The 144179-nt window shown below is 34.1% G+C and overlaps 1 protein-coding gene across 1 annotated transcript; it reads left to right on the top strand.

The window, feature by feature from the left end:
* Positions 1 to 78054: 78054 nt before the first annotated feature.
* LOC141402364 (uncharacterized) lies at positions 78055 to 142814 on the top strand. The gene is made up of 3 exons (XM_073983410.1): positions 78055 to 79705; positions 141308 to 141465; positions 142776 to 142814. Exons 1-3 carry the CDS (start codon positions 78055 to 78057, stop codon positions 142812 to 142814), a joined length of 1848 nt encoding a protein of 615 aa, XP_073839511.1.
* The last annotated feature ends 1365 nt before the right edge of the window (positions 142815 to 144179 follow it).

The raw sequence follows: 144179 nt of genomic DNA, 5'->3' as shown, positions 1-144179 counted from the left end.
CAATGATTCACGTAGTAGATACTCGGATATTTGTTTGTGCATAATCTTTTCGAACACCTTAGAAAAGTAGCACAATATGGCTATGGGACGGAACTCAGAATTTGATTTTGGAACTGGTATAATTTTTGCATGTTTCCAGATTGTGGGATATGTGCTGAATGTAATAATGGTATTAAAAAAATAGGTAAGGTATGGAAGAAGACGAGGGAGGATTATGTGAATAAATTTGGGATCCACTCCATCAGGTCCAATGGCGTTGGACTTAACTTGACCAAAACAATTGAGTACTTCACTTTGAGTGATACATCGGAATTCAAACATACCGTCACCAACTACCCCATCAGTAGTTTCATCATCACAATCATAAAAGGAAGGATCTGCGTTGACTGTTGGTATATTAATAAACTGTTTATTCAATTCATCTGCATCCCCATTAGGCAAACCGATGCTCTTACATTTCCCAATACCTACATCATTTATTGTTTTCCATTTACTTCTGGAGTCTAGGGCAGAACTGAAACGAATAAGATAATATTCGGTTTTAGCAAACTCGATACAACTATTCACTCTTCTCCTTGCAGCACAGAATTCATCATGCAGTTCTGGCGTTTTATAGCGCTTCCACCGGGAGTAAGCCCTGTCCCTGATGTTTATAAGAGTTTTTATTGAAGAATTAAACCAAGGTTTGCTATCAGAAGTGGTTCTTTTTGTCTTTAAAGGGACTGTTGAGTTAAATAGATCAAAAATGTGTTTCTGCAGGAAATCTAGCTGTTGATCAACGGATGGTATATTATATAGTTCATTCCAATTGATTTGGAGAAATTTATCCTCTAAGTCAATATAGTTAACGCTTCTAAAATCCCGAAATGTGTATGTTTGTTCTTCTATTTGTACTTTCGTATTAAAATTATAGGCAAGAAATATTACGTCATGCCTGGAAAAACAGGAAGCTGATATTTGATCATAGAGAAGGACTTTATCCAGATTATTAACGTAAAACAAATCTAGAAGTGTATTGACCGTTGTAGAAAAGTGGGTGGGGTTACTATTATTAGTAGGATAAAGACCTAGTGAAATCATATTATTAGATAATGAGGGATCAACAAGAATATTTGAGTTGAAATCCCCTGTGATGATGATGTCATTATAACCCAACGTTGCATTTAGTACTATGTCATGAAGAAGGCCTATATCAATGCAATTGTTAGGCCTGTATAAACAACCGATTAACATTTTCTTAGCATGCGATTTTAGTTCAATAAACACATATTCTATCAGGTCTCCAACACTTGATTTAGTATGAAACTTTGCACTTATCGCTTTTTTGACGAAGATTGCTACACCACCTCCTCTGCGTTCTCTGTCGGATCTAAATACTGTATACCCCTTCATATTTATGAAGCTATCAGGGATTGATGAATGGAGCCATGTTTCAGAAAGACATACAATGTCTACACCGGAATTTTCAAAAATTAACTTAAACTCATCGGTTTTGTTTACCAAAATTTGGGCGTTGATGTGACATATCTTTAAACCCTTTTTTTGTTTGGCTAAGATACTAACTAAGTTCTTAGTTACGTCCATGGAATTTCTATATGTACTACCCATTTGGTGCAATATTGATGACAGGATAAGATTTGAAAGTACCAGCAGCGGATATGATATATATACGTAATTTCCAAACAATGATAGCATTACAGAAAGAGGTCATAGCAAGAACAATTATAGAGTGAGTATAAAGGTAAATACATATTGTTTGATTACAGTTATTAATAAAAACAGATAATAAAAATATTTTACGGTTAAAAATATAATGTTAAAGATTTTGAATGTTTGGCACCTCACCCATATTTCGGAACTCATCAATGATGCTAGGATGGTAGACACATATGGGTTCATTGCTGTTGAGGCCCCTCAGCAATGTTGGCGACATTTCCTGTCTATTTCAGCCATGTTAAAAAAATGTTCTTTTACACTCAGAAAAATCGTGTATAAACGGCATTAATTTCAGAAGATTCGATTTTAGGCAGATTGATTTCTTTATTTTAGAAATATCCTCTGAAAAACAGGACTTTTGAATTACTTCCACCAATTCAACTCTTGAACAGTAAGACAGATAGAATTTGGAATCTATCGTTTCTTAACTCGATTAACGAATCGAAAGATATGTGAGACCACTCAAAGAAGCTTTTTATAAGAAGAATAATCATGATCAATTTCAAAAGAATGTCCTCAGGACATTCCTTATCTGTCTTACTATCTGTAGTCACTAAAATTTTGGATTTTCTTACTTCCAATGATTTTTCTTCTGTCAACTCAAAATGTTTGTTGGCAGGCCATTTAGACATATCGTATAATAGAAACTTGGGTCCTTTGAACCATGTTGAAGATTTAAGTTCTTCAACACTGCATCCGCTCGACACTATGTCGGCTGGATTCTGTTAAGTGGGCACATGGCGCCAAATACACTTCTCCGACCATTCTTGAATTTATGACACTCTGTTTGAAACGAAAGTAGCCAAACTGGAAGTATGAGTTTGCAACCAGTAAAGAATGATTTCCGAATCGGACCAGAAGTACGTATTTTCAACTTCAAAATTTATCATTGGTTTAATTCGTAACCACATGTTTGCCATTAAATGCGCTGCTGCTCCAATCTCGGAAGTGGCATTGTCTTGAGCGGTGCTAGTTTGGATTTCGCTGTAAAAAGGCGGCAAGAAACTCCACTGGAGCCCAAAGCACGAACATTAAAGCAGTAGCCATAAGCTCGAATTGCCAAAAATGGCGCAGAAGATGTGCCATAAGTGACCGTGCTCAATTTGAAATTTTGTAAGGATCACTATCGCTTTCTCTCAAAGGATTAAGTGAAAATCTCTATCTTTCTCGTCAAGTAAATCTTGACAGTACATTTTCTCAATGTCTGCAGTAATTACATATTTATGTAGACGGAAACGAAGAAGAGTAGAGCACAACTCTTCCTGAATAGTTGGACCAACCATCAAAAGATCGTTGAGCGTGACATGAGAAGATGTTTTGCTCGAAGCATCAAAAACGACGGGAAGTTTCGTAGTTGTACTTTGCGGTCGGAAAACACAATGATGAAGAATGAAATAATGTAGGGTATTAGGAATTTTATTATTTGTTATTTCCATGTGACCTAAGTCACGATACTCTTTCATAAAGCAATTATATATATCCTTAAATGTACCGTCATGAGAAAGTCTCCTTTCTAAAGAGAGAAAGCGCCTTTTTGCAGTTTCAAATGACGATCCTAAACGTTTCACAACTTCCTTGAAAGGTAAAAATACTTGAAAGCGTCCTGACGGTAAACGTCGAACATATTTTTGGAAATGTTCCTCACATTTATTTTGTTCATCAGACGAAATCTTTAACGAATTATTTGGAGTTGAAAGAGATAACTCCGAGAATTTTCTAACAACTGCATAAATCGTTTCACTATTCCCTATTAACCTATTTAAATGGCATACACTTGAAGTGGATCCATTTGACTCATCGTATTTTCCAGGTACGATCCAGCCAAGCAAAGTTGTTTATAAAAGCGGAAGACTCGGATTTGGTTTGATTTGGCCAAAAAAGTTCGAAGAAAACTGCAGCAACAATTAATAAATCAACGCTCCGAGGTTCATTAGAATTAAGGTCAGCCAGTTCAATATTTTTTGGAATGTTCCAATCAGATATTGGTATTCTTTTGTCATGCTGAAAATTTGCTATAGAACACAATACCCAGAACTTAGATGAAAATTGGGTAGAATTTTGTCTCGACATAACAGACAGTTGAACACTATTCTTTGAAAATGATGCAGTTTCAGAAATGCCAGTTAGATTTAATCTGCCACCTTCTCGCTTTCCTTTAGGCTTCTGTACCAGGTCCTCAGTAATCAAATTAGCTTGAGAACCGGAATCTAAAAGAGCTCTAGCCAAAATATATTTCCCAGAACTACTTCTCACTTGAACTAGTGCTGTGGCCAAAATTAAGCCTTCACTCGAAGCACTGGAGGTAGAGGGCTGCTCTTGATACATATTTGAATTTGGATTATCAGAAGCATATCGATGCAGTAAGAAATGGTGTGCACCACTGCATACTCTTCACTTCACTCCTGAATTGCATTTGGCCACAATATGACCCTTCTTCAAACAATTAATGCAAGCAGGGACTGCTTTAATAAATTCAAATCTTTGGAGAACTGGTACAGCAGTAAACGAAGAACAATTTGTTATTTTACGCTGCAAAGATCTACAGAAAACACACTTTTCAGGAGATTGTTTCTGTTTAGAAACCGAAAGTGAAGTCTTGAAATTCCTCTTTGGCTGATTGTCGAATTTCGGTTTGTTTAATTTTGGTCTTGCACCAGAAGATTCTTCAGCAGAAATATGCTGGTATATTTTATTTTAAGCAGCCTCGCAATCAGACCATAATAGGAGCTTTTTGAAGTCAAGCTGTTCTTCCCATTTGGATTTAAATGAATCAATATGGCGTTCGTAATATTTTTGTCATCACGAATTGACAACAATGAATCGTAAATGGCAGAAACAGTGTCAATCATGCTTCTCAAAGCAGAAGCCGAAGGTTTGGTGATCTCAGGAAGATCAAAAAATTTCGAATGTTATCAAAAAAAAATATTAAACAATCATTCTCATAAACCTTCTGTAAACTGGTTTATTCTTTGGGGTAGTTTTCTTCAGAAATCTGAAAAGCTTTTACCGTACCAAGAGCTTCATTGGACAAACACGATATTTTTATATAAAATACCTAAAAATAGGGACTTTGCCGACACACATAAGTCCTCGAGTTCACCACGATCATCATTATCGGGATCTAAAATATTCGGATTGCAAACGCATTGCCTCATCAATATACTTCTTCAAAATGTCTAATCGACATTCTAATTCAAATGTATTGAAGGATATTTTCTTTTCTCTGAAAGAAGTTTTAATTTTTTCTATATTCTTTATTATTTAATTTTCCTGCTGTTGCTTCAAATTGGCTACTTCCGGACTATTTTGGTGATTTTTACCAGCAGCCATTTTGATATTAATCAATAAGTTTGAAGGAGATTTAAGCAACAGGAAACTCTGCACACTTTTATATTTATTAGTGGTAGGAAATGTGTTCTAGTTTATTATCAGATAAACTCTCGCTTTTTTAATCAAAATACAAATTTTCAGCTTTAAATATTATATTAATAATACTACATATCTGAATTGATTAATTTTTGTTCAACAATTGAACACACAACAATTTCAATAAATTAGAAATTCTGTAATACAATCGATCAAATTGAATAACCGAATATGGGTACTCAATTACTCAAAAGTATGTTGCACTAATGAAATTAAACCAAAACAAAGAAAAAATATTACAAAAGTGCCAAAAATTGTAAAAATAATAATTAAAATTATAAAGAATTAAAAATATATCGATTTGCAAAAAATAATAAATGTTTTGCTGAAATAATTTCACTCGTGAAATAAAATTTTATAATAATCGCGGAAAGAGGTACTTTGAAATAGCTGAGGAACAAAATGCAAAGCGGAATAAGAAAAGATAAGCAAACTTAATTTATACGAGATAATTAACTTTGTGTTATTTTGCCGCGAATAAATATTGCCAAAGTTGTTCACAAAATGTAAATGTATATTGAAGAAATAAGCGTAAAGTGATAATTTGTGTGAAATGTAACAAAATTACAGAAAATTTTGAATAAATTACAACTTCTCTAAACCTGAACAATTTACAGGGTAGGATTCACACAAATTATTACAACGCGTTTAGCTGTGAATCAGGATCAATCTCCTGATTATGTTTGCTCTTGCATAGGCGCAATCACAGAACCGGGGCATTGGTAAATTCTGGAACAGCAGCAACGATGGAATGAACTGAGGGAAGTTGTCTCTAATTAATTTATAGAGAGTTTTTTGTTGATGTTCTTCTTATTTTTCTCTTTTTGCAGCAAATTAGCAAAAAAAAGTTTTGTAGCAGTTTAACAAAACGAACCGACACTTTTACTCCCGGGTTTCTGCACCAAAATGTTCCACTTTCTTTTAAGGGAAGTATAAAATAATTATAGAATCAATTTATTTATAATTTTCTAATAATATTTTATTTATTTTTCAGGGATTTTCGGACGGTGGAGAAAGTTGAAAAACGTTTTGATTTTGGCGGTAAGTATACAACAACTGAATTCATTTTTATTATTTCATTACCCTAATTTTATTTCCGTTCTTTACAGCTATCTTCGTGATGATCTTACACACTATTTTAATACTAATTTTTACATCTATGGAAAACTCATTAGGTTAAGTTTTGATTAATTGAAACAAATTACAAAATAAGGAAATTAAAGAACCAAATAGATAAAATAAAAAAAGATAAAAGAAAAAAATCTAATAAAATTTAATAGAAAATTTAAATAAACAAACGTTGTTACTGTTCCAACACTCTACATCAAATGTGTTCTTCTTTGACACGGCGGTGCCGATGATTTTCGGCAATTTACACACACACGACCCGAATGCACAGAAAGAGCGTACAAAAGAGAACAAATGTTTTGATTTGTTATTGTTTTATAGCTTGCGTGAATACAAACTTACTAACACACTGTTATAAGTTGGCAATATTTTGAATTTTCTCCGTTCTCTTTTTGGTCATGTCTGCTCTACATGCCTCAACATAAATGGTTCCTTCAGTATCCATTGATGTGGTAAATTGTTTGTGTTTAATTCTTGCTAGTTGGCAGATGTTTGATGATAATAGGTTTATCTAATTGCTTCCTTTTAGTTTGAAAATCGTTATTTATCAAGGGTATATTCGATTCTTTCTGTTCAGCTCATTCTCTACTTTATCTTCAGTACTTGATCCGTCTTCGCTGATATAAAAGTTTCTACGTTTTCTACATTTGATTCTGAACCTCTAATATACTTAAACCGAAATTCATAAAAACTGTCTTCCTTTACTCTATTTCGTCTTCAAACTTATTCTCCAAAAATTTTTCGTTTCATTTCTTATAAATGTTGTTAGCATCTTTCTTCCATAAACAACAAGCTTTGACAACAGGCTGTGAACATTTTTCAATACAATATTCTGAATACACATTTTCAATGACAATACACATTTATAGTAAACAAAGATACATTGATAAATTTAAAAAAAAGTAAAAATTATTTATGTTGTTACAAATACATAAAACTCAATCGAAATCTGAAACTATTCTATATAAAAATTGCAAGCATAAGTCCAGACTGAATTCGGTTTCACATTCCAAATTTCATCTAAAGTGGGCAGACCTAGCGAGTTTGGGGCATAGTATAGGTACATGAAAGGGGGGCGGACCAATATCTGGGAGCAATGTTTAATCGTATTATACATATGTTGATCTGCAAAAGCAACAAAAAAAGCAAAAATGTTTCGATTTCTTCACAACAGAAGAATTTGTAGGACCAAAAGGTTATTACCAAAATATTTGTAAACTGTTTAGAAAATAACACAAGCTGAAAGTTCAACTAATGTAAGAGATATGATATGTATGTATGATATTTAAGATATGTATATAACAAGCGCCGATCTGAACCTATTTCGGAACAGGCAATGATTTTCCTAGGAGTGCCTTTTAATGTTTTTGTTCAGCAACTAGTTGTTTCATTTCTTTATAAATCGGTAATTTTTGAACTACCCGGTTTCCTGCGACATCGGCTTGTTTTCTTTAGATCTACTAGGAACACACAATTAATTTTTCCACGTTTTTCCACTTCTTTATTCGAAAGATCTTTCATTATTCGCTTTGCACGTTTGTGGAATCAACTTCCTGCAGAGCTACGGCAGTTTTCGTTTTCCAGAAGTGTATTTCGACGAAGGTTTGAAAGCTATGCTGTTAATAATACTATGGGCTGATGTGATATTATAGTCACATATATATCTTGTCAATTTTTTTAGATTCTACTGTATTGAAATTACTGATGCATTGATTCAATTTGTATATTACCAACAATAGGTGTACAAATAACTTTTGTACATACTTTCGGCTCATGTCGAGGCACTGGAAAGTCTTACAGTTTCAAATAAACATTCAAATCGATTTTCCAGCGGCCTAACAAAATATTAGACATTCACGGCATATGTTTCCATTGTTTTTATCAATTGTAGAAATTTATTTAGGAAGCATATAGTAAACAGAATGTTGGGTTTGCCACTTGCATATGATAACGCAAAAGAATAATAAATATTTTATGACCTTTCACAAACATATGCACGCAGGTCAAAACCACTTGAAAAAGGTCGCTGCAATTTAGCACTAGTTTCTATTACTTATCGAATAGAAGATAAGAGTCGCTAGATTGTACTTAGGTTAAGAAATATTTTGTAAACTAGTATGTAAGTTGAAATTTGAAAATAAAAACTCAGTGCCTCACAACTACTCAACCAAAGCAGTCGTCTGCTGCTCCTTATTCAAGTTGTTCGATGCACCGAGCATCGCACAACTATCTTATAATTATACAAGAGGCATATGATAACTCCTTCTTCAGTTTGGCTGGGGAGCCTTATTTTTGCCTTGTAGTTGTTTTACGCACACACATGTGTACATTTAATTAAATACTTATTATTATAAGATTTGAATTGTAATATTTTAAGATACATTTCCTGATTCGAAGGACACATTTGTAGTTTTTTGCATGTTGTGACATTAATAGGCCAAACGGCTTCTTCGTAACATATAAAAATAAATAAATAAATTATAATTAACCAGATTTTCTAAATTTTCTGAATATTTTAATACGATTTCTTTTTTCTTTCAGCCCATATTAATGTCATCCGAGATGGAAAATCATTAAGCCATTCTGGAAATTGGAATTTTATTCCTCCATTTTACACAAACTTTGTCGGTTTCAAAACATCTACAAACGTGATGACGGATGTAATGTATAACCATCTTCAGTTACTTCAAGGTAATGTACTAACATTCACTCAAAGCAATTGAAATGTCTGTATAATTTATTTTGTCAAAAATCTTTAAAGGCAAACAAAAATTATCGATACGCAATCCAACACTGGACATTTTAATTTGATTTAAATTCATAGGCGTTGATTGATATTCACACTTTTGTTAATTTGTTAATTCTTTTGGAATGTTTTTGCTTATGAAGGGGGTGTTTGATCAAAATTTTCTTAAGATCCTTTATAAGGTACTACCCAGAATAACACAAGAACCGTAAGACGAAAGATAGTAGTAGTATACAACAGGAGACTCAAATTCAGCTTAATAGCACTTACGGCAATTAAAACCTTAATGAGCAATAAAATCGAGGGACGGCAATTAAAAATAATTAGGTCATAACTAGGAGGGTTGGCGTTTTTTATTTCGGATGGCGACTTCTATTTTGTTCTTCAAAATAGTCAGGCTTAATCCCATAGTCGTTGTTTTAATATTCTATTAAAACAACTTTAATTTACACTGTGCAACAAAATTCAATTTTTTTCAAAATGATGGGAAAAATCGATTAGATTATGAAAGTAGAACTAAAAATATGAGACACGTGTATCGGCGTTTTAAAAGTTTACGTCGGAAAGTAACCAAAATAGGCGGGGCAAGTTCCGCCCATTTTAATTTTTTTTGAAATACTCGAGTTAAGATATCTTTAAATCCTTGCATTTCAGGTATATAGTGTCTTTGGCAACTTTACAGAGGAGTATGTGGGCAATATTTTTGTTAAAAATTTTAACCCTCATGCGGTTCATCACAGGGGTATTTTTTGTCCTTTTTTCAAAAATCTTTCAAAAACTTTTCAAAAATGTGGTTGTATCAAATCCAAATATTCTACAAAATTGTTCGCCATAAAATTTTACTATAGGTCTCAGAATACACCAAATCTGTAACTCTTCTCTAATCGCCAGGAATCACTAAAAACGAAAAACACGTTTTAGGGTTAAAGTCCGACTTCATCTGAGTTTATTCAAAATTGTCCAACAAAACATAATTTTAGAGGGATGACGTCAAAGACAAAAATATTCTCCGTCAAATTTTACTATAGGTCACCAAAGAAATGAAATGCCTATTTACATTATATATCATAAAAATATCAGTATCAATTTTGCTGAAAAAACATGAAAATATTTCCCAATCTTTTTGATGAAAAGTTGTTCCTTCTTTTTTCGAGTTTATACATTAAAGTAATATGAAACTTGGTTACAGGTGAAAAGTGTCAAAAGATGAAAAATTCTACACAAAATTTCACTATGAGTTTCAGAATAAACCATATATCTATCTATACTATTTCCTTAAAAAAAATTAGATTCCAAATTTATATATATTTGGATGAAATTATATGATTTAATTTTTGAGGGTTCATTTTACATAATTCCATACTGGATCAAAATCTAGCAAAATCCTCCAAAATCCAATTTGGTGTGGTCCAAAAAACTACAACGATGGGACTAACTCCTACTTTGGTGGCATTTACGGAATAAACCATAGGAATTGACGTAAATGACTATATCGTAACTGGGTTCGTTATGGTCATTCATGATACAGCTATTTATGTCAAATGCTAGTGTTAATTCCGTAAATGCCACCAAAGTAGGAGTTAGTCCCATCGTTGTAGTTTTTTGGACCACACCAAATTGTGCATGTGAGAGCCCATATGACACCTATATTTTCACTTGACCATAGCCGTAGACCTCTAATGTATTTTAACTTACAATATAAGCAACCAATGGCTTATCCAAACTACGGAATTTAAGTTGAAAGTACTAAAAATACGCAATTTGGGCAGGTCCAATGTGGGTTTTTTATATTCCAAATATATATGCACCACAAATATTTCAAAAGCATTATGAATGGAACGCACAACATCTTCTGTATGAATTCACAACGAAAAACCATCAATATGATATTTACAGTATCCAATCACAACTCGAAATGTCAATCACCGTCGAAATGTTGTTTATTGCTATAGTATGCAATACCAACAAATTAGTTATGTGTTTTTTCATCGAGAATCGACGAACGCATAGCAGTGGGAAAGATTTGGTTTTGTTTGCAAGTGAAGTTGCTCGAGTTTAGGTAGTGCCAACGAAATTCTCGATCAGAGTGTTTCTTTGCTCACGTATCTATTTGAGCGGGCAATTGACACTTGGGTATAAAAAGTTTCTTGTTGAAAAACAAGAAACAAGGGAAGTGATGAAGATCTGTGGCGAGATCTGAAACTATAGTCTTCCCTGCCTTACCCCTTGATAAACATCGCCAATTTTTTCCCACTAATAAATTAAAGTTGTTTTAATAAAGTATTAAAACAACGACTATGGGATTAAGCCTGACTATTTTGAAGAACATTAGGTCATAACTTAAAACTATGTCATAGCTTAAAACTGTGAACGTTGGGTGCAATCTTACAATAACAAAAACATCAATGTTCAATAAAAGATAGTGACGACAAACAAACAATTGGATCATAGCTTAAAACTTTGGGGGGAATGAACATTGAGAGCAATGAACTCTGAAGGTCATGCTTTGATTCTTGTTGTTAAGATGTACTTGTTATTGTTGTAAGTGTGGCTTGTGCTAATCAGTTAAATATTCATGTGAGTGTGCCTCAATTTTGGTGTTATGATTTTAATTTTGTTGCATCTCGTTACTAGACAAAACAAAAAATAATAAGAGGGGCATTGCTTAGGAATGAAGTGTGTATGTCTTAAATCTTTTAAGTTTCTGTCTTTAGATTTTTAATGTATTGTATGTTTGATTCTTGTTACATCTCGTTACTTGGCATGCATCTGCCCTGCAAGCAAAAACTATTGCGGAAGTGACTTAGGCGTGTCGCCCAGGGCGATGAAAACAGTCGCGGCGATAGTCGCAGAAGTCACCCTGAAGTGACCTCTGTTGTGAAGAAATGAACCACGCCGGCGTGTCTTCTTAGAAGTCACTCCAGCGACTCTTCTAGAAGGTCATTTCCGCCATAGTTCTAGAAATTAAAAAAATTCTATTTATTTTTAATTAATTTTTTTATTTTTATTTTTTAGTTTTATTTATTTTTTTAATATTTATTATTTTTTTATTTCTCTTCTATTTTAGAGCAATTATTCTTTGCAATTTCCGCCTACATTAATTTTGTCATTTTAAAAATGTGATGTTTTTTTGCCTGACTTGGGAAGCGAACCCGGACCTTCCAAGGCGATTGTTTACATTTATTTAATGATTCAAAACATTTGAACAAATATAGAACATTTTCTATCTGATGACTATATGAGACGGTGGTGCAGTGGTAAGCATACTCGCTTTGCACTCTGATCCGGGATCGCTCCCCAAGTCAGGCAACAAAACATAACATTTTTGAAATGACAAAATTAATGTAGGCGGAAATTGCAAAGAACAATTTCTCTAAAAGAGAAGAGAAATAAAAAAAAATAAAAAAAGAAATAAAAATAAAAATAAAAAATAAAAAAGTTTAATAAAAATAAATAGAATAAAATATTTTTTGTAATTTCCAGCACTATCGCGGAAATGACGTTCTAGAAGTGTCGCTGGAGGTGACTTCCAGGACGACACGCCGGCGTGGTTCATTTCTTCACAACGAAGGTCACTTCAGGGTAACTTCTGCGACTACCGCGCGACTTTTTTCATCGACCTGGGCGACACGCCTAAGTCACTTCCGCGATTGTTTTTGCTTGCAGGGTTGTGTGTTTAAGATGCGCTCGTTGTTATTGTAAAGTATGATTTGTGCTAAACAGCTAAATACCCATGTAAGATCACACTTCACAAAATTTACATAAATGAGAATATGAATACTTTTGGGCGATGAGTGCCATTGGTTATTTATAAAGCTAGTGACGACAATCAAACAATTGGATCATAGCTTCCAACTTTGGGGGAGGGGGAATGAATATTAGGAACAAAGAAATCTAAAGATCGTGTCTTGGTTCTTGTTTTTAAGATGTTCTTGTTATTGTTGTAAGTATGGCTTGTACTAATCAACTAAATATTCATGTGAGTATGTTTCAATGTTGGTGATATGTTTGATTCTTGTTGCATCTGGTTTCTGGACAAAAATAAGAGAGGGTCATTTTACTAATCAGCTAATTTGTAATATGTGTAATGTTTTGATACTTGTTACATCTCGTTACTAGGCAGCCATCTGATGGAAGGAATGACTAAGAACCAATTCTGCAATTTTTCAAAAAAAAACCTAGCGACGACAATCTAACAATTGGATCATAGCTTAAAACATTGGGGGAATGAACATTGGGATCAATGAACTGAAGATCAAGCTTAGATGCACTTGTCATTGTTGACCAAGAATCAATTGTACAGGGTGTTTTTTAAGCCCGATAGAACTTGAAATTGTAAAAAATAACACAAAAAATTAAAATGTAATCAAAATTTTTTTTTGTTCGAAAGATCAATACGTGACTTTAACATTTGAAAATGATTTTGGGCATATGGGCACCACGGCTGTTCTTGACGAAGTGCATTCTGGACATCCAATATTTGGCCACTTTTTCGAGCACTGCTGGCCGTATGTCACGAATAACACGAACAATGCTGGCCTCCAAGGCATCAATTGTTGCTGGTTTATCAGCATAAACCAGTGACTTCACGTAGCCCCACAGGAAATAATCGAGAGGTGTCAAATCGCACGACCTTGGAGGCCAATTGACAGGTCCACTTCTCGAAATCAACTTATCGCCAAATTTTGATTTCAATAAGTCGATGGTTGCGTCCGCCGTATGGCACGTAGCGCCATCCTGTTGAAACCACATCTCCTCCGGATCAATGTCATCCATATTTTCAAACAAAAAATCATTGATCATGGTGCGGTAACGATGTCCATTGACCGTAACGCGAGCTCCGGCCTCATTTTTGAAGAAATAAGGTCCGATGATGCCACCAGCGTGAAAACCGCACCATACGGTGCATTTTTCTGGATGTAGTGGAGTCTGTAGGGTCTCTTATGGATTGGTCTCACTCCATATGCGACAATTTTGCTTATTAACAAACCCGTTATGCCAAAAATGCACTTGTTCAGATGGACGATTATGTACGCCATACTAATGACGCAGTCGTCTATAAGTTGCGCGAATCGACGACTGATTTTCAAAGTAAATTTGGATAATTTCGTAGCGTTGTTCAAGAGTGAGTCTATTCATAATGATTTGTCAGAGTATACTGAAACAAATAAAAAAAAAGTTTCATCAAAATTTAATTTTTTGTGTTACTTTTTACAATTTAAAGTTCTATCTAGCTTAAAAAACACCCTTTATGTGTGTGCATTTGTTGTAAGTGTGGTTTGTACAAAGCAGCTAAATCCCCTGGTTGTTTTTGTAAAGTATGATTTGTACTAAGAAACTAAATACCCATGTAAGATCACATTTCATAAAAAATATACATATTTGAAATGTGAATGTGTCTAAATATTTTGGGTGGTGATTGTCATTGACTGACTTATGAAATACACTTATTGTTGTTGTTTTCTGTTACATGTTTTGTAAGAAAACGGTAAAAGAATTCATCAATCGATTCGTTTTCAATGCATTCGTGGGCATTGTGTGATGTTTGTTGTTTTTTATTTAATTATTTAAAAATTGCATGTAATTATAGGGAATAGTTGGTAAGAAGGGAAAATTCTATTGCTAAGATGCTATTGATATTTCATGTGTTGTTGTTGGTTTGTATAACATTGTTATTGCATATTATAAAAAAATGCTATAGTTTAAATTTGATGTATACATTTCTGGTTTCTGATATTTTCAAAAATATCCTTCCAAGTCAAAAAATATTGAGATAAACTTGTTCATATAGTTTCTCTTGTAGTTTGTACAAAACAGCATTGGAGTGTATCTAAATTTTTGGGTGGTATGTTCTAAGTCTTGTTGGCATAAATCTGAAGGGGAGAATGACCAATATCAACTGTGTTACTAGACAGAATTCTGAAGAACGAGGCCTACGTTATCATTCTTGTGCATTAAGGTACATGACAATCATATGTGCAAGCAAAATCATATTGTGCGTCTGTGTTTAGACGTACTTCCCTGCAGCGAGCATCTTTAGTAAAATTGTAGTGGTTTACTGGTGACATTGTCACCAGTACTAGTTACAAAGTGTACCCCAACCAATGTAATTTTCTATGGACATTTAACATAGGCTTGTCATAGGAAAAGTACCAGTAGACCATGACTATATTGACTACGTAGTTCTTATGGGACTATATGGGGACATTTGAACCAAATAGCCACTACATGATGTTGGGATCGTTTGGGACCATATGGAGTAATTGAAACCAAATAATCACTACAAGATTTTGGGCTCTTTTGAGCCTATTTAGAGACATTTGAACCAAATAGACACTAGAAAAGAATAAGATCCTTTGAGGTTATATGGTGACGTTTGAACCAAATAATCACTACATTACATTAGGTTTCCTGCGCTATATGTAGACATTTGAACCAAATTATCACTAGAAGACGATGAGTTCTTTTAAGATCATAGGGAGACATTGGAACCAAATAGTCACTAGAAGATTTTTAGGAAAAAGGTTTGTAATTGAATAAGTATTTAAAAACGTTACATTTTTAATGCATTTATTAATTAACAAAAAGAAAATGAACCACAGTTCAATCTTAAAACTATATTTAATTAATTTAGAACAGTCTTTGTATATTTCATGTTAATTATAAGGATGGATACGCCTTCCGTGTAATAAACTAAGTAAGGGATTACACATATAGCTCACTTTTTCAAGGCTGGCCAAACCTTGTCTTATTTTTTATAAATCTGAATAGTTGTTAGAACTATATAAAATCAGACATTGCATATTCTAATAAACAACATAAATCACAGTTCAATCTTAAACTTGTACTTATTTAATTTTCAACAGTCTTTGTGTATTCTAGGCTAATTTTAAGGGTAGAGCTCACTTTCTTCAGGGCGGTCCAAACCATGCCTTAATTTTGTTTAGATTTCAATAGTGTTTTTTGAAAATAATTGAAATAAGATAAAAACTTTGGTATTTTCATCAAGTAAACATTTTGACGATTACAAAAGGGCGCGTTTTTATAAAAAAAAATTAAAATTGTTTTGTGTTTGTTTAAATCGTTTTAAGTAATTTGTTTTAAATCATATTAGGGTGAAGACACCTTCGTGTTATAAAATAAAAAGGAATTAGAAAACTCGTTTTAAGTAGTGTGTTTAAAATTATATAAAATGAGACAAAAAGTTTGGTATTTTCTTTAAGTAAATATTTTGTCGGTTACAAAAGGATTTTTTTAATTCGTATGCGGTTTTGTGAATAAATATTATTTGGACATTTAAGATTTTTTAGTGTTTTGTTTGAATCGTTCTAAGAATTTTTTTAAATCATTTTAAGGTTGAAGGCACCTTTGTGTTATAAACTAAAAAGTAATGACAAAGCTCATAATCTGAAATTTATGACTCTTCATCATTTTCATCATTTTCGTCATTTTCATCGTTTTGTTCCTTTTCATCAGTACGGCTGCTTCGTTTGTTCTTCTTAAAATTTTTCTTTTTTTGGCGTTGGAACGCTGCTCGTAAAGTTTTGTCAGGTGAATTGTTAAATGCAGATATAACTTCTGTATAATACAAAATAGGTTAGCATTACTTTTTAAAAACAAAATAAAAAACGTTTTACCTATTATGGCGGCAAGTACATTTCCGAAGTCTCGTAGACCTTTTTTACCAAATGTTCCGTCTACATTAAAGTTCATAATAATATTTGTGCCAAGTACTTTGTGCAAATTGCGTTCAGCGTTACCTGTAATCAGATTTTTCATTTGTCGAATCTGCAAATATAGTAAAAATTGCTTTAATTATGAATTTGTAATTCGGAAAAAAGAGATACTTACATATAGATCTGCTTGTGTTGCGAGAATTCTATCAAATTCTCGAAGTTTTTCTTCCGATTCGATTGGGAAAATTGTCATAATGCTATCGACAAATGCGTTCTGAGAAAGAACACGATCCAGTAAGACTTTATGCTAAGCCAAAATATCAATAATTGTGTCAAGTTTTTTGGCATTTTCTTGGCAGGATGAACATTTTGTATTAGCTATCAAAAATATAAACACAATTTTGTTATATTGTTAAAAAAATGTAATGATTAGTTTCGGAGATTACCTTGAGGAGCAAAATACTTCATTTTTCCTTTGGAAGGGTTGGCTTCTTCCTTCGACATGTTTATGTGCGGCAGTTGTGTATTTAGGAGCTTATAATTTGTGCTTGATATTTCTCTGGAAAGCATGAATGTAAAATGGGCACGATTACAAATTCGGAATCAATTGGCAAGCATACAAATTTAAATTGAATGTCTTTGACAGAAAATGTCTCTTTTTCCCCTAAAGTCAGATTCGTTTTGAAAATACCAATCTCACAAGAATTCACTGGCTCTTGGTAGAAACTTTCTAATGCCAAAAGTCGACGTCCTTCAACATAGATGTCACCATCTTTCTTTATCTTATCAATTTTTATTGGAGTGCATGAATTCACCGAGCAAATGTTATCTGGTTCTTTACAGGATATGTAGCAATCATTTACAAAAGTTCCAACAATAACACCTTTTTCATATTTAAACTCATCCTTTTTAGTGTTGAGAAGTGTGCAGTTTTTTCCTTTTGAATAATTTGTTGAAAGATATGGGATGGCTTTCGAACGTGTTTTTTCAGTGTTTGCAATTTGTTTTCAAAATCATATGCCGAAAACGAAATAAGGGGACCATACATTTCTGCGCAAGAAGCCAAATGGAGCAGATTATGAACGTTAAAAGAAATGCTGTTTGAACCAAATACAGACGAGAAGTTCTCGACAAATAATTGAAGCAAATTATTAGCTTGATGAATGTTTTGATCCATATGTCGTACATTGTTGAGAAGTCGATAAGCACAGTGTAAAGTTAAAAATTCATAATAAATATCTTCGTGCACATTATTATAAAGAGCAATAATTCCTGTATAAGCAAGGAACTGGTGAAATTCAGTAGCTTTCCAATGACAAAGATCATCTAAAGGCCTGGGTTTTCTAGGGAATTCCTTTGGAATGTATTTTCTAAATTTCACCAATTCAGAAGATATTTTTGAAATATTTTCCTTTGATGTTTTCGCTTCAGTTTTATTATGAATTATTCTAATTAGCATTTTTTTGGTGACTCCGAGGTCGATAAGATGCATGCTATCTAAAGGAGTCTGTGATATCATGCCAAACCCAATTTCTTCAAGAGGGGTTTTCTCTTCTTGGAACATTTGGGAGTGGTGGCATGGATACTTTCGTTCAGCAAAGTCCTCATCGGATATAAGGGAACCGCTCACGCTACTATAAGTCAAGACATTGTTAACTTTCTTCGCAATTTGGGTGCACTTGGTGCAGCCATGTGTGGATGTATGTCCAGGAACTCCACAAACAAAATCTTTTGCTGGTGCATCACACGTTAAGCAACGAAACTTCACTTTTAAATGTTTTTCTTGTATAATAAGCTGATCTTTTAATAGAATCACTTCATCAATGAAATCTTTCAAATAAACATTCACACTACCCGGCTTGGCGTTTCCCAAATATAGTCCAACAACAAACGGTTTAGTTTTCTCCTGAATATTGACAATTCTGCAAAGAATTGGCCACAATTGCATCCGAGAGCTTTTGAACAGTGGAATTCCATCGATATTTATATCTAGCTCCACTTCGTCATACTTTTCCAAAACGTGACCAACTTTTCTTAGTTGTGTTTCTATGCCAATATGACAATAAATTCCAGGGGCGACATTTCTCATTAACACACTTTTTGCTCTGCCCACCAAAGTTTCTCTTGTGAGCGGAACGTCTAGACCTTCTTCATTTAATATTGAAGGATTTGTTTCCATGCACCACTTTCTTAGTTTATCCCGCAATGTACATTTCGGAACTGCTAAATCGTCCATTCTATTTTCCACGAATTCATCCACAAAATCTCCACAGTCTGCCACAAATTCACTTTCACTATTTTCTTGCTCACATTGCAAACTTCTGTTTCTATACAATATTTTTTGTTTTTTATTTAATCTTTTGTAATTTCTTTTACTCATTTTGTTTATATATTTAAAAAATAATCACCTTTTTAACAATAAAAACACAAAACGAATTAATTGCCGAAAAACGCGTTGTTTTGATGCGATCAAAAAACAAATGACATAAAAATGTGTATCTATTCAATAAGTTTTTTAGAGAGAGCAGCACAATAACAAAAAAAGAGAGAAAGAGAAAAACAAATGGCAAAAAAATGTTTATCTATTCAATAGATTTTATTGAGAGAACATCACAATAACAAACAGGAGAGAGAAGGAGAAAACAAATAATCGACACTACCATTAGAAATGCACTCGAATCAGTGTCCCTAACCAAACTCTACTCGCAAATTGTTGACGTCTGAACTAGTACAAGTGTCTATAGAAATAAAGTGGTATTATAAGAGACACATGGTTCTTTGCCCGCTGCAGGGTTGTTATTATTGTAAACTGTGACCAGGGTTTCGGAGTCGAGGTATTTTTGGCTCGACTCCGACTCCGACTCCAGGCGATTTTTTTTCACGACTCCGACTCCGACTCAGACTCCGGGTCGACTCCGAGAGTGAATTTCTATACCACTAAAAATGAATGAAATGTGCACAAATTTTTAACTTTTTCCTATATTTTGGCCTATATAGGCTAATGTGTTAGTTTTTCCTTACTTATTCATTAGAAAGGGCATTGGTTCGAATACATTCGAACATATCAATACTGTTTCTGCCGAATCTTACATTGAAAAATAGCAAAGTTAGAAAGTTTTTGTCGGTTTTCATTTTTTTGCACGAGTATATTCTGGACGGATTTCTTCCGCGTGAGAAAATCTTTAAGCCTTCAAAATATTTGAAAATGTTGGGGCAATACAAATCGTAAGGACTACATGCAATAAAAACTATAAGCAATTTACGATTTAGTGTGCTTAGCTCAATAAAAGCCATTTTCGATGATTTTTTTTCCGAGAAAACTACGTAACTTTTTGGCAGAATTTTTTTTTTCATCTGAAAGAGAAGTATATTACGAAGGTTTGAGGTCGTCTACGAAAATTTGTTTTCATTAAAGCATTTTGCTGTGCCAACTCTATCTCGAAAACTAATAAACCAATTGTCATATATTTTTGTGGCCGATTTCGAGAAAAACAAGGTTTATATGCTGCATACAAAATAAATTAAATTGTTCCCATCCAACGCTCATACTGAGGCAATATTGTTCCGATCGACTTAAAAATTTGACCACATATTCTATGCTATTTATACTTTCTACCTTTTTCTGAAATTTATAAATAGGGATCACCCCTTAAACTAAAATTCAGCGCTCACATTTTGAACTTTTGAGATATATTGTGTACACCACTCAGCACGAAGGCAGATGGATGTTTTCTGGAACTGAAAAATTAGCAAACGATGAGATTTCGTGCATGAAAATATACTACAAAAATGTTGCTCGGAAAATTTTATGTAGTGTCGCTTCACTAGGACAAGAAATCGATGTAGTCATGTTTTTATTGTCCTTTATCACTTTTAACCGATCCTTTCTTATGAAAACTCTATGATTATGTATTTCATTGAATTTCGTATATGCAATTGAATGTGCAGAAAACTCTGACAGATTCTGTTATTTGAATATCTACATATAAAACCCTCATTGAGTATTTAATGAATCCTAGATGAAAGATTGGCCGTTTGTGAGGCTTCTGTTAACCAACTACGAATTTATGATGCCTAATTCAGAAGCGTAACCATCCGAATTTGATATATAGTTAAAAGATTATACGAAATTTACCGAAATACATAAACATACGTTTTTTTTTTTTTTTTTTTGAGAAGGTAACGGGTAGAACTGATAACGGACAATTAAAACGTGAAAATATCGATTTCTTGGATATGGGAAACCTACATATAATTTTCGGTGAAACATTTTTGTAGAAAATTTCATTTTGTTTTACTTTATGAGTTCAAGAACAAAAAGGACATGGAAGAAACTAAGCTAGAAGGACAGCATATTTGACATAAAGGTTCGTCATTGCATTTAACTGAAAACATGTAATCTAAAAATGATGAAACAATATCTCCAAACAGAGATATAAAGCTATTTTCTCAATGATTGATGAGGGTCAATCAAAAAAATCATTATGTCATGACTCAGAAATTTCAGCTATTAGATCCTTTGGGGTTCTCAATTGGGGCTTTCATTCCCAAAAGGAATTTTCTTCCCCCAGATCTTAACTTCCGCTTTGTGTCACAGTGTATTCAGTAAGATTTTCCATAGAGACCACAATGTCTTTAATAGATGACAATGATGACTTCTCATAAAAAACAAGATGAGAATACCAATAGACCTTTGTGAGAAGACCAGTAAGACTTCTGACGAAAGAGGTTAAAGGTCCAATCTTAACTTAGTATAATATATAATTTGCATATATATATTTTTTTTTACCTTTCTTTTAAAATAAATAACACTGTGCAACACGAAAATTATTAACCATATTCTGACACCGCAGTGTGATAGAACACCAAAAATGAGAAGACACGTGTCTCGCCGTTTTTCCCTATCTCATCAACTTGCGCGGTTATATGCCTCCATAGGTTTGAGGCTTTGATGTAGAAAGGGTCATTTAGTCAGGACTATATCTTCCAAACCGTTAGGAAATTTTAATTTATCTCGGAGGCAAAGTTGTAGCTCTTGTCTTAAAGAACAACAATTGTGAACACATATAATCCATCAAGCTTCATCTGCAAGGTCAAAATCGCAATGATCAAATTTCTTTTAAAATTTTTTCTCAAGTTTTGTTATCAGCTCTCAAACCGATCAAATTTGAAGTAAACCACCAACTACAAAAATGTACCTCAGATCTCAATAAACATCTTTCTAGAATATAAGAACTCTGTAGATAGGGATCTTAATGGTCAAAATAGCAAAACAATTGCGATTTTTATCCTCTTTTCTAGGATTCTGCTCCATAGATATTAAACCGTTCTAAATTCAAGAAAACAATCAACCACAATAGTGTAGCAAAGGCTTCAATAAACAACTTTCTGGAATATGCGAAATGTCTATGAACGGTTCTTAATGGTAAAAATATCAAAAATCTTTTGAAAATATCCAATTTTTATACTTTTTTCTCCGACTCTGGTCCAAAGATACGCAACCGCCCAAAAATTAAGGATACCGTCAACCACAAAAATGTACCTAAGATTTCAATAAACAACTTTTTAGAACATATGAAGATTCTAGGAATGATTCTTAGGGCTGAAATTCACGAACAATTAAATTTTTTTTAACATTCCCCCTGCTCAGGTTTGGAAATAACAAACTGTTAAAAACTCAAGGAAATTTGAAAGGTTTGTTATTTACGGACCTGAACAGGAAAGAATGATCTAAAATAATCGAATTTTGAGCTTGAAGAATCGTTCCTAGAATCTTCATTTCTTCTAGAAACTTGTTGGTTGAAATGTAAGGTACATTTCTGTAGTTGACTGTATCCTTAATTTTTGGGCGGTTGCGTATCTTTGGACCAGAGTCGGAGAAAAAATTATAAAAAATGGATATTTACAAAAGATTTTTGCTATTTTTACCATTAAGAACCGTTCATAGATATTTCGCATATTCCAGAAAGTTGTTTATTGAAGCCTTTGCTACACTATTGTGGTTGATTGCTTTCTTGAATTATGAACGGTTTAATATCTATGGAGCAGAAGCCGAGAAAAGAGGATAAAAATCGCAATTGTTTTGCTAGTTTGACCATTAAGACCTGTTCCTTCAGGGTTCGGATATTCTAGAAAGATGTTTATTGAGATCTGAGGAACATTTTTGTAGTTGGCTGTTTGCTTCAAATTTGATCGGTTTGATAGCTGTATAACAAAACTTGAGAAAAATTTTAAAAGAAATTTGACTATGGCGATTTTGACCTTGCAGATGAAGTTTGATGGGTTATATGTGTTCACAATTTTTGTTCTTTAAGACAAGAGATACAATTTTGCCTCTGAGATAAATTCAAATTTCCTAACGGTTTGGAAGATATAGTCCCGACTAAATTACCCTTTTTACATCAAAGCCTCAAACCTTTGGAGGCCTATAACCGCGAAAGTTGATGAGATAGGGAAAAACGGCGAGACACGTGTCATCTCATTTTTGGTGTTCTACCACACTGTGGAGTCAGAATATGGTTAATAAAACATGACTCAAAAAATTGCACACAGTGTAATCATTTTAAAGAAATGTTCTTGTTCCAAATTTAAGGCTATATATCTATAACGTGGGAAAAAATTTTTCCCGGAGTCGGAGTCGAGTTATTTTTTTCGACTCAGACTCCGACTCCGACTCCAGCAAAATTGCTCGACTCCGACTCGTAGACTCCGACTCCGACTCCGAAACCCTGACTGTGACTTGTTAGTATGGTTCTAAATACCCGTGTTAGATCACTCCAAATGAAATTTAATGATTTGAAAATCATTTTCTGTTCTTTGAAATCATCAATCGATTTGACTTAAATATATTTGTGAGCATTGCACATCACCATAAGTTGAAGCCGAGATCAATGCTGTTGTTGTGTTTGGTTAAGAAATAACTTTAAATGGAAGAGAATATTTTAGAAGAAGGGAAACTATTATATATTTTTACTGATCTTTCACCTTAAGTTGTTGATATTTACTGCATTGTTGTTACATATTATAACATATTGTAGTCCAATTTGATGAATAAATTTTTTAAATTATAACGAGAAACACATTTTTTGGTTACACCACAATGTTAGAATTTTGAAACTCGAAAATATTGAGATAAAAGTTTCTCATAATCATACTATTAGATATTATAAATACCACTTTCAGTTGAGACTTCGAACAAATATGTTAAATTTGTCTGATAAAAGAGTTTTACTTTAATCTTGTAACATGGTATTTATGTATTTGATAACTTTTGCCAGCGGTTCCACATATACAAATATATGGAATTCTCGAAATGTTTATATCCATTCACCAAAAACGAAAATTTTTTTCATAAAGTAAATCATAGATTTAAATTCTTAGGGAAATAAGTTTTGGGTTAAATGAAATGTGAAGGTAGAAGGGTTGACTAAAATCAATTTAGTTTGCGGTTCGATACTAATACCTTTATCATTCATTGAGTATGGAATATCTTGTCACTAAGGAACCTTGATCCCATGAACTACAAATTGTAAGATTTGAAAAGAAGGGTGATGATTGTTACAGTATATAATACATTGTGTAGGAATTTGTCAAAAAAATCGCCAACAGATCCATCTCTAATGCTATATATTATGATTTATTTAGTGAATTACATATTAGGCAGTGGTTGGGAAGAAGAAGTAAAATATAATATTATTACTAAATTACTTACAAATCTAAAAATATAAATCATGTCTGTTGTTTTTAACTTTTACAACATTATCATTAAATACTGTGAAGAAGTTTCTTGTACATTCATATGCATTTAAAAATTTGTTGATGTTTGTCATGTTTATGAGATTGAATTGCACTTGTTTGTTTCTCTTTTGAGAAGGTGAATGATCGGAATATTTTGCATATGAAAATAACACGACATGTTTGGTGATGGTGTTCATCAAGTGTATTAAGTTGAGACCGTCTGGCTCTATATTTCCTTAATTTGCGTTGTATATACATATATCGAAGTTATTGATAAATTGTAATAGCGAATTAGGTGTATTAAGAATATTAAGATTTGTTAGACGAGAAACGCTATTTTATTAAAAAACTATCAACTTTTGTTTATACATATGTTTTATATATAATTACTAGCCGACCCGGTCCGCGTTGCTGGCCCTTGAAACAGTTTTATGTTATGTTTATGTTTTACTTTAACATACCGCCAAAGAACTGATGACTTAAGGGATGCATTTATTTCATCTGCTGGAGTACAATAACTGGAAGTGTTTGTTTGAAAACTAAACGCCGATTGCTTCTTATATCCCTCAAGAATCGATCTAAAGCTTCTAGGGAATTTTTATGTGCAATCGTACATTCGTTCCAAATGATAACTTCTATTTAATATTGCATGTGTGCCCTTCATTCAAATGAATGTCCAGCGGCAACTTAAGGGTCCACTGTAGCGTACTTCCAACTTCTTATAATGTATGTTATACCTGAGCTATCGATATGTAGTCTTCTAATTTAATACTTGCTTTCCAATAAGAACAAAGCGTCGTTATGCTGGTATTTCCATTAATTTGCAACATATTGAAAAAAGTGGGCGTGGTCGGGTCTTAAGAACACAAATAAGTGCCTCGGGTCCGAGACACAACCATCATAATCTATCGAATTAATTTTCAACCCCGCTCCGACGAAATTCAACAAAATATATAGTTTATTTTCACCAGGAGACATTCCTGTACATCATCTGAAAAATACATGAAAATCGGTACAGAAGTTTTGAAGATATAACATATTTAAAAAATTCATGTCCCAAATAAGGACCTAATGTGAAAGACACAACCACCATTGCAAATTAATTTTCAAACCAATATGTTCCCAAGATTAACAAATGTAGCGTTTTCAAAAAATAGGACCCGCCCCCTCCTATATTCAACAAAATATATATCATACTAGCTGCCCCGGTCCGCGTTGCTGGCCCGTTTTTAGTTTTCCGTGTAAACATTTATAACCCATCTACATATTTATATATCTACACCTTTTCAGATTCAATTCGAATCATTTTAGTTGTAATTCGATAATTCCACTTTTAATTCGTAACATTTTATTTGTAATTCGAGAATTGCATTTGTAATTCGAAACATTTCAATCGTAATTTGAATTATTCCATTTGTAATTCAAATTTATCTGTTTGTAATTTGAATTATTTTTTTTGTAATTCGAATTATTCCATTTCTAATTCGACTTATTTTACTTGTAATTCGAACTATTTGATTTGTAATCCGAATTATTCCAGTTGTTCCTTTTTGTTCCTTTCCTTTTTATAAATGGAATCATTTTATAAATGGAATAATTCGAATTACAAATGGAATAATTTAAATTACAAATAGAATAATCGAATTACGCATGAAATGTTGCGATTTTCTAACCGAATTGACGTAACTATGCATTCTTCTTGAAACTTAATAAAATAAAATTTTTAGCAAAACTCTCATGTAATTGTATCTCCAGATTTAAAATAGAAATTTCTTTTAATTATACGCTCCACCATAAGATGAAGGGTATCACTAACTTTTTGTTTCCGTTTGTAACGCTTCGAAATTTTTTTTTTTTGATCAGAATAAAAGTGAGTTAATGTACCGATGTTCTTCAGCTGAAATCAAGATACAGCCCGCAATATTTAACATTGAACTTTGTAATGAATTTCTCCTAGGATGTTTGGTATTGGAAATGGGTTATATCGGTCCACGTTTTGATATAAACCCCATGGAACTGTACCACCCGATTTTCGGTATTCGCCATTAAATTGGATTTAGTCTTTCTTGGGGTATAAGCATTCCCATTCTGTGTCCAGTTTTTGATAAAGCACCCGCTGTTGGGTATTTTCAATATTTTAGCCAAATTATTAAACTGCAATGACTATAATTTGGTTTGTTGGTGACCGTTGGGGGTCGTAAATACTCCTGCAGAGTATTGTCGCTACAGGTCCACTTTTTGATAAAGCTCCCATAGAACGGTACCTCATGATTTTCTATAGTAAAGAGATTTTGCCTAATTTTCCCACCGAAATGGTTGTTGTTGGTCTCCGTCGGGTGTCGTAAACATACCTGCAGAGACTTGTCGGTATAAGTCCACGTTCTGATATAGATACCATAGAACCGTTTGGAGGTTTCCCACCGTCATGGCTACAATTTGGTATTTAGTCTTCGTTGTGGGTAGAAGGCATTCCCACATAGACTATTCGGTACATGTTTAGGTTTTTATATAGACTACATAGAACGGTACCTCTTGATTTTCAGTATGTGCAAGGTTTTGGCCGCATTATTCAACCGATATGGCTATACTTGGTATTTAGTCACCCTTGGAGGTTTCACCAACATTATCCAACCGAAATGGCTAAAATCTGGTTTCAATATAAATTGTGGTGAAAGGTAAAAAAGTTCGGCGCGGTCGAACTTAACGCCGTTTTTACTTCTTGTTAACAAAGTGCTGATTCACTGAATACGTTATTATTTTAAGCTCCTAAACATATAAACATCTGTGATTCATGAAAAATGAATTCAAAATGCTAGTTGAATTTATCTAGACTTTGCTGTATAAAAAACGTGATCTTGATCGAGTTATTCCAAACACTGAAGTCAACGTTCATGGCGTGTTTGCAGTAAGAATAAAGTTTTCAAAAATTGGACGTAGTCGCGGCATTCTGCTTCCAAAACACTCATTAATTGAATACTAATATTTCTAATAATCTCTGATATTTCGCTATTTGTATAAACGCGATGTGCGGGAGGTCCCCCACCCACTCTACTTTCGGTATTCTCCAGCCGATTCGGAAGTTTAATTTAGAACATCATACCAGTCTTAGGGCTGTGCAAAAGACCAGCATCTTATGAAAATACAACGCTTCCAAAACAAAGTCTTAAGAAGAACTGTAATGCTCCTTGGTATGTGCGCAATACCGACTTACATCGCGACCTAAAAATGAAGACCGTAAAGGAAGAAATTTGCTCCCACACCCAAAATTACTATGCTCGACTTCAACAACATGAAAATATAGAAGCCACAAAACTGCTGTGTGTATCAAATCTCCCCAGAAGACTTCAACGTTTTAAGCCGTTTGACTTGTTAACTCGATTTGAGGAAAGAACAACATAAAACTTTTATTATTTTCTTCAATTTAACTTAATATTTCTTTTTTATATTAAGCTTATTTGATTATTTATACTGTCCTACACAAACTACTAGTTAGTCACTTATAATATTAGAGACTAGTCGTAGTGTTAGTTAAGCATAATGTGTACTATATATTGCTTAAAAATAAAAAAAAAATAAAAATACCAGTCTTAAAGAACTTGACATACATTTAGATAGATTATAGACACCGCATTGTTGGACCGTCGTTTTAGTGACCAATGCTAATTTTTTAGACGTTCTAGTTATTTAACCATCTTTAAAATTAGGTTTTGCCTGATTTCTTAATCGATTTTTTGGAACTTCGGTCAAGCGACATTTAACATTATCGGGGTTGATCGCGTATTCCCACTTATTGAAGCCAGTGTTTATAGCGTTTTTGTAGTCGCGCTATCTAAAATTAAGTATATTATCTATAACTATACAATTTTGAAAAATTGGGCTGACCGCGATTTTCCACTACCGAGATGATCATTCAGGATTAAGACAATTATTACCATAGTTTTGCAAGCAATTTTTAAACAATAAGTCCAAAAATATCTACGATTTCACGTTTTCTTAAAAAAAATTGTGGGGAAGGTACCCTCGTCACTCAACTGACCAGTATGAATAATAGCTAAAAACCTATTCTCAGACCTAAAAACTCCACATACAAAATTTCGTGGAATTCGGTCCAGCCGTTTCGGAGGAGTTTAATTTCGAACATCATAGCAGACTCGAAGAATTTTATATATATATATAGATATATAGATATAGGGGTAAATCAAAGTTGTATTTGTTGTTAAGTTATCATTGCTAAGAAGAACACTTGAGGAAAGTGGTGACTAATAGTGTGTCTCTTTAGATCATATCGTTTGTGCAGCAACGTTGCGACGTTGATAACAAACGCGATTTTTAATTTCCCTTAAATCGTATTTATGAGTAATTTTGATAAAGTTGCTCCTAGTATCAAATCAATTTCAAACATTCGAAACAAAGTGTGGCTGCATTATTTGGTGTTGGATTTCAATGATTTTCTTACAACATACTCTTCTTGTTGTCTTGGCAGTTTGCCTAAGAAACCAAATCAAATCATCCAAAGATAAAGCCGAGCTAAATGGGCGTGCATTTTATGTTTAGTGAACTACTTCTTGAGTAGAAAAAATATTGATCTACATTGCTGTTATTGACTAGTACAAATCATTATTTTAGCTTATTATTCAGTTTGGCGTACTTAAATTATGTTTTCTAGACAAGAAACAAACAATGTATTATAAACTATATAAGTCGTCATTGTTGGAATATGGCATTAGAAATTGAATTGGATACAGACAAATACTGCACAGGTTTGTTTAGTAAAATACATCTCTAGGGTAGGGAATGTGAAAGCAAAAAAAAAAAAAATAATATGATTATCATATAATTTTAAGTTGGTTGCTGATTTTTTTACTTGTTGACTCGAGTCATGTTTCATCTACTATTTTTTATTTTCTTTCTTTTGAATTTGTTTAGCGAATATTAATATTTTCTTTTGGTGGGAAAGAATATAATCAGTAATATAGCAAAAATTCCTTAAATTTATTATACATCTACTAGAAACAATTGCAGAACAGTATCATTTTAAGGAATATCACATTTAAACTCAAGTTCCAAACAAGCATGAAAATTAAAAATTATTAGATTGATTAATTTTTTTTATGTTTTCTTTTCTTTGTTTCACTTCATACATATTTTTTGGTGCATAAAAAAGTAAACACTGTTATATTCATAGTCTTAAAAGAGTTAAATATCAGTTTCCATACTAGCAAAACATTACATATTATTTAGTTTACGGTATGTAAATTAAATTTTCTAGAGAAGAAATATGTGTGTTAGGATATATATTCGTCATCAACTATCAAAGGTTAGTTCTAGAACATTTAATAGCTACTAGTTTTGCAAATTTTACAATATGTTGCTCACCACTTTTTAACACACCACTCAATGTATACAGATTGTCGTAGAATTTTTCCAAAAACTGAATTTTGTGGGTCGCATTTGCCGTTTGGATAGTATAAAGTAAATACCATTACCAATATTCTCATAGAAAAAAAATAATATTTGTAACAGCTCCTCTTGGAAACAAATTTTCTATACATAATTTTCGACTTGTTTGAAAGCAATTTTTATTGTATAGTTAACGTTGATTATTTCAAATTTTTAAAAAGGTGTATTGCGGTTAGCAAATCCATATACTCTTTTTTAGGTCCCAACGCCAAACTTGTATAAGTTAGACCTACGAGAGCTTAGGTCTGAAAAAAAATTAAGATCATCTAGATCCTAATTAAGATCTTCTAGATCTTGTACGCGTTACTTTGTCGAAAAAGGACCGCGGCCCTTTTAAACCCGGAGTTCAATTATCAAAATTGAACTTAAGTGACACTTATCAAAAGTTTCGCCGCTCCCGAATTAAAAAAACCGTTTGTTGATTTAAGACGACTTTATTGACTGACAGTTGGTAAAAGAGTGAAGTTAATGTTGTGTTACAATCATAAACTAGATTACAAATATTTGCTTATTTGACATTATGATTTTCCATGAAATCATGTCACTTAGCTTTTAATAATTTGTTGTTACCAAATTCTATTAAATTTGTCTGCACGCGTCGAGCGTTGCATTGGTTGACCGGAAATTGCATTTCTTGGGTTTATTGAAATCGGACAGACGAAATGTTCTGCAAAGCAGTTTCATTGAGTTGGCTGCTTTTGCAACGGAAGTGTATTTTCTGATTTATTAAAATAATTAATTGGAATTTAATATTTGGGGCAGATGAATGTCTGCAATGTAGTTTAATTGGAATTGAGTTTAACAGAGTATGCAACTTTATTGTTGCTGAGCTTTAGTTTTATTAGGTAAAACAACATATTATGTGTTAACTCCTCCCCCTTTAAAAACGATTGTCCTCAATCGTTAGAAATATGGTAGGTCATTCACTTTTTGTGGCCCTGGTACTTGAACTTTGTTTTGAGTGATTGGGAGGATCTGTGTTAACCCGTGACTAGGGGCAATTGTATGAAAGACTACGTTTTGTCGTTTTTTCATGAAAAACCCAGTTATCAATAGACATATAGCAAAAATTGAAAATAGAGAGAAAATTGTATATTTGGTAACAACTGCTTCTGACTTGAGTTCATGGATGGACTTAGTATTATTAATATGCAAATGGTTTAACATTTCCAATGATAAAAGATTTATAAATTCATCTTCGACAGGCGTTTGTTGTATTGCTGGTGGATTAATTCTTGATAATGGAGCTTCTAAATTTTTGTACAATTTGTCATTAATGCGTAACATTGCATTGTGGAATTCTATCAAAAATGTTCCATTAAAAGTCTTGTTATTTACTGTTCCACTGAAATCATTAAGAAAAATGACACCGGGTGAAATATTTTCTATCGGAGGAATATGATACGCGTTAGTTATTGGACAGGATGAATTCGATCCGTGTAGTAACGGTGGGATGCAAGTATCGTTGGAAATATTTACCAATTGGACATTTTGACAACATTTTACATGTTTTGTTACAACGCATTTGCTTTTTACGCGAAATATACTGTTATTATTTTTTATAATTTCATTAAACTTAGTACTTATAATTCTATTATTTCTTTTTACAGGTCTGATTAAAAAATTATGGAATATTTCTTTGCTAGTTAGAGGGATTACAATAATATATAAAAGTTTTTTCTGATTGTACAATACTTTAATTTTTGCAAATTCTAGGGCTTCTTCTATTGATGTAATAATAATGTTATCTTCTTTTATTTTTTCGAATGCAATTTTCATTTCTTCTTTATTTAACAAAAATGAGTTTACAATATTTTGTTTTGCCCATTGCATTGCGAATTTAATATTAGTTAGTTCTTCTTTTGTGAATCTAAGTTTTATCTGCATGCTGAGTGCAGCTTCATTTACATAGTTAGTATCTTGTTTTACTACTTTTGATATTTGATTTGTAATTTGGGTAAGGTTTTGTAATCTCTCTGTGAAAATATCGTTTATGATTATTTGTTGATTATTATTTCGGATTGTTTGGTCTAAATCATTTTTAATCAATTCAAAATCGTCGTGATCTGGAGATCCCGCGATATATTTCCAGGCTGTGCCTATCATATTAATGGCTCTTTTTTTCCTGTATGCTTCTACTGGCTCTATGGATTCGAGGATACCGTGTATTTGTGATATTTCGTGCGTAAGGAGTGGGAAAAAAGGATTGGATTTAGGTATGGCTTGTGTTATTTTCCATTGTATGTCATTAACGAGGTTCCTGTATCTGTCTATGTCTATGATGTGGATAATGTTAAATGTTCCATCCTGTACTTTAGCTGGACCATTGTGAATTGGTACAAGATATGACTGTGTGAAGTTAAAAACATGCATGTTGATTTCTGAAGAGGTGCAAAGAAATGCTAGGGTTCTGTAAAAAGAAATATAAAGAAGGTCTCAGTTTTTAATGTTGCTTTTATGTACTACTTTTCCTGATTCTGTAAGAATAGTTGTAGAATGGTTTTCTTTTACTATCTCTTTTTTAAATCTTGGAGACAATTTGGTCCCTAGACGCTTATGGATTTTTACATAAATTTCGTCACCTGGGTCAAATTGTTTGATTGGTTCCCGATTTTTATTATGGGTTTTAAGGTCAGCTACCTGTTTGTCTCGTAATCTTTGGATATTATCTTGTCTTGCTTTATCATACATTTCGGGGTTTATGCTAACTCGTCGTCCGAAAAATACCTCGAGTGGTCTTTGTCCTGTTGTGCTATGTATAGTATAATTGTATTCGTAAATTGCTCTGTCCAATAGTTCAAGAAACGTAGGGTATGTCCGTTCAGTTCGAAGGCAACGCATAATTTCAGCTAGGGTTGAGTGAAATCGCTCAACCTGACCGTTCACGACACTCGCGTATGGTGGAGATTTGTAGATTTCTATTTCCAATTGGTCTTGTAACATAAAAATTATTGATGCCGAATTAAAGGATTTCTCATTGTCAAAAACTATAATTTTTGGAATACCGAATAAAAATACTAATTCTCGTAAAGGTTCTCTTATATCTTCAATGGCTCTTGACTTAATAATTCTACCCTGCGCGTATTTTGAAAATTTATCCAATGCTGTGAGGACAAGTTTATTCTCCGTTTTGAAAATATCAATGTGAAGGATTTCTCCAGGATATGAAGGTATTGGTGTTTCCCTTAGTTCAGGCTTCGGTGGATGCCTGTCGTATTTGTTTTCTTTGCAAACAGTACATTGCTTTACGATCTTGTTAATTTTATTGTTCATACTGGGAAAATAATATTTTTCGAGAATCTGTATTTTATTTTCTCTGGCATTTCTATGAGCTCTTTTGTGTGTGCTTATAATTATTTCATCCTGTTGGTTACTATCTTTAATATCTTCAACTTGGAGGTTCGTAAATCTAATGCGGTATTTTGCAAAGTGCTGTGGGAAAATTTCTTGAATTTTTCCCATTAATGTCTCGGGTGCTTTGATGCCATTGATTACAGAGGGATTTAAGTAATTTTTCAGAATTTGGATTAACTGATCAGGGGTATAATCTATTCCTGGAAGTATATGCCTGTGGATGGTTGGGAATACTATATCGAACAGATAGGAGTTTGTTGCACTAGGGTCAAAGATTATCTGATTCTTAAAAACGTTTATTGGTGCTTCGACACTATAAATAAGGTTATGTGAGGAACTATCGTCACTATGTGTCATTTCCGACATAGAATTAACTTGCGATACTTCAGGCACTCTGGATAGGGCTTCTGCCACTACGTTACTTTTTCCTGGTTTATAAAAAAGCTCGTAGTCGTATTCTTCCAATATGGCTTTCCATCGCTTCATCTTGTTATTATTGTTTTTATTACTGAGAGCGTAGGTGAGTGGCTGGTGGTCTGTGTATATTTTTACTTTTGCTGTTCCATATAAAAAATTCCTAAGACTGTCAAGGGCCCAGACGATAGCAAGCATTTCCTTTTCGTAATGCTCTTCTGCCTTATGCAGAGTTCTTGATATAAAGGTAATGGGCTTGTCTCCTTGAGACAAAACTGCTCCGAGAGCATAATCTGACGCATCAGTTGTTAGCTCGAAGGGATTGTCATAATTTGGATAGTACAACAACGTATCTCTTGATAGTAGATAATTTTTTATCTTTGTAAATGCTTCCTCCTCTTCGGTATTAAATTTTATAGAAATTTTAGACGACTGTTTTTTTGATATTCGACCCTCTTCAACTCTCAAAAGTGACGTCAGTGGTTTTGCCAATTTTGCAAAATCTCTTAGAAAACGGCGATAATATCCCGCAAGGCCTAGGAAGGATCGAAGTTCTTTAATAGTTCTGGGTTGGGGAAAGTTTGCAATGGCTTCAACTTTTTTTGGGTTTGTTTTTATACCTGCCTCGGATATTATAAATCCGAGAAATTCCACTTCTTGTTTAAAAAAATGACACTTGTCCAATTGGACTTTCATATTTGCTTCTTCTAATGTTTTGAAAACATTATGAATATCACGAATATGGTCCTCTTCGGATTTGCTGTATATAACTATGTCATCGATATATATGTAGCATATTCTCCCTATATGTTCGCGGAGAATATCATCGAGAGCTCGTTGAAATATCGACGGGGCATTTTTTAAACCAAATGGTAAGCGAGTGAACTCGTATTTGCCATTATTAATAGAAAATGCAGTTTTTTCCACATCAGAGTCTTTTAACGGAATTTGATGGAAGCCGCTTTTTAAATCCAACACAGAAAAGAATTTGCTATTTCCTAACTTCCCTAAAATATCGGATATTTCAGGAATCGGATATCTATCTGAGATTGTGACAGAATTTAGTTTCCTATAGTCTATTACCATCCTGTATTGTTTATTCCCTTGGGAGTCAGGCTTTTTATCAACTATCCATACAGGTGAATTGTATGGTGATCTTGATGGTTGTATGATTCCATCGTTTAGCAACTTTTCCACTTGCATCTCGACTTCACGTTTTAATGAAGCCGGATAAGGGTAAAATTTGGTATACACTGGAGAATCATTTGATGTACGGATCTCTCCAACTACCTTAGTTGTGTAGGTTAATTTCTCGTCTGGCTCTGCGAAGAGCTTAGAGAATTTATCTATTAAGAGATTCATGGCTTCCATTTGCCTAGGGTTCATATGGTCGTCAAGTAATTTTATAGTATTTACACTTTGGCTAACATGTTGTTTAAGTCGAACCTTGGTATGCTGGCGAACGATCATATAATTTTTATTTGTGTAAATGACTGCGTCTAAGGCTTTTAGACTGTCATTACCTAGAATGCCATGGAAAGATTTTAGACTAAGCATTAAGTAGAATTTAAGTTTATCATCTAATTTGAAAAGGTTTATGTACGTGTGTGATATAATTTTTACATCGCCTGCTACAGATTTTGCGAAAAACGGAATTTTGTTTGGGATTATTTTTTTTACTAAGTCCGGTTGGATGTAATTTTTACTAGATCCTGTGTCAATTAAAATTTTTAAGATTTTTCCGCTCTCCGTTCGACATTCAAAATATGGAAGCGAAGAGCTTGTCATTCTAAAAAATGAATGTCATCAAGCTCTAAATCTGTTTCATTGTCTGGTATATTACTTTCAGAATAAGGGTCATATGAATAGTTTTCCTGATCTTGGTCGTAATTTTGTGACGTTTCTTGTTCTGTAAAATAATCCTCATAACTAATGTTGTCGGGCTCGAACGTATCTGGTGTATCTGTATTTATATGGAATGTTCGTTGTGCCTTCGGTGGACTAACGTTATGGTTTGACGATGGATTAGGGGGTCTTTTACCGAGGAATTGATGTTGATGTGGTCTATTTGAATAATTGATTTGCTGTGAACGAATACTACGATCGACATCCATTGGTTCCGCTGGCTTTGGTGCCGTTGGGCGTGGTGGAGGCTGTTTCGGGTGGCCGAAACTTGGTGTACCAATATTGTAATTATTGTTCATTTTAGGAAGATTATGTGGGTTAGGTATGTAGGCTATGCTTGGGTGGAACTCTTGTTTGTTCTTTTGAAAATTATATTTCTGGGTCGGAGATGTTTGATGATGGCTTTTTTTAATTGGCTGAATATTTTGATTTTGGGCATGATTAGTGCGGAATTTCTGGTTTTCCAGTTTGAGGCACAAATGAAGAGCCTGGGGTAAATCCGCAGGTTCTCTCATTAAAAAATTATGGAATATTTCTTTGCTAGTTAGAGGGATTACAATAATATATAAAAGTTTTTTCTGATTGTACAATACTTTAATTTTTGCAAATTCTAGGGCTTCTTCTATTGATGTAATAATAATGTTATCTTCTTTTATTTTTTCGAATGCAATTTTCATTTCTTCTTTATTTAACAAAAATGAGTTTACAATATTTTGTTTTGCCCATTGCATTGCGAATTTAATATTAGTTAGTTCTTCTTTTGTGAATCTAAGTTTTATCTGCATGCTGAGTGCAGCTTCATTTACATAGTTAGTATCTTGTTTTACTACTTTTGATATTTGATTTGTAATTTGGGTAAGGTTTTGTAATCTCTCTGTGAAAATATCGTTTATGATTATTTGTTGATTATTATTTCGGATTGTTTGGTCTAAATCATTTTTAATCAATTCAAAATCGTCGTGATCTGGAGATCCCGCGATATATTTCCAGGCTGTGCCTATCATATTAATGGCTCTTTTTTTCCTGTATGCTTCTACTGGCTCTATGGATTCGAGGATACCGTGTATTTGTGATATTTCGTGCGTAAGGAGTGGGAAAAAAGGATTGGATTTAGGTATGGCTTGTGTTATTTTCCATTGTATGTCATTAACGAGGTTCCTGTATCTGTCTATGTCTATGATGTGGATAATGTTAAATGTTCCATCCTGTACTTTAGCTGGACCATTGTGAATTGGTACAAGATATGACTGTGTGAAGTTAAAAACATGCATGTTGATTTCTGAAGAGGTGCAAAGAAATGCTAGGGTTCTGTAAAAAGAAATATGAAGAAGGTCTCAGTTTTTAATGTTGCTTTTATGTACTACTTTTCCTGATTCTGTAAGAATAATTGTAGAATGGTTTTCTTTTACTATCTCTTTTTTAAATCTTGGAGACAATTTGGTCCCTAGACGCTTATGGATTTTTACATAAATTTCGTCACCTGGGTCAAATTGTTTGATTGGTTCCCGATTTTTATTATGGGTTTTAAGGTCAGCTACCTGTTTGTCTCGTAATCTTTGGATATTATCTTGTCTTGCTTTATCATACATTTCGGGGTTTATGCTAACTCGTCGTCCGAAAAATACCTCGAGTGGTCTTTGTCCTGTTGTGCTATGTATAGTATAATTGTATTCGTAAATTGCTCTGTCCAATAGTTCAAGAAACGTAGGGTATGTCCGTTCAGTTCGAAGGCAACGCATAATTTCAGCTAGGGTTGAGTGAAATCGCTCAACCTGACCGTTCACGACACTCGCGTATGGTGGAGCTTTGTAGATTTCTATTTCCAATTGGTCTTGTAACATAAAAATTATTGATGCCGAATTAAAGGATTTCTCATTGTCAAAAACTATAATTTTTGGAACACCGAATAAAAATACTAATTCTCGTAAAGGTTCTCTTATATCTTCAATGGCTCTTGACTTAATAATTCTACCCTGCGCGTATTTTGAAAATTTATCCAATGCTGTGAGGACAAGTTTATTCTCCGTTTTGAAAATATCAATGTGAAGGATTTCTCCAGGATATGAAGGTATTGGTGTTTCCCTTAGTTCAGGCTTCGGTGGATGCCTGTCGTATTTGTTTTCTTTGCAAACAGTACATTGCTTTACGATCTTGTTAATTTTATTGTTCATACTGGGAAAATAATATTTTTCGAGAATCTGTATTTTATTTTCTTTGGCATTTCTATGAGCTCTTTTGTGTGTGCTTATAATTATTTCATCCTGTTGGTTACTATCTTTAATATCTTCAACTTGGAGGTTCGTAAATCTAATGGGGTATTTTGCAAAGTGCTGTGGGAAAATTTCTTGAATTTTTCCCCTTAATGTCTCGGGTGCTTTGATGCCATTGATTACAGAGGGATTTAAGTAATTTTTCAGAATTTGGATTAACTGATCAGGGGTATAATCTATTCCTGGAAGTATATGCCTGTGGATGGTTGGGAATACTATATCGAACTGATAGGAGTTTGTTGCACTAGGGTCAAAGATTATCTGATTCTTAAAAACGTTTATTGGTGCTTCGACACTATAAATAAGGTTATGTGAGGAACTATCGTCACTATGTGTCATTTCCGACATAGAATTAACTTGCGATACTTCAGGCACTCTGGATAGGGCATCTGCCACTACGTTACTTTTTCCTGGTTTATAAAAAAGCTCGTAGTCGTATTCTTCCAATATGGCTTTCCATCGCTTCATCTTGTTATTATTGTTTTTATTACTGAGAGCGTAGGTGAGTGGCTGGTGGTCTGTGTATATTTTTACTTTTGCTGTTCCATATAAAAAATTCCTAAGACTGTCAAGGGCCCAGACGATAGCAAGCATTTCCTTTTCGTAATGCTCTTCTGCCTTATGCAGAGTTCTTGATATAAAGGTAATGGGCTTGTCTCCTTGAGACAAAACTGCTCCGAGAGCATAATCTGACGCATCAGTTGTTAGCTCGAAGGGATTGTCATAATTTGGATAGTACAACAACGTATCTCTTGATAGTAGATAATTTTTTATCTTTGTAAATGCTTCCTCCTCTTCGGTATTAAATTTTATAGAAATTTTAGACGACTGTTTTTTTGATATTCGACCCTCTTCAACTCTCAAAAGTGACGTCAGTGGTTTTGCCAATTTTGCAAAATCTCTTAGAAAACGGCGATAATATCCCGCAAGGCCTAGGAAGGATCGAAGTTCTTTAATAGTTCTGGGTTGGGGAAAGTTTGCAATGGCTTCAACTTTTTTTGGGTTTGTTTTTATACCTGCCTCGGATATTATAAATCCGAGAAATTCCACTTCTTGTTTAAAAAAATGACACTTGTCCAATTGGACTTTCATATTTGCTTCTTCTAATGTTTTGAAAACATTATGAATATCACGAATATGGTCCTCTTCGGATTTGCTGTATATAACTATGTCATCGATATATATGTAGCATATTCTCCCTATATGTTCGCGGAGAATATCATCGAGAGCTCGTTGAAATATCGACGGGGCATTTTTTAAACCAAATGGTAAGCGAGTGAACTCGTATTTGCCATTATTAATAGAAAATGCAGTTTTTTCCACATCAGAGTCTTTTAACGGAATTTGATGGAAGCCGCTTTTTAAATCCAACAAAGAAAAGAATTTGCTATTTCCTAACTTCCCTAAAATATCGGATATTTCAGGAATCGGATATCTATCTGAGATTGTGACAGAATTTAGTTTCCTATAGTCTATTACCATCCTGTATTGTTTATTCCCTTGGGAGTCAGGCTTTTTATCAACTATCCATACAGGTGAATTGTATGGTGATCTTGATGGTTGTATGATTCCATCGTTTAGCAACTTTTCCACTTGCATCTCGACTTCACGTTTTAATGAAGCCGGATAAGGGTAAAATTTGGTATACACTGGAGAATCATTTGATGTACGGATCTCTCCAACTACCTTAGTTGTGTAGGTTAATTTCTCGTCTGGCTCTGCGAAGAGCTTAGAGAATTTATCTATTAAGAGATTCATGGCTTCCATTTGCCTAGGGTTCATATGGTCGTCAAGTACTTTTATAGTATTTACACTTTGGCTAACATGTTGTTTAAGTCGAACCTTGGTATGCTGGCGAACGATCATATAATTTTTATTTGTGTAAATGACTGCGTCTAAGGCTTTTAGACTGTCATTACCTAGAATGCCATGGAAAGATTTTAGACTAGGCATTAAGTAGAATTTAAGTTTATCATCTAATTTGAAAAGGTTTATGTACGTGTGTGATATAATTTTTACATCGCCTGCTACAGATTTTGCGAAAAACGGAATTTTGTTTGGGATTATTTTTTTTACTAAGTCCGGTTGGATGTAATTTTTACTAGATCCTGTGTCAATTAAAATTTTTAAGATTTTTCCGCTCTCCGTTCGACATTCAAAATATGGAAGCGAAGAGCTTGTCATTCTAAAAAATGAATGTCATCAAGCTCTAAATCTGTTTCATTGTCTGGTATATTACTTTCAGAATAAGGGTCATAGGAATAGTTTTCCTGATCTTGGTCGTAATTTTGTGACGTTTCTTGTTCTGTAAAATAATCCTCATAACTAATGTTGTCGGGCTCGAACGTATCTGGTGTATCTGTATTTATATGGAATGTTCGTTGTGCCTTCGGTGGACTAACGATATGGTTCGACGATAGATTAGGGGGTCTTTTACCGAGGAATTGATGTTGATGTGGTCTATTTGAATAATTGATTTGCTGTGAACGAATACTACGATCGACATCCATTGGTTCCGCTGGCTTTGGTGCCGTTGGGCGTGGTGGAGGCTGTTTCGGGTGGCCGAAACTTGGTGTACCAATATTGTAATTATTGTTCATTTTAGGAAGATTATGTGGGTTAGGTATGTAGGCTATGCTTGGGTGGAACTCTTGTTTGTTCTTTTGAAAATTATATTTCTGGGTCGATGGCTTTTTTTAATTGGCTGAATATTTTGATTTTGGGCATGATTAGTGCGGAATTTCTGGTTTTCCAGTTTGAGGCACAAATGAAGAGCCTGGGGTAAATCCGCAGGTTCTCTCATTAAAAAATTATGGAATATTTCTTTGCTAGTTAGAGGGATTACAATAATATATAAAAGTTTTTTCTGATTGTACAATACTTTAATTTTTGCAAATTCTAGGGCTTCTTCTATTGATGTAATAATAATGTTATCTTCTTTTATTTTTTCGAATGCAATTTTCATTTCTTCTTTATTTAACAAAAATGAGTTTACAATATTTTGTTTTGCCCATTGCATTGCGAATTTAATATTAGTTAGTTCTTCTTTTGTGAATCTAAGTTTTATCTGCATGCTGAGTGCAGCTTCATTTACATAGTTAGTATCTTGTTTTACTACTTTTGATATTTGATTTGTAATTTGGGTAAGGTTTTGTAATCTCTCTGTGAAAATATCGTTTATGATTATTTGTTGATTATTATTTCGGATTGTTTGGTCTAAATCATTTTTAATCAATTCAAAATCGTCGTGATCTGGAGATCCCGCGATATATTTCCAGGCTGTGCCTATCATATTAATGGCTCTTTTTTTTCCTGTATGCTTCTACTGGCTCTATGGATTCGAGGATACCGTGTATTTGTGATATTTCGTGCGTAAGGAGTGGGAAAAAAGGATTGGATTTAGGTATGGCTTGTGTTATTTTCCATTGTATGTCATTAACGAGGTTCCTGTATCTGTCTATGTCTATGATGTGGATAATGTTAAATGTTCCATCCTGTACTTTAGCTGGACCATTGTGAATTGGTACAAGATATGACTGTGTGAAGTTAAAAACATGCATGTTGATTTCTGAAGAGGTGCAAAGAAATGCTAGGGTTCTGTAAAAAGAAATATAAAGAAGGTCTCAGTTTTTAATGTTGCTTTTATGTACTACTTTTCCTGATTCTGTAAGAATAGTTGTAGAATGGTTTTCTTTTACTATCTCTTTTTTAAATCTTGGAGACAATTTGGTCCCTAGACGCTTATGGATTTTTACATAAATTTCGTCACCTGGGTCAAATTGTTTGATTGGTTCCCGATTTTTATTATGGGTTTTAAGGTCAGCTACCTGTTTGTCTCGTAATCTTTGGATATTATCTTGTCTTGCTTTATCATACATTTCGGGGTTTATGCTAACTCGTCGTCCGAAAAATACCTCGAGTGGTCTTTGTCCTGTTGTGCTATGTATAGTATAATTGTATTCGTAAATTGCTCTGTCCAATAGTTCAAGAAACGTAGGGTATGTCCGTTCAGTTCGAAGGCAACGCATAATTTCAGCTAGGGTTGAGTGAAATCGCTCAACCTGACCGTTCACGACACTCGCGTATGGTGGAGCTTTGTAGATTTCTATTTCCAATTGGTCTTGTAACATAAAAATTATTGATGCCGAATTAAAGGATTTCTCATTGTCAAAAACTATAATTTTTGGAACACCGAATAAAAATACTAATTCTCGTAAAGGTTCTCTTATATCTTCAATGGCTCTTGACTTAATAATTCTACCCTGCGCGTATTTTGAAAATTTATCCAATGCTGTGAGGACAAGTTTATTCTCCGTTTTGAAAATATCAATGTGAAGGATTTCTCCAGGATATGAAGGTATTGGTGTTTCCCTTAGTTCAGGCTTCGGTGGATGCCTGTCGTATTTGTTTTCTTTGCAAACAGTACATTGCTTTACGATCTTGTTAATTTTATTGTTCATACTGGGAAAATAATATTTTTCGAGAATCTGTATTTTATTTTCTCTGGCATTTCTATGAGCTCTTTTGTGTGTGCTTATAATTATTTCATCCTGTTGGTTACTATCTTTAATATCTTCAACTTGGAGGTTCGTAAATCTAATGCGGTATTTTGCAAAGTGCTGTGGGAAAATTTCTTGACTTTTTCCCATTAATGTCTCGGGTGCTTTGATGCCATTGATTACAGAGGGATTTAAGTAATTTTTCAGAATTTGGATTAACTGATCAGGGGTATAATCTATTCCTGGAAGTATATGCCTGTGGATGGTTGGGAATACTATATCGAACTGATAGGAGTTTGTTGCACTAGGGTCAAAGATTATCTGATTCTTAAAAACGTTTATTGGTGCTTCGACACTATAAATAAGGTTATGTGAGGAACTATCGTCACTATGTGTCATTTCCGACATAGAATTAACTTGCGATACTTCAGGCACTCTGGATAGGGCATCTGCCACTACGTTACTTTTTCCTGGTTTATAAAAAAGCTCGTAGTCGTATTCTTCCAATATGGCTTTCCATCGCTTCATCTTGTTATTATTGTTTTTATTACTGAGAGCGTAGGTGAGTGGCTGGTGGTCTGTGTATATTTTTACTTTTGCTGTTCCATATAAAAAATTCCTAAGACTGTCAAGGGCCCAGACGATAGCAAGCATTTCCTTTTCGTAATGCTCTTCTGCCTTATGCAGAGTTCTTGATATAAAGGTAATGGGCTTGTCTCCTTGAGACAAAACTGCTCCGAGAGCATAATCTGACGCATCAGTTGTTAGCTCGAAGGGATTGTCATAATTTGGATAGTACAACAACGTATCTCTTGATAGTAGATAATTTTTTATCTTTGTAAATACTTCCTCCTCTTCGGTATTAAATTTTATAGAAATTTTAGACGACTGTTTTTTTGATATTCGACCCTCTTCAACTCTCAAAAGTGACGTCAGTGGTTTTGCCAATTTTGCAAAATCTCTTAGAAAACGGCGATAATATCCCGCAAGGCCTAGGAAGGATCGAAGTTCTTTAATAGTTCTGGGTTGGGGAAAGTTTGCAATGGCTTCAACTTTTTTTGGGTTTGTTTTTATACCTGCCTCGGATATTATAAATCCGAGAAATTCCACTTCTTGTTTAAAAAAATGACACTTGTCCAATTGGACTTTCATATTTGCTTCTTCTAATGTTTTGAAAACATTATGAATATCACGAATATGGTCCTCTTCGGATTTGCTGTATATAACTATGTCATCGATATATATGTAGCATATTCTCCCTATATGTTCGCGGAGAATATCATCGAGAGCTCGTTGAAACATCGACGGGGCATTTTTTAATCCAAATGGTAAGCGAGTGAACTCGTATTTGCCATTATTAATAGAAAATGCAGTTTTTTCCACATCAGAGTCTTTTAACGGAATTTGATGGAAGCCGCTTTTTAAATCCAACACAGAAAAGAATTTGCTATTTCCTAACTTCCCTAAAATATCGGATATTTCAGGAATCGGATATCTATCTGAGATTGTGACAGAATTTAGTTTCCTATAGTCTATTACCATCCTGTATTGTTTATTCCCTTGGGAGTCAGGCTTTTTATCAACTATCCATACAGGTGAATTGTATGGTGATCTTGATGGTTGTATGATTCCATCGTTTAGCAACTTTTCCACTTGCATCTCGACTTCACGTTTTAATGAAGCCGGATAAGGGTAAAATTTGGTATACACTGGAGAATCATTTGATGTACGGATCTCTCCAACTACCTTAGTTGTGTAGGTTAATTTCTCGTCTGGCTCTGCGAAGAGCTTAGAGAATTTATCTATTAAGAGATTCATGGCTTCCATTTGCCTAGGGTTCATATGGTCGTCAAGTAATTTTATAGTATTTACACTTTGGCTAACATGTTGTTTAAGTCGAACCTTGGTATGCTGGCGAACGATCATATAATTTTTATTTGTGTAAATGACTGCGTCTAAGGCTTTTAGACTGTCATTACCTAGAATGCCATGGAAAGATTTTAGACTAGGCATTAAGTAGAATTTAAGTTTATCATCTAATTTGAAAAGGTTTATGTACGTGTGTGATATAATTTTTACATCGCCTGCTACAGATTTTGCGAAAACGGAATTTTGTTTGGGATTATTTTTTTTACTAAGTCCGGTTGGATGTAATTTTTACTAGATCCTGTGTCAATTAAAATTTTTAAGATTTTTCCGCTCTCCGTTCGACATTCAAAATATGGAAGCGAAGAGCTTGTCATTCTAAAAAATGAGTGTCATCAAGCTCTAAATCTGTTTCATTGTCTGGTATATTACTTTCAGAATAAGGGTCATAGGAATAGTTTTCCTGATCTTGGTCGTAATTTTGTGACGTTTCTTGTTCTGTAAAATAATCCTCATAACTAATGTTGTCGGGCTCGAACGTATCTGGTGTATCTGTATTTATATGGAATGTTCGTTGTGCCTTCGGTGGACTAACGTTATGGTTTGACGATGGATTAGGGGGTCTTTTACCGAGGAATTGATGTTGATGTGGTCTATTTGAATAATTGATTTGCTGTGAACGAATACTACGATCGACATCCATTGGTTCCGCTGGCTTTGGTGCCGTTGGGCGTGGTGGAGGCTGTTTCGGGTGGCCGAAACTTGGTGTACCAATATTGTAATTATTGTTCATTTTAGGAAGATTATGTGGGTTAGGTATGTAGGCTATGCTTGGGTGGAACTCTTGTTTGTTCTTTTGAAAATTATATTTCTGGGTCGGAGATGTTTGATGATGGCTTTTTTTAATTGGCTGAATATTTTGATTTTGGGCATGATTAGTGCGGAATTTCTGGTTTTCCAGTTTGAGGCACAAATGAAGAGCCTGGGGTAAATCCGCAGGTTCTCTCATTCCTAGCAATCTTGGTAGATCCCCATTTAATCCTCTTACAAATGTATCGAGGGCTTTGTTTCGATAAGTTTGTGTTAGTAGACTTAGAGCCTCATTTCCAGCCTCTAATCCTCCTAGTTTGTTTAGTATCAAAGATAAATGTGAATAAACTGCCTGATAAAATTCTTGAACCGTTGAGTTTCCTTGAATTAGACCTGTCATTTGGTATTCTAACGTTGATACATCTCGTTTGTCGGCGTAGTGTAAGGTAAGGCACTTGGAAATTGCTGGCCAATCTAAAGGAGTGTTGTACGACTCTAGTGCTATGTCTGCATTACCTACAATTTTATTCCTAATTATGTTCAAAATACCATAGTATTTCGGAGTACCTTTCAGATTTTCATAGATTTTTAAAATTCTTTCCACACTTTTTCTCCAGGAGTTGAACTCTCCTGGTTTTCGCGAGAATTCCCTTAGACATTTAACAATGTCAGGGATTTTGTCTAAATCTCCTATATTGCCTAAATGTTCCGCGTCGATAGATTGGTCTACCGTGCTTGTATGAATGGCGTGCGGGTTTAACGCAGCCTGTATCTGGTTATTAACAATTTCGAGAATAAGTTTTTTAAGGTCTGTCAAGTTTATTTGTCCTTCGTTCCTGTTAGGTTGTGTTGGGGGATGTGAAGGACTTGGGGGGGGGACATTTAGGATGGGTGGTCGCACTAAATTATTGGGATTTGCCATCTTAATAAGAAGCTAATTTTGCCAAGTACAAATTTAGGATATTTCACAGAGATTTTTATTGTTTATTTTAAGATGAATCGACTATTTTCTTTTTCTTATTTTTTCAGAGAGGACTTGAGATTGTATTAATTCAAATATATATGGTTTCTATTTCTATATCTATTATTGTAAATAGTAATTATATCTTACGATAATAACAGCAAAGTTGTCATCTTGGGACTGTGGGTATATAGTGGGTTTCGCTTCAATATCTCGGCTTCTTAGATTTCTTCCCTTCCTTCAATATTTGGCTTATTGTGGCACTGCCTCGTTTTAATATCTCGGCTTATTAGATTTCTTTTCACTTTTTAATAGTTGGCTTATTGTGGCACTGCCTCGCTTCAATGTCTCGGCTTTTTTAATATTTCGATTATTGTGGCACTTTAGATTTGTTTCCACTTTTCACACTTTTTACTTTTTAGTTTAGGTTTTTGTTTTCAATGTTTTTGTTCTTTAAAACATTTACTTTTTTGCACTTTTTTTATTTTTACTTTTTAATAAAGGTTCTGCTTTTTTTCCAATGTGTTTATTTATTAGATGTTTTTTTATTTTTTTTATTTTAAGTGTTCACTTTTTTTGCACTTTTTGTACTTTTTAGTGAAGGTTTTGCTTTTTCAAAGTTTTTTCTAATTATTAGATGTTTTCTTTTTAATGTTCACTATCATTTATTTTCACTGGTGAAGCGTCTTGCGTTCAACGCGTCCCTTTCCTTAAGTACTCGGGGGCCTCTTTCTTCACACTTTTTTTTTAATTTTGCTCGGGCGCCAGTTAGACCTACGAGAGCTTAGGTCTGAAAAAAAATTAAGATCGTCTAGATCCTAATTAAGATCTTCTAGATCTTGTACGCTTTACTTTGTCGAAAAAGGACCGCGGACCCTTTTAAACCCGGAGTTCAATTATCAAAATTGAACTTAAGTGACACTTATCAAAAGTTTCGCCGCTCCCGAATTAAAAAAACCGTTTGTTGATTTAAGACGACTTTATTCACTGACAGTTGGTAAAAGAGTGAAGTTAATGTTGTGTTACAATCATAAACTAGATTACAAATATTTGCTTATTTGACATTATGATTTTCCATGAAATCATGTCACTTAGCTTTTAATAATTTGTTGTTACCAAATTCTATTAAATTTGTCTGCACGCGTAGAGCGTTGCATTGGTTGACCGGAAATTGCATTTCTTGGGTTTATTGAAATCGGACAGACGAAATGTTCTGCAAAGCAGTTTCATTGAGTTGGCTGCTTTTGCAACGGAAGTGTATTTTCTGATTTATTAAAATAATTAATTGGAATTTAATATTTGGGGCAGATGAATGTCTGCAATGTGCTTTTGCAACGGAAGTGTATTTTCTGATTTATTAAAATAATTAATTGGAATTTAATATTTGGGGCAGATGAATGTCTGCAATGTAGTTTAATTGGAATTGAGTTTAACAGAGTATGCAACTTTATTGTTGCTGAGCTTTAGTTTTATTAGGTAAAACAACATATTATGTGTTAACTTATATAGCTTCTTTATTATAGTCTTTTTAAACTGCCCCAGTTAACCGACCGGTTTCTTCTTGAACAGCCCCAGTTAACTGACCGGTTATTTATTGAACAACCCCAGTTAACCGACCGGTTTCATCTTCAACAGCCCCAGTTAATCGAGCGGTTTCTTCTTGAACCTCCCCAGTTAACCGACCGGTTTCTTCTTGAACAGCCTCAGTTACCCGACCGGTTTCTTCTTAAACAGCCCCAGTTAACCGAGCGGTTTCTTTTTGAACCGCCCCAGTTAACCGATCGGTTTCTTCTTGAACAATCCCAGTTAACCGAGCGGTTTCATCTTCAACAGTCCCAGTTAACCGAGCGGTTTCTTTTTGGACAGCCCCAGTTAACCGACCGGTTTCTTCTTGAACAGCCCCAGTTAACCGACCGCTTTCTTCTTGAACTGCCTCAGTAAACCGAAGGGTTTCTTCTTGAACCGCCCAGGTTAATGACCTGTTTGTTTTTCAGTAAACGGACGGACCCAGTTAAACCACCGAGAATATTATTACATATCCTCCGACAACCTACATAATTTTATAAAAATCAGTACAGCCTTGTCATACATCTATTATATAAATCACCACAGGAAAAGTCACATAAATCACAGCCAAAAATGTTGATTTCCTCATCAAAGGTAATTTTATATTAATAAATTATAATTATGGGATATATTAAATTTGTAAAATTATATTGAATATTCAAATTTAATCTAGAACTTAAACAAGTATGAAATGACTTTAGTCGGACAGCGTCGACGGAAGTTTTTTTCGTGAATCGTACAATGAAACAATTTATCAATATATCGAAGTACTTTAAGTTTTGCACTTAAACTTCAAGATGCATTGTAATTTGTAAAACTAGGATTTTCTCTAACAATATAATACGACAATTTATAGAGTGGGAGGAATATGTAATTTTTTTATACACAAATAAATAAAATAATCAAGAAACTTGTTTATATATTAGATGGTAACATCGCTATCTAAACGCTACATTATTGTAATTTCCATTAAGGGAAAGTTCAAGAGTTCTTTTTCCATAAATGAGCTACTTTGCCAGTATTTAAGGCCTGCGTACATAAGCTGCTCTGCCTAATTGCCTTGCTTTCCTGCTTCATTTTTGACATAATAAAAATAAAAGAATAAAGAAGGCCGAGGAAATTTCGAACTGTGTTGCCTTTTCTTTTTTATTCTTTTATCAGAAGTAAGCAAGCAGGCAAGGCAGCTTATGTACGCAGGCCTTAATTCTTCAGAAATTTAAATACGAAGCAGAATTATAATTTGATATTGTAACACAATATCAAATTTTATTCCACTTAATACTGTCCAATCATCATGCAAAATTTGTAGCATCTAGATTGATCTAAAATATATGCCGAGCAAATTTTTGAAAACTTTGAACTGCAAGCAACATTTTGTCTGATTATGGTTACCCTACAAGCATAATTTAAATTTTTTGGATGTGTCTTCCTAGAATAAATATATATGTTGCATATTAAAACGATTTTCCAACAAATGTGTTGATCCACTTGACCAGCTAAATTTTATCTGATCATTTCGTTTCGACATTTCGCTGTAAATTCGACATTTCATTTCGCTGTAAATTCGAGAATCCTAACAAAAATTCTCTATCGCCACTAAGGAGAAGTTGTACAAATTAAAAAATTATATTTGATGAGTAAAGCCACTTTATTTGATTGTTTTCACCCATTTTGAAAACAGTAGATTTACCGGTAATTACTGGGACAGTTTATAATAGACCAGTATAGCTAACCTGTACTGTTTGAAATAAATTGATTGGCTTAAATGAGAAGGTTGGGCGCTGATTTATAATATTATGTTTTAAAAAGTTTAAAATAGGATGGTTTGTAAGCACCTACATTTATTGGCGGTAATCGTAATATTTAGGGGATAAAATGGACCAGAACATCGTTTTCATTAAATTAAAATCAGATAAAATTGATCTGGTCAAGTGGATCAACACATTTGTTGGAAAATCGTTTTAATATGCAACCTATATACTTATTCCAGGAATACACATCCAAAAAATTTTAATTATGCTGACAGACATATCAAAGTTACAACCTAATATACATATATACGAATCTCACAGGTTTATTGACTTGTAGAGTAATCATAATCAGACTAAATGTTGCAATTGTAGTTCAAAGTTTTCAAAAATTTGCTCGGCATATATTTTAGATCAAACTAGATGTTACAAATTTTGCATGATGATTGGACAGTATTAAGTGGAATAAAATTTGATATAGTGTTACAATATCAAATTATAATTCTGCTTCGTATTTAAATTTCTGAAGAATAAATACTGGCAAAGTAGCTCATTTATGGAAAAAGAACTCTTGAATTTTCCTTAATGGAAATTACAATAATGTAGCGTTTAGATAGCGGTGTTACCATCTAATATATTGTTACGGAATTAGGTTTAACTAATCTCCGTGTAGACGTTGTTTTATTCCCCAGTACGACTGGTACCAAATAAAACAGGGTTCGTTTTAGATTACGTTTCTACAATGCTTTATTTACTTTATTACACTTATTCGGAACTGACTTTAATTACAAAGCACACAGCTAGTCTCTAGTTAGCACGCAGCAATTCTTTAACCGATCTGTTCAGTTCAACGCTTAAAACACAACTAACTCGTCATTGCTAGTTCTCGCTGTATTTATACCCAAAATCTCCCTGTTCGAGAGTCCTCTAGAAAACGTTTGGCAACACCTCGAATCTGTACAACGAAAACACAGACGCACATTCGCACTAAGCGAACAACCAGACTCACATACATGGGTAAAGATCAATACAGTGGACAAATACAGTAATGACGTAATTACAACAACAAACAAATGCAAGAAGAGTACGTAAAAATACTTTAAATAAAATTTCCAATCGTTTCGTTTCGTATTTTCCATAGGAACAAAACGAAACATAACCCTCGTTGGCCGAGCTCGCTGTTTAGTTTCGTTTTGTTTACATTCGTGAGTACGAACAAAACGAAAAGCGAAAAGTACTCAACTCCACAAGAGCAGATAGAAAACGGAATAGTACTAAACACATGTGAATAAATCAAAAACGTTTGGTGGTTGATAAAATTCACTGTGTTCACTGTGGTATGCTGATGCTAACTTATAGGGTTGTTAAGCAATCACATGTGTGTGTGTGTCTGAGTGTGCCATTGACAATACGCACGGCAAACGTTTCCCAAAAATACTTGTCGTTTCGGTGGTGAATGAAACAACTCGGCAAAGCATAGCCGAAGTTACATTACAGCAATCGTACAGTTTCCATCTTTATACATTGAAAAGTTTGTGTTTTTGTTTTGGTTGTGAGAATGAAACGATACAGAGAATGTAAAAAGTTTGTGGCTTTGTGTGATTGGTACGGGAATCGTTTTGTTTGTTTCCGTACATTGAATGCAAGAAATAAAGAAGTAGCAAACTAAACGATAATTACATGAGTATGGTAAAACAAAACAAAAGCACATTAATAAAAGGTAATGTAATAACTAGAATGATGAAGAGAGTTCTACATGGTAGTTGTTGTTGCTTAAATAAAGTAACTGCGTAATAAAACTTTACGTTACAATTCAAATTTTTAAATTAACGGAAATTGAACTAAATTGACTTAAACCTATCAGTTACATTCGTAACATTGCCTCCCGCTTAAGCTTGTTCGTCCCGAATAGGCACAGTTCCCTCTCGGTGGTATGGGCAAGGGTAACACTGCCTCCCGCTTAAGCATGTTCCTCTTGATTAGACACAGTTCTCGTTCCGTAGTGGTGGCAACCGATTTAGATGTACCCTCTACTGCGTCAGCTTTGGACTTTTGCTCTTCTGGACGACGTTGGTTTCTCTCCAGCAGTCGTGGCGTTATACCTTCTTTCTTTTTGGTCACCTTCCTAAGTGCCACCTGGTCTTCCTCGGACTTGTCCTTCCTTGTTGTACGGCTGCTTTTCGATTGACCATTCCTCGACGTACATATTAGATTTTTCCCCCTCGTTGCGGGATTTTTCCACTTTCCTACGGGCCATTTGTCGGCGGCTTCCACCTTCAGCGTACGGACATCGACAGTGATCTCGCCGGATTCTGCCTTTGGGCGATGCATGCTTTTCTTCTCGCTGTAGCCCACATTTATCGGTATTTCCACATTGGACCAAGTCATTACACGGTGCTTTATGTCCAGGTTGATATCGAAGGCAATCATGAAGTCTACGCCAAGTATAACTTCGTCCACAATATCGGCCACTATAAAATTGAAATTTACCGATTTTCTGCCCATGCTCAGCCTTTGGTAGGCCTTTCCATGCACCGTTGTAGTCTCGCCAGTGGCCGTCCGCAATTTGACTCCATTTAACGGCAATACCTTCCCCTTTACCAAATCCGGTCTAATAATGGACTTTGTTGCACCGGTGTCCAATGTCAAGGTACGCAATATACCATTGACGAAGCCTTTAACCGTCAAGTTGTGATTCTCCTGCTGGACTATGGCTATAGAGATAGTGGGACCATCGTTTTCATCCTCTGCCAGCGGCGCCACGTGATTGACGGAATTCACTTTATTTGATTTACCTGATGTCTCTCTTTCCAGATTCTTGGCCACCGGTTGGTCGTCGATTTTCAAAGGCGGTGAGGCGGATCTGGACCTTGGTCGTTGCAATTTGCATTCTCGTGCAATGTGTCCAACTTTCCGACAGTTGTAGCAAGTCTTTCTCGTTTTTCCAGCCCCTCGTTACACTTTATCTATTACCTGCATTAGTGCATCTTTCATTAGTTCGACAACGGTCTAGGGATTGTTGTCCTCAACTTCCAGCCTCCGCACATTGCAAGCCTGAGGTTTCACCATTGTCTCTTGCTTATGTCCGCCACCGTACTTAAGTTCGAGAGCAGCAATTATATCTCCATATTTGCTTCTAGAAGCGGCGGGAATATTCTGTAATACGTCAGCAGCACCGCCCTTCAATGCCATAAGCAGTTGTACCGCCTTGTCGTTCCACGAATTTCTCGAAGCAACCGTCTCAAATTGTAATTTGAAGACATCAAATGATGTAGATCCGTCGAATTCAGGAGGCTTGATTTTCAGAGTGTTATCAATAACTCGCACTTGACCTCCTTTGATTTCCAGTTCCGACATTTTCATTTCCAGATTCACAAACTTCTCGTCGTGGGCCAGAAACTGTCTATCCAATTTCTTTAAATGGTTTTCCACAACCTCCAATCGCTTTTCAATAACTTGCGTAATGTTCTCGAGTCTTTCGCTGATTTTTCCAAAATTTGCCTCTAATTCTTCCAATTTTTGGGAATTTTCGTCCCATCCTTCCTTCAGCCATTTGAAGTTTTCGTCTAGTGCAATAGAGTCCTCTTCTAATCTCATATTAACTTGCTGCATCAATGTCGCTGTAAACTCCGTTAGCTTCGATGTCAGCACTTCTGTTATCTCACTATGACTCGCAACCGCCTCTGAGGGTTCATTCCTAATCTCAAACTCATATTCGTCGATGTCCATTTTGAGGCGCTCGAACACTTCCAAAAGGCGTTTTGTTACTCAGCCTTACTTCCGGTAGTTGGCAACCCAATCTTAGATAGCTGCTGCCTCAAGTCTACCTCACGTAGATCCTCGAACTTCACCTTCATTGTAGGATTATCGTAATCTCACTTCCTGACACCAATTGTTACGGAATTAGGTTTAACTAATTTCCGTGTAGACGTTGTTTTATTCCCCAGTACGATTTGTACCAAATAAAACAGGGTTCGTTTTAGATTACGTTTCTACAATGCTTTATTTACTTTATTACACTTATTCGGAACTGACTTTAATTACAAAGCACACAGCTAGTCTCTAGTTAGCACGCAGCAATTCTTTAACCGATCTGTTCAGTTCAACGCTTAAAACACAACTAACTCGTCATTGCTAGTTCTCGCTGTATTTATACCCCAAAATCTCCCTGTTCGAGAGTCGTCTAGAAAACGTCTGGCAACACCTGGAATCTGTACACGAACACACAGACGCACATTCGCACTAAGCGAACAACCAGACTCACATACATGGGGAAAGATCAATACAGTGGACAAACACAGTAATGACGTAATTACAACAACAAACAAATACAAGAAATAAAGAAGTAGCAAACTAAACGATAATTACATGAGTATGGTAAAACAAAACAAAAGCACATTAATAAAAGGTAATGTAACAACTAGAATGATGAAGAGAGTTCTAGATGGTAGTTGTTGTTGCTTAAATAAAGTAACTGCGTAATAAAACTTTACGTTACAATTCAGATTTTTTAAATTAACGGAAATTAAACTAAGTTGACTTAAACCTATCAGTTACATTCGTAACAATATAAATAAGTTTCTTTACTATTTAATTTGTTTGTGTATAAAAAATTACATATTCCTCCCATTCTATAAATTGTCGCAATTATGGTAAAGAATTACTAGTTATTATAGTTATTATATTGTTAGAGAAAATCCTAGTTTTACAAATTACAATGCATCTTGAAGTTTAAGTGTAAAACTTAAAGTACTTCGATATATTGATAAATTGTTTATTTGTACGATTCACGAAAATAACTTCCGTCGACGCTGTCCGACTAAAGTCATTTCATACTTGTTTAAGTTCTAGATTAAATTTGAATATTCAATATAATTTTACAAATTTAATATATCTCATAATTATAATTTATTAATATAAAATTACCTTTGATGAGGAAATCAACATTTTTGGCTGTGATTTATGTGACTTTTCCTGTGGTGATTTATATAATAGATGTATGACAAAGCTGTACTGATTTCTATAGAATTATGTAGGTTGTCGGAGGATATATAATAATATTCTCGGTGGTTAAAAAACAAACCGACAGGTTAACTGGGTCCGTCCGTTTACTGAAAAACAAACAGGTCATTAGCCTGGGCGGTTCAAGAAGAAACCCTTCGGTTCACTGGTGCAGTTCAAGAAGAAAGCGGTCGGTTAACTGGGGCTGTTCAAGAAGAAACCGGTCGGTTAACTGGGGCTGTTCAAGAAGAAACCGGTCGGTTAACTGGGGCGGTTCAAAAAGAAACCGCTGGGTTAACTGGGGCTGTTGAAGATGAAACCGCTCAGTTAACTGGGGCTGTTCACTGAGGCAGTTCAAGAAGAAAGCGGTCGGTTAACTGGGGCTGTTCAAGAAGAAACCGGTCGGTTAACTGGGGCGGTTCAAAAAGAAACCGCTCTGTTATCTGGGGCTGTTGAAGATGAAACCGCTCGGTTAACTGGGGCTGTTCAAGAAGAAACCGGTCGGGTAATTGGGGCGGTTCAAGAAGAAACCGCTCGGTTAACTGGGGCTGTTCAAGAAGAAACCTGTCGGTTAACTGGGGCGGTTCAAAAAGAAACTGCTCGGTTAACTGGGGCTGTTGAAGATGAAACCGTTCGGTTAACTGGGGCTGTTCAAGAAGAAACCGGTCGGGTAACTGGGGCTGTTCAAGAAGAAACCGGTCGGTTAACTGGGGTTGTTCAATAAATAACCGGTCAGTTAACTGGGGCTGTTCAAGAAGAAACCGGTCGGTTAACTGGGGCAGTTTAAAAAGACTATAATAAAGAAGCTATATACAAGTTTGGCGTTGGGACCTAAAAAAGAGTATATGGAATTGCTAACCGCAATACACCTTTTTAAAAATTTGAAATAATCAACGTTAACTATACAATGCTTTCAAACAAGTCGAAAATTATGTATAGAAAATTTGTTTCCAAGAGGAGCTGTTACAAATATTATTTTTTTTTCTATGAGAAAATTGGTAATGGTGTTTACTTCATACTATCCAAAAGGCAAATGCGACCCACAAAATTCAGTTTTTGGAAAAATTCTACGACAATCTGTATACATTGAATGGTGTGTTAAAAAGTGGTGAGCAACATATTTTAAAATTTGCAAAACTAGTAGCTTTTAAATGTTCTAGAACAAACCTTTGAGAGTTGATGACGAATATATATTCTAATACACATATTTCTTGTCTAGAAAATTTAATTTACATAACGTAAACTAAATAATATGTGATGTTTTGCTAGTATGGAAACTGACATTTAACTCTTTTAAGACTATGAATATAACAGTGTTTACTTTTTTATGCACCAAAAAAATATGTACGAAGTGAAACAAAGAAAAGAAATTAATCAATCTAATAAAATAATTAATCAATCTAAATAAATAATTTAAAGTTTTCATGCTGCTTTGGAACTTGAGTTTAAATGTGATATTCCTTAAAATGATACTGTTCTGCAATTGTTTCTAGTAGATGTATAATAAATTAAAGGAATTTTTGCTATATTACTGATTATATTCTTTCCCAATCAAAAGAAGATATTAATTTTCGCTAAACAAATTCAAAAGAAAGAAAATAAAAAAGAGTAGATGAAACATGACTCGAGTCAACAAGTAAAAAAATCAGCAACCAACTTAAAATTATATGATAATCATATTATTTTTTTTGCTTTCACATTCCCTACCCTAGAGATGTATTTTACTAAACAAACCTGTGCAGTATTTGTCTGTATTCAATTCACTTTTTAATGCCAAATTCCAACAATGACGACTTATATAGGAAATAACACATTGTTTGTTTCTTGTCTAGAAAACATAATTTAAGTACGCCAAACTGAATAATATGCTACAATAATGATTTTTACAAGTCAATAACAGCAATGTAGATCAATATTTTTTCTACTCAAGAAGTAGTTCACTAAACATAAAATGCACGCCCATTTAGCTCGGCTTTATCTTTGGATGATTTGATTTGGTTTCTTAGGCAAACTGCCAAGACAACAAGAAGAGTATGTTGTAAGAAAATCATTGAAATCCAACACCAAATAATGCAGCCACACTTTGTTTCGAATGTTTGAAATTCATTTGATACTAGGAGCAACTTTATCAAAATTACTCATAAATACGATTTAAGGGAAATTAAAAACCGCGTTTGTTATCAACGTCGCAACGTTGCTGCACAAACGATATGATCTAAAGAGACACACTATTAGTCATCATTTTCCTCAAGTGTTCTTCTTACCAATGATAACTTAACAACAAATACAACTTTTATTTACCCCCTACGTAAATAATTTAAAGTTTTCATTGATTAGTAATAAAATTATAATCTATTCTATATATATATAAAATTCTTCGAGTCTGCCATGATGTTCGAAATTAAACTCCTCCGAAACGGCTGGACCGAATTCCACGAAATTTTGTATGTGGAGTTTTTAGGTCTGAGAATAGGTTTTTAGCTATTATTCATACTGGTCAGTTGAGTGACGAGGGTACCTTCCCCACAAATTTTTTTAAGAAAACGTGAAATCGTAGATATTTTTGGACTTATTGTTTAAAAATTGCTTGCAAAACTATGGTAATAATTGTCTTAATCCTGAATGATCATCTCGGTAGTGGAAAATCGCGGTCAGCCCAATTTTTCAAAATTGTATAGTTATAGATAATATACTTAATTTTAGATAGCGTGACTACAAAAACGCTATAAACACTGGCTTCAATAAGTGGGAATACGCGATCAACCCCGATAATGTTAAATGTCGCTTGACCGAAGTTCCAAAAAATCGATTGAGAAATCAGGCAAAACCTAATTTTAAAGATGGTTAAATAACTAGAACGTCTAAAAAATTAGCATTAGTCACTAAAACGACGGTCCAACAATGCGGTGTCTATAATGTATCTAAATGTATGTCAAGTTCTTTAAGACTGGTATGATGTTCTAAATTAAACTTCCGAATCGGCTGGAGAATACCGAAAATAGAGTGGGTGGGGGACATCCCGCACATCGCGTTTAAACAAATAGCGAAATATCAGAGATTATTAGACATATTAGTATTCAATTAATGAGTGTTTTGGAAGCAGAATGCCGCGACTACGTCCAATTTTTGAAAACTTTATTCTTACTGCAAACATGCCATGAACGTTGACTTCAGTGTTTGGAATAACTCGATCAAGATCACGTTTTTTATACAGCAAAGTCTAGATAAATTCAACTAGCATTTTGAATTCATTTTTCATGAATCACAGATGTTTATATGTTTAGGAGCTTAAAATAATAACGTATTCAGTGAATCAGCACTTTGTTAACAAGAAGTAAAAACGGCGTTAAGTTCGACCGCGCCGAACTTTTTTACCTTTCACCACAATTTATATTAAAACCAGATTTTAGCCATTTAGGTTGGATAATGTTGGTGAAACCTCCAAGGGTGACTAAATACCAAGTATAGCCATATCGGTTGAATAATGCGGCCAAAACCTTGCACATACTGAAAATCAAGAGGTACCGTTCTATGTAGTCTATATAAAAACCTAAACATGTACCGAATAGTCTATGTGGGAATGCCTTCTACCCACAACGAAGACTAAATACCAAATTGTAGCCATGACGGTGGTGGACTTATACCGACAAGTCTCTGCAGGTATGTTTACGACCCCCGACGGAGACCAACAACAACCATTTCGGTGGGAAAATTAGGCAAAATCTCTTTACGATAGAAAATCATGAGGTACCGTTCTATGGGAGCTTTATCAAAAAGTGGACCTGTAGCGACAATACTCTGCAGGAGTATTTACGACCCCCAACGGACACCAACAAACCAAATTATAGCCATTGCAGTTTAATAATTTGGCTAAAATATTGAAAATACCCAACAGCGGGTGCTTTATCAAAAACTGGACACAGAATGGGAATGCTTATACCCCAAGAAAGACTAAATCCAATTTAATGGCGAATACCGAAAATCGAGTGGTACAGTTCCATGGGGTTTATATCAAAACGTGGATCGGTATAACCCATTTCCAATACCAAACATCCTAGGAGAAATTCATTACAAAGTTCAATGTTAAATATTGCGGGCTGTATCTTGATTTCAGCTGAAGAACATCGGTACATTAAGTCATTTTTATTCTGATCAAAAAAAAAAAAAAAAAATTCGAAGCGTTACAAACGGAAACAAAAAGTTAGTGATACCCTTCATCTTACGGTGGAGCGTATAATTAAAAGAAATTTCTATTTTAAATCTGGAGATACAATTACATGAGAGTTTTGCTAAAAATTTTATTTTATTAAGTTTCAAGAAGAATGCATAGTTACATCAATTCGGTTAGACAATCGCAACATTTCATGCGTAATTCGATTATTCTATTTGTAATTTAAATTATTCCATTTGTAATTCAAATTATTCCATTTATAAAATTATTCCATTTATAAAAAGGAAAGGAACAAAAAGGAACAACTGGAATAATTCGGATTACAAATAAAATAGTTCGAATTATAAGTAAAATAAGTCGAATTAGAAATGGAATAATTCGAATTACAAAAAATAGTTCAAATTACAAACAGATAAATTTGAATTACAAATGGAATAATTCAAATTACAATTGAAATGTTTCGAATTACAAATGCAATTCTCGAATTACAAATAAAATGTTACGAATTAAAAGTGGAATTATCGAATTACAACTAAAACGATTCGAATTGAATCTGAAAAGGTGCAGATATATAAATATGTAGATGGGTTATAAATGTTTACACGGAAAACTAAAAACCGGCCAGCAACGCGGACCGGGTCAGCTAGTCTTTATATATAAAACTCAATTGTCGTTTGTTGGTAATTGAATCAGTGGAAAACGGCTGGAGCGATTTGGATAATTTGTGGAAATGTTAGTCATAGTCCAGTTTAGGTTTTTATGCAAAGAAAAATTGGCCACGCCCACTTTTCCGCCCACTTTTATAAATATCTTATATCTACGAAACTACTCAACCGATTTTCCTGAAAATTTCAGGGAACGTAGAGTGATGGCAACCTGTTGAAATAGGCTACACATTTGGTTGAATTTCGGATCGGGCGGGGTACCTCCCCTATGCCCTATTTTTGTAAAAATGCAATATTTGCAACAATTACAAATGTATTGCTTTAAAAATTAATTTCCGAGTCAATGGCGATTGTGTCTCCGACCTTACGTGCTTATTTGGGGCATTAAGACAGGACAACGCCCACTTTTTTAAATATGTTATATCTACGAAACTACTGAATCGATTTTCCTGAAACTTTCAGCAAATGTACAGGGTTGGTCCCCGATAAAAATAGGCTACATATTTTTCGACTTTCAGATCGGGCGGGTACTTCCCCTATGCCCTATTTTTGTAAAAATGCTATATTTGCAACAAATACGAATGTATCGGTTTCGGAATTTATTTGCGAGTCAATGGCGATTGTGTCTCCAACCTTACGTACTTATTTTGGGACTCAAGATCCGACCACGCTCACTTTCTAATTAGGTTATATCTACAAAACTACTGAAGGGATTTTCAAGGAAATCGCGATTTATCTAAACTTTTAAATCTTTAAAAATAAAAATCAAATGTCGTTCGTTGGTCATGGCGTCAGTTGAGAACGGCTGGACCGATTTCGATATTTTTTTTTATGCAAAGAAAATGTACGCCCACTTTTTTCAATTTTTATCATTTCTACAAAAACTACTGAACCGATTTTCCTGAAATTGCCAAGGAATGTACAAGGATGACCCTCGCTTAAAATAGGCTACAAATTCAGTTGAATTTGGGAAGGGCGGGGAACTTCCCCTATACCTTACTTTTTTAAAAATGTTATATTTACAATAATTACGAATGTATCTATTTCGGAAGATCTTACCCACTTTTTTAGGATCCAATGACTTGACCACACCCACTTTTTAAAATATGTTACATCTACAAAACTACTGAACCGATTTTCCTGAAAATGTCAGGGAATACACGGGCATATTTTCTTGAATTTTGAAGGGGGCATATTTGAAAAAAAAACGCCTTACCTTTATGAATAAAAATCAAATGCTGTCATAACCCAACTTAGGTTTTTTGGAAAGAAAAGTTTACCACGCCCCCCAAAAACAGGTTACATATTTTATTGAATTCCATAGGGAGCGGGGTACCTCCCCTATGTGATATTTTTAAAAAAAACGTTATATTTGCAAAAATTATGCATGTATCGGATTAAAAATTTACGGATTAATCTACAAACTAGGTACTTCTTTAGGGCCTATAGGAACGACCACGCCTGTTTTTTTAATATGTCATAACTCCAATACTACTGAGGGGATTTCCATAAAGCTTTTGTCGCAAGCTCAATGTTTGCCGTTATTATGTACATATTATGAATTTCGGAAGAGGTGGGGTACCTTCCCCATGCCTTTCTGTTAAACCCTATATATAAGCCAAATGTATGATTATATCGGTTTTTAATATGTTATATCTTGAAAACTGATGACCAAAACATTATTTTTCCAAAACTACTGAACCTAATATTCAAAAAATGTTCAGGAATGTCCTGTGGTCCAAAATGCTGTATATTTGCGGACGAATTTCGGGGCCTATTATTTTATAATCGCTATATTTGCTAAACTTATGAGTGCATCGGGTTGCAAATTAGTTTTTGAGACAACGGTGGTTGCGCCACCGATCAAGAAAAACTATGTATTTACAAATTTACTTGAATGGTGAGGTTCAACGGTCCATCAGCCATGAAAAGCTAAAACATATAAGTCTCAATAAGCGAGAGAATTCGATTTAAAAGACAGGGACATGGACGATAATAAATCCTAAAAAGCATAAATTGGCGAAAAAATCCGATAAAGTCCGTAAGAGAAAAGAAAGGTTACAGACAAAAAATCCTTCTCGGTTTGACAATAGACCAAAGAAGTGAGGTAGAAAATACCTATTTTTGAATTTTCAAGCATAAAGTCGATAAAAAGTTGTCATTAAAACTCATTACGACAGGCCAGCAACGCGGACCGGGGTCTGCTAGTTATATATAAAACATATGTATAAACAAAAGATGATAGTTTTTTAATAAAATAGCGTTTCTCGTCTAACAAATCTTAATATTCTTAATACACCTAATTCGCTATTACAATTTATCAATAACTTCGATATATGTATATACAGCGCAAATTAAGGAAATATAGAGCCAGACGGTCTCAACTTAATACACTTGATGAACACCATCACCAAACATGTCGTGTTATTTTCATATGCAAAATATTCCGATCATTCACCTTCTCAAAAGCGAAAAAAACAAGTGCAATTCAATCTCATAAACATGACAAACATCAACAAATTTTTAAATGCATATGAATGTACAAGAAACTTCTTCACAGTATTTAATGATAATGTTGTAAAAGTTAAAAACAACAGACATGATTTGTATTTTTAGATTTGTAAGTAATTTAGTAATAATATTATATTTTACTTCTTCTTCCCAACCACTGCCTAATATGTAATTCACTAAATAAATCATAATATATAGCATTAGAGATGGATTTGTTGGCGATTTTTTTTTTTGACAAATTCCTACACAATGTATTATATACTGTAACAATCATCACCCTTCTTTTCAAATCTTACAATTTGTAGTTCATGGGATCAAAGCTGCTTAGTGACAAGATATTCCATACTCAATGAATGATAAAGGTATTAGTATCGAACCGCAAACTAAATTGATTTTAGTCAACCCTTCTACCTTCACATTTCATTTAACCCAAAAAAATTCTCTAAGAATTTAAATCTATGATTTACTTTATGAATAAGATTTTCGTTTTTGGTGAATGAATATAAACATTTCGAGAATTCCATATATTTTTATATGTGGAACCGCTGGCAAAAGTTATCAAATACATAAATACCATGTTACAAGATTAAAGTAAAACTCTTTTATCAGACAAGTTTAACATATTTGTTCGAAGTCTCAACTGAAAGTGGTATTTATAATATCTAATAGTATGATTATGAGAAACTTTTATCTCAATATTTTCGAGTTTCAAAATTCTAACAATGTTGTGTAACCAAAAAATGTGTTTCTCGTTATAACTTAAAAAATGTATTCATCAAATTGGACTACAATACGTTATAATATGCAACAACAATGCAGTATATATCAACAACTTAAGGTGAAAGATCAGTAAAAATATATAATAGTTTCCCTTCATCTAAAATATTCTCTTCCATTTAAAGTTATTTCTTAACCAAACACAACAACAGCATTGAGCTCGGCTTTAACTTATGGTGATGTGCAATGCTCACAAATATATTTAAGTCAAATCGATTGATGATTTCAAAGAACAAAAAACGATTTTCAAATCACTAAATTTCATTTGGAGTGATCTAACACGGATATTTAGAAACATACTAACAAGTCACAGTTTACAATAGTAACAAGTACGTCTAAACACAGACGCACAATATGATTTTGCTTGCACATATGATTGTCATGTACCTAAATGCACAAGAATGATAACGTAGGCCTCGTTTTTCAGATTTCTGTCTAGTAACACAGTTGATTATTGGTCATTCTCCCCTTCAGATTTATGCCAACAAGAGTTAGAACATACCACCCAAAAATTTAGACACACTCCGATGCTGCTTTGTACAAACTACAAGTGAAACTATATGAACAAGTTTATCTCAAGACTTGGAAGAATATGACGAAGATTTTTGAAAATATCAGAAACCAGAAATGTATACATCAAATTTAAACTATAGCATTTTTTTATAATATGCAATGACAATGTTATACAAACCAACAACAACACATGAAATATCAATAGCATCTTAGCAGTAGAATTTTCCCTTCTTTCCAACTATTCCCTATAATTACATGTAATTTTTAAATAATTAAATAAAAAGCAACAAACATCACACAATGCCCACGAATGCATTGAAGACGAATCGATTGATGAATTCTTTGACCGTTTTCTTACAAAACATGTATGTAACAGAAAACAACAACAATAAGTGTATTTCATAAGTCAGTCAATGACAATCACCACCCAAAATATTTAGACACATTCACATTTCAAATATGTATATTTTTTATGAAATGTGATCTTACGTGGAAATTTAGCTTCTTAGTACAAATCATAATTTACAATAACAACAAGGGCATTTAGCTGTGGTTGTACAAACCACACTTACAACAAATGCACACACATACAATTGATTCTTGGTCAACAATGACAAGTGCATCTAAGCATGATCTTCAGTTCATTGATCCCAATGTTCATTCCCCCAATGTTTTAAGCTATGATCCAATTGTTAGATTGTCGTCGCTAGGTTTTTTTTTGAAACTTTGCACAATTGGTTCTTAGTAACAAATATCAAAACATTACACACTTTACAAATTAGCTGATTAGTAAAATGTCCCCCTCTTATTTTTGTCCAGAAACCAGATGCAACAAGAATCAAACATATCACCAACATTGAAACATACTCACATGAATATTTAGTTGATTAGTACAAGCCATACTTACAACAATAACAAGAACATCTTAAAAACAAGAACCAAAACACGATCTTTAGATTTCTTTGTTCCTAATATTCATTCCCTCTCCCCCAAAGTTGGAAGCTATGATCCAATTGTTTGATTGTCGTCACTAGCTTTATAAATAACCAATGGCACTCATCGCCCAAAAGTATTCATATTCTCATTTATGTAAATTTTGTGAAGTGTGATCTTACATGGGTATTTAGCTGTTTAGCACAGATCATACTTTACAATAACAACGAGCGCATCTTAAACACACAACATGAGAATTTAGCTATTTTGTACAAACCACACTTACAACAAATATATACACACACACACAATTGATTTTAGTCAGTCCTTCCCTCAGATGCATGCCAAGTAACGAGATGTAACAAGAATCAAACATACAATACTTTAAAAATCTAAAGACAGAAACTTAAAAGATTTAAGACAGATACACTTCATTCCTAAGCAATGCCCCTCTTATTATTTTTTGTTTTGTCTAGTAACGAGATGCAACAAAATTAAAATCATAACACCAAAATTGAGGCACACTCACATTAATATTTAACTGACTAGTACAAGCCATACTTACAACAATAACAAGTACATCTTAACAACAAGAATCAAAGCATGACCTTCAGAGTTCATTGCTCTCAATGTTCATTGCCCCCAAAGTTTTAAGCTATGATCCAATTGTTTGTTTGTCGTCACTATCTTTTATTGAACATTGATGTTTTTGTTATTGTAAGATTGCACCCAACGTTCACAGTTTTAAGCTATGACCTAGTTTTAAGTTATGACCTAATTATTTTTAAGGTTTTAATTGCCGTAAGTGCTATTAAGCTGAATTTTAGTTCCCTGTTGTATACTACTGATAATATCTTAATATTTAAAAGAGTTGGGTGATAAGTAACTGACTGGCTCACCAGCAACGCCCAGCCAAAACGGAGCTTACAATTTTTCCAGTAGGTCACTTTTGGTGCGAGATATGTTTTGGAAAAATCGCCCTGGGAGGAAACCAAATATCAAATTAAATCCTTAAGTTCTTACTTTAATTCTTACAATATATGTATAGTAAATTCGCCATTATATATTTCACCACTCCGTGAAACTTAATCAATTCATGAAAATTGTCCTTCCGGCTTCATCATATTATCTTCATCGACATTCATCGCCAAAAAGAATTTTTCACCTCCCAGCCTTTGATTTCCATATTTGCGCGTATTGATATGTTTCCTTAAAAACGGTTTAAGAAAAAGGTTTTTTTGTTCTAGAACTGCAACTAACAACATTTTCATAAGCGAATTAATTTAATTCGATTGACAACTCTATAAGCTTTTTTATGGTATACATATAACTTTAATCGGTTACTTAAAACCGGTTCAAATATCGGTTTTAATGTCGGAATATCCGGTTCAAAAATTGAGATAACCGGCTCTCTCCCCCAGAAAATTTGCTATTAACGTGTTCATCATTACAAGAGCTATTTGTGGTAAATATCTCAGAAGCACCCCAGATGTCTACATAAGCAATAACCAATTGTTATGTCTACATAACCAAAAACGAATATACAGGAAAACAAAACATAGTTTAATTCTGTACCAAGTCCGAATAAATATCAAAAATGACAATGAAAACGGGACATAATCAATTAGTTGTCAATGAGAACCGTACCTAAAATCTTCTGAGCAATATTTTTGTAGAATATTTGGATGCTGAAAAATCTCATCTTGTGGTACTTTCACTACGGTTCAAGAAATAAAGGACGAAAAGGCATGGAGCTAGAAGAATGAAATGTTCTACCAAAAGATTCGCCAATCGATTTGCCTGAAGACATGTCACCTCAAAACGAAGCTATAACAACGCCAAACAGAGATATGGAGCTATTTTCTCAAGTATTATAGGGAAAAAATCAAAAATCATCGCGCGATATCTCAGAAACTTGACCTATGGCGAAAATTTCCTTTTGGGTTCTTAGTATACTCATCAAAGGCTTTCATCTCCAAAAGAAAATTTCCACCCCCCAAAAATGCTGTTGCACAGTGTAATTTATTCAATTTATGAACCATACCGATAGTTGTCCTTAATGAAATCATTGGTCTAAAGATGTCTACTTATACTACTAGTCATGCAATTTCCTAGCTAGAGCCGAATTTACACACAGTGTTGCTGCAGTAGACAAAAATCGAAAAATGTGTACGTTTATATATAACCTGATTTAACAAACCCACTGGGATTCAAATGTCAATTCCATTGCATATACGTCAAATAGGTTAACCCTACAAAAGGCTATAATATAAACAGGCTATTATAGTAAACACATCAGATACGACGAATCTGAATGAATTTTGCCGATATTGCATCCATAACGAAGTTATAGCTCTTTAAATATGAAAAATATTTCGCAGGTAATCTAAAGCGATAATCATATGAAAATTAGACGATCACTAAAATAATTATTGCTGAAAATGTTGTTGATATTAAAAGTTTTGGATGTGGATTTGATGGGTGGGCTAAAAATATAAAATTTTAGTACAATAAGTTGACATCAACTGGACATGGGCAAAGTACGGTTATCAAGAATAAAAAAATTTAAATTTGATAAAAAATATAAATTGGTTTTTGTTTTGGTTGAAGTTTCAATCACATTTGACTGCTTTTAACTCTGGAGTATTACCCCAGTGGCTTCATCATTACTTTCTGTTACAGTGAGTAATGTTTTTCAAAACGAACTGACAGTGTTGCAAAATTTTTAATGATTGTTACCAATATCATGATTTCATCCCGGCGATGGGAGTTATCAATTAGTTTTTCAGTTGCCTGTGAGTGATTGTTGTTGGAATTTATTTCAAATTCCCCTGCGCATGCCTTCCCCTGTTTTTTGTTTGTTTTGCTTTGGTTGAAGTTTCAATCTCATTTGATTGTTTTTAAGTCTGGAGTATTACCCCGATGGCTTAAACTTCATCATTACTTTCTATTACAGAGAATAATGTTTTTCAAAATGAACTGACAGTGTTGCAAAATTTTTACTGATCGCTACCAATATCATGATTTCATCCCGGCGAAGGGAATTATCAATTAGCCTTTCAGCTTTTTGAAATGATGCCTTTTTTAGCGAAAACCCGAACTCTTTAAATGTCTATTATTTTCAAATAAATGAGAATCACACCCACTATCACCACGTATCAACTAAGAACTCATCGAGTTCTGTAAGTTGAAAAGAACTTCACCACAGTTGCCTGTGAGTGATTGTTGTTGGAATTTATTTCAAATTCCCCTGCGCATGCCATCCGCTGTTTTTTGTTTTGGTTGAAGTTTCAATCTCAGTTGATTGTTTTTAAGGCTGAAGTATTACCCCAATGGCTTCAACTTCATCATTACTTTCTGTTACAGAGAGTAATGTTTTTCAAAACGAACTGACAGTGTTGCAAAATTTTTACTGATCGCTACCAATATCATGATTTCATCGCGGTGAAGGGAATTATCAGTCAACTTTTCAGCTTTTCGAAATGTTGTCTTTTTTAGTGAAAACCCGAACTCTTTAAGTGTCTAGTGTTTTAAAATAAATGAGAATCACACTCACTTTTCGGCTTTCCCCAAAAACATTAGAACAAAACTATTTGCAAACACCTATCAGTTCGTATCAAATAAGAACTCATCGAGTTCTGTAAGTTGAAAAGAACATCACCACAGTTGCCTTTGAGTGATTGTTGTTGGAATTTATTTCAAATTCCCCAGCGCATGCCATCCGCATTTTTTTGTTTGTTTTATCTTGATTTCCGTTAATTGGACATCTCTTCCGAAGTGGCATGTGTAAAAGCATTCTGCCCATCCCTGCAACCTTCTGATATATATCGGTTCAGATTTTATATAGCCCCCATATACATCTTTTCCCGATTTTGCTACAACTCGTTCAATTTTGATCGAATAGCCTTCAAATTTAGTGTGTGTTATTTTCATATTAGCTACACCGATTTTTACAAAAATCGGTTCAGATTTGTATATAGCCCCCATATATATCTTCCCCCGATTTTTCTATAATTCGGTCAATTTTGATGAATAGCGTACAAATTTAACATGGCATGTTTTCTCAGGCCCCTGTCCTGTTTTACCGTTGACCTAGGTTGATGAATGTCTGCACAAGTACTTATGAGGGCACAGGAATGAAAAATATCAACTTTGGTCCATATCGGTTCAGGTTTGAATATGGCTTCCACATATAATTTCGCCCGATGTCACTCAATTACGAATACTTACGTCACAGTTTCCTAATTTAATCAATATCTCACATACATTGCGTGGTTAGTGCATCGGATACATAAAATCGGGCGAAAATATATATGAGAGCTATATACAAATCTAAACCGATTTTTACAAAATAGGTGAAACTACTCAGGGGCCTAAGAAAATGTCACGTATAAAATTTGAAGAATTTGAATTCGATAAAAAGTGACCGAGTTATAGCAAAATCGGGGAAAGTTATATGTGGGGGCTATATCAAAATCTTAACCGATATGGAAATTGATATTTTTCATTCCTGTGCCCTCATAAGCACTTGTGCAAAAATTCATCAGCCTTCCATTTTATCCACTTTTGTATGGAAGCGGCAACACTGTGCATCATACAGGTTTAAATAAAACACATCATTTAAATTCCCAATTCCTTTTAATATCTGTCAAATAAATTATGTGTTTGTTCAAAACTCTGTTTTTAGGTAAAAGTGTAAATTAAGTTTAGATAACCTTTTCATACAGAACCATATAGTTATTACGTAGACGTAAATTTTAAATTACATTTACAGTATAATCTCGATAATCCTCTAAACACTAAAATTATCTGGATTGTCAAGATCTTACTACTCCATAATCCGGTCATTACTATTTTTACTTGTATTTTTTTATAGTTTTTAAGACTTTTGTCTTATTGGGCTATAAGGTCCTTTTTGTCAATGAAAAATAAATAAAAATTACTTATTTCATTTTTATATCCGACGTTTCGTTGGGATTTTTCCAACTTCTTCAGGGATAAGTTTTTACTTATCTGGCAACGACATGAATATATACATACAATAATTAGTATTCGCATTTTACATTATTTGTTTCACTAGCAATAAGAAAATATGTTACTTACAAGTTATTTCTCGTCACTTCTACATCTAAATATTAATAATTGTAGGTAAAAACAAGTAAGCAGAGGTTATAGTCGGACGGGCCGACCATGTAATACCCTACACCACTACCCCTGGGAATTAGGTTTCAACAAATCAAAATTCCTTTATGGAACAAGTTCTCTTTTCTCATATCAATGAGTGCACCCCGATTCATATTGGTTCAATGATATGAGACCTACAGTTTATGGCTGAGTACGAACGGCGTGTCCTAAGATACCACTTGTAGAGAAATGACTGAAGTTCTCAGAAAATGTCGACAACATTACTGAGGGATTGAACAATTTATGTTGCCTCGCGATTACCCATAATTTGATATGTATATTGACTATTTAGTCCACACCGCATCACAGTAATTTACTGCTAAAACCAACATTTAGTGCAATATTTTTCTAAAAACCTATTTTTTGGGTAGAATATTTACAATATTCTTTTGAGTGTGCTGGTACCCCGCGATATTTTAGTTCCGGATAATTCATATAAATCAATCATATAGTGAATTCTATCCACTAGAACAGCGGAAACGGCTACTGCAAAAATTAAAAAAAATTGCAAAAATGTTTTTGAAAATATTGCAGATTAGAGTTGTAAAAAGTTTAGCGGTATGGAAGCTGCATCCAATTTATCCCAAAAATTGATTGTGAGTACAACCACGGTACATCACCCCTGCCTTCATGATAGGGACAATTTGTAGCATGGGAGGAAAATGTGGTTCTCTACACAAAACACATTATATATAAAGCAGTAGGCCCGTTATCTAGCAGACAAGTGATTGCAATTTGCATCAGGGGGAAGATCAGTAGTTCTATTTCCATATGTAGTCTACTTTGCCGGCATATGCCCTCCAGGAAATAAAATATAGACCAAACATATTTTTTTGTATTTGTCATACAAAAGTATTGGTCCATTTCACCGGCTATATAATATCAGATCGGCATCCAAAATTGTAAGCATCTTCTTCTACCTAAACTTTTACCTCGTGCAAAATTTCGTTATTAGTGAGCTATAATTGCGAACTTTAGTGTGTTTATGATAACACTATTAACAAATAACTGGGTATATTAGGCTCTGTTATCTTATCATGTACACCAACACAATTGAAATCAATAAAAGGTCAAGCGTTCCTCTTCCAAGTATAGCTTACTTGCCCGGAACTTCCAGGAAAAAAGATATAAGCTGTATATTAAAAATTTTCACAATTTTCACACAAAAGTTGTGGTCCATTTAACCCTTTAAATATTATCTGATCGCCATCTCAAATTGCATACTTCTTCTTTGTCATATACTCTTACCTTATTTAAAATATCAAGGCGATCGGACCATTATTGCGATCTACAGAGCAGCTACAAAATCGGATAAAAATTGTGTTTTTGGTCCATTTCACCCGCTAAACATCTCACGATCATCGCCAATTAAAATAGCGATCTATTCTGATGTGAAACCGACCTCCATACCAAATTTCGTGACGATCGGTCCATAATTGCGGCCTAAAGTTTGATTACAATTTATAATGGACAGACGGACACACGGACGGACGGACGGACACACACATTGGCGGTCTCCGACGAACATTTCGCGGGGTTACATGAATTTTTACCAAAACAAACTTATAGCACCCTTTCCACATAGTGGTGTAGGGTATAACAACACAAACAATTAAATATATAAATAAATGCAAAAAATAATCAAAAATTAAAATAAAATATCACAGTGGTCCTTAATTCTAGTAATCACAGAGGGTTGAACACGACTAAAATATTGCTAATGTATAAATTACATTGGCGTTATCTTTATCTTCTTTACTGTTTATTGCACGATCCATTTTCTGCTGTATTCTCAAACTCTCCAATGTGTATCTCTTATTCTCCACTTTCTCTTTGTCTAATATGTTCACATTGTCAAAGTCAGCTGTGTGGTTATTCTCAATGCAATGTTGTGCTAAAGTATTAAGTAAAAGTATTATTATTATCGCCCAATGTGGGTGACTTTATCAAAGAAAATAATATATACTTTTGGTACTATTCGGTAATTCGGACACCGCCGAAACATGAGGTTTCCGGATTCTCGATATTTTACTGTATTGAAAATAATAATAATAATAATAATAATAATAATAATAATAATAATAATAATAATAAACAAAAAGAGTTAAAATCTTACTAAGACCTACTCCAGATTATTTTGATTGATATTGGGGAATAATGGGCTTTAAATCTATGTTTTAATCAATCAGCTTTGTCGACAGGTAAATACCCTCAGTCCATGACTGTGAAAACACAAACAACAAATACTTTTCAGTATTATCTCAGGTGACAATTGCAATTTTAGGGAACACAAGTGGTGTAATTGCAAAACGATTCAAGGCCATGCTATAAGGTGGGTTAAGACACGCAGAGAAGTGGCCTTAAACTTGAGTTATTGTGCCCAGCAGTCATTTCAGTTAGTGGCCATTGGGAATTTTAGGGCTTTTCGGTTATCTCAAAAAGTGTGGACTTGTCCAAGAAAAATTGTTCCGTTCGATATTTATTTCTTTGGTGTGAGAAGATAAGGCTGGGTTTTTGAAACATCGTACTGAAATGTGTAAATGTAAAAAAATGCTAATTTTTTCATTTGTGTAGTGTTGTGGAGAATCTGCGATATTAGTAATTTTTGTAGCATACCTTAAATATATAGAAAGAAACCTTTTCTTATCCTTACAGATGTCGCACAAAACTTGAAGTTCCATTTTTGTGTTTGCGTGGTCAAGTCACTTAACTTCGAAAATAATTAGTATAGTTCTCTAACAAATGTGATATATTTTACATATTTGTTTTATGGAAACAAAAGTATTTTGTATATCTTCAAAATCAAATGACGAATTTTCCGGAAATCCATTACTTGTAATCATTAAATTAAATAATCTACTTTTTTACGAGTACGTCGTTAAAGTATTTTGCATTAAATATAAAGGTGAGGAAAATTTAACTCCAAAAGTTAACTATAAAATCAATATAATGCGTGCAATGCTAAAATTTTTTATTGGTATTCTTTTTTGCGATCTATTTTATAATCTGAAGCAAATATTTTCATCTTTTACATAATATAACAGATGTCTCAATTCTTTCTTTAGAAAGGGGACTATATACTTATACAAAATACGTATATTTATAATAGTTATACAAGATATGTACATTTATAATAATATTTTCATTCCATGATGTTTTTCATAACATGCAAAAATTAAAGAAATTTTACTTCTTCAGAGTTAGTGAGTGTTTTCAAAAGTAGAAAAGGGCTTTAATTCAATTTCAATTTTGTCAATGAGCATATTTATTTGGATAAAGTATTGCATGCTAACAGAATGGCTGCTTAAAAGTAACCCCTAGGTCCTTCGATACATACTACTTAAAAAGGCTTTAATTTGAGTGCACGATTGTTGGTATCGTTCTGTAAGTGTACGAATGGGGATCACAGGGATTGAAAAGGGATTTTTGAAAATTCGTGTTTTCGGGGTACGAAGAGTACTAAATGTTGAACCATTGGCATTAGATGATCTATATGAACAATTCATCTTTTTTGTATTCAAAATGCAAAAATTGCATCAAAAACTGTACTCTTTTCGATAAACTGTGGAGTTTTCGTGTACGAATAACAAACTTTTCGTAAATGGGTGCCACCGTGGTGCAATGGTATGCACACCCGCCTTGCGCGCAGAAGGTCGTGGGTTCGATTCCCCGGGCAGTCAACATCAAACACTTTTCAACGGTGGCAAAATACCCCTCAGTAATGTTGGCGAAATGTTCTGAGCATTTCAGCCTTGTACAACTTCTCTACAAGTGGTGTCTTAGACACGCCGTTCGGACTCGGCGATAAACAGTAGGTCCCATATCATTGAGCTAATATGAATCGGGGTGCAGTCATTGATATGAGAGAAGTCTCCCCTGTCCCACCTGGGATGTTTGTGGAACAATTATATAAATAAATAGAAAAAAGATGTTTTAAATGCGCACTACTTTCCCATAAGAAGCCGAACGATAGATTTGCTAAAAATTGTCGATTTTAGATTTTTTTAATATTAAAGGAATACCCAATAAAAAATTATGTATTTTTTAATCTATATATATATATAAAATTCTTCGAGTCTGCCATGATGTTCGAAATTAAACTCCTCCGAAACGGCTGGACCGCGAAATTTTGTATGTGGAGTTTTTAGGTCTGAGAATAGGTTTTTAGCTATTATTCATACTGGTCAGTTGAGTGACGAGGGTACCTTCCCCACAAATTTTTTTAAGAAAACGTGAAATCGTAGATATTTTTGGACTTATTGTTTAAAAATTGCTTGCAAAACTATGGTAATAATTGTCTTAATCCTGAATGATCATCTCGGTAGTGGAAAATCGCGGTCAGCCCAATTTTTCAAAATTGTATAGTTATAGATAATATACTTAATTTTAGATAGCGTGACTACAAAAACGCTATAAACACTGGCTTCAATAAGTGGGAATACGCGATCAACCCCGATAATGTTAAATGTCGCTTGACCGAAGTTCCAAAAAATCGATTGAGAAATCAGGCAAAACCTAATTTTAAAGATGGTTAAATAACTAGAACGTCTAAAAAATTAGCATTAGTCACTAAAACGACGGTCCAACAATGCGGTGTCTATAATCTATCTAAATGTATGTCAAGTTCTTTAAGACTGGTATGATGTTCTAAATTAAACTTCCGAATCGGCTGGAGAATACCGAAAATAGAGTGGGTGGGGGACCTCCCGCACATCGCGTTTAAACAAATAGCGAAATTTCAGAGATTATTAGACATATTAGTATTCAATTAATGAGTGTTTTGGAAGCAGAATGCCGTGACTACGTCCAATTTTTGAAAACTTTATTCTTACTGCAAACACGCCATGAACGTTGACTTCAGTGTTTGGAATAACTCGATCAAGATCACGTTTTTTATACAGCAAAGTCTAGATAAATTCAACTAGCATTTTGAATTCATTTTTCATGAATCACAGATGTTTATATGTTTAGGAGCTTAAAATAATAACGTATTCAGTGAATCAGCACTTTGTTAACAAGAAGTAAAAACGGCGTTAAGTTTGACCGCGCCGAACTTTTTTACCTTTCACCACAATTTATATTGAAACCAGATTTTAGCCATTTCGGTTGGATAATGTTGGTGAAACCTCCAAGGGTGACTAAATACCAAGTATAGCCATATCGGTTGAATAATGCGGCCAAAACCTTGCACATACTGAAAATCAAGAGGTACCGTTCTATGTAGTCTATATAAAAACCTAAACATGTACCGAATAGTCTATGTGGGAATGCCTTCTACCCACAACGAAGACTAAATACCAAATTGTAGCCATGACGGTGGTGGACTTATACCGACAAGTCTCTGCAGGTATGTTTACGACCCCCGACGGAGACCAACAACAACCATTTCGGTGGGAAAATTAGGCAAAATCTCTTTACGATAGAAAATCATGAGGTACCGTTCTATGGGAGCTTTATCAAAAAGTGGACCTGTAGCGACAATACTCTGCAGGAGTATTTACGACCCCCAACGGACACCAACAAACCAAATTATAGCCATTGCAGTTTAATAATTTGGCTAAAATATTGAAAATACCCAACAGCGGGTGCTTTATCAAAAACTGGACACAGAATGGGAATGCTTATACCCCAAGAAAGACTAAATCCAATTTAATGGCGAATACCGAAAATCGAGTGGTACAGTTCCATGGGGTTTATATCAAAACGTGGATCGGTATAACCCATTTCCAATACCAAACATCCTAGGAGAAATTCATTACAAAGTTCAATGTTAAATATTGCGGGCTGTATCTTGATTTCAGCTGAAGAACATCGGTACATTAAGTCATTTTTATTCTGATCAAAAAAAAAAAATTCGAAGCGTTACAAACGGAAACAAAAAGTTAGTGATACCCTTCATCTTACGGTGGAGCGTATAATTAAAAGAAATTTCTATTTTAAATCTGGAGATACAATTACATGAGAGTTTTGCTAAAAATTTTATTTTATTAAGTTTCAAGAAGAATGCATAGTTACATCAATTCGGTTAGACAATCGCAACATTTCATGCGTAATTCGATTATTCTATTTGTAATTTAAATTATTCCATTTGTAATTCAAATTATTCCATTTATAAAATTATTCCATTTATAAAAAGGAAAGGAACAAAAAGGAACAACTGGAATAATTCGGATTACAAATAAAATAGTTCAAATTACAAACAGATAAATTTGAATTACAAATGGAATAATTCAAATTACAATTGAAATGTTTCGAATTACAAATGCAATTCTCGAATTACAAATAAAATGTTACGAATTAAAAGTGGAATTATCGAATTACAACTAAAACGATTCGAATTGAATCTGAAAAGGTGCAGATATATAAATATGTAGATGGGTTATAAATGTTTACACGGAAAACTAAAAACCGGCCAGCAACGCGGACCGGGTCAGCTAGTCTTAACATAAAAAAGAGTTGGGTGATAAGTGACTGACTCTGTTGGAGAACAAATTATTATGTATTTTTAATTATTATTGCTAAAAACTATTAATCTGTATTTTCCCTCCATAATCTATTAACTTTGTTACTTTTCCCCTTAAATTATAATGTTCCCCACATATGTTTTATATTTCTATAACTGGCATCCCTAATTCCTTGTTATGCCTAATATTTTGTTATTCCCTTTTTAATCGTGTCCGTCGATTTCAAGGGCATCATATGTGCGTACGTACATACCAACAGTGGTTGGTTGTACTTTGATCTTCTCTCGCTACTTACTGTCTCTGCTGCGTTGCGTTGTTGTTGTTGTTGTTGATGTCACTTGCATTTTATTTCTAATGCTGGTATGTACATCAACAGCGAATCAGCAAACGACATATTACAGCGGTAGCGCCAGCAGAGAAAATATGCAAACAAACAAGTATGTACATATGTAATGAAGATGATGCCGCGAAATAATTCTTGCTTGTTTATTTCTTATTAGTTACGATTATTATCTGCCTTGCTGCGAACATATCGATCGTCAACATAAAAACAATTTTATTTCTGCCGCGCTGCAAATTAACCTAAATCGAATTTTGTGCTAATAATAAAACTAACTTAAATTAAATTTTATTATAATTAATTAAGTTAACTTTTTTAATATTTATTAACATTAGTTTAATGTCCCATCGGGAGCAAAAATTATTAACCAATTATATTAAATTATAATTGCGAAAAAATCAATAAACTTGCCCCTAAAGAATTGTACTTTTTAATAAGAAAATTTCTGTGTTTTTATTTGCTTGGAATTAACTGCCCAATTCTCCTACATTTTTATGGTGCCGAAACCCGGGAACAAATACGCGTTCCAAACAAAATAAAAATAAACCAAACTACAAAAACTGGAAAATAAAAATTTAAATTGTGAAATTTCTGAACATTTTTAAATAAACTATTCCTGCAGAAATATTTACTCAATTGAACTGTGAATATTCTCAAATCTTGTGCTGAGATAAAACTTTTATTCTGTGCATACTCAATAACAACTGCCCTTGCTGGAAAATAAAAATAAAGCAAACTTCAAAAGTTCCAACGGGAAAATAAAATTGTGAATTTTCTTATATCAATCAAAATTGTTTTTGCTTGACAACAAAAAACTTGATCCGTTTATAGGTCATTTTACTCAGCTTTGTGAACATCAACAATATATCGTTGTTTTAATTGAAATAACAATTTGTGCATTTTTTTCTGTCTCTTGCTGGGCATTATAACTTTACTTTCAATTAAAACAATTTTGAATATTCTTCTCGCTTTAACTGTGATTAAAAATGGAGGATTCTTCAAGAGCTATTGAAGACCAGAAATTGTTGTTGTCTCGTGTTCAGAGAATTATTTCTGATTTCGAGAAATTTCCCGTTGAAGACAAAACGCGTGGTGTCTGTCAAAGCTACTTTGATAAAATCGAAGAACTTCAAAGACAGTTTGAAGATAACCATGACCAATTATACGATTTATTCAGAGATAGATCTCTTAACATCTCTGATGTTCCTTACTTTAATGATGATGTCCATCATCAATTTTGCCGAACTTTTCTGAAGGGTAAGGGAAAATTACTTGATTCTATGACTGATTCCCATACCCCAAACTCGCCTCATTTCCATTCCACCTTTCATGCATCTAATTCGCAACGAAACGAGACCATTCTACCCGAAGTTCGTCTTCCCAAAATCGATATACCGACTTTCTCTGGGGATTATCTAAACTGGATATCTTATCGGGATATGTTCGTTTCGTTGGTTCATAGTAATCAAAGTCTGTCAAAAGTTCAGAAATACTATTTCCTTAAAAATTCGTGTAGAGATACACCATTGTCTATTGTAAATGAATATCCTGCATCAGAAGCTAGTTATGATTTGGCATGGGATGCCTTAGAAAAAAGGTATCATAACAAAAGAAAAATTTCTGATACTGTTTTGCGAAAATTACTGAATATTCCCAAATCGAATGGCTCTTGTGAGAGCATAAAAACTCTTTATGACTCCACTAGGAATTGTATGGCTCAATTAACAGCGTTAGAAGTGGACTGTTCTAACTGGGATCCACTTCTTATTCATATTACGGTTAGCAAGTTGGACCTACAAACTTGTAAGGAATGGGAGCAATCGTTGAAAGCTACCACAGAAATTCCAAAACTGTCTGTTCTATACAATTTCTTGGAGACAACTTTTCGGACTCTTGAGTCAATTTCTGAATATTCTGAATCTGCCACAAAACCTCAAACTAAGCCAAATCTTTCAAAATCTTTTCAATCACAACGTGTGACTCAGAATCGGCGTATAAATATGGCGTCTCTTAATGATGCAAATTGCCCTTGTTGTGGTAAACGTCACTTTCTTTACAAGTGTTTCAAATTTGCTGCAATGTCTTCTGCCTCGAAACGAGATTTTATAAATTCAAAGAGAATTTGCAGAAACTGTCTAAATTCTGGACATTTCTCTAAGGACTGTAGAGTTACCAGTCGTTGCAAGTCTTGCAATTCAGCTCACCACACCATAATGCACAACGAGTATGCCTCTCACAATAACTCTAATACTACGACTATTCGTGATATTAGAAATGATAACGTCGCTTCTACTTCTTCTGCTGCCGCTGAGAATTCCACAGTTAATCTGTCTCTATTGAACACTACTGTTATGCCTCATGTGTTGTTAGCCACAATTCGTGTTATAGTGAGAAACGAATTTGGCAATTTCAAATTAAGAGCGATTCTTGATCAAGGAGCTCAAGCAACTTTAATAACTGAAAGTGCTGCTCAACTGTTGCGATTTCCAAAATACAGAACATTTGCTAGAATTACTGGAGTAGGTGGAGAAACTATTACTGTTAAAAACTTTGTAAAGTTTAATCTTGCTTCTAATTACGAACCTGGTTTCGAACTGAGAACTCAAGCTTACGTTATGCCTTCCCTTAATAATTATTGTGCTGGTCCAGTGGACAGAAATAAATTGCCCTCATTGGAGGAATTTACTTTAGCTGACCCACATTTCGATAAAAATGATCCCATAGATTTGCTCATTGGTGGCGATTTGTATGGTGATATACTTCTTCCTCAACAAAGGAAATTTGATAGAGGCATTTTCCTTCAACTGACCCATTTCGGATGGATAGTTTCTGGCCCAACGGCAGAAATTTCTTACGCTCACACCGTTAATGTTAATTTGTGTTCACTGGATACCCAATTAAAAGCCTTCTGGGAACAAGAAGAGCTCATTGAATCCAGAAAGATGACCCCCGAAGAAGTTGCGTGTGAAGCATTCTTTAAGGAAAATTGCTCTCGTGGTTCTGATGGGAGATATACAGTTGCATTACCTTTCAAAGCTCAAATTCTTGGCAACTCTCCTCCGAAATTCTGTCATACTAATTTCTGCGCATTGAAAAGACTGAAGCAAGTTGAAAGCAAATTCGTTAACAATTCAATCTATGCCTCGGAATATCGAAAATTCATGGAAGAATATGAATTGCTCGGACACATGGAGAAAATTGGTCCTTATCCTCATTCTATCGAACCTAACGGTTACTTTCTGCCGCATCATGGTGTTATTCGTGAATCCAGTTCCACTACGAAGTTGCGCGTAGTTTTCGACGGAAGTAGCAAGCGACCTCCATACTCATCATTGAATGATGAACTTTGTCCTGGCCCTGCTCTGCAAAATGATTTGCCTGCAATTATCAACAGATGGCGGCGTTTTAAAATTGGATTTCGTTCTGATCTGGAAAAGATGTTCCGACAGATTAAAGTAGTCGATAATCAGCAACACTATCAACAAATTCTGTGGCGAAGTTCTGATTCTGATATTTATGTATACAAACTTAAAACTGTTACATATGGTACATCTTCTGCGCCTTATCTCTCTATTAGAGTCTTACATCAGTTGGCTGCTGATGAAAAGGAAACGTATCCAGAAGCTTCGAACATTTTGATGACCGACACATATGTCGATGATATTATTTCTGGAGCTGACACAGAGTCAGAGGCAATCTTTTTACCGAAGCAACTTGTAAATTTACTCTCAGCTGGAGGCTTTAATCTGCGCAAATGGACTTCTAATTCTGCAGAACTTATGGCTCATATTCCTAACGATTACCAAGAAAAGTCAAATACTTTCAGTCATAATGAACCAAATGTGGTCAAGGCACTTGGATTAGGTTGGAATACTAATCAAGATGCATTTTCTTTCCATGTTTGCTTTCCAATCAATGACGGAGTCACAAAAGCTAGTCTCTTACCTGATGCTGCGAAGCTATATGACCCACTGGGGTGGCTAGCTCCTGTTACGATCCAAGCGAAGATCTATTTCCGAAAATTAAGGCTCGAATGCATTGATTGGAAAGATAAAGTTTCTACTAGCATGAAACATAAATGGCATTCTTACCTGAGAGACTTGAAAAATATCGAAAATATTTCTATACCACGATGGATTGGCAGTTCTAAAGAATGTTCCATTGAACTGCATGGTTTCTGTGACGCATCTACGTCAGCCTTTGCTGCAGCTGTTTATGTTAAAGTTCTGAATTCAAATGGAGAAGGCTTTGTAAACTTGCTAGAATCGAAAACAAAAGTTACACCTTTGAATGTTTTGTCAATTCCGAAGTTGGAGTTGTGTGGAGCAACACCTTTGGCAAAACTTATTCAAAATATGCTGGATCTTAATGTTTCAAATGCTTACTATTGGACTGATAGCATTACTGTTCTATGTTGGCTCAGAGGTGAGTCCTCAAGATGGAATGTTTTCGTTGGAAACAGAGTAAGTGATGTCCAACAACATTCAAATATTTCCCAATGGCGCTATGTCTCAACTCATGACAACCCTGCTGACTGTGCTTCCCGTGGTATTACGTCAACTGAGTTGGTAGAACATGATATCTGGTGGTCTGGTCCTCTCTGGCTTGCTCAATCTCCATCTCTTTGGCCCAAGCAGTCAGAAAATTCTTATGATATCAACCTCGAAATGAGAAAATCTGTTTTAAAAGTAAATTCTGCAACTGTTTCAAATTATCCGAAGATATTAACTGATTACTCAACTCTAACTCAATTGGTTCGAATCACGACTTTCTTATTACGATTCCTACAATTTAAACCTGATTCGAAATTACGATTTTCCGGCTTACTCAGAGCGTCGGATTTAAGCAAAGCGCTACAAAAATTGTTAAAATTTTACAAAATGTTGATTTTCCCGAAGAAATACTTCAGTTGCAGAAAGGAAAATCAATTCACCCAAACAACAGAATTACAGCTATATCCTTTCTTAGACGATGGCGTACTATTACAATAGCATCCAGTTATTATGATAACATTTCCAACCCTACTCAACATCATGCAATCATCAACATCTCGGAATCTACACCTACCTACATCAACACAACGTCATGTCAAGAACAGTCGTTCTTTGTGCGGGGGAATGTTGGAGAACAAATTATTATGTATTTTTAATTATTATTGCTAAAAACTATTAATCTGTATTTTCCCTCCATAATCTATTAACTTTGTTACTTTTCCCCTTAAATTATAATGTTCCCCACATATGTATTATATTTCTATAACTGGCATCCCTAATTCCTTGTTATGCCTAATATTTTGTTATTCCCTTTTTAATCGTGTCCGTCGATTTCAAGGGCATCATATGTGCGTACGTACATACCAACAGTGGTTGGTTGTACTTTGATCTTCTCTCGCTACTTACTGTCTCTGCTGCGTTGCGTTGTTGTTGTTGTTGTTGATGTCACTTGCATTTTATTTCTAATGCTGGTATGTACATCAACAGCGAATCAGCAAACGACATATTACAGCGGTAGCGCCAGCAGAGAAAATATGCAAACAAACAAGTATGTACATATGTAATGAAGATGATGCCGCGAAATAATTCTTGCTTGTTTATTTCTTTTTAGTTACGATTATTATCTGCCTTGCTGCGAACATATCGATCGTCAACATAAAACAATTTTATTTCTGCCGCGCTGCAAATTAACCTAAATCGAATTTTGTGCTAATAATAAAACTAACTTAAATTAAATTTTATTATAATTAATTAAGTTAACTTTTTTAATATTTATTAACATTAGTTTAATGTCCCATCGGGAGCAAAAATTATTAACCAATTATATTAAATTATAATTGCGAAAAAATCAATAAACTTGCCCCTAAAGAATTGTACTTTTTAATAAGAAAATTTCTGTGTTTTTATTTGCTTGGAATTAACTGCCCAATTCTCCTACAGACTCATTCATCATCAACAGCCAAGCAGAACGGCTGAAGTTAGGAGCTTGGAATTTTTCCAGTAGGTATGAATGGGCGAGATAAGGCTATGTTCTGGAAAAATCGTCTTGGAAGAACAAAAAATAACAACAACTAAAATCCTTTTTTACATTTGTGTAGTTCTGTGGTGAATCGACTACAATTCTATGGTTTTCAAATAAAACTACATAAGTCGACTTATGCAAATTTTGAGTTATTGCTACCACGTAGTTGTACTTTTTGGGAGTTTTCCAAATTACTATTCCGTTTTAGAAAAAAAAGCTCCGTTATTTATATATTTTTTGGCAAACCTACGTAAGTGGACCTTGTGACCTGTTATGAAATTTACTGTAGGACGTGCCAAAGGCTTTGAAAAAGCAAAATATTTTTAAAAATTTTGCGAATCCTTTCTCTTCAAATACGGAAAGGACGAGAGGACTCTTTATTATTTCGTTTCATAAGGAGATAGAGCTTCATTGTGGTAAGATTTTTATATAGGCGTGAAATAAATTTATTGATATAAATGTTATATCATTTATAGACTGCCGATTCTTTTAGGAATCGGCGTATACGAGATCAAACGAACACACCAATTCCCTGAAATCCTTTATAAAATTTTGCTGCTACGAAGGATCATTGACTTCCTGATTTTAAAGGATAAAATATACCAGAATTTTGAGTATTAAATATAACATAAAATCCGGATTTAGAAATCAGAATTGTCAAATTTTCGATAAGACTAGAGGCAACTAAAGGAATTAAATCAATTAACTGCAAATCCCGCTAAAGCGGGAGGCAGTCATTCCCATTTATCGATTAAATGTGGAGAACATTCATTGAAGCCATTTTGAAATTAGAATGTTCTCCACCCAAACCTAACAGTTTCCATTATTTATCGTGATACCTGATGGATACATAATATCAATAACATATAATAATCATACGGCCCGCAGAACAAGTTCCAGTTTTGAATTGTTAATCTTACATAGTTTTTATTGTACTCACTTCAATTTCCACATATGAGCCAAGCAAACTTAATCCTACCATATAACCATAATCGCAGGTAAAACCACGAATCGCTGAAAGTCAACAGGCCTGAGGACAATGCGAAATTATTGGTGAGTCTTACCCATTTTAAATTACGTTTGCCTTAGCTCTCATCACTTATTATAAAATAATACCTATTTCACTAGTTATTATTATCCTATACTAAATACATATTAAATTTATATAGAGATAGCAGCCCGAACTTGAATCCTTGCCCAGTAAAATCTTCGATGCAAAATCATGAGTTGAATCATGGGTGCAAGTGATCTGGCATGTCATCTTCTTGTCATTTTCACTCATGAATTTTATATGAGCGTGACCCCCAAAAGATGACGTTCTTTTTTTCGATTGCTTGAGTGGAGTATTCCCCCATTGGCTCAACTTTATTTATTACCCTCTATTACAGAGAGTAATGTTTTTCAAAACGAACTGACAGTGTTGCAAAATTTTACTGATCGCTACCAATATCATGATTTCATCCCGGCGAAGGGAATTATCAATTGGCTTCTCAGTTTTTGAAATGATGCCTTTTTAGCGAAAACCCGAACTCTTTAAGTGTCTAGTATTCTCATACGAATGAGAATCACACTTACTTTTCGGCTTTTCCAAAGAAACACCAAAATCAAAATTCCAATAACAACCTCACAGGCAACTGTGTTGGTGTTCTTTTAAACTCACAGAATTCGAAGAATTCTTAGTTGATACGTGCTGACATGTTGCAAAATATTTTGATTTTGGTGTTTTGATTTGGTGTTTCTTTTCTTCAATACCAACTGTTTAGAAGTTTTAGTTGTCTGAAATGCAGGAAATGTAAGACAACATCACGACGACAGTTCTAACAACTTTGGTCTGTTCCAGAACCTGCAAGAATCTACTAATTTTTACTACGATAACCATTTTTCCTTTATACCATCGGAAAAAAATAGTAGAAATTAGTAGATTTTTGCAGTACTGGAACATACCAAAATGAAAATAAACATGTGTGTAAATAAAAACGCAAACATCATCTCTATTGGAATGATGGAATGGGTACAAATGCTGATGAAAAGATCGGATCTTTCACGACTTCCTTTGCATTGGTTCAAATCCTAATGAAAAGATCGGATCTTTCACGACTTCCTTTGAACCAATGCAAAATATGACATGAAATCACGTCATCGCAAAGAACCCCTTCCTTCAAAATTTTGCTGGGTATTTTTCACATTTTGTATACAAGGTTTCAATATTGTATCATTATTCCATAATTACTCAATTTTATATGAACTCTTAGCTGATGGCCATAGTAGCCAATGATATCTCTAATTAACATTGTATTTACTACATGTTAATACAGTAAATAAATAATAAATAAGTATGAACTCTAATTTTAATATTCGCTAATGTTTATTCAAGTTTTAAATCTAGACACCATGAATTGTTAAGTGATCAATTTTCATTTGCGAAAGGTGCAGGTGTTTAAGTAGGGTGGTGTTTTAGGGCTGAAACATATAGTTCAGTATGGTAGGGTGGGTAAGCTGAAGCGGTGCAATAATATCTGCCGCTGCATCTAAAGTAACATCATCGTCATCTTCTTTTATTCCCACTTATCTCTACCCAGTTTCTACTATCATTTCCGTTTCTATTTCAATAAGAGCTACTGTAAAGGCGCCGAAATTGCGTTTCGAAAAAGAGAAGAAATAAAACACGAACCTTTTAATTTTCAAATAATAAAAGCAGAAGCTTTATTGATAATTATAAAGGGAAAATAGAAGAACAGATTACCTGTGTTACGAGTGGCGATCGAAAAACGAAGTGTCAATAATAATGCCGAAAGGTCGCGTAGGCGCAAAAACAACACTCGTTAGAAAACTCCTAGATGACAGATCAATGTTGTTACAAAAAAGGAGTAGGCAGTTTTCTAACGATTGAGTGAATCAAACACAATGAAAGTACAGCGAAAAGCGAGCATTTCCAAACAATTCATATTTAACTGTAATATTTTAATTCTTACTTAAACAGCTACCTTATTTTACTTTTCTGAAGAAAAATAACTGCCCCAAGACTGAGCACGGCCGGGGCAAGGAGGTAGCCACTTCTGGAGAAAGTAGGGCCCGAGTAGTGGTTCGTTACATAAATTAAATGGCGCCCAACGTGGGGCCAGCAACTAGCCGTTATCCGGTAAAATTAATTGAACAGTAATTTAACACCTTAATGCTGGTCCCATATTAATAGTTTGTAAAATCTTTTAAACGAGTTTCGGAATTACGATCTTAGCCATTGCGAATTTCGTACCAAATTCATTTTGGAAGAATTTCTTCTCTTCTCTTTTTCTTATTCTTTAAAACTAGTGTAGAAAGGATTTCATTAATTGGTTTAAATCGTTTAATTACCGCTGCAATAGTTTGAAGAACCATTTCCTTCTCCCTCTCTTTTCTATTTTCCCATCTTTGAACTATCGCAAATAGGACTTTTCGAAATGATTATATGTTGTTTTATTACCATTGCAGTAGTTCGGAGATATCTATCAGTGTGCTCTAGGTTATAGTGGATTTTTGTTCTTGGGGTCTGAACCTTTGGATACCCTATAATCTGAAGCACAATTTATCTTTTGACATGATGATGTTTCTAAAGAATAACACCTCTACTAAAATACTTTTATCCGAGTAGCAACTGAACATTATTGAGTATTATATCAACTTTCTATATAATTTCTGTTTTTGCCCTGGTGTTGTTTAGTTTGATTATAATTGTATATTGAATCCGAATTTTATATAGTCACGTATATATATACATAATGCCGGTCACCCGTATTACGAACAGAAATGCAAATAATGATGCGCCAGTAAATGCATCTTATGTATTAGAAGATGATACTAGTTCACCTGGGGTGGCACATAGAACTAGATCTAGGAGGAGAAATTTAGAATTAAATCGGTTTAGGACCCTTTCTGCCAGTATTGAAAGGACAAATAGAGTCGATAAACGAAGAATGCGAGTGATAGTCTCAGAATCTGTATCTGAAATGCCAAGCGAAATAACATCCACAATTGCAAATGAAATAGGAAGATTAGTACAGGGGATGCATGTGAATGGTAATGCTTCCGAATCAAGAGAAATTATAACACCAACAAATAGTTCAGGATCGAACCGAAATGCGGATTCGAATATTCTGCAAAATAATCCTGAAAAAATAATTAATACAATTCGTAATTGGAAATTGTCTTTCTCGGGTTATAATAAGGAAATTCCAGTAGAGTAATTTATTTATAGAGTAAATATTATGACCACCAATACCCTTGCTGCCAATTTTATGCAGATATATACATATACTGTTTGAAGGCAAAGAACTTGAATGGTATTGGAGATACCATCGTCAGAATGAGACGGTAGAATGGACTGGACTATGTGCTTCATTAAAGATCCAGTATAAGGAATGTTTCAAAGATTATGATTTAAAGGATGATATTGGTCGTAGGAAACAGCGAAATGGTGAGACTTTCGACGAATTTTATGATTCCATAATGACATTAGCTGATCAGCTTCGTGTGCCTATGAGAGATGAGGAATAATGCGAAACTATGATTAGAACGGAAATAAGGCACGAGTTGTTACATTTAGAAATAACGAGCGTTGCTCAACTTCGGAAAACTGTTAGGAGACACGAAAAGCTTGTTAAGGAGCTGGAAACTGCGAATAAATGGAGCCGTTATCGAGAGAAAGTTCAAGTGGCCGATGTAGATGATAATGAGGTTAATAGCGAAACAGAAGACACAGATGTGATGGAAATTCACTTAGATGTTTTATGTTGGAACTGTCGTGAGAATGGGCACACCTATAAGAATTGTTTAAAGAACAGAACTATATTCTGTTATGGTTGTGGACAGATTGATACTTATCGGCCTACTTCCCCCAAATGCAAAAATCCGGGAAACGTAAAAAGGGATGTCCCTCAAAAGAAGAGTGGACATCCAAAGACATACCCGATGAAGTAATAGTATTACCTACCCAAATCGATAAATTACTAACTCAAAATACAAATCGTATTATAAACAACTCATCTAGTAGTACAACTAACAGATTTACTCATTCATTCAAAATTTCGAAACACAGACGTAATTCTTTGCCAATACAAAATTTCTGGAAAAGATTGAAATCGTTGAGAAAATACACGATAGCCTCCATAGTTACAAAGAATAATGATATTATACCATATTTGCCGATTATCGTATATGAAAAATTATATTTTGCTTTACTAGATAGTGGGGCTAGCAAAAGTGTTGTTGGAGCCGAGCTAAGTAATAAAATTTAACAGATACCAGAATCGACGAAATGTTATGCAAACGTTAGGACGGCCGATTGTCAGACACAGAAAATATCTGGCATAGCTAAGATTAAATTTGTATACCACGATCGAGAATATAATTTCGAATTTTTAGTTATCCCGTCTATAAAACAAGACATAATATGTGGAATCGATTTTTGGAAGAAATTTAATATTTCGATATCCATGTATGGTGAAATTGGCGAGGGTGTAAACCCGACAAAGTTCGATTCTGTGTAGATAGCCGGAAACTCAACGCAGTCACCATTAAGGACTCATATCCAATCCCAAATATAGATGGAATTTTGTCAAGATTGCCATCTGTGAAATTTATTTCCAAAGTGGACCTTAAAGATACATTTTGGCAAATCAAATTAGATGAGTCTTCCAAGCCAAAAACAGCATTCACTATTCCCAACAGGCCACTATATCAAATTACAAGAATGTCATTCGGGTTGTGCAATGCACCCCAAACATTGTGTCGCCTTATGGATCAAGGAATTCCATATAATATGAAAACACACATCTTCGTTTATCTAGACAATTTACTGATAATGTCTGAAAGTTTTGATGAACATTTACAACACCTGCAAGAAGTAGCTAAACAGTTTCGAAAAGCGAGACTCGCTATTAATTTCAAGAAAAGTAGTTTCGCTATAAGAAATGTTAGGTATTTAGGTTACGTTGTGGGATAAGGTTCTTTGAGTGTAGATTCGGAGAAGGTAAAAGCGATCATTGACTTTCCAACTCCCACTTCGGTTCGTGTATTACGTCAATTTTTAAAAATGATCGGTTGGTACCAGCGTTTACTGCCGATTTTTCAACGCTAACATTTCCCTTAACGGAGTTGCTATCAAAGAAGAAATCTTTCCAGTGGAGCGGTAGTGCGCAGAAATCGTTCGATGAATTAAAATACAAGCTATGCCAGGCACCAGTCTTGATCCATCCCAACTTTAGTAAGCCGTTCATATTGCAATGTGACGCAAGTACAGTTGGCGTTGGAGCAGTGTTGGCTCAGGAGAACTGCTATGGTAACGAAAGGCCTATAGCTTATATGTCGCAAGATCTCAATAAAGCCTAAAGGAACTACACAATTTAGCAGTAGTTCTAGCAATTAAAAAGTTCAGAGCTTATATATAGGGCCATGAATTTAAGGTAGTTGCAGACCATGTCAGTCTCAAATGGATTATGAAGCAAAATGATTTATCGGGTAGATTAGCCAGATAGGCGTTGAAATTACAAAATTTCAATTTCACAATAGAACACAGACGGGGAAGGACAACGTTGTACCCGACGCTTTGTCTCGAAACGTTGAAGTAGATGGCAATGTTTCCGAAATCGAAGTTAAACCTACAATAAATCTAGATTCAGATGCTTTCAATGAAGAAGAATATTCCCAATTGAGGGTAGAGGTTGAGAATTCTGGCCATCCTGATTTTAGGGTGGTAGGCAAATTTATTTATAGAAGGATGAAGTTTTCTAGTACGGATGAGGATGATCAGAGTTCTTGAAAGTTGGTAGTACCATCAAAATTACGCACTGAGATTATTTATTCTGCTCATGATATGCCAAACTCTTCGCATTGTGGTATTACCAAGACAATAGAGGTAATTAGGAGGTATTTCTATTGGCCTAAGCTAGTGGCCGATGTAAAGAAATATATAAATAAATGTGATGTATGCAAAACATCAAAGGCTCCTGCTATGACATTACGACCTCCAATGGGTAATATGGTAATAACGCAGAGACCATTCCAAAGACTCTATGTCGACATTATTGGTCCATTCCCTCGTACATGAAGTGGTTATATAGGTATTTTAATCGTTCTAGATCATATCTAAAAATAAACGTTTCTGAAACCTTTGAAGAAGGTGGTAGCGAAGCCTATTGTTGCATATTTAAAAGATGAAATATTCACATGATATGGTGTGCCAGAGGTTCTCGTTTCCGACAATGGGACTCAATTTAAGTGTAAAGAATTCGACAAATTTCTGTCCGAATTTGGTGTGCAGCATATGTATACGGCCGTTCAGAGTCCTCAGGCTAACGCAAGCGAACGTGTGAATAGAAGTGTGAACGATGCTCTTCGATCATACGTAAAATAGGACCACAGACAATGGGATATATATCGTCCAGATATTAATTGTGCCCTTAGGAACACCATACACCAGACAACGGGAAAACGCCATATCAAATTGTGTTTGGACAGCAAATGATTACACATGGCCAAGACTTTAAACTATTGAGGAAACTACAAGCGCTGGAAGAAAGTGACATAGAACTTCAACGAGAAGATAAATTTACTGTATTGCGGGATAAGATACAGCGAAAGATGAAGGTTGCATACGAAAAGAATATGAAAATATATAATGCCAGAGCATGGAATAGAGAAGTAAAAGTTGGACAAGAGGTCATACGACACAATTTCGTACAAAGTTCACATTTGAATTATTTTAGTTCAAAATTAGCTCCCATTGGCATTAAAGCTAAAGTTCTGCGAAAAATAGGGAAAGTAAATTACGAGTTACAAGATTGTGAATTTGGTAAAATTGGATAAGGAGATAGAGCCTCATTGTGGTAAAATTTTTATATAGGCGTGAAATAAATTCGTTTTATTGATATAAATGTTATATCATTTATAGACTGCCGATTCTTTGAGGACTCTGGCGTATTCTAGATCAAACGAACATACCAATTCCCTGAAATCCTTTATACAATTTTGCTGCTACAAAGGATCATTGACTTCCTGACTTTAAAGGATAAAATATACAAATATACCAGTTCCAGTTTTAAATTGTTAATCTTACATAGTTTTTGTTGTACTCACTCAATTTTCATATATGAGCTAAGCAAACTTAATCCTACCACATAAGCATAATCGCTGGTAAAACCACGAATCGCTCAAAGTCAACAAGCCTGAGGACAACTTGAAATTATTGGTGAGTCTTGCCCATTTTAAATTACGTTTGCCTTAGCTCTCATCACTTATTACAAAATAATACCTATTTCACTAGTTATTATTATCCGACATATGCTTTTTTATTTTCTGTTTTTATGTTATTTACTCTCAAACACAAGTCCAAGTAAGTAATTTTATGAAAGTAGTTTGCATGGAATGAAAGATCGATGTCCTAAAAAAGTCCCACAACGAGAACAGCTGATCATTCAATAAGATTAAATTTTCATTAAATTTTAAATAAGAATTATACATATACTAATGGACCCGGTGAACTTCGTCTAGCAGATATGCATTGAATTTGATTATTACAGTTTAAATATATACCATAGACTAATGAAGATATAGACGCCGGAATGTTCTCATCTGCATTGTTAGAAAAAACCTTTGCAACAGAGGTCGTATGATGTTCTTTTGCTGTTTGAGTGACTTTACTAATAGCCCGTTTCCACGGTACGTCGTTCGTTCTCTATTCCTTGTTCGACCCATAACTACGAATAAATTACTTATTTTCCCACACAAAATTCTATGAACGAACGACGATTTTTCTACGTTGTTCGATTAGAAATACTCTCTGAACGACGAATAAGTATGTCCCTTCCCTAACAAATGAGAGAATTTTTCGAAAAAATTAATTATGAAAAAATTAATTTGTTGAAAACAAAAAAATTTTTAGAAAAAAGGAAAAAGATGAATGAGAATTAATGAACTAAACAATTTATATGGATGCAGAAGGAAGATGGTTGTGTTTCCTTCTTAATTCCACACACATTTCTCGTCCATTAGTTCAAAATCGCGTAAAAAATCAGAAACAAATACCTGAAAGTCTGTATACACAAATATTGTTTTGACATGTCTCTCTCTCTTTAATTTTGAAATTTCTAAAAATATATAGGAAATACAAAATTATTCAGAATTTATGAAAAAATTAATGAAATGTGTGTAGTTAAATATAGAAGATACATTTGAAGGAAAGTCTATTGCTTTTCGTATTCATTTAATGTATATTTTATGTGTTTTCGGTTAAAATTTTCGTGAAAACAAGGAAACAAAAATGAAAGAAATTTTGTTGATGTTTTGTAAAATTCCCAAAAGAACTAACAAAATTGAAAACATTTGTTCGCCGATTAATGTGTTCAGTTAAGTTTTCGTGTAAACTATGTGATGATGCAAAAAAACTATACAAAATATCAAGTAATATGTTAGAAAACTGCAAGAATTACTTTCTATTGGGAAGTTTGAAGCACGCAGGGGTTCTATATCGATAAAGTTTCTTTATTGAAGTTTTAGAATGGAATGGAAAAAATATTGATAATATGTATTTTTCACATAAAACATGTATACATATCTATGCCTACTACATTTCTATAAACACTGACGGTCACTGAAAATGATGCAACCTGAAATAAAAAATGTAAACGTTGATTACATGGAAACGGGCCGAGCTTTTTTTAACAACTCAAAAAAACATTTTGTAAGCTGAAAAGTTGTCTTTAAGATGGCATACAAAAATATTCCGCTTACAGTACCGTTGTATGTACTAAAATTTTACCGGAAAACAAAAAATGGGCATTTTTGAAGTGAGCGTTAAAAATTATGCACTACAATAATCGATTAATAATTTCCAAATTTTTCGCATTTTATGCCATTTTAGTAATCAGAATGGTGGAATAATAGGTTCCCTATCGTTTTTAGTAGTTTTGTCATTGATTCTGATAGAAAAATTATGTTCCTGACGAAATTTTGGCATGATTGTAATTATGTCCCTTTGTACGAAATTTGTCTAGAAATTTCTAGTTTTGAAGTTATTTTCCAACAAATGACTATGAAAAATCATTAAGGGTTATGTCCAGAGCACGTACAAACTATCTAATGATATATGGAAGTCCTGTATTAGCCAGACTTGCCCCATATTACACTACTCTTTAACGGAATTGCCCTGATAGAGGTAAAAATCAGGGCATAGAACAAAATTTTTTGCACTTTTCTTTGAAAATAGTTTTTAGAAAAATCGTTTTTGAGCATATTTGCTTTTATAAAAACAAAAATTTTAACATCCTTTGTTTCTATTCAAGCCCAAACAGTAATACTTCTTACGAAGCATTTTGATAGCGACATTTTATTTATTTAAACTCAGGTGCGTGTTGGCTTCTTCCACAAGTAAAATATCGATTTTACTCCAGATATGCTAATTTTCATCCGAACTAAGAATTTTATACCACGTAATGCCCGCAAAAATATGACATAGCTTAAAAAACACGCAACAAAAAAGAATTGGAAAGATTCTATGAAACTCGTCGAAGGGAGTAGTATTGCTTGGGCAAGAGTGGCAACAATGGGTGTTGAAATTTTTGCAGTACTTTCCATATATGCAGGACTTTCCATATATCATAAGGTTGTTAATGATTTCTCATAGACATTTTTTGGAAAATAACTTCAAAAACTTCAAATTTCTTGGCAAATTGCCTACAAAGGGACATTAATTACAATCATACCAAAATTACGTCAGGAACATAATTTTTTCTATCGGAATCAATGACAAAACTACTGAAAATGATAGGGAACCTATTATTACACCATTCTGATTACTAAAATGGCATAAAAAGCGAAACAATGAACTAAACAATTTATATGGATGCAGAAGGAAGATGGTTGTGTTTCCTTCTTAATTCCACACACATTTCTCGTCCATTAGTTCAAAATCGCGTAAAAAATCAGAAACAAATACCTGAAAGTCTGTATACACAAATATTGTTTTGACATGTCTCTCTCTCTTTAATTTTGAAATTTCTAAAAATATATAGGAAATACAAAATTATTCAGAATTTATGAAAAAATTAATGAAATGTGTGTAGTTAAATATAGAAGATACATTTGAAGGAAAGTCTATTGCTTTTCGTATTCATTTAATGTATATTTTATGTGTTTTCGGTTAAAATTTTCGTGAAAACAAGGAAACAAAAATGAAAGAAATTTTGTTGATGTTTTGTAAAATTCCCAAAAGAACTAACAAAACTGAAAACATTTGTTCGCCGATTAATGTGTTCAGTTAAGTTTTCGTGTAAACTATGTGATGATGCAAAAAAACTATACAAAATATCAAGTAATATGTTAGAAAACTGCAAGAATTACTTTCTATTGGGAAGTTTGAAGCACGCAGGGGTTCTATATCGATAAAGTTTCTTTATTGAAGTTTTAGAATGGAATGGAAAAAATATTGAAAATATGTATTTTTCACATAAAACATGTATACATATCTATGCCTACTACATTTCTATAAACACTGACGGTCACTGAAAATGATGCAACCTGAAATAAAAAATGTAAACGTTGATTACATGGAAACGGGCCGAGCTTTTTTTAACAACTCAAAAAAACATTTTGTAAGCTGAAAAGTTGTCTTTAAGATGGCATACAAAAATATTCCGCTTACAGTACCGTTGTATGTACTAAAATTTTACCGGAAAACAAAAAATGGGCATTTTTGAAGTGAGCGTTAAAAATTATGCACTACAATAATCGATTAATAATTTCCAAATTTTTCGCATTTTATGCCATTTTAGTAATCAGAATGGTGGAATAATAGGTTCCCTATCGTTTTTAGTAGTTTTGTCATTGATTCTGATAGAAAAAATTATGTTCCTGACGAAATTTTGGCATGATTGTAATTATGTCCCTTTGTACGAAATTTGTCTAGAAATTTCTAGTTTTGAAGTTATTTTCCAACAAATGACTATGAAAAATCATTAAGGGTTATGTCCAGAGCACGTACAAACTATCTAATGATATATGGAAGTCCTGTATTAGCCAGACTTGCCCCATATTACACTACTCTTTAACGGAATTGCCCTGATAGAGGTAAAAATCAGGGCATAGAACAAAATTTTTTGCACTTTTCTTTGAAAATAGTTTTTAGAAAAATCGTTTTTGAGCATATTTGCTTTTATAAAAACAAAAATTTTAACATCCTTTGTTTCTATTCAAGCCCAAACAGTAATACTTCTTACGAAGCATTTTGATAGCGACATTTTATTTATTTAAACTCAGGTGCGTGTTGGCTTCTTCCACAAGTAAAATATCGATTTTACTCCAGATATGCTAATTTTCATCCGAACTAAGAATTTTATACCACGTAATGCCCGCAAAAATATGACATAGCTTAAAAAACACGCAACAAAAAAGAATTGGAAAGATTCTATGAAACTCGTCGAAGGGAGTAGTATTGCTTGGGCAAGAGTGGCAACAATGGGTGTTGAAATTTTTGCAGTACTTTCCATATATGCAGGACTTTCCATATATCATAAGGTTGTTAATGATTTCTCATAGACATTTTTTGGAAAATAACTTCAAAAACTTCAAATTTCTTGGCAAATTGCCTACAAAGGGACATTAATTACAATCATACCAAAATTACGTCAGGAACATAATTTTTTCTATCGGAATCAATGACAAAACTACTGAAAATGATAGGGAACCTATTATTACACCATTCTGATTACTAAAATGGCATAAAAAGCGAAACATTTGGAAATTATTAATCGATTATTGTGGTACATCATTTTTAATGCTCACTTCAAAAATGCCCATTTTTTGTTTTCCGGTAAAATTTTAGTATAACGGTACTGTGAACGTAATATTGTGTATGCCATCTAAAAGAAGATTTTTCAGCCTACGAAATGTTTTTTGCGCTGTTAAAAAACCCGACCCGTTACCAAGTTATCAACGTTTACATTTTTTATTTCATTTTGCATCATTTTCAATGACAGTACAATACGGCAATACATATGTACATTTAAAGCAAAACAGATAATCCAATTAAATCACTAAATTTACAAACTTTAATTTTTTGTAACGGTTTAGTGAAAACATCGGCTAACATATTATCTGTTGGGCAATATTCGTAGCGTATTCTTTCAGACCTTAGCAAACCACGAACAAAGTAATATTTAACATCAATATGATTGCTTCTTGGATTAATTTTATCTTCCTGTAGAGTTTTGAGGCAACTTTGTTTATCTTCATATATTACTGGATTGGATATTTTGATTCCAAATACTGTCATTAATTGACAAATCCATAAAATTTCCTGCGATGCTTTCGCTAAAGCTACTAACTCTGCTTCCGTTGATGACAAAGTTACGTTCGACTGTTTCCTACTTGCGTAGCTTATGGTGGCGTCACCAAGTTTAAAAACAAAACCGCTTGTAGATTTTCGATTGTTGACATCTCGAACCCAGTAAGCTTCAGCATAACCTTTCAGATCCAAATTTGACTTAGAACCAACACACAATTTTAAATTTTGACTTCCTTTCAAATATCTAAAAACTCGCTGGACTTCCGTCCAATCTCTTTGACTTGGTTTTTCAACTTTTCGCGATAATATAGACACATCAACTGAAATATCCAGACGCGTATTATTTGCAAAGTATAACAGAGATCCAATTTATCATCTTGAATATCCCTTAAAGAGCCCGGATCTATAGGAATCGGATAAGTTTTTGCATCAGATAGTCCGAATGCTTTCAACATCTTTGTAATATAGTTTTTTTGACACAAATAGAAAACTCCTTCTTCGTAAATAAATATATATAAATTTAAGAATCGATCTCGCCATTAAGGAATGCTGTCTTAGCATCAATGTGTTTCACTTCCATATTTTTATAGCTTGCCACTGCCAATAGAGTCCTCAGAGTTGTTTGCTTTACCACAGGTGCAAGCACTTGATCATAGTCTTCTCCGTACTTTTGGGAATATACCATTGCTACATATCTGGCCTTGTCATCAATAGTTTTCTTCACTTTGAAAACCCACTTACAGTCAATCAACTTGTGTCCTTTAGGCATTTCCACAAGATCCCATGTTTGATTGTCAAGTAGCGACTTGATTTCCTCATTTATAGCTTTCATCCACTCCTTACTATCGGACCTCGATACAGCATCTTTGTAAGAAACAAGATCATCAGCATGAGAAATCTTACACCCATAAGTTTTAGGCGGCACGCTTTTGTTTGCTCTTGTTGATACTCTTCTTTCACCAGTATGAGTTGGAGTAACATTTTCATGAATTTCTTCTCGATGTGTCTCATCAGAAGATGACATTGAAAGTATTTCATCTGCAGAGTCAAAACCACGAAATTCGTCTTCATCTTCCCACTTGATATGCCTTCATTCATCCATATCATAATTTGAAAATTCTAAGGGTACACTAACCATATTCTCAGGCGTTCTTTCAACTTCAATTGAATTACTACCCCTGTGACGACAGTCTGGTTCAGGGGTGCTCAGAATAGTTAGTGTATTAGTAGTAGTAAGACACTCTTGCTAAGCAATGGCAAATCAGAAATAAAGAGAGAATACATGTGGTTTGTTTTTACGCTACCGTAAGAAGGCGAGCACCAATGGTCTGGATCATTTGACTACTATTAAGGATATACAAATTATTCCTCAATCTTCCAGTAGCACAAACTTGACCATTCATCAATATTAAACAGCTATCAGAATCAAAATGCACCTTGTAACCTTCATTTGTCAATTTCCTTACTGATAATAAACTTCCATCAAGTTGTGGAACGTACAAAACATCTTGTACACATATTTCTTTGTTTTGACAAATCAGACGACATTCACCAATGCCACTTGCCTTTAATTCGGTACCATCAGCCAAATATATTGAATCATTTTGTTTCCTGTTCAACCATTTTATAGGTTGATCCTTCATCGTAGCACATATGACAAGTTGCAGCTGAATGTATGAACCAATTATGTTCCTTTCTTTTTGACGTAACGCCGAAGCAATAATTTTTATTTTCTTTATTCTCCGCAACATTTGCGCGATTTCTTCTGTTCGGACAATTTCTTTTTATGTGCCCCATCTTACCACATGAAAAACATTTTGACTTGAATTTCTTTTGAGTTTTAAATACCGTATCAGCCAATAGAGCAACTTCAGATTTTCGTTTAAATTCTTGAAGCAGTTTTTCCTTTACCAAATCCACCGTTAAATCGTTCTCTAGACGCATCTCCAACGATGAAACCAACGAATTTTATTCCACCGGCAGGCTCCCAAGCAAAAATGCAACAGTTTTGTGCTCACAAATTTTTCAAAACATTCCAAAATTTCTTAGCCGTCTTAATCTTCTTGATATGAACATTTTGAGATTCTTCCACCTCTAAACCGAAAGTTGCCCTAGCTTTTCCGTCACGAAGTAACCATTTCGCATCAGGGGTACTTGGCACTTCTCCAACGATGATATCCCATAGTTCCCGTTCCAGCAACAGCAGCTCCGTATTGAAATTCAAATTATGATAGTTGGAATTGGAAAGTTTTGGAAATTGCACGTTTGATCCATTCATTTTTGTTGATTTAAATTAATTGTCGCAAAGCGAATTAAAATTCATGGTGTGGTTCTATATCGATAAAGTTTCTTTATTGAAGTTTTAGAATGGAATGGAAAAATATTGAATATATTTTTCACATAAAACATGTGTACATATCTATGCCTACTACATTTCTATAAAACAGTTATAGCCTGTTTCCACGGTACGTTGTTCGTTCTCTATTCGTTGTTCGACCCGTAACTACGAATAAATTACTTATTTCCCCACACAAAATTCTATGAACGAACGATGATTTTTCTACGTTGTTCGATTAGAAATACTCTCTGAACGACGAATAAGTATGTCCCATCCCTAAAAAATTAGAGAATTTATCGAAAAAATTAATTATGACATGTCTAAATTCAAAATTGAAAAATTTTTTGAAAACACAAAAATGAATGAATGAAAATTAATGAACTAAAAATTTTTTCCTTCTTAATTCCACACACATTTCTTGTCCATTAGTTCAACATCGCGTAAAAATCAGAAACAAAAAGGCAACAAATAACCGAAAGTCTGTATACACAAACATTGTTTTGACATGTCTCTCTCTCTCTTTCATTTTGAAAATAGAAACATATAAAAATATATTGAAAATACAAAATTATTCAGAATTTATGGAAAAATGAATGAAATGTGTATGGTTAAATATAGAAGATACATTTGAAGGAAAGTGTATTGCTTTTCCTATTCATTTAATGTATATTTTATGTGTTTTCGGTTCAAATTTTCGTGAAAACAAGGAAACAAAGATGAAGGAAATTTTGTTTATGTTTCTGTTAAATACGAATGGTGTCGTGGAAACGGGTTAATTCGTGTACGTCGTTGGACAGGCAAACAACGTAATTGAAACGCTCGTGTGAACATGACATTAGATATATATACAGTACAATCTTTGTATCTACGTTGTGCACCAACATTTTCGAAGTCGAGTGACTTGACCAAGAAAACACAAAAGCTGAGCAGCTATGATGTAATTTAAAGTTAAATTTCTAAAGCCTTAGTACAATTTTTATTATATTTTTCATTAATAATCATATATAATTAATTATAAATACATATTTCGAGTAGCTATGATATGATGTGGTATCATTGTAATTATCTTTTATTGGCTTATGTGTTACAATATGGCTTAAATTACAAATGGAATAAATAAATGAAAAATTAAAAGCTGAAACAGCTGAACGCGCAAAACCTTTTTGTGCGACATCTGTTACGATGAGAAAGTGAAAGCTTCCATTGTCTATTCCTTTATTTGTCTATGGTGCCGATAAGATAGCGAAAATCCGGAAAAGTTAAAAAAATCAGAATTGTCGGCTATTTTAATTATATGGAAGCGAACACCAGCGGCGGTATGAGACACTACGTCTCCGAAACAGAAAATCGAGACGTCGATTATAAAGAATTATCGAATGAATTAGCAAAAGTCCAGAAAATTTGGGAAAAAAAATAATGGAAATTGCGTTTATTGGTGGTATTTCGTTATTTGGAACTTTGATAACTATTTGGAACTTTGAATTTATTTGAAAATGGAACTAAAGATTCGAATTTAATTTTTGTGTGAAGTTTGGAAATAAAATTTGAAATTGAAAATTCAAATTGCCGACGGCAGAACGCACTTGAACTTTGGACTTGAATATCACTTCTTGTATACACTATTGTTTTACTTTAGGAAATTGTATATACAAAGCACACAGTTGCCTTTTGATCGATGAAATATGATGAAGATAGAAATGAATGGATGAATTTAATGAAATCTCGGGAATAAAAAACTTGCAATCCGGTTCGAACAAGACCAAAATGAAAACGCCAAACTGTGGGGATTTTACTAGAATGAAGGGCGGTTGGTTTTCTGCTGTGAGCCTCGAAAATATTTCAGTTATGGAAATATTTTCCTCAAGATTCATCCACAAGGAATATAGAAATGAAAACAAGGAAGTTTTATAATTGTGAAACAAGAACAGAAATGGTTCATTATGGAATATATTGAACTGGAACGACCGCTTACCAAGGACAACTACACTGATTGATGCTTAGTTGACAAGTGTTTATTATGTACAAGATAAAAATTATAAAGGAAGTTTAGTGAGAAATGCAAAAGGAGAAAAAAGAGACCATACATGGCACAATTTGAGAAGTAGAGATGCTTAATGTATATATTCTAGGTTGTAGGAAAATGCAAACTAGAGTTTTCGTTTGGGAAAATTGGCGTGGACAATATCCTTTTTTATATTATTAAAATCATTTATTCAAAAGTGAATGAAATCTTAAGATTGATATCATTCGTAATTCGTCGCCGGAGTGGCGGGACATACCGGAAAAGCCTAAACATGGTTGCAGGGTTCAGAAATAATAAAATTCCTTCACATTTCAATTCTCGACTTAATAAAATTCAGAGTTCAAAGTGCGGTTATATCATTTATTAGCCAAAGTCGGAGTTACTGACAAAAATCGGTAACATTAAAACGCAAAACTATGAAAATAAAAAACTGTTGCTATCGGTAGAACTTAATGACTACTTTATATTGGTCGCTAACTCACCAAATAATATCGTTAATTACCGAAATTATAATCATTTTAATGTTGCCGACATTTGTCGTTAACTCAAAAAATGAGTTAGAGAATCGCACTACTGATCTATTGAAGTTATAATAGTCGGTGTAATTGGAAATTCGGGTCTAAAGCTGACCAGATGATAGTTAACCATAAACATTTAATATATAGACATTTCCAGGAAAGGTATAGACAGTCCAAAGCGGAAAATGAACTTCCCAAAACAAAAATAAATGATTGTTATAATAAAAAAAAAATATTTTACAAAATAGTGAAGAATTTTGGTTCAGTTGCATATGTTTTAACAATTAAATTTTAAGTCATGTTATGTTTTTTTTCATATTATTTCATAATTTTTGTTGTACATCGTGTCAAAATTTCTTTCTTTTCTTATTTTTGTAGCAATAACATTATATGTTATTAACTGCAAAAAATACATATGTATATATAAATGCAAAAAATATATTAATTTGCTTTCAAAAAATAGTTTAAATCAAATTTTCTAAAACGCGAAATTTTGTTGCAAAGATATTGACCACCAATGTGTATGTACTTTTTGAGAGCTTTTTTAGCAAAGATCCCTCGACTTATAGAAACAAATATTATTCAACTAATTTTTGGATTTGTATGAAAAAACACCACTTATGTCAAATAAAGCAATATTTAATTTTAATTAAATTTAAATAATCAATTTAAAATTAAAATGACCAAAAATTTTTATTTTTGTTCTCCTGTAGATTTGTAATTTTCGCCATATTTAGTATTCTTTGATATATGTATATAGATTTTATTGTTTTTAAATTATTATAATAAAGCTGTTCGGTAGTTTACATCAACAATGCCGATCTTGCAATCTATATCCTAGCTCGTCACCACGGGCCAGTGTAACCTTACTGTGCGAACGAACACACCTAATCTCATTTGTGGTGATTTTCAACCCCTGTAGGGACTGAAACCGGTTTAAAGCCAACTTAAAACTAGCTATTTTGTAAACACAACTGACTTTTTATCGACTATTTTCCTTATGCAAACTGACTATTTTTACAAGGCGATGAGCGCCTAAGTTGTCAGTATTGTCCACCACTAGATTAATTTTCAACTGATTATAAACGTACTTTTTTAAGCATATTTATAGTCAGTTTACTTTTTTGATTGTTTTTATGGCTATGACTTTTGATATTGATACTCTCTGTTATCTTTTGTTAAAGGGAAGAGAGTAATTTGTAAATTTGCTTCGTGTTCCCTTTTTATACCAGAACAATGTGTACGTTTATGTTCAGTCCATCAACACTAACTTTCATTATTGGTTTTTGCATTTATACTAAAGTTATTTTGAAAAAGCAAATGTGAATTATTTATAAATGTTTGCTTTATTTATTTTTTTTTTTGATAAGCACAAATACTTTGTTGAAGGTACATGTTATTGTTTTCGAAGTGGTTAATCTGTGGATGACTTTTCAAGCAATTAAAAGTTAGTTCAAAAGTAGTGCAGAAATGGACAATTGTCGACTTTTATTTCTGTTCGAACTGGTTTATCTCTAGATGACTTTTCAACCAATTTATAGTCAGTTTAAAAAGAATCGATTTATAGTCAACCATTTAACAACTGGTTGATAAAAGCCCGACAGGTGAATAAAGCAATAATGTATAAATAATGCACATTTGCATTTTCTAAATAACTTTCGTGTAAATGCAACATCCAATAATGAAAGCAGTGTTGATGGAATGAACATATACATACTTACACATTATTCACATTGTTATGATATAAAAAAGGAACACGAAGCAAATTTACAAATTACCCTCTCCCCTTTAACAAAACATAACAGAGAGAATCAATATGAAAAGTCAAAATCATAAAAACAAACAAAAAATCCATGAAAACATATCAAAAATGTTGTCACGGCGTGTTAGCGTTCAAAGCCAAAATTCATAATCTCAAAGGCAGCGCAAAATAGCGTTTGTCACGAAAAAATACATTTCAACGGCCAAATATCCGTTAATGTATAAAAACACATTTGCATTTTAAAAACGAAAAGTTCTAGGACAGAGAAGCCATTCCACAGTCGATACGTCTGAAGAGCTGCTCAACTAACAGCGAAACCAGGTCACGTAATTTGGTGACTGTGCGAGTCCTTGGCTTACCTTTTTCACTTGCAACAAATTTCCGATCATCAAGCTTAACTCTAAACGAGAAAATGAATAAAAATCATTAAAAATGATTAATTTAATTAATAGAGCTGTATGACCTAAGGAGGTTATATTGAAAAAATGATAGCGAAGTCCTACACATCAACCACTATGCGACGATCGCTTTGGAGTCCCTATTTGTACGTACACCAATGGAAATTTGCATTTGTGAATTTTAAATTGAAGCTTTTTATTTCCAAATACGAGTCATTTCTTTACTAGAAATCAATTTTTTCAATATTACATGTCATGCTTAAGTGTTCCATACGCCATTTTAGACTTTTTGAGATATATGTGGTTTCTAGGGTTTTCCTGTATGCTCTTTCTGAATTTTTGGCCGGCTTCCTCCTTTCTGCCCTAGTTTCCGAGATATCCACGCTTTGAACCGAAAGCTTAAACTTTTTTCAGTGTAAATTTAATATTTCAAAAATTTACAAGTCTAAAAACATATTTCAAAAACCAGAACTTTAATTTTCGATTTCGACGTTTTTAATATATTGAGGCAAAGGTGGACAAATTTTTTGTCACTTTGTTTCATATGGTGCACAACATTTTACATTTGTGTCATAAGTGTGGATATGGAACAAATCGACAAATATTCTATTTTTAAAAAAATTCTCTTTATACTTTTATATTTATTTTATATTTTATACGGAATTTTAAATATAAAATCGCCAAATCTCACCTAACTGAATTTACATACTTGGATTCCTAGTTGTAAGTTACTTTAAGTTCACCCATTTTATGTTGAAACGCTCCTATGTGTTTCAAGGCTGGCGGCTAATGTTTAAGTTAGAAACTCTCTATTGGTATTTTCACTACAAATCTCCAGGGAGCCTTTGTTCGTCTAGTTCGGATCGCAGAGAGGCCTCCCTTCCTTAAGTGTTCTCTACAAACCCTCTGAGAAACTATGTTCGCTTACGGCGGACCGTAGGGTGATATTTCCAATCATTGCCCTACAAATCTTCTCAGAGACTATGTTCGCTCAGCGCGGATCGTAGAGATTACTCTCTTGGTAGTGGAATTTCTCTGCAATTTCTCCCTGGAACTGTATTCGCTCAGTTCGGATCGTAGTGAGAACTTTCCAATAAGCAGTGATTGCCTCAGCCTTGATTCACTTTCGGTTTTTATACACAAATCACTTATTAGTCATCTCTTCACCAGTACGGAAGTACTTCTCGGTTTACTCGCAAATTGTAACGCGTCTCACCCACACCAGGTAAAGTCATCAGTACTTTTCGCCTAAATAAATCACCTACACACCATTATTATTATTATACCAACTAAAAACCTATGTGTTTTATTTTCCTCTCCTCTTTTATTTATCGGTAACACTCGGCTTTGTATCACCATTCTCATCTCCACAAACAACAATTATTCTCTGCGGCCTTTCTGAGCTATCAACTAAACAACGGTACTGCCCGATTTTCGGAATTTTGAAGGTTTTGTGTACATCATTTATTCGAAATGGCAAAATTGTCTCTCCTGATGGTGGACAACCTCCAGAAATTTGTCGATATATCGTCGGTATCATGCTTAAGTGTTCTATACGCCATTTTTGACTTTTTGCGATATAGGTGATTTACAGGGTTTTCGCGTTTGATTTTTCTAAATTTTTGGTCGGCTTTTTCTTATCTGATTTAGGCCTTGTTTATATTATAGCCTTTTGCAGGGTCAACCTTCTTAATGAAGATTTATTTGACGTATACGCAAAGGAATTGTCATTTGAAACCCAGTGGGCTTGTTAAATCCGGTTATATATAAACGTACTATTACTTTTCGGGATAATCATGTTTCAGCCCGAAATCGTATGTTCTTTTCAGGTATGAAATTAATAGTATAATAACTTACAAATTTAAAAACACATTCCAAACATCAGAACTTTAATTTTCGATTTAGAAGGTTCGAATTTATTGAGGGAACATTTTTTTATAACTTTGTTCCATGTGATTTACAAAATGTTGCATTTGTGTCATAAGTGAGACACTACGTCTCCGAAACAGAAAATCGAGACGTCGATTATAAAGAATTATCGAATGAATTAGCAAAAGTCCAGAAAATTTGGAAAAAAAATAATGGAAATTGCGTTTATTGGTGGTATTTCGTTATTTGGAACTTTGATAACTATTTGGAACTTTGAATTTATTTGAAAATGGAACTAAAGATTCGAATTTAATTTTTGTGTGAAGTTTGGAAATAAAATTTGAAATTGAAAATTCAAATTGCCGACGGCAGAACGCACTTGAACTTTGGACTTGAATATCACTTCTTGTATACACTATTGTTTTACTTTATGAAATTGTATATACAAAGCACACAGTTGCCTTTTGATCGATGAAATATGATGAAGATAGAAATGAATGGATGAATTTAATGAAATCTCGGGAATAAAAAACTTGCAATCCGGTTCGAACAAGACCAAAATGAAAACGCCAAACTGTGGGGATTTTACTAGAATGAAGGGCGGTTGGTTTTCTGCTGTGAGCCTCGAAAATATTTCAGTTATGGAAATATTTTCCTCAAGATTCATCCACAAGGAATATAGAAATGAAAACAAGGAAGTTTTATAATTGTGAAACAAGAACAGAAATGGTTCATTATGGAATATATTGAACTGGAACGACCGCTTACCAAGGACAACTACACTGATTGATGCTTAGTTGACAAGTGTTTATTATGTACAAGATAAAAATTATAAAGGAAGTTTAGTGAGAAATGCAAAAGGAGAAAAAAGAGACCATACATGGCACAATTTGAGAAGTAGAGATGCTTAATGTATATATTCTAGGTTGTAGGAAAATGCAAACTAGAGTTTTCGTTTGGGAAAATTGGCGTGGACAATATCCTTTTTTATATTATTAAAATCATTTATTCAAAAGTGAATGAAATCTTAAGATTGATATCATTCGTAATTCATCGCCGGAGTGGCGGGACATACCGGAAAAGCCTAAACATGGTTGCAGGGTTCAGAAATAATAAAATTCCTTCACATTTCAATTCTCGACTTAATAAAATTCAGAGTTCAAAGTGCGGTTATATCATTTATTAGCCAAAGTCGGAAGTTTGGGCCTCGAATACTTTAGTACGATTCTCTAAGTCATTTTTTGAGTTACTGACAAAAATCGGTAACATTAAAACGCAAAATTATGAAAATAAAAAACTGTTGCTATCGGTAGAACTTAATGACTACTTTATATTGGTCGCTAACTCACCAAATAATATCGTTAATTACCGAAATTATAATCATTTTAATGTTGCCGACATTTGTCGTTAACTCAAAAAATGAGTTAGAGAATCGCACTACTGATCTATTGAAGTTATAATAGTCGGTGTAATTGGAAATTCGGGTCTAAAGCTGACCAGATGATAGTTAACCATAAACATTTAATATATAGACATTTCCAGGAAAGGTATAGACAGTCCAAAGCGGAAAATGAACTTCCCAAAACAAAAATAAATGATTGTTATAATAACAAAAATATTTTACAAAATAGTGAAGAATTTTGGTTCAGTTGCATATGTTTTAACAATTAAATTTTAAGTCATGTTATGTTTTTTTTCATATTATTTCATAATTTTTGTTGTACATCGTGTCAAAATTTCTTTCTTTTCTTATTTTTGTAGCAATAACATTATATGTTATTAACTGCAAAAAATACATATGTATATATAAATGCAAAAAATATATTAATTTGCTTTCAAAAAATAGTTTAAATCAAATTTTCTAAAACGCGAAATTTTGTTGCAAAGATATTGACCACCAATGTGTATGTACTTTTTGAGAGCTTTTTTTAGCAAAGATCCCTCGACTTATAGAAACAAATATTATTCAACTAATTTTTGGATTTGTATGAAAAAACACCACTTATGTCAAATAAAGCAATATTTAATTTTAATTAAATTTAAATAATCAATTTAAAATTAAAATGACCAAAAATTTTTATTTTTGTTCTCCTGTAGATTTGTAATTTTCGCCATATTTAGTATTCTTTGATATATGTATATAGATTTTATTGTTTTTAAATTATTATAATAAAGCTGTTCGGTAGTTTACATCAACAATGCCGATCTTGCAATCTATATCCTAGCTCGTCACCACGGGCCAGTGTAACCTTACTGTGCGAACGAACACACCTAATCTCATTTGTGGTGATTTTCAACCCCTGTAGGGACTGAAACCGGTTTAAAGCCAACTTAAAACTAGCTATTTTGTAAACACAACTGACTTTTTATCGACTATTTTCCTTATGCAAACTGACTATTTTTACAAGGCGATGAGCGCCTAAGTTGTCAGTATTGTCCACCGCTAGATTAATTTTCAACTGATTATAAACGTACTTTTTTAAGCATATTTATAGTCAGTTTACTTTTTTGATTGTTTTTATGGCTATGACTTTTGATATTGATACTCTCTGTTATCTTTTGTTAAAGGGAAGAGAGTAATTTGTAAATTTGCTTCGTGTTCCCTTTTTATACCAGAACAATGTGTACGTTTATGTTCAGTCCATCAACACTAACTTTCATTATTGGTTTTTGCATTTATACTAAAGTTATTTTGAAAAAGCAAATGTGAATTATTTATAAATGTTTGCTTTATTTATTTTTTTTTTTTTTTTTGATAAGCACAAATACTTTGTTGAAGGTACATGTTATTGTTTTCAAAGTGGTTAATCTCTGGATGACTTTTCAAGCAATTAAAAGTTAGTTCAAAAGTAGTGCAGAAATGGACAATTGTCGACTTTTATTTCTGTTCGAACTGGTTTATCTCTAGATGACTTTTCAACCAATTTATAGTCAGTTTAAAAAGAATCGATTTATAGTCAACCATTTAACAACTGGTTGATAAAAGCCCGACAGGTGAATAAAGCAATAATGTATAAATAATGCACATTTGCATTTTCTAAATAACTTTCGTGTAAATGCAACATCCAATAATGAAAGCAGTGTTGATGGAATGAACATATACATACTTACACATTATTCACATTGTTATGATATAAAAAAGGAACACGAAGCAAATTTACAAATTACCCTCTCCCCTTTAACAAAACATAACAGAGAGAATCAATATGAAAAGTCAAAATCATAAAAACAAACAAAAAATCCATGAAAACATATCAAAAATGTTGTCACGGCGTGTTAGCGTTCAAAGCCAAAATTCATAATCTCAAAGGCAGCGCAAAATAGCGTTTGTCACGAAAAAATACATTTCAACGGCCAAATATCCGTTAATGTATAAAAACACATTTGCATTTTAAAAACGAAAAGTTCTAGGACAGAGAAGCCATTCCACAGTCGATACGTCTGAAGAGCTGCTCAACTAACAGCGAAACCAGGTCACGTAATTTGGTGACTGTGCGAGTCCTTGGCTTACCTTTTTCACTTGCAACAAATTTCCGATCATCAAGCTTAACTCTAAACGAGAAAATGAATAAAAATCATTAAAAATGATTAATTTAATTAATAGAGCTGTATGACCTAAGGAGGTTATATTGAAAAAATGATAGCGAAGTCCTACACATCAACCACTATGCGACGATCGCTTTGGAGTCCCTATTTGTACGTACACCAATGGAAATTTGCATTTGTGAATTTTAAATTGAAGCTTTTTATTTCCAAATACGAGTCATTTCTTTACTAGAAATCAATTTTTTCAATATTACATGTCATGCTTAAGTGTTCCATACGCCATTTTAGACTTTTTGAGATATATGTGGTTTCTAGGGTTTTCCTGTATGCTCTTTCTGAATTTTTGGCCGGCTTCCTCCTTTCTGCTCTAGTTTCCGAGATATCCACGCTTTGAACCGAAAGCTTAAACTTTTTTCAGTGTAAATTTAATATTTTAAAAATTTACAAGTCTAAAAACATATTTCAAAAACCAGAACTTTAATTTTCGATTTCGACGTTTTTAATATATTGAGGCAAAGGTGGAAAAATTTTTTGTCACTTTGTTTCATATGGTGCACAACATTTTACATTTGTGTCATAAGTGTGGATATGGAACAAATCGACAAATATTCTATTTTTAAAAAATTCTCTATAACTTTTATATTTATTTTATATTTTATACGGAATTTTAAATATAAAATCGCCAAATCTCACCTAACTGAATTTACATACTTGGATTCCTAGTTGTAAGTTACTTTAAGTTCACCCATTTTATGTTGAAACGCTCCTATGTGTTTCAAGGCTGGCGGCTAATGTTTAAGTTAGAAACTCTCTATTGGTATTTTCACTACAAATCTCCAGGGAGCCTTTGTTCGCCTAGTTCGGATCGCAGAGAGGCCTCCCTTCCTTAAGTGTTCTCTACAAACCCTCTGAGAAACTATGTTCGCTTACGGCGGACCGTAGGGTGATATTTCCAATCATTGCCCTACAAATCTTCTCAGAGACTATGTTCGCTCAGCGCGGATCTGCAATTTCTCCCTGGAACTGTATTCGCTCAGTTCGGATCGTAGTGAGAACTTTCCAATAAGCAGTGATTGCCTCAGCCTTGATTCACTTTCGGTTTTTATACACAAATCACTTATTAGTCATCTCTTCACCAGTACGGAAGTACTTCTCGGTTTACTCGCGAATTGTAACGCGTCTCACCCACACCAGGTAAAGTCATCAGTACTTTTCGCCTAAATAAATCACCTACACACCATTATTATTATTATACCAACTAAAAACCTATGTGTTTTATTTTCCTCTCCTCTTTTATTTATCGGTAACACTCGGCTTTGTATCACCATTCTCATCTCCACAAACAACAATTATTCTCTGCGGCCTTTCTGAGCTATCAACTAAACAACGGTACTGCCCGATTTTCGGAATTTTTAAGGTTTTGTGTACATCATTTATTCGAAATGGCAAAATTGTCTCTCCTGATGGTGGACAACCTCCAGAAATTTGTCGATATATCGTCGGTATCATGCTTAAGTGTTCTATACGCCATTTTTGACTTTTTGCGATATAGGTGATTTACAGGGTTTTCGCGTTTGATTTTTCTAAATTTTTGGTCGGCTTTTTCTTATCTGATTTAGGCCTTGTTTATATTATAGCCTTTTGCAGGGTCAACCTTCTTAATGATGATTTATTTGACGTATACGCAAAGGAATTGTCATTTTAAACCCAGTGGGCTTGTTAAATCCGGTTATATATAAACGTACTATTACTTTTCGGGATAATCATGTTTCAGCCCGAAATCGTATGTTCTTTTCAGGTATGAAATTAATAGTATAATAACTTACAAATTTAAAAACACATTCCAAACATCAGAACTTTAATTTTCGATTTAGAAGGTTCGAATTTATTGAGGGAACATTTTTTTTATAACTTTGTTCCATGTGATTTACAAAATGTTGCATTTGTGTCATAAGTGTGGATATGGAACAACTCGACAAAAATTATATTTTTAAAAAAATTCTCTATAACTTTTATATTCCAACAAATATTTCTCTAAATTTTGGCAATTATGTATGTATGTTCTATATACTATTACTAATAAATCTAGTTAAAAATATAAATAATTTCTTCTGTCAGATCCAAACAGTTGTAACGCAAACATTGTGACGACAAAAATTGTCCCTGATTTTTGCTAAACAGGCAATACGCCTTTTTATTATCCATTCGCATATATTTTTTGTTTTTATTTGAATGTTTAATGAAAAATGGAATATATTTGAAGATGTAGCATTTCCCATAAACATTATGAATTTTATAATAATGTCATTAAGAACAGTCATCACCATAATCAATAGTAATAACAATAATAATGAGAATAGTAGTTACTACTTACTTAGCTGGCCTTTTACAGAACATTTGTTCCATAAGCCGAACTAAGAAAAAATCCCAAATCCTCTCTGTTTGCTGCTGTATTTTCCCAATCTGGGATATGTAGCTTTCTGATACCTCGTTTCACTTGTTCGCTCCAACGAAGCTTTGGCCTTCCAGATCTGCGAGAACATCCATGCGGCCCGTATTTATACGCCTTTTTAGCGGGTTCATCGTAACTCATTCTTATAACATGGCCTAGCCATCGCAATCGTTGTATCTCGATTCGTTCAACTACATTGATGTCATTGTATAGTTGATACAGCTCGTTGTTCATGCGACGCCGATATTCGCCGTCAACACAGACTGGCCCGTAGATCTTTCGAAAAATTTTTCTCTCGAACACACCAAGCACTGCCTTATCTGCTTGAGCAAGTACCCATGCTTCGGAACCATACATTAGCACGGGTAGTATCAGTGTTTTGTAAAGTGTTACTTTTGTTTGACGAGAGGTGGCTTTATTCCTAAACTGCTTACTCAGCCCAAAGTAGCATCTGTTAGCCAACATTATTCTTCTTCGTATTTCACAACTGATGTTATTTGTTGTGTTTATGGCGGTGCCGAGGTAGACAAAGTCCTTTACTACCTCAAAATTATAGGTACCAACATTCACAGATGGTGCGGTGTTTATGGACATATTGCGCGTCGATACCATCAACTTGGTTTTTACGCCGTTTACTGCCAGACCAACTTTAGCAGATTCTTTTTCGACTTTTGCAAAGGTGTCAGTTACTTCCTTTACTGATCGACCCATGATGCCAATGTCGTCGGCATAAGCCAGTAACATGTGGCTGTTCGTGTATATCGTTCCATTTCTTTTGACCTTCGCGTCTCGTATGACCTTTTCCAGCAGGATGTTGAATAGATCACACGACAGGCCGTCTCCTTGTCTGAAACCTCTTTTGGTAATAAACTCTTCGGAGAGGTTCTTTCCAATTTTAACTGAGGATCTCGTCTCAGTTAATGTCATTCTACAAAGTCGAATGAGCTTTGCAGGAATACCAAAATCAGACATGGCTTGGAACACCTTTGAACGTATAGGGCTGTCGAATGCTGCTTTATAATCGACGAAAAGATGGAAGGTGTCGATCTGCATTTCTTGGGTCTTTTCCAGGATTTGTCTCAAGGTAAATATCTGGTCAATGGTGGATTTGCCAGGTCTAAAGCCGCACTGATAGGGTCCAATAATTTCATTGACCATAGGCTTTAGTCTCTCACACAATATGCCAGATACTATCTTATATGCAATAGGGAGCAGACTTATGCCCCTATAATTGGAGCACACAGTCTTATCACCCCTCTTGTGGACTGGACATAGGATGCTCACGTTCCAATCGTCGGGTACGCGTTCTTCCTGCCAGATGGTGCTAACTAGCTGATGCATACACCTTATCAGCGTGTCGCCTCCGGTTTTGAACAGCTCGGCTGGTAGGCCATCTGCTCCTGCCGCCTTATTATTCTTCAGCCGGTTTATTGCTGTCCTTACCTCATCTTGGCTGGGCGGTATACATTCAATACCATCATCTGGGATTGGATCTGTGGTATCTTCGCCGTCTTCACTGCTATCGGATACCAACAGTTTGGAAAAATGTTCTTTCCATATCCTGAGCACACTATCTGTATCAGTTACCAAATTACCTTGTTGATCTCTACAGGAGGATATTCCTGTACCAAAGCCATCAGTTTGATGCTTCACTCTTTGGTAGAATTTTCGGACTTCGTTCTGTCTCCTGTACATCTCCATTTGTTCACACTCCCTCTTTTCCATTTCTCTCTTTTTCCTGCGGAAAAGACGTTTCTCCTCTCTCCTTTTCTCCCGATACCTCTCTCGTGCGCTACGCGTTGCTACTGATTGTAAAGTAGCCCTATATGCCGCATTTTTTTCTTCGGTAGCAGCACGGCACTCCTGGTCATACCACGGATTCTTTGGTGGAGGTCTCTGGTATCCAAGTACTGATTTTGCGGCTGTTTGCATTTTGCCATTGTGCTGATATGTTATCGGGACGAGAAGCGCTATCATTAAGCAAATGGGTCAGTTGAGTGGAATATGCTGTGGCTATCAGTTGTGTTTGCAGCTTGGCGATGTCCAACTTTCGTGTTGTGTCTGTCCGTGCTTTATTTGCAACGTTTAGACGGGTACGTACCTTTGCTGCAACGAGGTAATGGTCCGAATCTATGTTTGCTCCTCGGAACGATCGCACATCCAACACGCTCGATGAATGTCTTCCATCTATCACAACGTGATCAATTTGATTTATTGTTCTTTGGTCTGGAGACAGCCAAGTGCCCTTATGAATATCGAGATGCTTAAATCTGGTACTGCTAACTACCATGTTTTTTGCCGCTGCGAAGTCTATCAGACTGAATTTCCCAACTGTTTGTCCAAAGATATTCTCCTTTCCAATTTTGGCATTAAAATCGCCTAGAACAATTTTAATGTCATGGGCAGGACAACGGTCATATGTTTCTTCTAAGCTCTCGTAGAATATATCTTTGGTCTGTTCGTCCTTGTCTTCGGTTGGGGCATGAGCGCAGATAAAGCTGATGTTGAAGAATTTTGCTTTAAATCGAATTGTAGCAAGTCTTTCATTCACTGGGGTGAAGCTGGAGACCAGATGTTTTAACCTCCGACCAACTACAAAACCGCAACCAAACTCATGCTTTGTGTCATGGCAGCTATAATACAGTGCATCACCTTTAGGTGTTGTTATGACATCTTTCCCAGTCCATCGTATTTCCTGTATGGCAGTAATATCGGCTTTGTACTTTCCAAGTACGTCTGCCAATGCGAAGACTGCACCTTCTCTATAAAGAGTGCGAACATTCCAGGTGCAGATTCGCAGATCATGGTCCTTAAAACGTTTGCGGGGTTCGTCAACTTTAGAGGGGGTTGTTTTACTTTTCTTTCGTTTTTTCATAGTAGGCTGTTTTTTTCTAGGGGAGGGTTACTAACCCGACGCCCAAACCCAAGTTTTTAACGTTCTTATGGGTGAACGCGCGGCACATGTTAGCTCACTACCTTTAACGGGTGTTAAAGGCAGTTCCCCAGGTGACACCACGGGGAGGTCAGTGTCCACTTGAGATGAAAGAGGGACCAAGATAAATCCTGGGCTTTGCCATGTTAAAACCGGTCAGGACCGTTCCTTGGTATCTTCCATCCCCTACGTCACCCAAGGTCAATTAATCGAACTATAATTAAATTATTAAAGAAAAAAAAAAATAATTAAAAAATCTCGCAAATAATAGTCATCGCCTTAAAGAGGAAAAAACTTAAAAAAAATTCTTTTTTTACATTATCTTTTAAAGTGACTACAGATAGGCTTAAAACAGTTAGTTTATAATCAGTAGACATCGGATTTTAGCATGTTTTTTATTTCTTATCCGATTGGACTCAAATTTTGGATCTAGGCGTTTTGAGGGTCAATTTTTCGATATTTGGGGTCATATCAAAAATATGCAAAAAATATGCTAAATATGCAAGTGTTTGTTTTGACAAAAATCGTCAATTAAATTTGGAAAATCATCAAAAAAGCATTCTAAATTAAGTTTTTTGTCACAACTTGACCAAAAATCATGAAAAATAAAAATGTTGTGTATCGTTACGTACAGCTATTCTAAAGCTTTTTGATGATTTTATGTACGAGGGGCACTAAAAACCTTCTGGCCGAGGCAATACGCAGTGTTGCGTCATTTGACAGTTTTTCAATTTGACATACGACCATGTGTTGTGTTGTTGAGGCTATTAGCATAATTTGTAAAAATATCGTCAGTAATATGGATTTTGGAAATCCTTTGGTGGAAGAACTTCCATGCAAAAAGTGCGAACATGTCGAATAGATATATACAGTGTTTGGAGGATATAAACAGTTCGACCCGAACATAACGTCGTTTCTTCTTTAAAGTACATATATTACACACTAATTTCAGTGCCATTAAAAACGTGTTGTATTACACTGTGCAACATTTTTAAGGTGATCTTATGCAAACAATTCGAACTAAGGATTTTTTGAAAGTACAGACCCAAACGACAAGAAACCCTAGTTGGTTTTTGTTGTGTCAGATCCAGCTCGGATTTTATGGCCCCATCTAAACATGGTTAAATATTGAGTTTTTAAAGAAATTCGGAACTATATCTCTGAAATCAATGCGAATCTTCTTCTGACCTCTGAAGCAAATTTGTAGATAGGGACAAGAATAAAATATTTGGAGAAATAATGAACTCGAAAAACTACATTTGTTGGCTCAAATTTCAAAATATATGCAAAAATTCCACAATTTTTATACATTTCGCACCGTATCTCCAAAACCATTAATTTTTTCTTAATGTTTTCTTTTGGAAAAATATTCCCTGGAATGTAACACACAACTCTTCAGAACATGTCATTGTTGTAAAATGCCTCTATAACGTTGTTTTCAGCACATTTTTCAACGACGATTAAATAAAAATGTCAATAATGTAGTGAAATGCGAAATGCGAGAATAAACTGTTGGTGTGAACTGTGTTTGAAATACATGTTGTAAAAGATATGATGCAAAATACCGCTGAAACAAAATGAAGTAAGCATTTTAGAGTTTCAGAATGTTCTAAAGGATTGTTGAGAACTTTATTTGGAAGATTTTTGCAAAAGGTTACTTGGTTCAACTCCCAATAGTTTAGCCGATACTGACCAGAATTTCAGCAATAATGTAAAATTTTCTATATTTTATAGATTTTGGTGCCCTAGATGGAGTTTTTCTTATGTGGTTTTTTCAAAAGATAAGTTCTACTAATTTAGGGCTACAATATTGCTAAAAACAGCAAGGCCAAACTCCTATTCGTTTCTGAGATAAAGGCCTGATAAATGTAAAAAGTGTAGATTTAGCCCGGTTTAGATGAGGCCATAAAGTCCGAACTGGATCTGACAGGACAAAACCCTACTAGGGTTTTTGTAGTCTAAATATGTACTTTCAAAAAATTCATACCAGAAGTTGTTTGCATTTTCAGTGTTGCATAGTGTTATTGTAAGAAAATAATATTCTTTAAGTCCATAAAAACACCAAAGCTTTACTATTTTACCAGAAGTGATAGAGTCAATGAAAGCCAACTAAACATTCAGAAAATTACATTAAAAAAAATTATCAGGAGATGGGCGATGCAATCTACGACTTATAGACTCCGAGTCCAACTCGTAGTACTGTTTGAGACTTCGCAAACACATGATCGAAAAAAATATTACTAAAACAAGCTCGGCAACATTTTAGCTAAATCCTGAAAAAATAGGTTGAGTCGAAAAACTCCATCTGATACATCAATGGTTTCTAACAACCAATCACTTCTGTCGGCACAGCGGAGGCAAACTTATGAAAATTCATAACTTTTGATTTCTGGAAAAGAAGAAAAAGTAACAGTCGAGTTTGCCTACAGAGATATACCCTCAGCCTGTGTGAGTTGAGACTTTTATATATAGACAGATCGAATACGGGCTACATAGCCAATTTTTGTTCTGTAAATTGTATAGCCAGGAAGTTTCAGAATGTCGTCTCCTTTTCAGTACGTATAAACTTTCCGACAATAACTTCGAAATATTTGGGGTGTACAACTTCTCGATTGTTGGCGTTATGATCAAAAATGTGACTTCGATGAAAGTGCAAAAGTTTTGCACTTTTGTACAGACGGTACCTGAAAGAATCGACTCGGAATCGAATCGGAAGTCAAATTAGTTGGTCAGCGTAAGATTTAGAGCTTTTGGACCAATCTTGATATAACCATTGACTTAACCACGAAAAATACAATATCGCTGTAAACAAGACCTTAAGAAGTATCATTGGTCAAAAAGTGCAATGGCTCCTCGAACAGCCCTTATACTACACTGATGTTGAACTTTTGTGAGGGATGTATCCGAAGATGCTGTCCCTGTTGGTACTTGATATATGTACGTTTGGAAGTAATTTGAAGATGTTTAAAGTTTCGGTCAAATCGGATAATTGAAACTTTGTGTTGGAGGTACCTGAAGGAGTGAATCGATCCATATTCGAACCTACTCTAGGTCTCGAAAAAATCGAATTGGACTTTGCTCAAGATTTTAGGGAAACATTTTGATGTCCGGCTGGGGAAGTGTCCATAGGAAGTTTGAGCAAAATATTGCGTGATCCAAATTTTTGGACAAAATCTGTTGATCTGTTCGAGAGTTATAATGGGATCGAGCCATACAGACTGACGGACGGACGAACTGGGATAAATCGACTCCAAATTATAACGCGGGTTACATATTTTTCATTAGGATAACGGCTGAGGGTACAATATCACGGTGCACTTGAATCAACGTTAAACTGGAAGTTCTTGCGAATTCTGAAACAGCAATGTTCATAGATGAGAAAAATCCAAAAACCAAAAAAAATCGCTGAAGACATTTTTAAATAAATCGCGGTCAAAGTTCAAATTTTTAGGTTTTCGCGATTTTGCTTGGTATCCGCAAGTCCTTTCGAAATGGGGCTAAGGAAAATGTTGTAGTTTTGAAAATTTGTTCCTAGGATTTATATTTTTGAGATATAGAAGTTCCGGTCACATTTTTTAGGTTTTTTGTTAGGTTTTCACGATTTGCTCAAAACAGTAAGTCTTATCGAAATGGGATTACAGAAAATCTTATAGCTGTGAAAATTCTCTACAAGATTGGGATTCGTAATTTTTTCCTCGGTTGTACAATTTTTGAGATATATAAGTTTAAGTTGGGAAATTGTCAGTCAGTGAATTGTCCCAAATCGAATTTCTATATCTCAGAAATAGTAAAACATAGGGAAATATCATAAAAGAACAAGAATTTTCACTGCTAAGACATTTTCTTTAGTTCAATTTTGATACGGCTTGTAGTTTTCCAGCAAAACGGCCAAAACCTGAAAACTCCCACTATTTAGCAATAAGTTAAGATAAAATAGGAATACAAAATGTTGATTAAGGCAGTAAATCAATTTTCTAATTGGTTTTCGAGATATACTCCACCGAAAACCCTTGATATATCGTACATATTGTCCAATAGACACTTCATTTTATATTCTTCTAATCCGCACAATAATGAATTTGTAATCGTTTTGCATACGAATTCCAAAACGCAGGCATGACATAAATAAGGAATTCAGTTTTACTGGAAGTTTCTCTCAAAGAGTGTATTCAAACAAAAAAAATTTTAATATTTCTTTAGACAACTTTTTGATAAAGTACATTTTCAGTACAGAACCTTCAGAACAATATCAGTTTTCATTTGAAATTTCAAAAACAAAAATTATTTTAGAGAAAAAATCGTAATAATTTGTTAAAGTAGCTCAAAAATTTTTGTCGGACCATTACGGGGGGGCCCGGGCCGCCCCCCCTGCGTACGTCCCTGTTGTACGCATACAACCGCTTAATGCAGAATTGGAAAATGTTCACTCCTCGGCGAAAATTAATGCATTATTGTTATACCGATGATTAGTGCAAAATGACATCACTTAGAAAAACCACACAATAGAGTGGTAGTGGTAAAATAAGTCAAAAACCTTGGAATTATCTTAAAAATGACAAAACCACTCACATATTTCAGCTAGAAAAGTATTTGGAATGCTAAAAAATATAGTTCATTCATTCCTGCAACAGGAAAACAATTTTGATAACACAGTCGAAAAGTCATAACCCTTTTGTATACACAATTGTTTAATTTATACCTGTCCGTCGTGGTAGAACAAATATAAGGTAAAGTTAATACTACAACAAATACAACTCGAACAACAACCACAAAGGAATTTGTTTTTGTTTGTAACGTTACTGCCAGTTGTATTTGTAAACAAAACAAGGAAATGTCTATAAATTATTGGAATTTAAAAAACTAATAATTTTTCACATTTGGTTTAATATTTTGGAAAACATGAATGAAAATTCGTTACATTTTCAATTTTTATGTTTCAACATCATTCCACTAAATGCATAAATTCTCGCAGAAAGTAGAATTCTTGCAGAAAAGTTTGGGGTCGCTGGAAATTCATAGAAAAAGGAGAAGCTGTTTCAATGTTTTGTTTTAGAAATCAAAGAAGCACATGTTTATTAGGGCTTTATTTTTTAAATTTTAACAAAATACCTCACATATTACACAAACGTTATATCGCCTCTACAAGCGGGGATTTACTGCGCGGCTTATCGTTCGAACTTGGAGGAGGTTACATATCATTGATATGAAGAAGTCTTTCTGGGAAATGTTTTTTTTCCGAATGATATAATTTTTTTCTCAAAAAATATATGTCCCTAATGTACATCGACATAGAAATAAATGTATAAAATGTCATATGAAATTTGACACTAACGTTACAACCCAGTTCAGTCAGCTGTGTATTGCTGCTACCTTTTCATATTCTACCATGCCTGTCCGTGTACTCGATAATTTGTACTAATTATTACCAATGCTTCGAATTTTGACAGTTGTTTAATGGCGAAGTTGGTAAAAAAATTGTTTCAGCAACATTTAGTAAAAATTATCGAGTACAAGGACAAACCTTTCATGACACATTAGTCTTGTTGTATAGGATATAAATAAATATATTAAAAAACTATTCGCCGCAATATTGTCATTAAAGTTGCCAAATGCACTATACACCTAAAAGGCAAAGATTTCAAGGAATATTAATTTACAAAACGATGAAATTCCACATCTGTCTCTAGGTTTGCTTATGGGTACTTTACACGATATGTTTTTTACATATGGGTTGTCACGTTGCATATACATTTTGTATTTAAAAAGTGACAACCCATATGTTAAAAACATATCGTATAAAGTACCCATTACATCCTGATGTAAACTTTAAAAATGCCATATTTCTAGCACTACTTTCACAATATGATTGGTTTTTTCTTTTTCTTTTTCCGGATTGTCGAGTAGAAAAATCTCACTATTTTTTACACGTAGAGCACTTTAATTTTAGTGTTCGTTATTAGCAATTACAATTTAAAAAAGTATTATTATATAACTTCCACGAGTGATTTAATCATATAAAATAATTTATTTTCCTTACAATTCGTTAATCCGAACAATTTGATAATTCGGACACCGCCGAAACCTGTGGTGTATGGATTATTAATCCGAATGTACTGTATATATGGGAGCAATATCCAAAATCTGAATGGATTCTTACCAAAATAGGTGTCGCCCTAGGGCCAAAAAATCTTCGTCTTTGTACAAAGACGTATAACAATAAAGACCCGAACATATGCATTTTCCAAAAACATATGCTAATAGTTCCACATTTTGGTTACAGATGGCTACACAACTCACTGGAATTGATAAAAGCAATGCCAATCGTTTTTGATTCCCATTTCTTGCGGCAGAAAACATTAACGTCGTGTTTTGTGGCTGAAATTTATTTCTTTTCTTTTTTTTATTGTTCATTCAATGAAAAAATCAAAAGCGAATGCCGTCAAACTTGAGTTTTAATGTTTTTCTTGTCAATATTCCAATGAGTAACAGTTTTCGTTTAACAGAATGTTGCTATGATATCGTAGCAACAGAGGTTATCTCCCTCTACAGTTAATTTTTAACAATTGACTTTTCCTATCTTATAATATTGACATCTTTGACCACTATGTGGAAAGGGTATTATAAGTTTGTTTTGGTAAAAATTCATGTAACACTGCGAAATGTTCGTCGGAGACCCCCAATGTGGTATACCAATCTTAATATCTCGGCGAGATAAAGCGATTTTGAGATGTGTGTCCGTCCGTCCGTCCGTGTGTCCGTCTGTCCACTATAAATTGTAATCAAACTTTAGGCCGCAATTATGGACCGATCGTCACAAAATTTGGTATGGAGGTCGGTTTCACATCAGAATAGATCGCTATTTTTATTGGTGATGATCGTGAGATGTTTAGCGGGTGAAATGGACCAAAAACATAATTTTTATCCGATTTTGTAGCTGCTCTGTAGGTCGCAATAATAGTCCGATCGCCTTGAAATTTTAAATAAGGTAAGAGTATATGACAAAGAAGAAGCATGCAATTTGAGATGGCGATCAGATAATATTTAAAGGGTTAAATGAACCACAACTTTTGTGTGAAAATTGTGAAAATTTTTAATATACAGCTTATATCTTTTTAAATGGTTTTATTTAGCTCACCCCGTTTGTTTTATTTATTCTTGGGTCAAATTTAGTAATTCAAATTTCACACTCTTCCTGTCAACCGATTAATCTGAAATTTTGTATACACTTTGGATTTTGGTGACAATACAATTATGTTTATTCATTATCATTATAAATTCAAGATGGCCGCCGCTACAAAATGGCGGATAATTTATGTTTTATTAATCCCATAAATATGGGTATCAAATGAAAGGGCTCAACAAGCAGAATACAATATACTTTAAAAAATTGAAATCCAAGATGGCGGCCGCGACAAAATGGCGGATAACGTAGGTTTTATCAATCCCATCAATATGGGTATCAAATGAAAGTGCTCAACCAGTAGAATACAATGTACTATATAAAATTAAAATCCAAGATGGCGGCCTCTACAAAATGGCGGATAACTTAGGTTTTATCAATCCCATCAACATGGGTATCAAATGAAAGGTCTCAACAAGTAGAATACAATTTACTATGCAAAATTGAAATCTAAGATGGCCGCCGCTACCAAATGGCTGATAAAATTTTTTTATCAATCCCACCAATATGGGTATCAAATAAAAGGGCTTGACAAGAAGAATACAGTGCACTATACAGTACATCTTATACACCCGAAAGCCATACAGTTTCCAGCTAAGTACAATTACAGGACGGCTGAAAGAAGAATGTTGCCTTTAATACTATCATGGGCTTCTACAATACAAAAAATGCAGGGCAGCACTGTGAATCACGCAGTCGTATACTTAGGTGCGAAACTGTTTGAAGAAGGTCAAGCCTACGTGGCTCTTGGTAGAGTAAGATCTTTGCAGGGACTACGTATAGAGGAGTTGGACTGCAATAAACTAACGGGCGAGAAACCTTGCAATAATGAAGCACTAAATGAATTAAACAGAATGCGAAATAAAAACTAGAAAATAAAAATAGGTAAAAAACTTTTTAAGTTAAACGGTTTTATGTTAAACATACATTGCAATGTTTAAGATAAATGTACTAAAAACCAAAAAATAATAAAATAGATACAGTCGTGGGAATTATAAACATATGCATAGACTAGACTAAAATAAAACCGTGGGGCACGTCAATTGTCTACAAATTATCGACATAATGTGCGATAGAAGAATCGTTTAATTCGTCGTTAGGCAGTTGGGCCGCAGACGGTGAGGAAATTACTTACTATTTTCTTGCTCATGGAAATTCCAATAGTTATACACTCCATGTAAGTAAAAGAGATGTTTCAACTAGTTTATCGTTGGACATTCACACTGCTGGCTGGCGAGGAATCGTTTTACTGCTCGTAGTTTGTCTTTAATCGACAAAGTACTACTCGCTCACCACTATGAAACCCTAAAACTCGCTTATAATCGAGCTTGCTAGCTTGTTTGCACATTCTATCCCTACTTATCACACGTCCATCGCTGTCTGTTGAACAACTGCCTTATTATAGTGTAACATTTCAAAACGAACATTTTAATCAACGATTGTAGACAATTGACGTGCCCCACGGCTTTATTTTAGTCTAGTCTATGCATATGTTTATAACTCCCACGACTGTATCTATTTTATTATTTTTTGGTTTTTAGTACATTTATCTTAAACATTGCAATGTATGTTTAACATAAAACCGTTTAACTTAAAAAGTTTTTCACCTATTTTTATTTCCTGGAAGTTCCGGGCATGTAAGCTATACTTGGAAGAGGAACGCTAGACCTTTTATTCCCAGCAAAATGTTCGATGTTCAATCATGGGTGAAAGTGATCTGGCATGTCATCTTTTTAGCATCTTCATCGATGAATTTAATATGAGCGTGGACCCCAAAAGATGCTATTCATTTTTGGATCCAAAGCATGTCATTTACACCAATGCTTTGACATGTCATTTTCACCAAGGCTTTGGCTTGTCATTTCCACCAATGCTTTGGCATGTCATTTTCACCAACCCTTTGCAATGACATTATCATTACGACGAGAGTTTTAACAACGTTGGTTGTGATTTCAAGTCTCAAGGCTGTTGCAAAAATTAATCTTATACATTTAGAAAAATGTGTATAAATAAAAACACAAATTTCATCTCTATTGGATCGATGGAATGGGTTCAAATCCTGATGAAAAGATCGGATCTTTCACGACTTCCTTTGCATGGGTTAAAATGCTGATGAAAAGATCGCATCTTTCACGATTTCCTTTGCATTGGTTCATATGCTAATGAAAATATCGGATCTTTCACGACCTCGTTTGAACCAATGCAAAAGATGCCATGAAATCACGTCATCGCATGGAACCCCTTCCTTCAAATTTTGCTGGGTTGATTTCAATTGTGTTGGTGCACATGATAAGATAACAGAGTTACAGTCTAATATGCCCAGTTATTTGTTTGTGGTGTTATCATAAACACACTAGAGTTCGCAATTATAGAGAACCACATTTTTCTCCCATGCTACAAATTGTCCCTATCATGAATGCACCGGGGATGTACCGTGGTTGTACTCACAACCAATTTTTGGGATAAATTGGATACAGCTTCCATACCGCTAAACTTTTTACAACTCTAATCTGCAAATCGACAAATATTCTATTTTTAAAAAATTCTGTAAAATTTTAAATTTTATATTGCTCTATATTTTTGCAAATATATTCTATATACTATTTTATAATAAAACAAGTAAGAACAGACTATAGTCGGACGGGGCCGACCATGTGATACCCTATACCACTATCCCTGTGCACTAGCTTTCCGGGCTAGCTGTTATAAGATGTGCATTAGAAATTTTACCAATTTTCACACAAAAGTTTTGATCAATTTAACCCGCTAAATATTATCCGATCATACCGTTGACTTGCACGCTACTTCTTCATCTCAAACCAAAACTACGTTTAAAATTTCGCGCCGATCGGACTATTATTGCGACCTACAGAGCGGCTACAAAATCGAGCAAAAATTTTGTTTTTGGTCCATTTCATCCCTTTAACATTTCACGATCATCGCCAAAAACTAATCAGTTCTATTCTGGTCCAAACCCGACCTCCATACTAAATTTCGTGACAATCGGTCCATAATTGCGGCCTCTAGCTTGATTACAATTTTTAATGGACGGACAGACGGACGGACGGACGGACGGACACACATCGCTAAATCGCTTTATCTCGTCGAGATATGAAGTTTGGTATACCACATGAGGGGTCTACGACGAATATTTCGCGGCGTTACATGAATTTTTGGGAAAACAAACTTATTATACCCTTTTCCACATTGTGGTATAGGGTATAAATATAAATATTTTCTTTAGGCAGCTCCACGCAGTTATGACGCAAAACATTAAAATGCGATTATCTCGAAACGGACGAAGCATGACACCGACGAAATGACGAAAATTGTCTAACAACAACAATATCTAATATGCCTGTTCATGTTAACCCAACCAGTTAACGAAACGATCGTAGCATAGTGGTTGATGTGTAGGACTTCGCTAGATATCATTTTTTCCATATAATCTCCTTAGGTCAATTAATCGAACTATAATTAAATTAATTAAAAAAATCTCGCAAATAATGGTCATCGCCTTAAAGAGGCAAAAACTAAAAAAAAAATATTTTTTCACATTATCCTTTAAAACTGACTACAGATAGGCTTAAAACAGTTAGTTTATAATCAGTTGAATAGTACGCCAGTGATAGACAATACTGACTCCTTATGCGTTCATCGGTCATAGTCAGTTCGCATAAGGGAAAATAGTCGATAAAAAGTCAGTTGTGTTTACAAAATACATAGCTAGTTTTAAGTTAAATTTAAACCAGTTTCAGTCCCTACAGGGTTTTTCGACAAGCAGAAATACTTTGTAGAAAGTACATGTTCTTGTTTTCAAAGTGGTTGATCTCTGGATAACTTTTCAACCAATTTAAAGTTAGTTGAAGAAAAGTAGTGCAGAAATGGACAATTGTCGATTTTTTCTCTGTTCAAAGTAGATGATATTTAAATGATTTATTAACCAATTTATAGTCAGTTTAAAAATAATCGTTTTATAATCAACCATTTTATGAATTGGTTGATAAAAGTCCGATAGGGGATGTTAAAGGAATACAATTAACACTCTTATTTTGTAAGATCAAAAAAGGTAAGTTTTCATGATTTTTTCCATCTAATTCATCTAATTATTATGTGGTTTTTTGGCAAATGGCTGTCCACGAAACCTTTTTTTTGTAAAAGCGTTTTGCGGTGCCAACTCTAGCTCGAAAACTAATTAACCGATCGTCATACATTTTTGTGGGTTTATTTAGAACATAAGATATAGAGCTTCATCGATCGATTTTTATACCCTACACCACTATGTGGAAGTTTGTTTTGGTAAAAGTTCATATAACACCGCGAAATGTTCGTCGGAGACTCCCAATGTGGTATACCAATCTTCATATCTCGGCAAAATAAAGCGATTTTGAGATGTGTGTCCGTCCGTCCGTGTGTCCGTCTGTCCATTATAAATTGTAATCAAACTTCAGGCCGCAATTATGGACCGATCGTCACGAAATTTGGTATGGAGTTCGGTTTCACATAAGAGTAAGGTAAGAGTATATGACAAAGAAGAAGCATGCAATTTGAGATGGCGATCAGACAATATTTAAAGGGTTAAATGGACCACAACTTTTGTGTGAAAATTGTGAAAATTTTTAATGTACAGCTTATATCTTTTTTTCCTGGAAGTTCCGGGCAAGTAAGCTATACTTGGAAGAGGAACGCTGACCTTTTATTGATTTCAATTGTGTTGGTGTACATGATAAGATAACAGAGTTACAGCCTAATATACCCAGTTATTTGTTTGTAGTGTTATCACTAGAATTCGCCATTATAGCTCACTAATAACGAAATTTTGCACGAGGTAAAAGTTTAGGTAGAAGAAGATGCTTACAATTTTGGATGCCGATCTGATATTATATAGCCGGTGAAATGGACCAATACTTTTGTATGACAAATACAAAAAAAATATTTTTGGTCCATATTTTATTTCCTGGAGGGCATATGCCGGCAAAGTAGACTACATATGGAAATAGAACTACTGATCTTCCCCCTGATGCAAATTGCAATCACTTGTCTGCTAGATAACGGGCCTACTGCTTTATATATAATGTGTTTTGTGTAGAGAACCACATTTTCCTCCCATGCTACAAATTGTCCCTATCATGAAGGCACCGGGGATGTACCGTGGTTGTACTCACAACCAATTTTTGGGATAAATTGGATACAGCTTCCATACCGCTAAACTTTTTACAACTCTAATCTGCAATATTTTCAAAAACATTTTTCGCAATTTTTTTTAATTTTTGCAGTAGCCGTTTCCGCTGTTCTAGTGGATGGATTTCACTATATGATTGATTTATATGATTGATCGGGAACTAAAATATCGCGGGGTACCAGCACACTCAAAAGAATATTGTAAATACTCTACCCAAAAAAATAGGTTTTTAGAAAAAATATTGCACTAAATGTTGGTTTTAGCAGTAAATTACTGTGATGCGGTGTGGACTACATAGTCAATATACATATCAAATTATGGGTAATCGCGAGGCAACATAAATTGTTCAACCCCTCAGTAATGTTGTTGACATTTTCTGAGAACTTCAGCCATTTCTCTACAAGTGGTATCTTAGGACACGCCGTTCGTACTCGGCCATAAACTGTAGGTCTCATATCATTGAACCAATATGAATCGGGGTGCAGTCATTGATATGAGAAAAGAGAATTTGTTCCATAAAGGAATTTTGATTTGTTGAAACCAGGGTTTCGGAGTCGAGGTATTTTTGGCTCGACTCCGACTACAGACGAGTTTTTTCACGACTCCGACTCCGGGTCGACTCCGAGAGTAAATTCCTATACCACTAAAAATGAATAAAATGTGCACAAATGTTCAACTTTTTCCTATATTTTGCCTTATATAGACTAATGTGTTAGTTTTTCCTTACATATTCATTAGAAAGGGCATTCGTTCGAATACATTCGAACATATCAATATTGTTTCTGCCGAATCTTACATTGAAAATAGCAAATTTAGAAAGTTGTTTTTGAAAATTTCGCCTTTTAGGCGAAGACATTTTTAGTATTAATCTTTAAATTAATTTCTCGTTGGAAATCGAGCTCAATGATCAATAATGCATCTGAAAAAGGAAAGCCGACGACACGAAAGTTTTTGTCGGTTTTCCTTTTTTGCACGAGTATATTCTGGACGGAAATCTTCCGCGTGAGAAAATCTTTAAGCTTTCAAAATATGTGAAAATAAAGGTGCAATTTATAGGGGCAAATTATAAGCAACTCAAACTGGATGTAACCCAACATTTTAGTGCGCTTAGGCTTAAAAGGAGACCCCCAGTTGTAAAGCTCAAGAAAAGCCATTTTTCATGATTTTTTTCCGAGAAAACTACGTAACTTTTTGCGTGATTTTTTTCTTCATCAGAAAGCTAAAAACGAAGTTTTGAGACCGTCTACAAACCCTGTTGTTATTAAAGCCTACCTCGAAAACTGATAAGCCAAAGGTCATATATTTTGGTGGCCGACTTCGAGAAAAACACAGTTTATTTGCTGCATACAAAATAAAATAAATTGTTCCCATCCAACGCTTATACTATGGCAATATTGTTCCGATCGATTAAAAAATTTGATCACATATTCTATGTTATGCTATTTATACTAAAATTCAGCGCTCACATTTTGAACTTTGGTGTGGAGTAGATAATTTTTTTGAAATATTTGAGATATATTGTGTAAACAACCCATCACGTAGGCAGACAGATGTTTTCTGGAACTGAAAAATTAGCACACGAAAAAATTAGCATGAACATATTCTACAAAAATCTTGCTAGGAAAATTTTATGTAGGGTCGGTCCACTAAGACAAAAAATCGATATTGTCATGTTTTCATTGTCCATTATCACTTTTACCAGATCCTTTCTCATGAAAACTCAAGGATTATGTATTTCATTGAATTTCGTATATGCTATTGATTGTGTAGAAAACTCGGATACACATGAACTATGTCTGTTCCTGGCGGACAGATCCGGCTATTTGAATGTCTACATCTAATGCGCTCATTGAGTACATAAAGAATCCTAGAAGAAAGATTCGCCGTTTGTCAGACTTCTTAGTTATGGCGGGATGAATCTGTCGTTGACAAAGATTATGCGAAATTTACCGAAATACATAGAGACCACAATGTCTTTAATAGAGGGCAAGGATGATTTCTCATAAAAAACAGTATGAGACTATCTCTTTGTGAGAAGACCAGTAAGACTTTTGACGAAGAGGTTAAAGGTCCAATCTTAATTTTATTGTCATAGAAATTTACTTTTGTTTGCAAAAATGTAAAGAATCATTTGGATCAACAAAATAGGGATGAATAGAATATACTTCAGAGGATAGTAAATATCCTGTGAATTGCCCTTTAAATTAGTATTTTTTCTTATAATTTTCTTTTAAAATAAATAATGATTTAAAAAAAATGTTCTTGTTTCAAATTTAATCCTATGTTTCTATAACGTGGAAAAAATTTTGCCGGGAGTCGGAGTCGAGTTATTTTTTCCGACTCAGACTCCGACTCCAGTAAAATTGGTCGACTCCGACTCGTAGACTCCGACTCCGAAACCCTGGTTAAAACCTAATTCCCAGGGGTAGTGGTGTAGGGTATTACATGGTCGGCCCGTCCGACTATAACCTTTGCTTACTTGTTCTAAAAATATTTGATTTTACTGAAATGGCGGTCCAAGAAAATCTAAATTTCAATTTTCGGCTTAAAGAACTGACGTTTTCTGTTCATAAAACGGGCAGAGTTTTTTTTAAATAAAATCGATCGATGAAAGACTATATTTTCATATACTTGATAACCCCACAACATTGTTCCACAATCGGTTCATTAGTTTTCGAGCTAGAGTTGGCACCCGTTTGAAAATTTCTTTTGGATAAAAACACGTTTTTATTTTCTACGTCGCATAAAAATCACTATAAATTTTTCCCTTCCAAAGCTCATATCTCAGGCAATATTGTTAAAATTGACTTGAAATTTTACCACATATTCTATGCTACTGCTACTTTAAAATAAGCCAATAAAAATTTTTAGATTTTCTGAAATTATTATTGGTTTTCTGAAGTTAAATTATTATGTGATGAGAGAAGCTGTAATCTTTTCCATGTCTGTTTTAAGAAAACAAGAGCTTTTATGTATCAGCAATGGAATTGACAATTAAAATTTTTAAATATTAATTATAATGCTGAAATTTTAAATAAAACTGTATTTATGTTCTATCACGAACCTTAAACCCAGGTTCGTCGTGTTGGGGTTTTTGAATAAATTGGCTAATTGATTACAAGTAAACTATACTACAAGAGGGGATAAAAAAATAAAAAATATGAATAAAGTGATACTTTTTTAAGCCATTTTTCATGAAAAATCAAAATATTTTCTATACTTTTAACTAGAAAAACGATACAAAAAGGGATTGCGATATCGATGATGTACTTTCCCTATTGTCATGTGCAATGCAAACATAAAAGAAAATTCATATCTTTGGAATTACTACGTGCTTTCAAAATTAAAAAGTTAACAAGTAAGAACGGCGGACACTGGTTCAGGAATTTTCCTGGCCAAGACCCCAATTTTTGTTGTCAACGATTGTTAATTTCTATATGGGATTCGGTAGTAAACATATTGAAACTAAGGAAACCAAACAAGTAAGAAAAGCGTTAAGTTCGGTCGGGCCGAACTTTTTATACCCTCCACCACAAATTTCAGCCATTTCAGTGGATTAATATGGCCACTACCTTCAAAATACCGAAATTCGGAAGGTACCATTCTATGGGGGCTATATGATGGCGTGGACCTATACCTACAACTTTCTGGGGGAAAGTTTTATACGCCTAAAGAAGACCAATAATGAGGCTAAAACGTTCAAAATATCGAAAATCGGGAGATATTGTATTATGGGGGCTTTACCTACACGTGGACCTATATAAACATTTTATGGTAGAAATGTTTCTTAGCCTCTGGAAACACAAAATACAAAGTTACAACCGATTCTTTGGTCAAATGGGTCTAATACATTCAAAATATATTAAAATGACGCGTACTTTATAAGGGGTCTTATGTGGGGACTATACCAAAACGTGGACCTATATAACCCAACTTTGGTATGAATGTTTTCTGGCCTCTGAAGACACAAAATACCAAATTACAACCAATTCTGTGGTCAAATGGGTCTAATACATTCAAAATATAATAAAATGACGCGTACTTTATATGGGGCCTTATATGGGGGCTATACCAAAACGTGGACCTATATAACCCAACTTTGGTAGGAATATTTTTTGGCCTCTGGAGACACAGAGTACCAAATTACAACCAATTCGGTGGTAAAATGGGCCAAATATCTTAAAAATTCCTTAAAACGACGACGCGTCACGCGTCATTTTGTATGGGGGCTATATGAAAGCGTGGACCTACATAGCCCGCTTTCAATAACAAAAGTCCTACGTAAATATAACATATTTTCCCAAAATTTCATCAACCTACGTCAATCCGTTCGGACGCTAGAGTGATTTCCACAGACGGACAGACAGACAGACGGACGGACATGGCTATATCGATGTAGAATTGCACGATGATCAAGAACATATATACTTTGTGGGGTCTACAATGATTATTTCGAGTAGTTACAAACGTAGTGACAAACTTAATATACCCCCATCCTATGGTGGAGGGTATAAAAATGAGGCAAATATATTGGAAGGTGTGGGCGTGGCGTGCTCATAAAGAAGTCAATTTTTCGCAATTTGGAAAAATGCTATAACATATGTATATTGTGTTCATTGTTTTTTGTTAGGTAGGTTGGATTGTTGTCTTTAAGAACCGTTTCCCGAAGTGAGCGTTTACACGAAGAGACCGATTTTAGTTTTCCTCAGGTACTAAATTTTAGTAAAATTCCAATTATAGGGGACTAGAGCTTTTAGGGAACAGCTTGGAACAAAGTTCCGAGAGTATCCTCTTTCAGCCCATATATACTCTTCTACACGTCCCGATCTGTCCGTTTAACATTTTTTTTTAAATCACATGGACAGAAATCTATGTTTTTCCATACTGTTTCCCATATATGAAAACCAAAGGAATATTTTTTTGCATTTTGGGAAAATTTTAAATTTAAAAAAAATTTTATTTTTATGTTTTGTTTATTGGTGTTTGACTTATATTGATAATTTTCTGTGTGGAGATTTTCTTCCCATTGAGATTCCAGAATCCCAGTTTACATCCACTTCGGAAGGAAAATGTTACAACACTATTTAAAAGAGCTCATCGTTGTTCTTTCTATCCTCTGACGACACACAATGTCAGCAATCTCGGTTCGAAAATTTGACAAAAACCTCCCGAGATACATAAAATTGGGCAATACCGGTCCATTGGGTGCCACCGTGTTGCAATGGCATGCACACCCGCCTTGCACACATAAGGTCGTGGGTTCGATTCCCCGGCCAGGCAACATCAAAACACTTTTCAACGGTGGCAAAATACCCCTCAGTAATGTTGGCGACATTTTCTGAGTATTTCAGCCATGTAAAACTTCTCTACAAAAGTGGTGTCCTAGACACGCCGTTCGGACTCGGTGATAAACTGTAGGTGCCATATCATTGAGCTAGTATGAATCGGGTTGCACTCATTGATATGAGAGAAGTCTCCCTTGTCCCTTATGGGATGTTTGTGGAACAATTATATATTACCGGTCCATGGGGGTTAGACAAAGACCTGTATATGGATAGTTTTTTTGCGAGCAAGTTTTCTAACTACTTAATAAATTTTGTTTGGTTTTGCAATTTTTCGGTTGATTTTGGAGTTTACGATCTCTTACAAGTCCCAAACGAGAACTAAGATTAGGGTATTGGGCAGTCCAATGGAAAACTTCTGTCAAATTGTTTTGGAATCACTTCTTCTTCAGCATAGGGCAACATCAAGCTTTTTAAAACGTTACGATAATTGAAACAATCCATAATTCTATTAATTTTATGAATAGTTTCAATCCCTTGCCTTGAGAAAAAAAAATCCAGACTATCGTCTTCCGCCTTTATAATATTAAAGATTTAACCCTTGCCCATTTAGTTCACGCCTTATGCCATCTGAATCCTTTATATTAAACATAGATTCATCAGAAAACGACCAGCATCATTTTTGGATGAATTGAACAATATCGGCTAATGATTTGGTACCTCCCGATTTTCGGTATTTTGGGGATTTAAGCCACATTTGCCTACTAAATTAGCTGTAAATTGGTACTTATGGTTCCTGGTGGTCACAAAACTTTTCCACCAAAAGTTGTGCTTGTATCATCCAGAATAAAGGATACGATACGAAATCTTGATTTCACTAGTTTTTTCTGTTCCTTAAATTGGGGATGCTTTAGTTTTGTCCACTTATGTATATTTGCAAATAAAATGTTTTATTGAATTTAAACTTCATAACATTCTGAAATCCTTAAGTTTGTGTTTTTTCAATAATAAAGATATAAATAAAAACAAAAATAAGAAATACAATCTTCTTTTCTTAAAAAATTATCATTTGAAAAAAATTTTTAGTTTTGGTCGATACTGTAGTTCACATTTGCATAAAGTGACTCAATAATCCTGACCAAACCTCCAGTTTTTTGTCATCACCGATTTTCTATTTCCATATGCGATTCGATAGTAAACATTTTGAAACTGAGGAAACTTAAACACTACGTCAAAATATAGGAAGGCGTGGGCGTGGTGTGCTCCAAAAGGACAATTTTTCACCATTTTTGGAAAATACTTAATTTTTGCACATTTCTGGAGAATGAAATAACTACTTTAGTACATTCTCATTAGAATTTGACAACTTTCACTTTGTGCGAAAATACAAAGTTGCACTTATGCTAAATGGTCAAGTTCTAACGGAAGAACGGAAGAAGAACTATTCGTAATTAAACAGTGCATGTATGTGTTTTAATCAACCGAAATGCATTTGACATACAATAGACGGACAGGGCCGACTATGTGATACCCTACACCACTTCCCCTAGGGCCTAGTTTTCCACGGAATTTGTTGTTAACATATTAAATAAAGAAATTGTATTGAATAGCCTTTCCAGCCAATATTTCGAGGTATTACACTAATATTAATCTCGTCGAAATATGAATTTGGGTCTACCACATGGGGCTCTACGACGAATATTTCGCAGAGTTACATGACTTTTCGGAAAAATAAACCTTTCCACATTGTGGTGTAGGGTATAAATACTAGGGGCGTTGTTGTATAAGGCCATGTTTATATTATAGCCTTTTGCATGGTTAACCGTCTTAATGAGGATTTATTTGACGTATACGCAAAGGAGTTGGCATTTGAAACCCAGTGGGTTTGTTAAATCCGGTTATATTTAAACGTACTATAACGGGCATATTTTCAAAAAAGCAAGTAAGAACGGCCCTCCACCACGAGTTGTATTGAAGTAAAACTAAACAATTCGTTTCCTTTCGTTTATGAAGAAGATTAAAAACCAAATTTCAGCAATTTGGGTAAAACAATGTGGCTAACTTTCAAAATACCGAAATTTGGGAGGAGCCGTTCTATGGGCGCTGTATGGAGGTGTGGACCTGTACGGAAAATTTTCGGGGGGAAAGTTTTATACGACCAACGAAGACTAAATACCAAATTTCAGCCATTTCGGTGCTATGTTGAAGCCACAACCTTCAAAATACCGAAAATCGGGAGATACCGTTCAACCTTCAAAATACCGAAAATCGGGAGATACCATGGGGACTTTATGAAGCTGTGGACCTATACCGACAAGTTTCATATGGAAAGTTTTATACCCCAAATGAAGAGTAAATACCAAATGTCAGCCGTTTCGGAGGAATATTGAGGCTATATGAAAGAAAAGTTTTATACTCCAACGAATACTAAATACCAAATTTCAGCCATTTCGGTGTGATAATGAAGCTAAAACCTTCAAAATACCGAAAATCGGGCCGTTCTGTGGGGGTTGTATCAAAACGTGGACCGGTATAGCCCATTTGCAATACCAAACATCCTAGGAGTAATTAAACTTCTATACCAAATTACAAAGCTCTATCTTAAAAATTGCGAGCTGTATCTTGATTTACAACAGACGGAGGGATAGACTGACATGGTTAAATCGACATAGAATTTTACCCTGATCAAGAATATATATAGAGTCTCCGATGAATATTTCGATGTGTTACAAACGGAATGACAAATTTAATTATACTCTCCATATTATGGTGGACGGTATAAAAATCAAAAATAAACATATTAAATGGACCACATTATGAGAATGAACTTCTTAGCTCATAATTGTATTCCAGTTTACAGTCCATTAGATATTGCTTTAGCTCTTAAAATCAATGTTGTTTGTGATATTGTAACAATAGTGTTTAACTCCATCTATTCCTTCCTTGGGTGAACGTGTAGAGATAAGAACTCGTTAATCCGGACACTCGTTAATCTGGACAACGCGGTAATCCGGACATTAAAAATATTTACGCTGTAGACTCGGTAATCCGGACACACTACAATTTTTTTACCTCAATAATCCGGACACTCATTCGTTTTCCTCTACATTGAGCTATTTCTGTTATTCATTTTATTGTTTGCAGTGGTAATTTAGTTTTTTTATTGATGAAAAATAAATTCTATGCAAAATTCATTCGTTGTGAACAAAAATGGTTCCTATTTTTGAAGAGAGGCCTTTCAAAGGCCGCCTTTGTAAACGTAAAGTGCTTAATATGATTTGGCTTAAAAAGCCAAAAGCAAAATGATGATCGGACTTAAACACCCGTGAAACTTAGAATAATGGTTGAGTGTGTGGGATTTCCGCGAACTTTTAATTTTCCAAAGTACCCCTTATGTCATAACAGCTCAACTCGGAATAGAATTAATTAATTCAAGTATCACTCTAAAATGACATTCGCCTTAATCAAGCAAAAATAAAAATAAATTAACTTTGCTGAGATTTTTAGGGTTCTAATTAGCGATTAGTTTGTACAGAAAATCATCCGAATGAATCTTCTATCCAGCCATTTATACTAAAAATGGGTGAAAATGTGGCAGATGAGAATAATATATTTCCAAGTTTGGGTTACATACCATTCTGCCTGCAATTAGGAAGAACGTCATCAGGTCATAAGTCTGGTAAGGAAAGAGTTACTGCTAAACATGCAACTCTGTAATAGAAATAGAAAAGCACAAGGCCCAAAATCGTTTAAAATGTGAATTTACTATCCTCAATAATAGGAAAGTGGTTCCAAATTTTATTTGGTTAATATTTTAAAGGGGTTTTCTAAAAGAATAATAGAAAATAAGAATACTTTTCCATAATGCATTTTAACTGCTGGGTAAAAAATCTTGTTGTTTAAAGTCATTCGAAATCTTAGGTATGTTCTCAAAAACATCCCCAAAGGGACAAGGTATACTTCTCTCATATTATAGAGTGCATCCCGATGCATATTAGCTAAATTAGATGGGACCCAAATTTTATAAAAGAGTCCGCACAGCGAGTCGTACCACACCAATTGTATTTTTGCCACCATTGAAAATGTGATGTTTTCCACCAGAAAATCGAGCCCAGGCACAAAGTCATAACATACGGTATATTTTTTCAAATTCTTATTTATATATGACTTCGTTTATGTTAAATAATATAGTTTATATTGGTTAAATTTTGCATTACTTATAACTTAAACACTAAAATCTGTGTTTTTCGTACTACTCGGTAATCCGGACAATTCGATTCGCCAAAACCTGTGGTGTCCGGATTATCGAGATTATACTGTATTGTCAAAAAGAGTATTTTTTCCGATAAAATATAAGCTTTTTGTGTACAAATAATAAATCAATCCTAAAGCAAACATAAAACTTAAGCACAGAAGATGTTTTGAATACGCACGAATTTTTCATAGGTTGTGATGAGAATTATATGTTCCCCTATAGTACTAAATATTTATGGTTCCAAATGTGTACACCACACTGTATTAAGGTGTATTATTACTTTGTGTATCTGTATATAACACTGTGCAACACGAAAATTATTAACCATATTCTGACACCGCAGTGTGATAGAACACCAAAAATGAGAAGACACGTGTCTCGCCGTTTTTCCCTATCTCATCAACTTTCGCGGTTATAGGCCTCCAAAGGTTTGAGGCTTTGATGTAAAAAGGGGCATTTAGTCAGGACTATATCTTCCAAACCGTTAGGAAATTTGAATTTATCTCGGAGGCAAAGTTGTAGCTCTTGTCTTAAAGAACAAAAATTGTGAACACATATTACCCATCAAACTTCATCTGCAAGGTCAAAATCGCCATGGTCAAATTTCTTTTAAAATTTTTCTCAAGTTTTGTTATACAGCTATTAAACCGTTCAAATTTGAAGCAAACAACCAACTAGAAAAATGTACCTTAGATCTTAGTAAACAACTTTCTAGAACATACAAACTCTGTAGAAACGGATCTTAATGGTCAAAATAGCAAAACAATTGCGATTTTAATCCTCTTTTCTCGGCTTCTGCTCCATAGATATTAAACCGTTCAAAATTCAAGAATACAATCAACCACAATAGTGTAGCGAAGGCTTCGATAAACAACTTTCTGGAATATGCAAAATGTCTCTGAACGGTTCTTAATGGTAAAAATAGCAAACATCTTTTGAAAATATCCAATTTTTATACTTTTTTCTCCGACTCTGGTCCAAAGATACGCAACGGCCCAAAAATTAAGGATACCATCAACCACAAAAATGTACCTAAGATTTCAATAAACAACTTTTTAGAACATATGAAGATTCTGGGAATGATCCTTAGGGCTGAAATTCACGAACAATTAATTTTTTTTAACATTCCCCCTGCTTAGGTTTGGAAATAACAAACTGTTAAAAACTCAAGGAAATTTAAAAGGTTTGTTATTTACGGACCAGAATACGAAAGAATGATCTAAAATAATCTAATTTTGAGCTTGAAGAATCGTTACTAGAATCTTCATTTGTTCTAGAAACTTGTTTGTTGAAATCTAAGGTACATTTTTGTAGTTGACTATATCCTTAATTTTTGGGCGGTTGCGTATCTTTGGACCAGAGTCGGGAAAAAATTATAAAATTTGGATATTTTCAAAAGATTTTTGCTATTTTTACCATTAAGAACCGTTCATAGACATTTCGCATACTCCAGAAAGTTGTTTATTGAAGCCTTTGCTACACTATTGTGGTTTGTTGTTTTCTTGAATTTTGAACGGTTTAATATCTATGGAGCAGAAACCGAGAAAAGAGGATAAAAATCGCAATTGTTTTGCTATTTTGACCATTAAGACCTGTTCCTTCATTGCTCGTATATTCTAGAAAGATGTTTATTGAGATCTGAGGTACATTTTTGAAGTTGGTTGTTTGCTTCAAATTTGAACGGTTTGATAGCTGTATAACAAAACTTGAGAAAAATTTTAAAAGAAATTTGACCATGGCGATTTTGACCTTGCAGATGAAGTTTGATGGGTTATATGTGTTCACAACTTTTGTTCTTTAAGACAAGAGCTACAACTTTGCCTCTGAGATAAATTCAAATTTCCTAACGGTTTGGAAGATAGAGTCCTGACTAAATGGCCCTTTTTACATCAAAGTATCAAACTTTTGGAGGCCTATAACCGCGAAAGTTGATGAGATAGCGAAAAACGGCGAGACACGTGTCTTTTCATTTTTGGTGTTCTATCACACTGTGGAGTCAGAATATGGTTAATAAAACATGAATCAAAAAATTACACACAGTGTAACATACAAAAGAAACGAAGCAGACCATGGTTACTTTTGATGATTTACATAGCCGCTATTTGACCAAAGTACGGAAGCTATTTGTTGAAGCGAGATCAACAACAATGATAGATTTAACAACTATCCATGAGATTTGTTCATACTTTCCATCTGGTAACCTTTTATACAAAGAGCTTTCACTCAACGTACAAAAGGTTACCACTTCCATTTCCTTTTATACAAAGAGCTTTCACTCAACGTACAAAAGGTTACCACTTCCATTTCGTTTCTATACAAAACAAGCAAGAAATATGACTGCAACCATCTGCAGCCACTAGTTATAACTTCACTAGGACCATAACCGCACAGACGACAATACGTCTGTTTAACAATAAATTTCTGCCGCAATTTGCACCCATGATTCAATAGCATCCTTGGCATCGAACATTTTGCTGGGTAAGAATACTTGAAAGCGGGAGTTACCTTAATATGAGGGCAATAACAAAAAGTGAACCTATGTATGTTCATCATATTTGGTGGAGAAGTTTATACATCACTGGGACACTAAATGCCAAATTATAACCAATTCGGTTTGAAAGTGTAGCTAAAAATGTCAAAATGAAATCGGGCGGTACCGTTATATGTGGGCTATACCAAAACGTGGAGCGATGTAGGCCATCTTCGAACTAGATCTAAGTTCTCCACATACACATGTGTTCAAAATATCAGCCCTCTATCTCAAATCATTCGGAAGATAGCGTGATAACAACAAATGGACGGACATGGCTAAATCAACTTAGAATTTTACGCTGATCATAATAACTTTGTTTCAAACGGAAAACAAAGATAATATACCCTCCATAGTATGGTGGATGATATAAAAAAATTAGGCACTCAAATTAAAAACAACGCAACATCGAAAATCGAACGACGCATAGTGAAAATTGGTATTAACTAAGCAACGACGCAACTTCGAAAACAAAGCAAACTGAAACGACGCAATGCGAGGTCTTGGTGTATTTTGCCCCACCGAGGAACCTAGACGTGGGGGTGAGTTGAAGAAATATGTAGTTTTGATTATAGTCTTTGAGAATATTGTTTTAAAACGCCTGGAGATAAGAATTATTAAGCAATATTATATCAAGGTGGGCCAACATTTTTCAAAAACAGATTTTTCCCAAGAATAGCTCTCAAAAAGTACTTCTACAGCAACGGGGGAAGGTTTTGTGTCATGTTTCTACGTTTCAACGGTTTGTTTTGGATGGATTAATTAATTTTTGATGAATATTTATCTTTGTATTATATAAGACTAGCTGACCCGGTCCGCGTTGCTGGCCCGTTGTTTGGGTTCTCCGTGTAAACTTTAGTTATCTATCCAGCATTGATACAGTCATAATTAGGCATCCCTCTAGAAACTTCATAATATAAATCAATGTTTTGACATAAATTCCATGTAATGGTATCCCCCAAATTTAAGATATAAAATATCTTTTATTGTACCCTTCACCATAAAGTGACAGTTTAAGGCACTTTGTGACCCACAGATAATGATCGGTGCACCTCAATTAACATTGCTATATATTGGATTGTTGGTCTCGGTTGTGGTCGTAATTATTACTGCAGAGAATTGTCAGTATAGGTCCACGTTTTGATATAGCTCCCATAGAACGGTACCGGCTGATTTTCGCTATTTTTGAGGATTTAACATCATTAGCACACCGAAATGGCTAAAATTTGGTTTTAATGTAATTTAAAGAGGAGAGCATAAATATTCGTATCGACCGAAAGACACGCCTTTATATTTGCGCTCGGTATGCAACAGTTATAGGTTCACGTTTTGATATAGCTCCCATAAAGCAGTACCTCCCGATTTTCGATAGTTTGGAGATATAGTCACTTTTGGGGGTCGTAAACAGTCTTGCAGAGAATTTTCAGTATACGTCCTCATTTTGATATAGCTCCCATAGAAGGGTGGCGCATGATTTTCGCTATTTTTGGTGGATTTAACCTCTGGATAGTGACACCTCAAGTTATCGGGATTTTACTGTATTGCAAAATGTGGAGTTGATCGCGCTATCCCACTTATTATTTAGTGTTCAGAGTTTATAGCATTTTTTATGCACGCAAAATTATGTATATTATCTGCAATAATAAATGTTTGAACATTTTGTGATGACCGCGATATTTCACTTCCGCGAAGTCCATTCAGGGTCAAGACGGTAATTACAGTAGTATTGCAAACAATCTGTAAACAATACGTTCAAAAATATCATGGACTTTAAAAAAAAAAATGAAGGAGAACCTCCGGTCACTACACTTAGCCATATTAAAATAGCTCACGACCGCGCTATCCTTATTGTTCAAGCTAGTGTTCATATCATTTTTGTGTCACGCTTACTAAAATTATGTATATTAATTTAAATAATACATTTTTGAAAACTTTGTGATGACCGCGATCATTCAGGGAAAACAATCTGTAAACAATACGTTCAAAAATATCAAAGATTTCTGATTTTCTTTAAAACATTGTGGGAAGGACCACCGGTCACTACTCTTAGCAGTAAAAAAACGCGATATTTCACTTCCGCAACGACCATTCAGGGTCAAGACAGTAATTACCATAGCAATGCAAAAAATTTGTAAACAATATATTAAAAAGTATCTTTAATTTCGCGGTTTTCTTAAACAATTTGTGGGGAGGACCACCGGTCACTACACTTAGCGGGATAGAAAAATAGATTACGACCTATTCTCAGACCTAAAAACTCCACATACAAAATTTCATAAGATTTCCCAATCGATTTTTCTGAATTTCTATATAGTGACATCTCATGTTATCGGAATTTTACTGTATTCCAAACTATGGCGTTGACCGCGTTATCCCACATATTGAAGCCAGTGTTATAGCGGTTTTGTAGTCACGCTTACCAAAATTAGGTATATTATCTGAAATAATACATTTTTGAATAATTTGGGATGACCGCGATATTCACTTCCGCGACGACCATTCAAAAAAATATATAGCCTATTTTCACCACCGGTGTTCCCAGTACATTATCTGAAATGTTCAAGAAAATCTATTCAGCCGTGTTTGAGTCTATTCGGAACATACAAACAAACAAACATACTAACATACACACATTGCCTTTTATATATTAGATTGTTTCTAAACTTATTATTATTATTTTTATTAAAACTATATTGAAAAAACTCTTAATTGACAATAAATCACAAAGCATTAAAATACTAGTTTTTATATGCAACCACAAAATGTTTACTGCTGATAGAACTGTGGCTTTCGTGCTTATGTCATTACTGGAAAACACGTGCAGTGGCACGTGTTAACATATTCTGATTGTGCTCAAACTTTGGCAATCTTAAAATCTAACAAAACTAAACACATTAAGGGGGTGCCGCATAAAAAAATCTGACATCGATTTTTCAAAACCACTCTAGTGTTTACTTATTATTTCTAAGCTCAGATTTGTTGTTTTCAATTTTTTACTTTACAAATAATAAAAAATATATTTTTTTCTAATTGAAATACTTTATTGGCACTTTGTATGCCTTGTTTACTTGTATGTGGTTATTGCTTTGTTTCAGAACCGTCGTAATTGTACAGTATTGTTATAACTTTTTTACAATTTTTGCAAATATCAAAAATACGACCGCATGGCCGTGTAGAGTATGAAAAACTATTATAGTAATTATATTAGTAATCACAGTCGGCGCGGAAACTTTTTTCACCGAATCGAACTAAAACACGCGCCTTCGTTATCAGGACAATATTTCGCACATGGTACTGGCGTGGTATTTTTTTCGTTATACCCCTATTGTACAGTGCCTTTACCTTAGTTTTGATAAAATTTTTGACAAGCTTGATATGATTAACCCACTTAAAGCCACTGATCGTTTAAACGCCACTAAAAAATGTGCACAAAAATTTAGGTAAAAAATCCATTACACATGTGTTTTATTGCGGGTTTTTTGTTGTTTTCTTATTGTTTACTCTTATTTTTGTTCTTTCCCATTCATAAAGTGATATTTGACATGTGCAGTTTGAAACTACTTGGTCGCAAATCGAACTCTATTCGTACAGAGATTTTTTAATTTGTTTACAACGAAAACCATTGGTATGTAGATAAGTTCCACGCATCCAACACTGAGAGCCACTGTCCACAGGAAAAAAAAATATTTAGTAAAAAATGCTTAAAAATTAAAATAAAACTGAATTTTTTCTGGTGCTTAGTGGGTTAATGAATGGTGAAATATTAAATGATTAATATAATGATCATGTAATAATGATAATATTTTATGATTAATATAGTTGCCTTTGCATGATTTTTGTAATAATTTTATTATGTTAAAATATCTTTTTAGGAAAGCGTTTCAGAAAGCAAGGTCTTGAACGTAAGCCCAGGCAAGCTTACAGCGCCGAACAACTGGAAAGACTTGAAAGTGAATTTAAGGAAGATAAATATCTTAGTGTCAGCAAACGTTTGGAGCTCTCTAAATCTTTAAATCTGACGGAAGTTCAAGTAAAAACTTGGTTCCAAAACAGAAGAACAAAATTGAAAAAGCAACTAACTTCACGACTCAAAATAGCACATCAACAAAAAATGTTTGAGAACACTTTCGCTTTGAAGCAAGTTTCATTTGATGTCACTGTGACCCCTCGTACATCCATGGCCGAATCAAATACTTCTTATTGGCAGCCTTATTACTTACCTGCCTTATGTCTGAACAGCCAACTCTGTACTTTCAATAAATATCATCCGAATATATTTCCATCCTATCGGTATTCAAGCACTTCATCAAAGATTGAAAACACATATAAATAACATATATTTTGTTTTTCTTTACTATATATGAATAAATAAACGTATGTAAATATACAGAGATTACAAAAACTGGTGTTTGTTTCAATAGGAATTAAACAAAAAAAATTATGTCCGTTAAGTTTGAGAAGAAGAAGGTTACAAAAAACTATAGCCAAAGCTATAAAACAAACTTTCCGTGGATCGTTAATCAGTACCAAAGTAGAGACAGACTGAATAAAGCTATAGCAAAGGGTCACTCAAGTCAAACATATAGCATTTCCAAATTAAATGAAATCTTTTCCAATTGAAATGAATCCTTTTCCAATTGAAACAAAACCTTTTTCAATTGAAATGAAACTTTTTCCAAATTAAATTAAACCATTATTTTTTATTAGAAGAAACATTAAAAGAATATAGATTGTTTGTTGTTTTAAATTAAAAAGTTAACACTATGTGATGCAGTTGTAACAAAGGCTGACTTCCGAAACGTCAGTTGCTTTGTATTCGTGTATGAAACTAGGGGTTGAAATTACAGTAGAGGGGAACCCCTTGTTTCTTGCACGAATACAAAGCAACTGATGTTTCGGAAGTCAGCCAAATATATTTATATCGGTATGTATTCGTGAATAAACGTTATAGTTATCTTTGCATTCTAGAATTCTTTTGAGTTCTTTTTTTACTTCATTGAGGTTTTATTATATAATACCAAAGCAAGTTAACTCCTCCTTCTATATCTCCCTCTTCACAGACATATAAAATGTTGTAATAATCCAATCTGTTTCCTTGTCTTCAAGAAGAGTTCATTCATTGTTTCCTTGTCTTGTGGAAGAGTTCATTGATACATCTGTTTGATTTTAACCAGATCTAAATGACTTCTTGTCGCCAAAAATGTTATAATAATGCTACAAATTAAAGAAATAATAGGAATGAAGTCTGTCTATCAAAATAGACGTGTCTAGGCAGGATACAATTCAAACCTATTTGTAGATTGTAATAGGTAAACATCATAAATAATATGTCTGTTTCAGAACTGCCAGAATCTACTAATTCGTAGTAAAAAATTGTAGATTCTTCCAAGTTCTGGAACAGACATAATGTCACAATCATCGTAACATGTTTATGGAAAAGGATTTACATACAGATTTTATGAACAACCATTTGTTAAATTTGTAATAGCATTGTCGTTTGTATTAAATACACGCACCGGTTTATAGATTAGATATGAGCGAACCTGACTTTAGCTTGGAAAGTTCCGACAATTGGGAACCTCAGGAAGATGAATTGATATCCTCTTCCAGTACTCCTGTTGGGGAGCAAGATAATCTTTCGAACCAAGGAATTCAAGACAAAGAAACAGATTGGATTAATGCAAACAAGTAACCTCAAAACATCAAATTACAGCTAGTTCGGTGGAACAATTTAGCTATAATCCTCAAAATACCGAAGATCTGGAGGTAACGTTATATGGGGGCTGTTCCAAAACGTGGACATCTGTTTACAGTTTTTGAAGGTGATAGTTTGTAATCACTAGGAACCTCAACTGTCAAATTACAGGTAGTTCGGTCAAAAATATTTGCTAAAATCCTCAAAATACCGACAATCGGGAGGTACCGTTATATGGGGGCTATACCAAAACATGGTCCTCTGTTGACAGTGTTTAGTGGAAATGTTTTGTGATCACAAGGAACCTCAACTGTCACATTACAGGTAATTCGGTGAAAAAATTTTAACTAAAATCATCAAAATACCAAAAATCGGGAGGTACCGTTATATGGGGGCTATACAAAAACATGGACGTATGTTGACAGTTTTAGGTGATGTTTTGTGATTATTAGGAACCTCAACTGTCAAATAACAGGTAGTTCGGTCAAAAAATGTATCTAAAATCTTCAAAATACCGAAAATCGGGAGGTATCGTTATATGGGGGCTATACCAAAACATGGACCTATGTTGACGGTTTTTGTGGAGATATTTTGTGACCACTGGGAACCTCAAACGTGAAGTTACAGGTAATACGTTCAAAAAATGTAGCTAAAATCACCAAAATACCGTAAATCGGAAAGTACCTTTATATGGGGGCTATACCAAAAAGTGGTACAATATAGCCCATCTTCGAACTTGACTTGACTAGATCGTCTTAAAATTTTATACTGATCATATATATATATATATATATATATATACTAGCAAAATGCCCGCTACTTCGTAAGCGAAAAAGGAATAATATGCAAATAAACAATATTTAATATGGAGAACACTGAAAATTTTGATGTAATAATACCTATTTGAATTGATATTTAATTTCTTTCAAGTACTGCTAGTATACGTTTTGTGCGAATTTGAAAAAAAGACCTGTACACTTCAACACCTTCCTACATTTTAAATTCCAGTCCATGTTTTATTAGAACGGTATAGGTATTTTGAAAATGTT

This window comes from Musca autumnalis, unplaced genomic scaffold, assembly GCF_047663935.1.
Source record: "Musca autumnalis isolate F117 unplaced genomic scaffold, ASM4766393v1 scaffold_1, whole genome shotgun sequence".
NCBI lineage: Eukaryota > Metazoa > Arthropoda > Insecta > Diptera > Muscidae > Musca > Musca autumnalis.
This window is presented reverse-complemented; position numbering and strand designations above follow the sequence as displayed.

Coding starts and splice junctions, on each gene's coding strand:
- LOC141402364 (XM_073983410.1), top strand. CDS start 78,055: ATGCACAACGAGTATGCCTCTCACAATAACTCTAATACTACGACTATT. Junction 79,706..141,307: donor GGTCAAGGCACTTGGATTAG/GTTGGAATACTA, acceptor ATATCTTTTTAG/GAAAGCGTTTCAGAAAGCAA. Junction 141,466..142,775: donor TAAATCTGACGGAAGTTCAA/GTAAAAACTTGG, acceptor TGTCTGTTTCAG/AACTGCCAGAATCTACTAAT.